Source organism: Bos mutus, chromosome 18 (genome assembly GCF_027580195.1).
Source record: "Bos mutus isolate GX-2022 chromosome 18, NWIPB_WYAK_1.1, whole genome shotgun sequence".
Taxonomy (NCBI): Eukaryota; Metazoa; Chordata; class Mammalia; order Artiodactyla; family Bovidae; genus Bos; species Bos mutus.
The window spans coordinates 14,540,871-14,675,202 of NC_091634.1; the positions used below are offsets into that span (position 1 = coordinate 14,540,871).

Below are 134,332 nucleotides of genomic sequence, written 5' to 3' on the forward strand. Positions count from 1 at the left end.
TTGAATTGCTTATGGTTACAGAAGTTTTTCATTTTCTATATTGTAGTCTTGATCAGATACATGATTTACAAATATTTTCTCCTATGGGTTGGGTTTTTTGGTCTTGATCGTATCCTTTGATTCACAAAAGTTTTAAATTTTGATGAGGTTCAATTTATGTTGCTTGTACTTTTGGCATCATACTTATGAAACCATTGACATATCAAAGATTTCCCCCTATTTTTTTTTTTATAGTTTTAACTTTTTTTCCCACCCTGCATTCCTTGTGGGATCTGTTTCTTGATCAGGGATTGAACCCAGGCTGATGGCAGTGAAAGTGCTGAGTCTTAACCACTGGATCACCAGGGAATTCCCAGTAGTTTTAATTCTTAAATTTAGAAATCTTCTGTTTTAAAATCATTGCTTTTTCATTAAAAAAAAAATTGTTTATCTATTTGGCTCTACCGGGTCTTAGTTGCATCATGTGGGATCTAGTTCCCTGACCAGGGATCAAACCTAGGCTCCCTTCATTAGGAGTGGGGAGTCTAACCACTGGACCACCAGAGAGTCCCTTAAATTTAGAAATCTGGTCTGATTTTGGTTAATTTTTGTACCTGGCATAAGATAAGGGCCTACTTTTTCCCTTGGCATGTGGACATCCAGTTTTCCAAGTACCATTTGTTGTTAAGAGTGTCCTTTCTCCTTGGATGGGTCTTGGCACCTGATCAAATATCAGTTGACTATATGTGAGGGTTTATTTTGAGCTCTGTGTTCCATTACACTGGTCTGTATGTCTGTCTTTATGCCAGTCAGACACTGTTTTGATTACTGTAGCTTTGCAATTTTGAAACAGAAAGTGTGAGTCCTCCAATTTTGTTCTTCTGTTTCAAGGTAGTGTTGGCTATTTGGAGTCCCTTGCAATTCCATATGAGTTTTAAGATGTTCAAAATTGCCACTGGGATTTTGATAGAGATTGCACTGAATCTGTATAGCACTATGGGTCATGTTATGGACTAAATGGTATTCCCCTAAAATGTGTATGCTGAAGCCCTAACCCCAGGACCTCAGAACAGGTCTGTATTTGGAGATCAGTTCAGTTCAGTCGCTCAGTCATGTCCAACTCTTTGCGACCCCATGAATCACAGCATGCCAGGCCTCCCTGTCCATCACCAACTCCCGGAGTTCACTCAAACTCATGTCCATCGAGTCAGTGATGCCATCCAGCCATCTCATCCTCTGTTGTTCCCTTTTCCTCCTGCCCCCAATCCCTCCCAGCATCAGAGTCTTTTCCAATGAGTCAACTCTTCGCATGAGGTGGCCAAAGTATTGGAGTTTCAGCTTTAGCATCAGTCCTTCCAATGAACACCCAGGACTGATCTCCTTTAGGATGGACTGGTTGGGATCTCCTTGCAGTCCAAGGGACTATCAAGAGTCTTCTCCAACACCACAGTTCAAAGCATCAATTCTTCGGTGCTCAGCTTTCTTCACAGTCCAACTCTCACATCCATACGTGACCACTGGAAAAACCATAGCCTTGACTAGACGGATCTTTGTTGGCAAAGTAATATCTCTGCTTTTTAATATGCTATCTAGGTAGGAAACCTTTTAAAAGGGGATTATTTTCAGGACTTCCCTGGTGGTCCAGTGGTCAAGAATCTGCCTTGCAATGCATGGGGACATGGGTTTGATCCTTGGTCAGGGGCTTTCCTGGTGGCTCAGATGGTGAAGAATCTACCTGAGACGTGGGTAAACCCAGGTTCGATCCCTAGGTCAGGAAGATCCCCCGGAGGAAGACATAGAAACACACTCCAGTATTCTTGACTGGGAAATTCCATGGACAGAGGAACCTGGTGGGCTACAGCCATGTGGTTGCAAAGAGTTGGACACAACTGAACGACCAACACAGGGAACTAAGATTCCACATGCTGGGTGGCAACTCAGCCTGGGTGCCACAACTAGAGAGTCCCCATGCTGCAACTAAGACCTGAAATACATTTTTTAAAAGGTGATTATTTTAAAACAAGGCCCAGTGGACCCTAATCCAATCTGAAAGGTGTCTTTATAAGAGGAGTACTTTTGGACACTCAAAGAGATACCAGTGACATGACCATACCGAGGAAAGACTGTGAGGACACCACCAGAGGGCAGTCATTAGCAAGCCAAGAAGAGAGGCCTCAGAAACCAATCATAAAAGCTCTTGAAAGGTGTTTTGTTAGGGCAGCCCTAGCAAACTAATACAGATGGTATTGCCAACAATGTTAATGGGATGTCTCTCCATTTATTTAAGTCTTTAATTCCTTTCAGCAATATTTTGTCGTTTTCAGTACACAAGTCTTTTTCCTTCTTGTATAAATTTATTCTTAAATATTTTATTCTTTTTGTTGTAAGTAGGATTGTTTTTTAAAAATCTTTTTCTGATTATTCATTGCTTGTGTACAGAAATGCAACCGATTTTTGGGTTGATTTTGTCTACCTCAACTTAACTGAACATGTTTATTAGCTGTTTTTCATGTATGTGGACTCTACCTATAAAATTTTATTGAAAATGGATTTGGCATTTAATTGCCATCTGCCATACGCCACCTGTCTTTAGTAATCAGGTAATTTGATAATCTTGCTCAGCTTCCTTCTGTTTTTATCTGATTTAGGGTTAATACAAGAAATGGATGTTGAATTTTAGAAAAAGCTTTTGCAGATACCTGGCAACCCACTCCAGTGTTCTTACCTGGAGAATCCCAGGGACGGGGGAGCCTGGTGGGCTGCCGTCTATGGGGTCGCACAGAGTCGGACACGACTGAAGCGACTTGGCAGCAGCAGCATTCATGTAACAGGTGGCACACCTGAGCCTCTGTTTCTTCATCTATGAAATGGGGATAATGATAGAATTTTCCTTATAGAACATCATGAAGATTTTCTTAGATTGCTAATCTAAGAAAAGGGATCTGCTATAGACTGAAAGTTTGAGTGTCACACAAATTCCTATGTTGAAGCCTAACCCCCAACGTCACTGTATCAGGAGGGGATTAGACTGTGAGGGCAGGACCCTCGTAACTGAGATTAATGCCCTTATAAAAGAGGCCCCAGGGAACTTCCTCATCCTTTCTGCCATGTGTCGTCGCTGTGGTTTAGTCGCTCAGTCATGTCTGATTCTTTGCAACCCCATGGACTGTAGCCCTCCAGGTTCCTCTGTCCATGGGGATTCTGCAAGCAAGAATACTGGAGTGGGTTGCCATTTCCTTCTCTAGGGGATCTTCCCGACCCAGGGACTGAACCCACCTCTCCTGCATTGGCAGGCATGTTCTTTACCACTGAGCACCAGGGAAGCCCTGGTGGCTACCACAAGGACACAGTAAAAAGATGGTCACCCGTGAACCAGGAAGCAGGTTCTCACCAGACGCCTCATCTCCCGGCACCTTGATCTAGGACTTCCCAGCCTCCAGCAGTATGAGAAATAATTTTCTGTTACTTGTAAGCCACCTAGTCTATGGTCTTCCGTTACAGCAGTTCAAATGGACTTAGGTCAAAATAGGATGTTGTCTCGTCACATTCTCCTTAATTTGCATTAGTGCAATAAATTTTGTTGATAAATCTGTACCTTTGATTATTGAGCATATTGCCTGGCCATCGCTGACCTCCCTGCTGAACCCCAGACCCGAGGTTCCCGCAGCCTCCTGAATAGACTCCTTTAGACGTCTCTGGGACCTCCCACACCTACTGTGACCACAAATGGTCTTAGTGTCTCCCCCTAACCTGTTCCTTTTCCTCAGTTTTCATCTCAGGAATAGCCTCTTTGTCCCCCAGTCCCCAGGGTAGAGGCCTGGACCTTTTCCTAAAAGCACCCACTCCCCTTCCATGGCCTGCCAGCCTCACAGCCTGTTCACTAGACCTCCTGAGCATCCCTCCTGCCTGCCCCTTCTCCTCCTTCCTACACCAGGCTTTGGTCCAGCACCGTCCCCTTCTGCACCAGTCCCTGGCCTGCTGCCTTGAGAGCTGAGCTGTCCTCCACAGGGCAGCCAGAGCATCCTTCTACATCTGATCATCTCCTTCAGTTTCTCCACTCTGAATGCTCCTCTGATGATTCCCAAACTCTATAATGTGACTTCAATGGCCATGCCTGCTCTGGAGCTATGCTGCCTCAACATGGACAAGCTGGTTCAGCTGTTTGCCCTGGTGACCCCTCAGAGGGTGTGTCCCCTGGGGCTCTGCTTCTATAGTGAAGGAGTGGAGGGGCTGATCAGAGGACTTGCACAGTCACTCCATCCAAGACCTCTGGGGAGGGGCTAGAGTGGAGCCTACTGAGTGGACAGGAAGTGGAGGACATCGGCACATTTGTTTTTTGACTTTTGGTCTCCGTTTTCCCTTCTTTTTTATTTTTAAATTTTTATTTATTGGCTGTGCTGGGGTTTTGTTGCTGGGTGTGGGTTTTCTCTAGTTGTGGCACGTGGAGGATACGCTCTCTCTGTGGCACGCAGGCTTTTCTTGCAGAGGCTTCTCCTGCTGCAGAGCACGGGCTCTAGGGCGTGCGGGCTTCAGTAGTTGTGATGCATGGGCTCGGAAGTTGCGGCTCCCAGGTTCTAGAGTGCGGGGGCTCAATAGTTGGAGTGCATGGGCTTAGATGCCCCAAGGTATGTGGGATCTTCCTGGACCAGGGATGGAACCCATATCCCCTGCATTGGCAGATGGATTCTTAACCACTGGACCACCAGGGAAGTCCTCCTTTTTCCCTTCTTGACACACATGTTCCTTACAAGAATGTCTCTTCCCCACACATAAGCAAGAGATTAGGATGGGATTGACAACCCTCAGCTCCAGGGGTGGATTCTGAAGGGCTTAAGCCAAGCAAGGTCTCATCTGTCTGGCAGAGTGAGTGGCAAAGTACTGAGTTTATGATTCAACCCCATCCAATCAGAGTGACCAATAGGACTTTTGCCTGGGAATGTTGGACTCCAGACCCTTTTCTTCTCTAGATAATAAACCATATGGATGTGCTGCCTCAGACTGTGAGATGCACTGGCCTGAGGTCAGAGACCACCCTCAAATGAGGGCAGGGCAGGGAAGGCTAGAAAAATGGAGCCAGAAATCTATGGACATTGAAGCTTCTGGATCAAGCTGTACCTGAAGCCCATCTTAGCAAAGTCCATAAATTACCATTTTCATGTGGACCACAGAAATTTTTGCTGCTGCTGCTGCTAAGTCGCTTCAGTTGTGTCCGACTCTGTGCAACCCCATTGACGGAAGCCCACCAGGCTCCCCCGTCCCTGGGATTCTCCAGGCAAGAACACCAGAGTGGGTTGCCATTTCCTTCTCCAATGCATGAAAGTGAAAAGTGAAAGGAAAGTCGCTCAGTTGTGTCCAACTCTTAGCGACCCCATGGACTACAGCCTACCAGGTTCCTCCATCCATGGGATTTTCCAGGCAAGAGTACTGGAGTCGGGTGCCATTGCCTTCTCCGAAATTTTTTGCTACTTGCAACTAAAACAAAAATCTAAACCTCCCCAGAGACCCTTCCTTAAACTAGACAGTAGATAGGTGTTGCCTTTCAAAATCTTACACAATTAGTTTTAAACCTAGGCACTGACTGATCAGAACAGACTGCAGGCCATGGCAACGGGCCTGGGTCATGGAGGACCCTGCTGGACTGTAGGGAGGTCTGGGGCACTCTGGGGAGGGGTTGAGCCAGAAGGCATACAGAGAAGCCACTATATACCAGCTTGGCACAGGAGGACTTTGATATTTTAATAACCTATGCAGCTGGGTGGTACAAACTAACTGAATACGAGTCCTTACAAGGTTCCATAGCTGATGCTGAAACGTGAAGTGAAAATTCAAGCAAAACAAGGAGAAAGGCCTAGGATGAGCAAGCGATGGGTTGCATGTCCAAGGCAACCCAGGAAATAAGAGACAAGGGTGGGTGGTGCTGAAGCAGGCCAGAGGCTTAGGTGGTAGACTTCCTCTTCAAGGCATCCTTAAGTTTCAGCCTTGTTCTCCTCTGCCCCCTTGTAGACAACCCTGGAGTTTAACCTGGAGCTCCTCCAAGACATGGTCCCGGAGTGGCTGAAGGCCCTGCTGTCGGAGGGGGTGCTGTAGGTGTAGTTAGACTCTAAGCCAATGATGCTGTTGATCTTCCAGCGGAGGATATTGCAAACCTTCACCATGTAGGGCGACAGAAGGCAGCAGACGATGTAGAGAATCACCAGGCCGACAAACAGGCTGGCTGACACCTGCAGGAAATGGGCCACCAGGTGACGGTAGGCGGTCTGGGTTGGGTGGGGGGCCCCTCCTCCAGGCAGGGCAGCTCCAAGGCAGCTACTTACCAGGAGGATGAGGAAGGCCCGCCTGGCACTGAGCGGGAGCCCATGGATGTGCAGCAGAAAGGTGAGCTGGTAGTCGCAATAGGTGCTCTCGTCCACACCTCTGGTGGGGATGGGGGTCAGGATGGGGTGGGGAGGAGGTGGGCACCTCCCCCAGGAAGCCCCCAATCCCACCTCAGCTGTGTGTGTGCCTCACCTATTGCTCACCAACACCTTGAAGAAGAATTCAGGGGCAAAGATGTTGTGGGGAATGGTGTCATGGCATGGTGAGTTCTCCAGACATAGCCACCTGGGGGAGCAAGTTCAGGCACTTGTGGTACAAATCATGCCTAGCGCATGACAGCCCGATCTTCCCCTCTACCCCACAAATTCTGGATGAGCGCTAACTCGGTGCAACCTCCTCCCTCCCTCCCTGATTCACGCCTTCACTCATTCAGCTGGTAAGGCTGACTGATCCCCTACCAGGAGACAGGCTGTTCGTTTATCCATTCTTTTCCTCCCTTCTTTAGGGGAGTTGTCAATTCCTCCGTTACTATGTATTCATCTAGATTATGGATTATATACCTATGATGTGCCAATTCCTCATTTATTCTTTGCTGCCTTTATTCCTTCACGGCACAAATGCAGCTGGAGCAGCTGCTAGGTACAAAGTCGCATCTTCATTCCTTTTTTCATATAGTCAATAAATGCAGGTTGAATACTGACTAGGTGCAAGTCGGCTACTTCGTTCACTCATTCGTTTCCTTTACTTGCTTATGGCATCATTTTCTTTCGTTCATTGAATCAAAAATAGTTATTTATGCTTGGGAAATTCCATGGACAGAGAAGCCTGGCAGGCTACAGTCCACGGGGTGGCAAACAGTCAGATACAACTTATAGACTGCTGCTGCTGCTGCTAAGTCGCTTCAGTTGTGTCCGACTCTGTGTGACCCCATAGACTAAGCTTATATTCTGTCACTGTTCTGTTCATAATAAAAATTTTGAGAACTTAAAAAAAAAAATAGCTACTGAGGCCCTATATGCTAATTTTTTTTCTCTCCTGGCCATGCCACACAGCTTGCAGGATCTTAGTTCCACAACCAGGGATCAAGTCCAGGCCTCCAGCAGTGGACGCATAAAGTCCTAACCACTGGACCGCCAGGGAATTCCTGCTATACGCTAACTTATTACCTCATTGTTTTATTCATTCATTGATACCTCCATTCAAAGGTCAATAAATGCCTGCCAAGAATGAATGAATTTTTCATTGTCTCATTCGACAAATACTATGTTATCTATTCTGGACCTGGGTTTATAAGAGAGACAGACTCCACGGGAGACAGTGACAGCTCAGAGGGTCAGGGTGAGAATAGGGAAGGTGCAAGAGGATGCGAGAGCCAACTGTCCCACCTAGAACAGTCAGAAAAGTCCTCCTGGAGGAAGTGGCATCTGAACCAAGGCCTGAAGAAAGATTAAGAGGGACCAGTCCTGCACACAAAGGGTCCAGTTTGCATAAAGGTCAAAGTCAGTCTCATTCGAGGAACTCAAAGACAGTGTAGCTTGGGACCAAGGAGTCTCCGGAGGCAGAACGGATGGAAAGGCCCAACAGAATGTGGGCAGGTGGGGGAGAAGGGGGCCTGCAGTCGGCCCAGGCACTCACTCGATGCCTAAACTGTTGTGGGACATGATGTTGAAGGCCAAGTCCTCGGTGGTCGTTGTGTTCTCCGTGGTCCAGATGAGGCTGCCAGTCCTGCGCAGGCAGGGGTAACCTCAGTTGGGGTCGGGGCCTCAGCAGACCGAGGCCCCAAAAGGAGGCGGGGAAGGGGGCGGGGATTGGGTGGGTGGAGCCTCATGCCACAGGAGGGCTAGAGTTTGCAGGAGCCTGGGAGCCTGCGTTGTGGGCGGGGCCTTGTGGGTATGGCTTGCATCCCAGGTTTGGTCTGTGGCTGGGCAGCTGGAGGGGCCTGCAGGGGAAGAAGGGCCGATTACGGGCCCGGTCCCACAGGGATTACTTGTCCAGGGGGCTGTTGAAGCGGTAGATTTCCTCCTCGCTGTATTCCTTGATGGTGTCAAGGGTGGGCCCGCCGCCCACCACCTTCAGCACGTAGCTATGGGGAGCAGAGGTTCGAAGGGGCTGTCTGGAGTCCTGCCTCACCTCTACCACCCCCTTTTCTCCACGCCGCCCCCCCCCCCCCCCAGTCCCTTGCCCCCAGCCTACTCCCGTCAGCCGCTGGCTTGGCCCCCACTTTACCTGCCCTGAAAACTGCCAGAATCGCCCGTCACCAAATCTTGGATCAAGAAGAATGGGTAGAAGACTGTGGGGTCGGAGGGGTGGAGGCCGGGAGGAGAAATGAGAGAGGGGAAGGAGGAGAGATGAAAGGACCCAAAGGAAGAGCAGAGGATGGGTGGGGGCAGTGAGCGGGCAGGCAGGGAGGGCCGGGGAGAGTAAAGGAGAGGGTGCTGGACACCCACTGTCCCGGAAGAGAAAGCAGGGCATCTCCGGGTCCACTTTGACGCAGTCGAAGTAGTGTTTGTTCTGCACGCGGTTGTACTGCAGCGTGTAGGTGATATCGAAGGCCAGGCGCTTGCCTGGCGGGCAGCCAATAAGCACTGGCACCATCAGGTTGCTCTGAGAGGGAGGAGAAAAGCCTGGTTCTGGGGGTCCGGCAGGAGGGACACCCCTCCTCCTCCACACACCACCACTGCTTGCCAGGCTCACCCTCACTAGGGCCAAACTGGTTATTATTATTACCGTTAAAACAATAAAAACAGCAAGCGCTTGTATAGCTCTTACTGTGCACAAGGCATGGAGGGATTCTGCGCAGAGCTTTACATATTCAAATTCGTTTAATCCTCAAAACAACCTTGGGTAATATAGACCATGAACAGCTCCATTTAACGAGATGGCAAAAGTGAGGCACAGAGAAGTCAAGTCACTTATTAATTATCTGCAGTCACACACATGGCTGGGAATGTGGTAGAGCCGGGATTCAAACTGAGTCAGGTGGCTACCAACTGCCTTCTTCAGAGTAAGACATACAAAACCCCTAACACCTACACCTATGGAGCAGCCAGCTCCTCTGTGTGCTGGTCATTCAGTCATGTCAAACTCTAGCCAGCCAGGCTCTTCTGTCTATGGGATTTCCCAGGCAAGAATACTGGAATGGGTTGCCATTTCCCCCTCCAGGGGATCTTCCCAACTCAGGGATCAAACCTAGGTCTCCTGCATTGCAGGTAGATTCTTTACAGTCTGAGCCACCAGGAAAGTCCCAGCTCCTTGTTGGACTTTAATTGGCTGAAGCTGAGGGAATTCCCTGGTGGTCCAGTGGTTAGGACCCTGATTTCACTGCCAAGGGTCTGGGTTCAATTCCTGGTTGGGGAACTAAGGTCCCACAAGCCTGCATAGCCAAAAAATAAGATGAAGAGCTGAGGTGGAGCCTGATTTCCTAAACAGTAGACTTGGGGGAAGCATGGGATATGTGAGGGAAGTAGGGCCCAGGATGGGAGTTCAGTATCTTGGGAATGAAAGGCTCCTGGCCCATTCTGGGGTTAGGGCTCAAGGATTTCATTGTCAGAAGGACATGAGCATCTAGAGACTGAAATCTGGGCTTGCTGGCTTCTGTGGAGAGGGGTTTTGGCCACAGATTGAGCCTGAGCCAAAGACTTAACACCTATCAGCCACTGAATCACTGGGAAGATTTCTCAAATTCAATCTATCCACAATCCACCTCTGTTCATGCCACTCCATCTCTCCGTGTTCAAGCTAAAAAGCCTTGGTTTCTTCCTGGAAACCTCTCTTTCTCTCAACCCCACATTCAGTCCATTCAGAAATCCTGTTGTCTCTGGAGTTCAAGATAGAGCCACTCTTCCCCAACTCTTCTGCCCTACTTGGGCTGGCCCAACCTTCTTTTCCCCGTGGTCTCCCTGCTCCCATCTCTCCTCTCCAGGCTGTCCCACACTTGCAGCCAGAGGGACTCTGTGAAACTTAAGTCACTCCTCTGCTCAGATGCCTCCCATGTGACCTGCCCAAAACTTCTTCAACCTCATCTCTCTACACCGTCCTCCGTGTACACCCTGTTCCAGCCATGCTTGCTCCTTGCTATTCCTTTAGTCTAAGACAGGAAACATACTCCCATCTCCAGGCCTCTGCTATCTGTCCCCTCTCACTGGCATGCCTTCTGATACATAACCGCATGCTCACTTCTTCTCCTCCTTCAAGTCTTTGCTCAAATGTTTCCTCCTCAGCCGGGTCTTCCCCAAGCCATCTTATGGAAAAGGCTTCCCTACCTATGCCTCTTGCCTCCTTTTTCTCCTAGTGCACATCACCTCTTAACATACAGTATCTTGGGGCCTTCCCTGGTGGCTCAGTGGTGAAGAATCCACCTGCCAATGCAGGATACATGGTTTTGATCCCTGATTCAGGAAGATCCCACAAGCCTCGGAGCAACTAAGCCTAAGTGCCACAACTATTGAACCTGTGCTCTGGAGCCCAGGAGTCACAACTACTGAGCCCAAGTGCTGCAACTACTGAAGCCCACATGCCTAGAGCCTGTGTCTTGCAACGAGAAGCCACCCCAATGAGAAGCCCATTCACCACAGTGAAGAGTAGCCCCCACTTGCTGCAACTAGAGAAAGCCTGCACATAGCAAGGAGCACCCAGTGCAACCAAAGATTAAAAAAAAATTATTTTTGTAAAAAGCTACAATAAAAAAAGAGTAGATGATTTTCAAAAAATCATTGACTTTTTAAAAACAATCTTTAGGCAGGTATCATGGTCAGATAGATACGTAGATATATATTGGGATACACACACAGACACACATATATACATGGTGAAAATTTCACTTCCATTCCTATCCTCCAACTGTCCTGACTCTTCCCTATTCAACCAGTAAAGAAAGAAAGAAAGAAAGTGAAGTTGCTCAGTTGTGTCCAACTCTTTGCAACACTATGGACTGTAGCCCGCCAGGCTTCTTTGTCCATGGGATTTTCCAGGCAAGAATACTGGAGTGGGTTGCCATTTCCTTCTTCAGGCGATCTTCCTGACCCAGGTATTAAACCCAGGTCTCCCGCAATGCAGGCAGACTCTTTACCATCTGAGCCACCAGGGAAGGGCTCATTCAACCAGTAGGGAACCATTATGAATACTTTCTTGCTCTTTTCCCCATAATTTCTTCATGAAAATAAAAGCAAACATGAATATATGTTATCAAGTATACACTGTTGCAGTATGTGGAAATCTCTGCCCCCTTGCTCTTCTTTTTTTTTTTTTTTTTTTGCCACACCACGAGGCTTGTGTGATCTTAGTTCCCCAACCAGGGATTGAACCTAGGCCACAAGAGTGAAAGCACTGACTCCTAACCACTGGACCACCAGGGAGTTCACCCGCCCGCACCACCCCCCCCACACACACACCCTGTTCTTTTTAAATAGCTGCATAGTTTTCCACTGAATGGATGTACCACCTTTTATTTAACCACTCCCCTAGTAATGAACATTTAGAATGTCTCCAAGTCTTTTGCAGTGTGCTGCGGATCAGATTCCTGGAAGGGATCTGCTGGGCCCAAATAGAGATACTAACTGACACTCTGGGGTTATGATGAAGAGGAAAATAGTGTGCACTACTAAGTTTAGCAGGAAACAGTTATTGGGCTGTGGTCACTCTTCCTTGCATTTGACCCTGAATATCCCATGTAATCCAAGGAGTTGGGAGCTGTTACAAGTCCCTTTTTTAAACTGCCCTGGGTCATAGCAACTCAGGCTTCCCAAGTGGCCCTAGTGGTAAAGAACCCACCTACCAATGCAGGTGACATAAGAGACAAGGGTTCTATCCCTGGGCTGGCTGGGAAGATCCCCTGGAGGAGGGCATGGCAACCCACTCCAGTATTCTTGCCTGGAGAATCTCAAGAACAGAGGAGCCTGGCAGGCTACAGTCCATGGGGTTGCAAAGTATCGGACATGACTAAAGTGATTTAGCATGCACGCATACTAACCCAGCAAAGAGAAATACCAGAGTCTGTCTCCTGGAGAGTGGGCAGGGAAGTGGGTGAGAACAAGCCCTCCTCTACCACTTGTTAGCTCCGAGGGTTACTTGGAGCAGATGTCTGCATCTTTCAGAGCCTCACTGCCTGCCTCCATAGCAGGTGAAGAACCAAGGACCCAAAGGCTTTAACAAAGCACGTGTGAGAGGGCAAAGGAAGAGCAAGGCATGAAGGGAGAGCCAAGCTTGTTCACATGCGACCTTTGGACCAGTGGGAAAAACAAGCCCTGTGTCACAGATACTTAACTTCCCCTAGAAGAACAGTATCAGAAGGAACACACAAATTTGTGTACAATCTATGCAATGCAGCCCTTCCTGAAAACACGGGATTAAAGGAGGGAGGGGGCGTCTGGGTGGGGTAAATGATAAAAATGTATGAGAAAGAAAAAATTAGGAAGGCATTCATGGGATTCTCAGCTAGACCCCTCAGATCCCACCCTGCTGAGACTGACCCACACCCTTCCCTCCCAGCACAGGGCCCAGGACCCCAAGTCCAATACTTGCATACGGGGGCCCCGGTTCGTGTTCTGGAAGCAGTGCCCAGATGAGCCCAATACCTGCGGAGTAGGAGCAGATGAGACGGGACCCCATGACTTAGTCCTTCCCCTCATCTGCTTCCCTGCCCTCCAGGCTTGGACCACACACCTTGACGAGCATGGAGGTCTTCATGAGGTGATGTCCACTAATTCCCTGGTCAAAGCAAGACCTTTTATCACTGAGCGTAACCTGGGCGTGGGGGCAGAAATGAAGGGGTCAGTAGGCCAGCAGGAGGACCCAGGCACGGTTCAAATAACTGCGGGCTTCTAACAGGTCCACTACCCAGTAGCTCCGCCATCACCTTAGCGCCTCTTCTCCACCTGGTCTCACCCAGAAAAGCACAGAGTTGCGATTAACAAGGACCTTCTCCTTCACCATTGCCTCAATGCAGTCGGGGTCCGCCAGCACCACAGCCAGATCCACCGGGCTCAGCACCTGGAAGGAGGGGCCTGCTTGGAGCAGAGGGCGGGGTTAAGGCTGGGGGCGTGATCCAGCCGAAGCCCGCCCCTCGGCACCACTCAGGCCCCGCCCACAGACCGTGCTGGACTTCCGGCTTCCGGGTGGTCAGGAAGACTGAGAAGCTGTAGCTGGTACCCTTGTCCAGGAAGATGCGCTCGGGCAGCTCGTTCTCGGCCTTAAGGTCGTAGATCTTTTCGTAGCTGGTCATGTCAACGTGCACACCGCCCGCGCTCCGCCAGTTGTTGGCCAGGTAGAAGTAGTAATCCTAGGCGACAGGGTCCGGGGCAAAGTCAGTGCCCGGACAGGGGGACGGTGAGGGGAGATCCGTGCTCGGCCCCTTCCCCCGACTCGCCATCCTCTCCACGCACCTGGTCCTGCTTCTTGTTCTTCCACCAGCGCCAGGTGGGGTCGTGCACTGGGTCCGCGTATGGCTGCAGGAATTGCAGGCACCGAGGGGAGGGGGTGGGTATGTCAAGGGGCGTGCCCAGGCAGGCAGTGTCCCTAGCCTCAGTCCCAGCCCCTGACCCAAACTGAAAGATATACACCCAAGCCCGGCTTTCGGCCCGACCGCCCACCCCCGCCCCCAGCCCAAAGCCATCTCTTCTGAGCCGAGGTCGATCCCCTCCTCGGCCCCCCTTCAGCCTCGGAAGCACCGAGGCGGCTCTGCTCTGCTCCGCCCTCCGCCGCGGTTCTCCGGCTTAGAAGCCCCTGCGATACCGCCTCAGGCAGGATGGCGCCCACCCGGACAGCGCTCACCTTGTCGTACTTCGAGTGCAGCGAGAGCAGGTAGTAGACGAGGCCCTGATAGACAGCCAGTGAGTTCTCGCTGTGGAAGCCCCAGGGCTCCAAGACATGCGGCGGCTGCGCGCGGTAGCGCTCCTGGCGCGTGTAGATCTGCGGATTGGGCAGCTCCTGCAGACGCATCACCGTGAAGGGGCAGAAGTTGGAGAAGGACAGCGTCAGGTGGCTCCTGAGTGGTGGTAGTGGAGGACGGAAGCTGACTTTTCCGGGATCCGCTCACCAGGTACCTCCGCGGGCCTGCTTCCCACCCCTGCGCGGCTGACTACGCAAGGCTGATCCTGACCTACGCAATCCCTGACCTTCCTCCTCAGGTTCAGCCCCTGGACGTATTCATCTGCTTGTCCCTCAGCCCCTCAGAACAGAGTTCTGGACCGCATCCTAGACTCTCCCCGGCCCCTCCACAGTACTCAACCTTCTAAGGGTTCTTCCACCTCACTCCTCCACCACTCCCAGCTGCCTCCCTGGGCGAGGATCCTCTGCAGGTGAGCAGAAGGATGTAAAAATCTGATCATAAAGTTCAAGTTCCTCCCTACGACCACCAGGGTCACCTTTTCCGCCTGGTCTCCAGGGCACTTCAATGGCAATGCATTCTATCCATACTACGCTCCCTCTCAGTTCTTGATCACCCAATCTCCTTTCCGCTTGGCACAAGTGGTTCCCCCTGTCTGGAACACCCTTCTCCATCTACCACCTCGTCAGTTCTCCTCACCCTTCATGCACATCTTCTCGTTGAAGCCCTCCGTGATGCACCTTGCCCTCAGGCTGGGTTAGACCCCTCCTCCTTTGAGCCCAAAGGCTGTCACTGGGGATGGCTTGGTCTCCCCTCCCCATTCCCCCACCCCATAATGGGAGCTTCAGACAGCAGTGCCTAAGGCTCTCTGACTATCTCTGTGGTTCAGTATCTTCTCACCCTTGCCGCTCCAAGACATATTCTTTACTGATCTGCTGGTACATCAGTAGCTGCTCCACAGGCATGAGCCTCTTGATGAGCCTGCCCTGCTGGTTGTCTATCAGGTACACCAGCTGCAGTGGGAAGGCACGGGCCACATGAGCCGGTGTCAACCACCCTGCAGCTCCCCCATGTCTCGCCCACACCATCCCCCCGCCCTGGCACCTGGTACAGTTTGTTGTCTTCGTAGAAGAGGGTGACCATGGTCTCATTGGGGGCGTAGCGAGAGGACTGCTGAAGAACCTGGAGGCTGATGTACACCTCCCAGGCCTTGGACGGGAACAGCTGGTACACCTGGTAGCTGCCCTCCAGCAGGTACCAGATCTGGGGGTGTGACAGCCGGGTGTGTGCGTGAGGCCCGGGGGTGCTGTGACCACCCCCCCCCCGAGGGGTGAGGACCCCACTCCCTGAGGGGTGAGTCTTGGGTGCTCACCTCCGGCTGGGACCAGGTGAGCCATCTTTCTGCTTCTCAGACCCAGCCACCTCTGCTTCCAGCCCTCACTCCCCATGATACATTTCTTCAGTGTTTCAGTCTGCTTGGGTTTTTATTACTTGCAATGTAACCATTCCTTATATACACAATGCCAGAAGGCTGGGGATCTGAGGGCTAAGCCCTCTTTTTCCCTTCTCACCCTTCTTAAGATTCTTTTTTAATGTGGACCTTTTTTAAAATTGTTATTGAATTTGTTACAATACTGCTTCTGTTTTCTGTTTTGGTTTTTTGGCCCTGAGACATGTGCGATCTCAGCTGCCCAACCAGGGATCGAACCCACACCTGCTGCAATGGAAGGTGAAGTCCTAACCACTGGATGGCCAGGGAAGTCTCCCTTCTCGCTCTTTGACCCCTTCAGGGTCTTAGTATCCCCTTGGCCCCAGTTTCCCTCCTCTGCACTGATGCCCACCCTCTTATCCTCTAACACATTTGGCTGTAGAACAAATCTCCTCCTTAGCTTCAGCTTGGAGGATCCTCTCCAGCCTCCAGTACATCCCCCCTCCATGTGGCCTTCTCTATGAAGCCCTCCCTGACGTGTATACCCCCAGACAGCGTCTGAACTTCCATGGGTGCTGTTTTCCTCACTGCAGCCTTGGCTGCTCTGAACTGTCACTGTCTGGGAATGAATCCATCCTCCCAACTGGACTGGGACCCTGTGAGGGCAGGGCCCACAGCTGACTCATTGGCCACTATGTCTCTAGCACTGGATCAAGTGTGCTGAGCTGCATGGCAGAATGAAAGAGGGCTCCCTCTGGACATCCGCTTGTGACTCTGAGCACAGGCCCTTTACCCTACTGAGTAACTTTGGAAAAGACACCTCCTTTTTGAGTTCAAGGATTCTCAGCTATAAATGGAGCTTCTGCTGCCCTTCCATTCCCCAGGGTCCCTGAGAATGTTCCCTCTCCTGGGCCCTTTTACCCTGATGGGGGTGGGGGAGAAGAGAGACCCCTGGGCTTTGTGGCTGGGCAGAAAGGAAGTGGGGAGAGGGGCAGGGCAGTCCACCTCCTCATTCTCGGTGACAATGGCCATGTCCCCTCGGAATGAGTTCACCAGGTACTTGATGGACAGCTCCTTGGGGAAGTCCGCCAGGTAAATGAAGTTTTCACTGTTAAAACTGAAACGGCAGAGGTGGGAGGTCAGGACACCCAGGTGAGGCCTGGAGAATATCTGCTTCCCTGACTAGTCGTGACATGCCGCTGCGGGAACCATCTACTCGCTTCTCCGCCAGCCTGATGAGAACGCACAAAGGAAGCCTGGGACTCTGGTTTCTGCCCCCCACCTCCAAACCCTCTGGCTGACCTGCCCATCCATAAACAGGAGCATTCAACCAAAAACTGCCAGCCCCCCAGAGAGTTGGCTCTGGGTCCTCCAGCTTCCTGAATGGTGAAAAGCATCCTACCCTCTGCCTGGGCCATGTCCCTCTATTGCTCACACAGGTTGGGTCCTCATAGCAGGTTTCATTTAAGAAAGGATTCCCACCACTGGGACTTCCCTGGTGATCCAGTGGTTAAGAATCTGCCTGCCAATACAGAGGATGTGAGTTCAGTCTCCCATGCCGCAGAGCAACTAAGCCCGTGCACCACAACTAATTAAGGCCAAGTGCCTCAGCTATGGAAACCCTCATGCCTAGAGCCTGAGCTCTGCAACAGGAGAAGCCACTGCAAGGAGAAGCCCGTGCGTCATGACGAAGAATAGCCCCTGCTCGCTGTGACTAGAGAAAAGTCCGTGCACAGCAACCAAGACCCAGTGGAGCCAAAAATAAATAAGGATAAAACGTTGTTTGTTTTTTAAAGGACTCCCAGCTTTAAAATATCAGCTTCCCCTATTCTATCTGTGCCCACCCCAGTCCATGTTTTCTCCCATGATGGTTCTGATCTCTTCTGGCCTTGGGCATTCACACCCTGAAAACTTGGTGACTTCAGAAAGGAGCCCCACCCTATGTGGGGCTGGGGAGGCCGGCTCCATACCTCTGGAGGAGGAAGTTGCCCCAGATGAGCAGCAGGTTGTTATATGGGTTGTAGGACATGCCCTTGGGGACCATAGGAAAGTTGGTATAGGACTCTGTCCCTAGAATCATCAGGAACTCCAGGCCTCGAGCTGGCAGGGTACACAGCAAAGTGGACACAGCAGTGAGGTGGGGTCGCTTGGGCTTCTCCTGGCACCCACCCACTTTTCCAGCCCCCTCTGCCTTCCCCTCCTACCGTCAGGGATGAATTCTGGGATGGTGTAGAGCACAACCAGGTAATCACTGACTGCAGGTGGGGAAGACAGCAAAATCTCCTGAGACCCTGAGCTTTCAAGACCTGCAACTGAGCAAGTCCCCAGCTCCCCAACGCCTCCAACCCCATCCCAACAGCTTCCCATTTGGGCCCACTGTTGTTGCTGTTGTTTAGTTGCTAAGTTGTGTCCAATTCTTTGTGACCCCATGGGCTATAGCCCACTAGGCTCTTTAGACCTTAGAATTTCTTCATGTGAATTATAAAAAGGCACTTCCTCTAAGAGGATACAGTCCTGTGAGGGCAGAGGACTTGATTCCTTGGCTGGGGAGCTCCAGACACAGCCTAAACAACTGTACATGCACACCTGCTAAGTTGCTTCAGTAGTATCCAAACCTAAGGACTGTAGCCCTAGAGGCTTCTCTGTCTGTGGGATTCTCCAGGCAAGAGTACTGGAGTGGGTTGCCATGCCCTCCTCCAGGGGATCTTTCCAAACCCATGTCTCTTATTGTCTCCTGCATTGGCAGGCGGGTTCTTTATCACCAGTACCACCTCGGAAGCCCTATTCTCACTCCGTCAGCTCACATCAAATCTTATTGGGAGCCACAAGGCCCTCCCAGGTCTCACATCTGCTCATGCTTTCAATCTCCCTCCCTCCCCTTCCCCCTCTGCTCCAGTCTCATTGACTTCCTCTCAGTTTCCGCAGGCCACTCAGCCTGTTCTCCACCACTGCCCCCTGACCTAGCAGTGGCAGGAGCCCCATTTCCTTTCTGCTATCTGTTGAGCACAGATGCCACAGGATGGAGCAGCAGTTCATAACCCCAGCTCCTGCCCCTTCCTGCTTAGCAGCCCCCAATGATGCCCCAATTACCCAGGTCATAGCTGACCACCTGGAAATACTTCGAGGAGGTAGGGCCTACAATCTCCACCAGCATCAGTAGATTGTAGTCACCGGCAATGAATACAGCCCAGGTGATGGAGCAGTTGTCAACTGGGGAGGGAAGATAGAGGTCCAGAGAAGCCCCTCCAGCCCCGTCCCCCTCCATGGTCTCTGTGACTGCCATGTCTATCCTGGTGACTCTCCACCCGTCCCCAAGAAACTGCCTGTCTTTTCCCGTGGCCTCTCCCACCCTTCCCTGCTCTCCCACATCCCCGATTGCCCCCCAACCTTCCCAAACCCGCCCTATTCCCCACCCCCGCAGACCCATGTAGGAGCGGGGTACCTAGAATTGCATTGCACACAGACCGATCCCTGGGCAGCAACTTGAAGGACACAAGGCCATCTGAGGAACAGAGCAGATCAATGCTCAGGCCCTTCCCAGCCCATCTGGCACCCCACCACATCAGCTCTTCAGTTATCCAGGGTTGAATACCTGTGCCTCCTTCTTAGCCCTGGGCAGCTCTCCCCCAACTGGCCTTTCTGTCCATTCACAACTGGCCTATCAGAATATGTCTGCCTGCTGGTCACAGTAATTGGCTCAGGTCTGAGCACGTGACCAAGAAATGGGCCAGAGTGAACCCTGGGATCTGTGCTAAGGCCAGTGGGGAAAGACTCACTAGGGGTGACTCAAATCAGTGGGAGATGTGAGCCCCGAGTTCCTGGATGCCATCTCTAACCCCTGTGAAAATGAGGCCAAATTACAGGGCTAATAATGACAAACCCTTGAGTAGGACTCACCATGTCCCTAGTGCTCTAAGATCTTCATATATGTCAACTTACTTAACCTTGATAGCAACACAATGATGTGGGTATTAGTATTCTCAGCACCATTTTGCAAATGAGGGTAAGCACCCGAAAAGAGAGGTTGAGTTACCTGTCCAAAGCCACAGGTGACTTGAGTTGGGTGTGTTAGAGCAGTCTCTCTCCTGAACCCATGCTATAATCCCTAGGCTATTCTCCTTGCCAAGGGATAGTCCTGACGATTCACTCTGCAAGCCCTGGATCCAGCTATGCCTGATGCTGCATCTGGGTCTTTTCATCTATATAAGTTTATACATTTTCTACACTTAAATGATTTTTGAATTGGGCTTCTGCTCTTTGAAACCAAACACATTGTGAAAGATACATTACCCACCCCTCCCACCCCGCCAAGCCCTGCCACTACAAAGGCATAAACCCATCTTGACTCACAGCCTGGGACCCCTCCTGAAGGAAGGGGTGAGAGGTGAGGGCCTGGGGTCAGAACTCTTAGGAGTGAGAGGATCCAGAGGGGTCTCTTGGGCTGCTGGAGACCCCAGACCTTACCTGTGATGGTCCCAAAGTGGACGTAACCTTCGTTCTTGCCAGTGGTGAGGGCCATCACATACTCGGAGCCATTGCTGTGGAAATGCACGGGGCACAACCTCTTGATGCACTCGTTAGCCAGGACTCGAACCCATCTCTCTGTGGGGGCCAGCATAGACATTTGAGCCTGGGACCTTGAGCCCCCAGATCCAGCTATGCCTGAAACCAACATGCTCCTGAGTTTTCTAGCTAAGCCAGTAAACACCCCTTTCTTTGACTTATACCTATTCTAACCTGGTTCTTCCCATTGTCAAAGTTCCTAAAGAAAGAAAGTGAGAAAAATAAAGCCTTTGGGAACACTCACTAACTAATGAAATAGGGGTTACAGTGTAAGTTTCTGTGGTCCTGTAAGTTCACATCGCCCATTTACATGGGGCAGGGGCAGGAGGCAGGGGTCAGAAGAACTAGGGCTTTGGTATCATTTAAAAGACGAGACCGAATCCAAAGTCTCTCTCAGGATTTCCCTGGTGGTCCAGTGGCTAAGGCTCTGCATTCCCAAAGCAGAGGGGCTGGGTTCAAGCCCTGGAACTTAACTCCACATGCCACAGCTAAGAGTTCACATGTTCAACATGTTCAAAGATCCCACACGCTGCAACTAGGACCTGATGCAGCCAAATAAGTAAATTTTTAAAAATTAAGTCTCTCTTTCCCTCCCTGATCAGTCTCCTTCATGGCTCTGCCTTTCCAACAGCCCATCTCTGATTCTCTCTCTGTCTGACTTTCTGCCCCTCCCCAGCGCCCCACACTTCTCACTTGGTGTGCATCTCTCTCTCGTATGTCTTTCTGACACTCTCTGCGCCTTTGCATATGAGTGAGCATGCACGTGTGTCTTTCTCTCTTTGCTCCCTCCCTTCACTCTCAGGCCTCTCTCTGCCCTTAGTCGGTTCAAGACTCCTGGGAAGGTCTGGATGAAAGCCTTGCCCCAACATACAGAGGGCAGGAGGAGGCGCCTGCAGGGTGGGAAGTGATGCTTCAGGAGCTTGGGAAGTCCCTCCTACATCCCCCTCTCCCACCCATGGTAATTCCATTCCCAGGTGCCTCCAGTGATGGAGTCCCTGAAGTGCCCTCCCTGGGGCTCCAACAGGCAGGTCCCACGGCCTAAGATGCCCAGGACGCCCGGGTATGTGACCCGGCCAGTGACCCCTCACCGCTGCCATGATTGTTCTCGTAGAGTGTGGTGTAGGTGCCTGTGAAATAGTAGATGAGCTGGTTCTGCCGGATGAAGAGGGTGCTCTCAGTGGCAATGGCATCGTAGATGGTGGCAGTGAAGCTGGCTTGGGGGCAGTAGAAGGAGCCTACCCAGCAACTGTCAATGCTCAACTGCGGGGGAGTGGAGCCAGTGGTGAGCAGGTGGCCTTGATCTCCACTCCCGTGTCCCGCCTTATGGGGAGGCACCTGCTCTGACCACTGCTTGGGATGGACACATGTGGCTGCCCCCAGGGCTCCCTTTCTGCTCACCCTCCAGCAGCATCTTGGTGGCCAAACTTCCCCCAACAAACTTCCCCTGGAAGCAGGTGACCCAGGCCAGAGCCAGTGGGGGCTTTCTATGCTCCCTGGAGTTGGGCAGTGCTCCATGTACTCAACAGGGCTCAGCACAGCTAGTTCCCCAGGCTACAGTCAGGATTGTCCTCAAGTGGATCCAAAAGATTCCATGCTTGGCCTAAGGCACATTTTAATAATACTATTCTGTGTTTTTTATATTCATTTATTTTTGACTACACTGGGTCTTTGCTGCTGCATGTAGGCTTTCTCTAGTTGTGGTACGAGGGCTTCTCATTGCAGTGGCTTCTCCTGTTGCAGAGTATGGGCTCTAGAGCACGGGCTTCAGTAGTTTTGGCTCATGGGTTTAGTTGCTCCGCAACATGTGGGATCTTCCAAGACCAGGGATCAAACCCATGTCCCCTGCACTGGCAGTTGGATTCTTAGTCACTAGACCACCAGGCAAGTCCCTATCCTATTCTATTTGAACAACTGGCTATCTGAACTCACTGACTGATCACTAACACTGGCAATATCATTAACAGTGGGAAAGCACCAGCAATGAAGGGCTCTTGCCTAAAAGACTGAGTATAACTTTAACCAAGCTTCTAGAACTCACTACCAGTTTATAGGCAATATAGGGTGTTGCGGATAGAATTTACATGTTGAAGCTCTATCCCCCAACATGACTGTGTTGGGGCCTTAAAGGAGATAATTAAGGAACAGGGAGGTTATAATGATGGGGCCCTAATCCTATTGGACTGGTGTCCTTATCAGAAGAGGAAGAGACACCAGAGCTATCTCTCTCTCCACATATGCACAGAGAAAAGGCCACATGAGGACAGTGAGAAGGTAGCCATCTGCAAGCCATGGAAAGAGGCCTCACTAGAAACCAACCCTGCTGACACCTTGATCTTGGACTTCCAGACTCCAGAACTACAAGAACATAAATTTCTGTGTTTAAGCCACCCAGTCTGTCATATTTTATTATGGCACCCTGAGACTAATATTCAATACATAAGGTCAGAGGAATAAGTTAACTGATTCTATGAAGAGGAAAACAGCCAGGGCTTCCCTGGTGGCTCAGTGGTAAAGAATCCACCTGCCAATGCAGGAGACATGGGTTCAATCCTGGTCCAGGAAGATCCCACATGTTATGGAGCAACTAAGCCCTTGAGCTGCAACCAGTAACCCTCACGTGCCTCAAGCCAGTGCTCTGCAATAAGAGAAGCCACTGCAATGAGAAGCCCATGCACTGCAGAGTAGTATGCATTCACCAGAGTAGCCCCGTTCACAACTAGAGAAAGCCCACGTGCAGCAATGAAGACCCAGAGCAGCCAAAAAAAAAAAAGCAGCAAACAGTCAAATTCTATAGGACGAAAGGCCTGGCTTCTTAAATTACCCGAAAAAAAAAAGGTGATTGACGGTTGTGGGTTGGGGGAGAGCAGACTTATAGGTAAGAAGAGAATTAAGAGAGTTTACAACCAAATGCAACGTGCACATCCTGATTCAAGCAAACCAACTATAAAACACATTTTTAGATAATGGGGGAAATTTAACTATGACCAGGTCAGATGATATTAGATTGGCCAAAAAAATCATTTGGATTTTTCTGTAACAGCTTACCAAAAAATCCAAATGATTTTTTTGGCCCATCCAATATTAGGGGCTTATTGTTAATTTTGCTGGGCATCATAATGGCATTGTGATTTTATTTCTTAAAAGTCCTAATGTGTTAGAGATATTTCCTCAAGTATTCCCAGAATTTACGAGTGAAATGGTATGATGGCTAGAATTTTCTTTCAAACATTCTAGGGGAAAAAAAGTAGGGCAAAAAAAAGCAAAATGTTAATTATTGAAGCTGGGTTCATCATACAATTCTCTCTACTTATGTGTTTGACTGAAAATTTCCACTAGAAAGTGGAATTTTCTACTAACTTTTCCAACAAAAAGCATAAATCAGAGATTTCCCAGTGGTCCAGTGGTTAAGACTCAGAGCTTTCAATGTCCAGGGCATGGGTTCGATTCCTGGTTGGGGAACTAAGATCCCACACGCTGTGCAATGAAGACAAGAAAAATTTATTTTTACTTTTAAAAAGTATAAATCAAAATAAAACTCTAGGCTCTGCTGCTAAGGGAAATTTTACCAAGTTAAGAGGAACATAAACATTCTCACTTCCCTATCTATTCAGTACATGAGATTTCTGCAGACTACAGACTTTGTTGCTATGCCTGGGCAAACTAACGTGCACCCTCACAATCTGTCATTTTGATTGGATATCACAATGTATTGCTCTGTTAATATTTAAAGTGCTGCCTCTGTTTTCTGGAAGAAATACTTGGAAAATTTCTTTGTTAAACTAGAAGATCATCACATCTCCCCTCTTCCTCCACATGCCTGAGAAAAAGAAAAGAAAAGCTGTGAGTCAGCTGGATTTCTTTTCTTTTCTTTTTTTGCATTTCTTATTTGAGCAGTGTTTGAGAGTTCTGACTCATTTCCCCCAACAAGCAGCCTGTTGGGGTTCTCTGACCACAATGACTGAGTCAAGGTGAGCCACACCAAGTGGAAGGAATCTTGTGATTTGAGGGTTAGAAGATAATGGGAAAGATATTTCCCACTGGATGCGGGCCTGAGAAGATGCAACCTCTGCAGTTCCAAGTCCAGAGATGTTTGAGCATAAAGTCAATCATTTGAGCAAGCTCTGGGAGTTGGTGGTGGACATGGAAGCCTGGCGTGCTGCAGTCCATGGGGTTGCAAAGAGTTGGACATGACTGAGTGACTGAACTGAATTGAACTGAACTGAAAGTCAATACAGAGGAACCAGGTTTGAGAACTGGAGAGAGAGAGAGAGACTCAGATTTGGTGACACTGTTTGAAATCCTGGATCAAACTGGACCTGAAGTCCTGAATTTTTTTGGTTACATGAACCAACAAATTCCCTCTTCCATCTTTGGCAGGTAGCTAGTTGGGCTCAACTCCATTTCTCCCATTTTCCTTGGTAATGGAGTTTTAGCAGAGTATGTGCCAGCCAGGTGGAAATTAGACTTCCCAGGCTCCCTTGAAGTACATGTTGCCAACTGACTAATTCCTCAGCAATGGAATGTGACTGCAAGTGAAACTTGCTTAAGAGAAAATAGCTTGCCCTTCACTTCTGCTCTTTCTCCTTCCAAGCTGGCTTCAATATGGACATGGGCATGATGCAGCTCCAATCACACGGGTAAGATCAACACCTGGGGCCTAGAGGATGGTGAAGCAGGAAAGTAAAAGAGACTGGGGTTTCTCACATCTGGACTGTTTGGCAAATGAGTAATACCATCCATTTAAGCTGTTCTCTCTCAGGGGTCTCTTTGATACAGCATCTATTAATTTTTTTTTTTTTTTTTTTGGATGCACCATTCAGCTTCTGGAATGTTCTCTGACCAGGGATTGAACCTGGGCCACAGCTGTGAAAGCCTGGAATCCTAATCACTAGACTTCTGGGGAATTCCTGTTACAGCATCTAAACGTGACCAACACAGGGCTGAAGATAGCTGCATAGTGTGTGTGTGGGGGACGGGGGCGGGCAGGGGTTGTTCTTATGAGACCCTAGGGGCAGTTGACAGGAGTGCTGAGGTGTGAAACAGGAAGAAAGAGGGAAAACAGCAGAGACAGCAATGTGGGAAAAGTCCTTCTGGTTAAAAAATGACAATAAATAGACTTTGATTTTGGAGTGACGGAAATCCCTTGGAAATAGAGTTGGTGATTGCACAATACCAACATATTCAATGGTACTACACTGTTCACTTTAAAATGGTGAATTTTATGAATTTTATGATTTTCATCTTGATAAATTAAAAAAAAAAAAAGGATGCCTGAAGTTCAAATTGCCCCTTTAATTCTCATGACATAACTCCCCTCCTTTGCCCTCCAAATCTCTTCGGCAGAATTCATTGGCTACATCTCTCCTGTGGGTGTGTTTGCGTCAGGAGCGTGAAAACTGAACAAGGTCTGCAAAGACCTGAGTGAGAAGCAGAGAGCGAACTGACAGGACAGCTCTATAGACCAGAGATGTTCTATAAACAGGAGGAGTTCAACAGAAGCAGGAATTCAGAGCCAGAGGGAACTGAGAGAACATTAACCCACGTGGCGCTGTCAGAAATCCATGTGTGGGAGGACTTCGCTGGTGGTCCAGTGGCTAAAAACCTGCCATTCAATGCAGGGGACGTGGGTTCTATCCCTAGTGGAGGAACTAAGATCCTACATGCCTTGGAGCAACTAATCCCATGGGCCACAGTGATGGCCACATGATGCCACGTGATGCAATGAAGATCCCGTGTGCTGCAACTAAGACCTGATGCAGCCAAACAAATAAATAAGTAAACAAATATTAAAAAAAAAAAGAAATCATGGATGGCACTTTCAACTTTGATGGGAGGAGGTTCAAGCAGTCTTTAGGGGTTGCTGTAGTGCACATTGTTATCTTAGACAAAATTAACCAGCATCTTGTCCCCCCAGCATGTGGCAAAGCTACCCTGATTTCACTCCGGGGGAGTCATCCTTTCACTGTCTCTTGTCTTCTCATGACCCGTGCTAAGCCAGCTGGCACGCTCCATTCTTTTGGGACACATGACCCAAGCTGGGGCCATCAGGACCAAGCAAATAAATTTCAGGAATTTTTTTTAAGAGGTGCTTCCTTTCTCTGCCTATGAGCTGGGATGATATGAATCACTTTGAGGATGGAGTTAATCCAGAAGAAGTGAAGCTGAAAGTTGGAGTCCTCATTCGAGCCCTGAATCAAGCCAGGCCTGCAGGCTGCTCTGTATCCAGGCTTTGCAGTTGGGTGCACCTATTCAATCCCATTTCTCTGCTGAAACCAAACTGGTTTGGAGTTCTGTCTACAACTGCAATTAACCCAAACATGTTTGTCTTTCACACTGAAAGGACCCTGCTTCAGATACTACTTCCATGTTTTGGAAGTAATATAGGCTCACAAAGCCAAATTTGAAACCCTAGATGCCAGGTGTATATTGAAATTCAGAATTTTCCAGTGTTTAGAAGGTAAGATGACACATATATGAGGCTTCCTCAGTGGCTCAGGAGTAGAGAATCCACCTGTAATGCAGGAGATGCTGGAGCCCCCTGGATCGGGAAGATCCCCTGGATTAGGAAATGGCAAACCATTCTACTATTCTTGCCTGGAAAATCCCATGGACAGAGGAGCCTGGCGGGCTACAAAAGTATTGGATATGACTGAGTGACTGAGCACACATCATGGCACATATATACCACCCAAACACCCAATGAGGCCTGGGGCAGCACCCCATAATCAAATTCCTTAATATTTCTGCAGGGCAGCATCAGAATATTATTAAATAGAATGCATAAAGATTAAAAAAAAAAAAGTCTTTGTTAGCTCAAGTCAGAGTTTCTTGACAAATGTGTTTTAGCCTTGAATTGTGAAAATGCCATTTCAAAGATTTGGGATTTCAGAACTACAAATGGTGACCTATAAATAATAATAGCTTCAACTCCCATATTACTCATTCTGGGTCTGACTGCTATGCATTTGTATCATTCTCAGAATCATTCTGTAAGGTAAATATAAGTATCGTTCCCATTTTACAAATGGGGAATCTGAGGCCAGGGTAGGTGAAGCGACTTGCCCAACATCACACAGCCAGGAGGTGGCAGAAGGAGGATTTGACCCCAGCCTGCAGAGTCTGTCTTTTGTTGATGTTATCTGCCTCTTCTGGGCTTTGGTGTACCTTTGGGGACCCCTTCCGTGGCTCTGGGCCCCTTTCCACTTTAGGAGCTGGAACCCAGCCCACCATCTGCCCTGCAGTGACTCACCTCCACAAGAAAGAAGTCCTTGAAGTTTGTGTCGGTCAGTAGGATGGCCTTCTCCTCAGGGATGCCGCCCAGGATGAGCACGGGTGTCTGGTCCACAGTGTACCACAGCGGCCTCGACGGGACATTCACAAAGTGCCGGGGTATCAGATGGAAGAGCTGTGGGGCAGGGGCCAGAGGGCTGCTCAACAAGCCCCTCTCTTCCCACGGTTCTGTCTCATTTAAGATAAAACCTAAAGAACTTACCCTGACTCACAAGGCCATGTGCAATTTGCCTCCATCACCTCTCTGACCTCATCCTCCACCACTCTCCCCCTTGCTCACTTTCTCCGGGCCACATGGGCTTCCTCACTGGTTCTCAGAGCCTTTATACCAACTGTTCCCTCTACCCGAAATGCTCTTCTAGTAACCATGTAATTCCTGCCTCTGTTCCACCAAGACTGTACTCAAATGTCGACCTCAATTACACCTTTCTTGAGCATCCATATAAACACTGCTGTCCCCTCCTGTGTGTGTGCTCAGCTGTGTCTGACTCTCTGTGACCCTATGGACTGTAGCCCACAAGTCTCCTCTGTCCATGGGATTTCCCAGGCAAGAATACCGCAGTGGGTTGCCATTTCTTACTCCAGGGAATCTTCCTGACCCAGGAATCAAACCCATGTCTCCTGTGTCTTCTGCATTGGCAGATGGATTCTTTAGCCCTAAGCCACCTGGGAAGCCCCCACCACCCCCTCTTACAGAGATCTAATTCCCCTCAGTCTGAATTCTCTCCAGCACACTGACCGCATTTTAACCTGCTGTGGGATTGACCTGATCTCATGTGTGCTGGTCTGGTGTCTGTCTCTCCCACTAGACTGTCAGCTCAAAGAGAAGGCACGGATTTGGGTCTGTGTGTTCACTGTTATGTTCCCGTGGTGCCACACTCTGTGCTCAGGAAGTGCCTACTGAATGAATGAATGCACTGTGATTAAGAATATGGGTGCAGGAGTCAGGTGGACACAGTTTCAAGTCTGTGAGCAAATGGCTCCATCCTTTTGGGGCCTCAGTTTGCTACTCTTTAAAATGGGTATGTTAGAGGACCTTCTCTCACAGGTCACTGTCAAGACTTAATGTGTACTTAGCAGAGCATGGCACCGGGGCGCTTCCCATCACCGGGGCCCCCTCACCTCATTTCCCACAGTGAATTGGAGTTCGTGGTCTCGCCCTCTCTCCAGGAAGCCGTTGATGTTCACGTGAAACCTGGAGGTGGGTATGGGGCAAGCACGGGTGTGGGCTCCGGCTGCTGCCAGGGCTCACAGCCACTTCCCTGCCCCTTTCCCTCCCTGAGGACCCCTCTTGTCTTCTATGGGAATCCGCCAATTAGGAAGCCCCTCCCAGAGTCTCCACGCCTCACCCAGCCCGGGATCCGGAAAGGGCACCTTTTATTGGGAATGAAGGGCCCCAGGCCATTGCTGCTAACGTCCACGCGCATGACAACGCTGCCGTTCTTGATGGGCATGGGTGTGTACCAGCTCATGAGACACATCTCCTCTGCGTCACATCTCTCTGCTGGCAGGCGGTGGGCACTGAGGCTGCTGGGGCCTTCCAGTAGCCTCCTCCCCCCCTGGCCACAAACCACTGGGATCCCCCCACAACTGGCATGTTCCATTCTCAGCCATGGATACCCCTGGGGCCTCTGTGTGGCCCCATCTGGGCCCCGGAACCTGCTGAGGCCTCCTTGGCCACCCCCCTCCCAGGTCAGAGATCCCTGTGAGGCCCCCAACCATCCCCACATCCCCATCAGGTCATAGGCCCCTCTGATGTTCCTAGCCGCCCCTTGAGACCATGAACCCTGCTGAGGTTCCCTGGCCACGCCCACACGGCCATGCCCCCACCCACCAGGCAGGCTGTGACCCTCCAGGCTCACCTGGGCTGCGGAAGGGGGCTGCCTCCATCTGGATCTGCAGCTGCTCTATCTTCCAGCGATGGAAGTTGACTGGGGACTGGAAGGTGACCAGCACCACTGGCTTCAGCCCTGTCAGGTGGCCCTTGCGGACCAGGGCCTCAGAGGACTGAGGGCGAGATGGCCCCACAGGGGTGCCCTTAAGAGAGCCTGTGGGTCCCCCTGCCTTGACCCAACCTTTACTAGCCTGCCTTCTTCCTAGGCTGGGTCAGGAGAACAGACTCTCCATCGTGGGAAGGTCAGAGAACATGTTCTAGGTTTGGGGCTCAGGAGTGGGACGGGACCAGTCTAGGAGAAGGGTGGAAGTGCTTTCAGCTGGGAGGGAGTCAGGAGGTCTTCCCGGAGGAGGTGAGTCCAGAGCAAGGTCCTCAGACAGAAATTAGACATAGGGAATGCATAGGGCAAGAAAGCATGGGATAAACAAAAATGTAAAGGTGGGAGCACCTGGCACCCATAACTACTAGCAGCATCTTCCCTCACTTCAGGGATTCCATTCTCACTCTTGGGGCTTCTGGTTTAGGGACTGGGATCTGGGATATGATGGGGCAGTTAGCCCCTGGAGAAAGGCATGGCAACCCACTCCAGTATTCTTGCCTGGAGAATCCCACAGACAGAGGAGCCTGGAGGGGCTACAGTCCATAGGATCACAAAGGGTCAATCATGAGTGAGGTGACTTAGCAAGCAGGCAGGCAGGGGCAGTTAGACAGAAAGGAACTAGAGACGAGGGTGACCGGGCAGCCAGGGACAACCTCCCAGAAATGCCAGGATCCTGGCTGGGCTAATAAGGGAGGGCAGGGCTTAGAGCAGCAGTCCCCAACCTTTTTAGCACCAGGGACCAGTTTAGTGGGGACTAAATTTTTCCACTGACCAGGGTTGGGGGGTGGGAGGAAGGTTTCAGTATGATTCAAGTGCATTACATTTATTGTGCACTTTATTTCTATTATTATTACATCAGCTCCACCTCAGAACATCAAGCGTTAGATCCCAGAGTTTGGGGACCCGTGACTTAGCATGGAGATGGAAGGAGGAAGACATGTATTCTAGGGTATGTGCTGTGCTGTGCTTAGTCATTCAGTTGTGTCCAACTCTGTGATCCCATGAACTGTAGCCTGCCACGGTCCTCCGTCCATGGGGATTCTCCAGGCAAGAATACTGGAGTGGGTGGCCATGCCCTCCTCCAGGGGATCTTCCCAACCCAGGGATAGAACCCAGGTCTCCTACACTGCAGGAGGATTCTTTACCATCTGAGCCACCAGGGAAGCCCATGCATACTGGAGTGGATAGCCTATCCCTTCTCCAGAGGATCTTCCCAACTCAGGAATCAAACAGGGGTCTCCTGCATTGCAGGCGGATTCTTTACCAGCTGAACTACCAGGGAAAGCCGGTTCTAGGGTATAGAACAGCATTAATATTTCATTTTTTGGCCGGACCATGCGGTATGCAGGTCCCTGATGAGTGATCAAACCCAAGCTCCTGGCACTGGGAGTATGGAGTCTTAACCACTGGACCACCAGGGAAGTCTCTAGAAGAGCATTAGAAAAGGCTTGGAGGCAACCCCAAGAGACAGCTGTGCTCAAGTCACTGTGGGCAGGGGTGTGGGGGGAGCTATGAGACACGGGTGGGAGATTTAATTAAAATTAGTCTGATTCCTTTGGCACAGGCCTTCATCCTGAGGAATGCCTCGGCCCAGGCCCTTTCAATCCTGCCCCCTATACCTGTCCCAGCCCTACCTCTGGCTTCCAATCACAGGGGAGCAGGTGTGGGTGTGTTGGGGACCTCTTCCTTATCAGGGCTATACTGGCCACAACTGCCCTGGTGCTGTCCACCCTTAACTCTTGTCTGGACCAAGCATCAGCCTCCTCCCTGTCTCCTTGCTCCTGCTCTGCCCCCCATTCAGCCTGTTAACACCTGAATACCATTGCATCCCTCCTCTGTTCAAAACCTCATGGCTTCATCTCACTAGAGAGAAAGCCAGGTCTCACTCTCCCCTCCCACTGTCCCCCTTGCTTAGTCTGCTCCAGCCACACATGGGCTCTGGGCGGTTCCTCATATACACCGGCTTCGGTCCTATTTCAGGGCTGCTGCACCTGCTGTTCCCTAGGCTCCAATGTTTTCCCCAGTTCTCTCCCTTTTCATCATTCAGGCCTCTGCTCAAGCTCTTCAGAGATCTTCCCCAACCATTCCAGCTAACGCCTTCACCTTATTTTATTTTCATCTTTGCACTGATTACACTATTAAGTTGTTTTCTGTATTTACTTGTTAATTGTCTGCTTCCCTGGTGGGCTGAATCCAGAAGAAAATTCAGGCCACATTGTTTATCACTGTACTGCTTCCCCACCCCGTTGTGGGAAAAAAAAAAAAAAAAGAGGGTCTGACTCAGAGTTCAGTGTTGCATAAACAGATAAAGGAATGACTATCAGGCTTTCACAGATAAGGAGAGAAGGTTGATGGAGTCAACTCTCTGCCCAGGTCACACTCTAGAACTTATTGCTAGTGTTCACTTTCTATGAACCAGCCACTGTGCTCAGTGCTTCACACATATTTAATCATTTTATGAAGTGGGTACGATCATTATTGTAGCCTTGTTAAAGATGAGGAGACTTTGGTACAGAGAAGTTAAGTGACTTGCCTGAGATCACTCAGCTGTTATGAGCAGACTGGTGTTTGAAACCAGGTAGCCTGGCTTCAGAGCTCAAAGGATTCACAATCATGCTGTACTTCCTCCAGATAATATGAGTCCACGGTAGATTCAAACCCAGGTCTGTAGCCTTCAGAATTTCAGTTCTAAACCACCACATTCTGCTTATTTCAGCCAAAGCAATCTTAAGGAAGAACAAACTTGGAGGACTCAAACTTCCCAATTTGAAAATTAATACAAAGCTACAGTAACCAAAACAGTGTGGTGCTGGCATATGGACATATAGAACAATGGAATAGAATCATATCCAGAAATATACCCTTATACTTATGGTCAACTGATCTTTGACAAGGATGTCAAGACAATTCAATGAGGAAAGAATAATCTTTTCAGTCCTGGCATAACTGGATATTCATAGGTAAAAATTAGACCCCTACCTCACACCATATACAAAAACTAACTCAAAATGAATCAAAGGCCTGAACATAAGACCTAAAACAAACAAATAAACTCTTAGAAGAAAACATGGGAGTAAATTTTCATGACTTCTGGTTAGGTAAAGCCTTAGACAACACCAAAAGGACCCGCAACAAATGAAAAAAAAAATTGATAATTGGGCTTTATCAAAAATTAAAACTGTGGTGCCATTGTATGATATGTGAATTATATCTCAATAAATGTAAAGCTTTAGTGCTTTAAAGGACATCATTAAGAAAGTGAAAAGACATGGAAAGTGAAAAATATTTACAAATTATATATCTGAGAAGGAACTACTTTCCAGTATTTAAAAAGAAATTTTATAATGTGACAATAAAAAGACAAATAACCCAGTTTTTAAATGGGCAAAGGATCTGAACAGACATTTCTCCTAAGAAGACAGATAAATGGGCATATGCTAATGGGCATATGAAAAGATGTTCAACATCATTAGTTATGAGGCAAATGCAAATCAAAACCACACTGAGATACCATTTCGCACATATTAGATGGCAAGAATCAAAGAAATGGACAACAACAAATGACAATATAGAAAAACTGGATCCCTCATATACGGTTTATAAGAATGTAAAATGACATGGATTTGCTTTGGAAAACAGCCCAGCAGGTCCTCAAAAGTTAAACAGAGTTATCATATGACCCAGAAATTCATTTCCTAGGTATATACTGAAGGGAACTGAAAACAGATGCTTACACAAACACAGCATCATTCATAATAACCACCCCCAAAGTGGAAATAACTCAAATCACTATCACTTAATGAATGGCTAAGCAAAATGTAGCACATCCATACAACTGAATATTGTTGTTCAGTCGCCCAATCGTGTCTGACTCTGTAACTCCATGGACTGCAGCATGCCAGGCCTTCCTGTCCCTCACCATCTCCCAAAGCTTGCCCAAGTTCAAGTCCATTGCAGGTGACTCAGCCATAAAAAGGAAATACTGATCCATGTTATGGATGGGTCTTGAAAACATGTTAAGTGGAAGAAGTCAGGTACAAAAGGCCACATATTGCTTGATTCCATTCTTATATGAAATGTCCAGAATAAACAATTTCACAGAAGTAGAAAACAGATTAGTGGTCTCCAGGGGCAGCTTGCAGAATTTTAGTTCCCCAACCAGGGATCAAACCTATGCTCCCTGCACACCAAGCCGGGACTCCTAGCCACTGGACCACCAGGGAACTCTTGAACTGTATATTTTTAAATGGTGAATTTTAGGACAAGTGAATTCTATCTCAGTTAAAAAAATATTTTCTTTACTTTATGAGGAAAATATCTGTTTCTTTTTCTTTTTGACCCCAATATCTGGCATGTGGGATCCTAGTTCCCTGACCAGGGGCCCAACCTGTGCCTCCTGCAGTGGAAGCTTTCAGTCTTAACCACTGGACCACCAGGGAGTATCTCTCTGGTTTTTTTCTTTTCTTTTTTTTTTAATGGAAATTAAAAGCTAACAAGCACGAACTATGTGCCTGGTGAGATACCAGGAATCTTCTTGAATCTTTAAGGTCCCTAGGGTTCAATGGTGGCATGCCTATTTAAATGTTAGAAAGGGGGAAAACTGAGGCCCCAACAGAATGAACATCCCCTGCCCCCGCACCCACTCACCACCTCTCCTGTGCAGGAGTAGTTGATCTTCAGGTAGTAAGGAAAGCCCAAGTATGTCTGCAAGGAGATGGTGAGCAAATGTCCAGAGCCCAGAAGGGTGCAGCTCCAGGGCCTCTCCCATTCGTCTGCCCCCAGTCCCCTCACCTCGTCCCGGTCGATGGGCGCGTCCACTAGCAGGTCGAACACTTTGTCCACTGTGTACAGCTCTTGATCGACGAAATGATCAATCGCGTCGTTCTTGCCTACTGACTCTAAGTTGTTCAGGACAACCTGCCAGGTGCACTCCTGGGTTTCCTGTATCGCCCACAACCTCCACGGTGCCAACAGCACCACCAGCAGTGCCCACAGCGCCCACAGGACTCGGAGCCTCGGCCACGGAGCAGGGCCAACAGGGAACATCTCGGGCAAGTGGGTAACGTGGCTTCAACCTGGGGAAGGCGGAGGTCACCAGCCGGCCAGACTGTTCTTGGTAGGCGCCGTCTTAGATCCCGCCTTCTTCCTGCCCCCCGCCCAGTCCCTGCTCCTGGTCCCGCCTCTGCTCAGATGTCTGGCCCCACCCCTATTCTTGCTCCTAGCCTCACTCCTACTTTTGCTCCTGGCTCCGGTCCTGTTCTTGCTCCAGGTTCCTTTCCTGCTCTCGCTCCTGGCTTCTCGCCTGTTCTTGCTCCACGTTCCTCTCCTGCTCTCGCTCCTGGCTTCTCTCCTGTTTTTGCTCCCGGCTCCGCCTGTGCTCTTGCTCCTGGCTTCTCTCCTGTTCTTGCTCCTGGTTCCACCTCTGCTCCAGACCTCCGGCGGGCAACTACTGCTCTTCTGGACCCCGCCTCTGCGGCTACTCCAGGGCTCTCCCCTACTGTTGCTCCTGGCCATGCCCCTACCTCTGGTTTCGCCCCGCCTCCCAGCCTCACCCCTTAACTTTGCCCTATCCTTCTTTGCTCTGCCTGTGCTCTGCCTCCGACACCTACTCTTCAGTCGGTCTCTATTTCTGTTTCCCGGTTTAGCTATGCCCCACTTATTGCCCCCAGTTCCTCTCCTCGCATACCTGGGCCTGGCTCCGCCCCCACGTCTTGCCCCGCCCCCCCACATTTCTCCGCACCGCCCCTTTCTCCGTGCTCGGGCCCTGCCCAGGTACAAGATCCTGCCTCTAGACCCGTCCCTCTCCCGAACCTGTACCTTCCCCACGCCCCACCTCTTCCCCTGTCCTCGCTTCGACTTCTCGCCTGTAGCTTGCCCCTCGCTAGTCTTCTGCGCCTTGTCCCTCCCCTTATCGATCCGCCCTCCCCCCTCATCCTGGGGGAGATGTTCTTCCCAAGCCCGTTCTTTGCCCCGCCCCCTCCTGTGACCCCGCCCCTTCTCGTTGGCGACCCTTTCTTTGCCTTGGGAACTCTCCTCGCCATTGGCCTTCCGATCGCTCCGCACCCTCTCTTCGCCCTGCACCTCCTCGTTCCCTGCCGGCGCTGCCTTGTCTGTCAGCACTTTCTCGGTCCTCACCTTCCCCTGAACCGCGGTACCTTGTCTCCCCTCTTCTCGCCACCTCTTTCCATGCCCTGGATAGCCCAGCTCTAAGCTCCGCCTCTTCTAGCCCCGCCCCTATTCATCGCCCTGCTTCCTCTCTTGGCCTCACCAGGCACCTCGCCCCGCCCTCTCTCCGCCCTGCCCGTCCTGTGCCCAGTCCCTGGACTCTCCTCCTTTTCCTCAGCCTTTCCCCGCCTCGCCTCCCCCCGCCCCTCTCCTCCCCTTCTTAACCCCGCCCCCACCCCCTGCATCCCTCCCAGGGAGGCCCCAGGCACTCCCTCTTCTCCCTGCCCGGTGGTACCAGTCACTAAGTTAAAACCGGTCAACCGTCACTGCCGCTCCAGTCCCGCCCCTCTTGCCCGGTCTCAAAATGGCCGCCTACACTTCCACAACCGACTTCTGTTTTTCGCGAGGCACGCCTGTCTCCGTGGCAACGCGCTTCCCGACTAGCTTTTAAGGCTTAAGGGACAGAGGGAGGGAGAACTCGGCGCGGGCCCTGGACTGCAGAGGGAGCTGCGGACGAAGTTTGTGATAGGAAGGCCTTCAGGGAGTTCCTATTGGTCGTTCTGGCCTACTTATCCTTCTACCCAATCAGACTTTGATATCACAACTCTAGTGAAAAAAAAATTAGGGCTCCGTGTGGGAAATTAATCTGAATGCGGTTTAAAACCCTCCTCTGCAGAACAAAGACAAAGGCAGTCATATCATAGCGTTGTCTTGAGAAGTCAATAAGATAACACGTGAAGACTACCTGGCACAAATAAATATTCAATAAGTTAACAGTTTTCACTGGTACTCTGACGCCTACTAGTTAAGGACTCAGACTGTCTTTTTATTTTATTTTGCTGCTGGGATCATAGTTACCCCACCAGTGACTGAACCTGAGCCCCCTGCAGTGGAAGCTGGAGTCCTTGCCACTGAACCGCCAGGGAATTCCCCAGACCATGACTTTTTGATGGACTGCAAAGCTGACTTTAAACTCCAGTGGTTTTCAAACTTCAGAGTGCATTAGACTCAATCAGAAGGGCTTGTTAAAACAGGTTTAGGCTCCACCCCCAGGGATTTAGATTCCCTGAAGTCAGGTATGGATGTGAGAGTTGGACTGTGAAGAAAGCTGAGCGCCAAAGAATTGATGCTTTTGAACTGTGGTGTTGGAGAAGACTCTTGAGAGTCCCATGGACTGCAAAGAGATCCAACCAGTCCATTCTAAAGGAGATCAGTCCTGGGTGTTCTTTGGAAGGAATGATGCTAAAGCTGAAACTCCAGTACTTTGGCCACCTCATGCGAAGAGTTGACTCATTGGAAAAGACTCTGATGCTGGGAGGGATTGGGGGCAGGAGGAAAAGGGGACGACAGAGGATGAGATGGCTGGATGGCATCACCGACTCGATGGACGTGAGTTTGAATGAACTCCGGGAGTTGGTGATGGACAGGGAGGCCTGGCGTGCTGAGGTTCATGGGGTCACAAAGAGTCGGACACGACTGAGCGACTGAACTGAACTGAACTGAAGTCTTTAGATGGGGCTGGAGCATTTGCATTCCAGGTGATGCTGATACTAATGGTCTGGGGACAACACCCTGGGAACCTTCCATACCTCCCCAGGACCCCAGGGAAACATCCAAACTAAACTGTTTTCCAGAGTTCTGCATAAACTGATGCCTGTTGTCCCTCCTGTCCACTCATCTGTTTCTCTCTGTGGTCCAAAGCCTAGTCTTGAGTATCCTTGAGAGCCAGTATGCTGGCTCTCCTCTGAACTGTGCACACACTATAAACCCCTTCTGGAATACCATTCCCTACTTTGTCACCACCTGAGCATTTTCCTTCCTTCATGTCTTGTCTGTGATACAGGAGCAGCCCTCATCCCTCCCCTGACCACACTAGGCTATGGCTGCCTGGGAATGGGTCTGCTTCCCACTGCATCACAGGCTCTGTGAGGGCAGGCCTGGGGCTTTATCTATCATTGTTGTTTCCAGTTCTGTGCAACACAGCACAGAGTAAGTGTTCCATGTAAATAAAGAGCTGATGAAAGTCTGTGCCCCCCCACCCACTAGCCCATCCCCACAGACCAGGGAGGGTGACTTCATCTGAGGGAAGAAACTCAGCAGCTGTGCACCTGAGCCCTTCTAGACTCACAGAGGCTGAGAGACTGGGGTGTCCTCACGGTACCCCCTGACTTTGGAATATAACCACACCAGGAAAAAGTGCCTCTGTTACTGACATGCCCAACATATACCCTACAGTTTCATTTATGCTAGCAAAAGACTAGCAGCCACCCACATGTCCATTAGTGAAACATGGAAATAACTTGGACTTCCCCAGTGGCTCAGTGGTAAAGAATCTGCCTGCCAGTGAGGGAGACGCAGGAGACATGGGTTCGATCCCTGGGTCAGGAAGATTCCCTGGAGTAGGAAATGGCAACCCACTCTAGTATTCTGTGGGATGTGTGTCCTAGAGGAGGCACAGCAGACATAAAAAAGGATATAAGGGACTTCCCTGATGGTGCAGTGGATAATAATCCACCTGCAATGCAGGGGACACGGGTTTGATCCCTGGTCTGGGAAGATTCCACATGCTGAGGAGCAACGAAGCCCATGCACCACAACTTCTGAGCTGATGTGCTGCAACACCTGAAGCCTACAAGCTTTAGGGCCCGTGAGCCACAACTAATGAGCCCCTGTCCTACAACTCCTGAAGCCTGTGCTCTGCAATGAGAAGCCCACGTACTGCAACAAAGGGTAGCCCTTGATCACTGCAACTAGAGAAAGCTCACACACAGAAATGAAGACCTAGTGCAACCCCAAATAAAAACAAATAAAAAAAAAAGAAAAGGATATGAGACCTACTCTTGCGCCTCTGAAATGATCTCTGAATGACACTTGAGTTGGTAAAAAAAAAAAAAAAAAAGCAAGGTGCAGAAAAAGAATATTAGAAAAGCATATAAAAATTATATATGCATATATGAGACATATAATATGAAAAAGGTACAGAAATGAGCCAATATTTTATTGAGCACCAGACACTGTTCTAAGAGATTTACAGATATTGCTTAATTCTCCAACAAGTCCACGAGGTAGGTGCTGTTATACCACTTCACGGATTGGCGAACAGCACAGGAAGGTGCAATGAGTGGCCCCAAACCACAGACTTGGGAATGACAGAGTTCAGATTTATACCCAGGGACTTTGCCTCCAGAGTCTGTGATTGTAATTACCCCACCATTCAGTACCACTGTTGCGAAGTGAAAGAAAAAAATTAATGACACACGTATACACACAGGTATATTGCTGGTACATGCCTAGGAGACCTGAGAAAATCTGTCATCACAGCCCACATACAGGAGAAAGACTTATTTCTATTGAATATTCTTCTACTTTTTCCATTTTTAAGTGTGCACTTTTTTTTTTTTTTAAGTATCTGAAATGAGCAGGGCCTGGTTTCTTTTAGAGGAAGGAATCTGGAAGGAGCAGTGGTGGGGAGCAGAAGCCAGATCACACAGGCACCTTCCTCCCTCAAGCAACTGCCTCTCACCCAGCTACTGACTTTAGCAGCAGGGTCAACAACTGTGCTGAGGAGCCAGGAAGGCTGGGAGACTGAGAAAGAACTAGATAGTGGATATTTCTGAGCCTCCATGTGGCAAGGTGACCAAAAAAACAAAAATCCTCATCTAAATCTCTGTCTTGCACTTCCTGTGTGATCTTGGATAAGTTGTTTAACCTCTCTGGGCCTCCTGTCCTCATCTGCAATATGGAGAATGTACATGACTTACAGAGTTGCTGAGAGCATAAAATAAATTCTGGTGTATCAAGAGCTTGGAACAGTGCCTGGCAGGTAGTAAATCCTATATAAGTGTTCTCTCTCGTGTTATTAAAATGATTTTGTGTGACTTCTTAGCATCATTTGACAATGTTGACTTTTCCCTTTTTAAAAGTCTCTCAACTCTCACCAATATTTCCCACTCTCCTGGTTTTCCTACTCCTCTCTTGAACTTCCTTTCTGCCTCTTTTGTAAGTTCTTCTCTTTGGTTGAGGGGTCATTGCTCATCATATGGGACTATGTTAATTAGAAAAAGAAGTCCCCCCTGAAAAAAAAAGAAAAAGAAATCCCCTTTGGGCATATTCAGCCCTGAACTTCAACTCCAAGTTGTTTCCACCCTGCCGTCCAGGCAACCCTTATGCAGGTCCCTACCTGCATACTTATACATCATCATCCTGGCTGACTAGTTTGTTGATAGCTCCCATTCTCCCAACTTTCTGCCTTTCTAATATAAGCCCAGTTTTGTTCAAGTATTTCCCAGCCTGCAAACTAAAACCTCAGCCCCAGCCTCAGTCCCTGGTGGCAGGGGAAATCCTGAGGAATTCAAGCTAATCATAGTGATGCCATGATCACTCTGGCCGATGATTGACTCAGGAGCCAATTTTGGTCAATGATTTGGAAGAAGAAGTCTGCTGGGAGACACTGGGAAAAGGTTTCCTTCTTTCCAAAGAGGCACCATGGGAAGATACACCCCTTTCCCTCTTCTTGCACTAAAAATTAACATGTCTTTTTGTGATGCCTGGACCTGTGGCAGCCACTTTGTGGCCATGAGGAGAGCCCATGTGGGAGCCAAGCCTTCAGCTGAGGGTAATAGAGCAGAGAGACAGGGAATCAAGGAACACAAGACCCTGTTGGAGTTGTGAACTGTATCATACCCAGAGATCTCTCCAACTTGGGTGATATACAATATACAACCATCTCACTGCTTCAGTCAGTGCCAGTCAGGATTGTGATACTTGCAACCCAAATCCTTCCTTACTGATATATATGCTATGGCTGATTTCTCAAGGCTGGTCTTCTCTTCATTCCCACCCAGGGCTGTCAATACCCACCTTCAGAGTCTTGGTTTCCTCATCTGTCTGCAGCCTCAACCACCCCCTAAGTCCTTGCTCCGAGGGTCCTGTGACTTCCTGCTTCCTTCTCCTGGGTGTCCCTTTAGCCCTTCACAGCCACCATTCCAAACAAGCCTCAACATCTCCCTACAAATTAGTTTTCTCGCAGGTCCCCAACCTCGGGGGCAGCTGAGCATTGTCGGACCTTCCCCTGGCCTTGTCCCTCCCAAGTCTGTAAGCCTTATGGCCCATCCACCTGGCCTTCTGAGCATACCTTGACTTGCCCCCTCCTCCCCTTCCCTCAGCCTCACCCAGTCCCACTGTCTCCTGCTTCACTCCTGCCCCAGCCTCCCCTGGGCACCCAGCCTGCCCCCCGCCACCCCACAAACACACAGCAGCAAAAGCCCAAATCTAACCATGGCCCTCTCCTGCTCAGATTCCTTCCATGGCTCTCTAGTGCCCTCAAGAAAGAAGCCAAGTTCCCAAGATGGTCATTTAAGGACACTTACAATGTGCCCACATCCAATGATAATACTACATTATCTTCCTCATGTGTAAAGTACCCAGAACAGGGCCTAGCCAAAGAGATCATCCCAGAATAACATGGCAGGCTCTGTGAAACCATCTTTTGAACTATCATTATTGCCATTTTACTGATGAAGAAACCGAGGAAATGGGGCAAAATGACCACCGAAAGACACAGGCAGGACACCGCTGAGTTGGGATTTGAGCCCAGACAGGCTGGCTCCAGCTGGAGAAGGGCATGGCAACCCACTCCAATATCCTTGCCTGGAGAATCCCATGGACAGAAGAGCCTGGTGGGCTACAGCCCATGGGGTCGCAAAGAATCGGACACAACTGAGCAACTAACAGACACAAGCTGGCTCCAGAGCCCAGGGGACATAATGTAATTAGTTCTTGGTAAACAGGAACAGCTGTTACGATGGTGTCTCACTAAAAGCAGTACCTTCCATACTGGGCTAGGATCCCATCTCAGCTTCCTGGAAGACTCTATTATACAGGCCTACCCCAGGCATATCCAAATATGTCTAGCTCCCTGGACACACTGGAGGAAAACGAGTCAGGTACACCTTCTTCCCCAGACTGACTACTCTTCAGATTTCAGGTCTGAGTGCAGTTGCCCCTTCCTCCAGGAAGCCCTCCCTGACCTTCCCAGCTGGATTGGGTACATTCCCTGTGCTTCCTCTACCCCAGCCCTGACCACCCTGCACCTTCCCCTGCCCCCACTAATGAAGTCCTGCCTGTTATGAACTGTCACTGTATGGGAGACAGGACAGCGAGCCCCATGAGAGCAGGGCCCAGAGCATCTGGAACACTGTGGTGGCCCCAGCGCTGCCCAGCACGGATTGGCACAGAGGAGGGAGTTTTGAATGAGGGAATATATTCTTCCCACTTGACCCAAGAGGTGAATCAAGGCTCAGAGGGGGCCAGTCACTGGCCCGAGGTGAAGTGATCAATCTAGCACCTGAAATGAGGTCTGAGCCCAGAGCCTGGGAGAATCAGCAGGTGATGAGTGGCTACTCGGGTGAGAGAGGCAGATGGCATGAGGCAAAGACTGAGAAATACAGGGTCGGTGAGAAAGTCAGGGACGCAGAGTGTGCGGGGAGGCGGGAGGAGGGGCAGGGGAAACAAGGCAGTGCTGCTTCCTGGATCAGGGCGGCGCTCAGGCCGGTCAAAGGGCAGACAGTGGAGGCAGGGCCTCAGGAACACCAGGGTGTGCTTGTAGACAGGCTAGTCCATCGGTTCCAGTCCCGAGGGCCCCTCAGCCGCAGGCCTGGTCTGCAGCTGACCTGACACTTGCCCCAGCTACCTGGGGATGGAGGCGTAGTCCACGTGCGAGCCGGCGGTGAGCTGCTGGTGTGGCTCGGGCTCGGGGCTCAGGATGTCCACCCGATCATCTTCCTCCGCGAAGCTGGTGGGGCATGGAGTGGGCAGCAGGATGAGCTCTGTGAGGCCATGAAGGTCAGACACACGGCGGAAAGTCTGCACCAAGAGCACCATGGCGACCAGGCCCAGGAAGAGGTAGACTGCAGAGATGGCGGAGAGGCAATGAGTGGACCCAGACCGCCCACATCATGGCCATGGGGCTACGAGATCCCCCAGGATGGGGCTGTGATTCTCAATGTCCCACCCCTCTGGGATGGGGCCAGGTTACCCTCACACCAGCCCTCAGTCCCCAGCCAGCCTAACCCCACTCACCTGTGACTAACAACTTGTAGACGGCCCGGTAGGGCTGGCCGGGGGCCTCTCCCGGAACGTAATCACCCAGGCCGATGGTGGACAGAGAGATGAAGCAGAAGTAGAAGGCATCCAGGAAGCTCCAGGCCTCCTCAAGGTGGGCAAAGATGGCGGCTGGCACCAGGAAGCAGACGGTCACCGTGACCCCCAGCAGGATGGCCAGGTGCCAGCGGGCTGCCTTCCGGGGGGTGCAGCCCCAGCGCTGGCTCACCCAGGACAGGGGCGTGTGGGTGAGCAGTAGCGACAGGCGCTGGGCTGAGGCGGTCAGCAGCAGCATGGTGACTGGGACGCCCAGGAGCGCAAAGGCGATGGAGAAGGCCTTGCCCCCGTCGGTCAGTGGCGTCGTGTACCCGTAGCCTGCGGGAGTCAGGGGGAAATCCTTCGGCCCACTCAGCATCCACTCTGGAGTCTGTGATTGCCCTAAACTGAAGACTAATTTCAGCCTCAAAGCCACCCCTCCCAGACTCTCTTATCTCCGGTGATGGCACCTCCACCCTCCCCACGGCTCAGGCTGAGAGCCTGGTGTCATCCTCGGCTCCCTTGTCACTCACATCCACTCTGTTGTCTCAACTTTTGCACAGAGCCCAAACCTACCCACTTTCCCCCTCACTCCACCCCAAGGCTTCCTCCTGGTCCTGTCTACCGGCAGCCTCCTCCCTGGTCTCCCTTCTCCCCCCATGCAGCCAGAGGGACCCTGTGAACTCGGGAGTCAGGTCATGTCCCTCCCCTGCTCAGGGCCCTCTTGTGGCTCCATCTCAGGTCAAAGTGCTTTGTCTGGTAACCCACGGACACCACACAATCCAACAGGGCAGCGCGCGCCCTGCAGGGGGTGCAGGTTCTCTCAGGGGTCCGGGAAGATCCCCCATGCTGCAAGGCAACTAAGCCTCTGCGCAACTGCTGGCGCCCACATGCCCTAGAGCCAGTGTTCCACAATGAGAAGCCCACACACTGCAACTAGAGAGTAGCCCCCACTCTCCTCAACTAAAGGAAACCCACGGGCAGCAATGAAAACCCAGGGCAGCCAGAAATAAAACAATTTTTAAATGAGTGTGACAAGCCCCACCGTGCTTTTGGAGGACTGTGGAAAAACAGGAAGGTCAGTATGGGTGTGAGTTCTGCAAACAGAAATACGACAAAGGGGAATTCAGGTGTTGGTGAAACTGGCTCACTTTGGCAATGCGTAATTTCCCAAATAAATCAGACCAAAGGGTCAGAGATATGACTGGGGTGGTAAGGGGTCTGATTCATGTTGACAGTAAAATGTCTTGCCCAAAAGACCACAGATCCAGCCTTGTGGTCCATAAGAAAGTGTGAAAGCATTGCCCATACGAGCAGCTTTCCCCTGAGCCCATCTTCCACACAAAAGGATCCCCTGACTCTGACTTTTTTTAAAAACAACAACAAAAAAGTATTTATTTATTTGACCGAGCCAGGTCTTCTTAATTGAAGCACGTGGGATCTAATTCCCTGACCAGAAATTGAACCCGGGCCCCCTGCATTGAAAGTGTGGAGTCTTAGCCACTGGACCACAGGGAAGTCTCCCCCTGGCTTTTATATAGTCAAAGGAATCGAAAGCAGGGGCTCAAGAGATACCTGCACAGCCATGTTCATAGCAGCATTCTTCACAATAGTCAGAAGGTGGAAACAACCCTTGTGGCCACCGATGGGTGAATGAATCAACAAAATGTAAGTGCAAACAATGCGATATTATTCAGCCTTTGAAGGAAGGAAATTCTGATACATGCTACAACGTGGATGAATCTTGAGGATATTATGCTAAGTGAAAGAAGCCAGTTGCAAAAAGACAAAGCCTCTGCAATTCCATTTATATGTGGCACTTAGTGTAGTCAAAATCATAGAGACAGGGGACTTCCCTGGTGGTCCACTGTCTAAAACTCAGTGTGCTCCCAATCCAGGGGGCCTGGATTTGATCCCTGGTCAGGGAACTAGATCCCGCATGTCGCAACTAAAGATTCTGCAGGCAGCAACGAAGACCGAAGATCATGTGTGCCACAACTAAGATCTGGTTACAGCCAAATAAATGAATTAATTTTTTAAAATAATAAAATAAACATTAAACAAATCACAGAGACAGAAAGTAGAACAATGGTTGCCAGGAGTCGAGGAAAGGGCAAGTGTGGAATTAGCATATACAAGGGTATAGATTCAGTTTTGCAAGATCCAAAGAGTTCTGGCAACTTCCCTGGGGGTCCAGTGGTTAAGAATCCACCTTCCAATGCAGGGGATGTGGGTTCAACCCCTGGTCCCGCTGAGGGACTAAGATCCCACATGCCTCAGGGCAACTAAGTCTGTGTTCCACAACTAAAGAGAAGCCCCTACACCACAACAAAGACCTGATGCAGCCTAAATACATAAATAAATATTAAAAGAAGAGTTCTGGAAATAGGTGCTGGCACTGGTTGTACAACAGTATGAATATACCTAATACCACTGAACTGTACACTTAAAAATGGTTAAGATAGTAAATTTTATGTGTATTTCGCCCCAGTTAAAAAAAAAAAAAAAACTAGGGAAAAATAAAGGATCCTCTAGATCTTGTTGGATACGTGGCTACCAGGAATAAAGACATTCCCTCTTCCAGTGCAGCTAGATGTGGTCTGGAATAATTTATGGCCAAGGAGATATAGATGAAAGAAGCAAGTAACTTCAGAAAGTGTCCTTAAAGATAGGGAGACGCCTATCTCCCTTCTTTACTCCCTCCTCCTGCTGACTGGATCACAGATAGGAAGGCTGGAGCTGAGCAGCCATCTGGGACCATGAGATGAACTTGGGAATAGAAACCGTGCCTGGCCTGAGAGTTATATTGGAACCTGAAGGTCTCTGACCATGCAGCACCAATCTGGTCTTGGACTGACTCCCTTGAATGTGAGCAAGAAATAAACTCCCATTGTATTTAAGCAACTGTTATTTGAGGTTTATCACTTATGGCTCCAAGCTTCATTAATACAAGGATTTTGATGGAGAAACTCTAGCAGCCTGGCTGAAAGGACAGGTTTGCAAATGACATGAAATTCTTATAAACAGAAAAAATCAGAGTTAGAATAGAGTTGGAGGCGGGGAGGGGGGGCTTCCCTGGTGGTCCAGGAACTAAGACTCTGGACTCCAAATGCAGAGGGCTGGGGTTTGATGCTTGGTCAGGGAACTAGATTCCATATGCCACAACCAGGAGTTTGCATGCTGCAAAGAAGATCGAAGATCCCTCGTACCCCAACTTTGACCCGGGGCAGCCAAATAGATAAACAAATATTTTTGAAAAACTAGTGAATATTTAAAAAAGAAAGAAAGAAGAATAGAATGTGGGCTATGAGCCTCAACTTGCTACTTCCAAGAGTTGAGTCCAAAGCAGTGCTTTGTTACTTGGTGCCTGTGTGATATTGGCCAAGTGACTTCTCTCTGAGCCTGTTTCCTCAGAGTACTTGAAAATGGTCTCATAAATGATCCCTTCCTTGAGTACAGGTTGGGACAGGGCACCTAGCATAGTCATGGAAAGAGTCAGCAAGACTGTGATGCTTGCTCCCTCTCCGCATTCCCAGTTCCAAGTGGGCCGACTCCTCCAGCCCTGGCCTCAACTGCAGTAAGGCTGCCTGAACCAGCTCCAGGCCTCAGATCTTTCTCAGAAGACTAGGGCCTGTGACAAGCCCAGGAACGCTGTGGGAGAGGCCTCTCTGAATGTTGTCGGGTTTTCATTTCTCTAGATATATTCAGGGCTCCCGGCTTTGCCAACAGCACTAATGATAAATGAGGCTCTGTCAAGCTCGGTTATTATTACTGGCATGTCTCATGGACACAGCCTTCCTGCTTGACCAAGCTTGAGTCAGGCCCCTCTGAGTTCTCTTCATGACTAAGCCCGGTTTTAGCAGGAATCCTAAGTTAAGAATCTGTCTGCAATGTGGGAGATGTATGTTCAATCTCTGGGTCAGGAAGATCCCCTGGTGAAGGGAATGGCTACCCACTGCAGTATTTGTGCCTGGAGAATTCCATGGACAGAGGAGCCTGACAGGCTACAGTCCATGGGATCGCAAAGAGTTGGACGCAACAATGCCACTAAGTTTATTTAGGGAGAATCCCCCACACTTGACATCTGATCAAATTTCTCATTATCCACCACTTGTACTGAAGTCCTTGGCAGTCTTTAACAAGAATCCTATTAAGCCAATTTAGCAAGAATCCCCTTAGCATCCATGTCGCCTCTTAGTACTTTTCCATCCACTAGTCCCCTCCTTCTGCTCTCAGCTCTAAACCTCCAGCTATCTTTGCTATACTCTGAATTGAGGGCAATCTCTCTCCCCTATTGCAATAACTTACCATTTTTAAGGAATGTCAGACATTTTTTTACAATAGACATGTATCACCCTTCATCATTCATGGAAGCCTAAGAAGTAGTGTGGTGCACTGGCTAAGAGCATGGGACTCTGGGGAATTCCTTAGTGGTCCAGTGATTTAAGGCTCCATCTTCCAATGCAGGGGACTTGGGTTCGATCCCTGGTTGGGGAACTAAGATCCCACCAGCCACAGGGCAACACACCTCACGTGCCACAGCTACTGGGCCTGTGTGCTCTAGAGCCCGTGCTTCATAACTAGAGACGGTCTAGTGCCACAACAAGAGAAGCCTGTGTGCTGCAACTAGAGAAAGACCACGTACCACAACAAAGACCCAGTGCATCCAAAATTTAAAAAAAAATTTTTTTTATTTAAAAAAAGAGCATGGGACTCCGAGGCCTGACAGCCTTGGTTCAAACCTGCACTCTACACTTCCTAGCTGTGTGGCCTTGGGCAAGTTGTCCAACCTCTCTGGGCCTCAGATTCTATTGCTAAGAAACAGGACCACAAACAGCACCTGGCTCACAAGGCTTATTGTGATGAGTGAGTTAAAGTCCATACGTGGCGTGGTTAAGTCTTCTACCAGGTCTTACTATTCCTGTGAAGTAGGGAATGTGATTATCCCCATTTTGCAGATGACGGAGGACACAGAGGACTAGAGATCAGCAGTGGCTGAACAGGAATCTGAACCTGTGCCTGCCTTGAGTTTGGCTTCTTCACCTATCCTGCCTGGGATGACTTCTCAGAAGGCAGGATCTAGGAGGAGACAGGGAGAGTGAAGCCCCGAAGCAGGTTGGGCAGGCTCAGCCAGCAAGTGGCCAGCGTCTGTGAGATCCAGCCCAGCTGCTGTGGCCGGGTTTGCTGGTCCACTTGACAGTGACAAAAGGCCCTCCCGGTGACAAATGGCAAAGGCCATTGTCAGCAGGGATGGGGAGTTAGGTGTGTGGGCTAGCTGAGCCCCAGACCCCTCCCCAGTCCAAATCCTAGCATGCTCAATTGCTAAGCCATGTCCAACTCTTTGCGACCCCATGGACAGTTGTAGCTCTCCAGGCTTCTCTGTCCATGGAATTTTCCAGGCAAGAATACTGGAGTGGGTTGCTATTTCCTTCTCCAGGGGATCTTCCCAACCCTGGGATCGAACCTGCATCTCCTCAGTCTCCTGGATTGGTAAGCAAATGCTTTACCACTTGAGTCTCCTGGGAAGCCAAATCTTAGCAAAGAGGCAAAGAGGAAGTTTGTGGGCTGGGGAGGGGTTGTGGGAGGACCAGCAGAGACTGACAAACAAAGGGATTTTCCAGGTCTGAGGAGCACTGAGGTGAGGGATTTCCCAGGTAGGGCTGAGGGGTGAGGTGTGTTGGTCCTACTTGAGGCTGTAGAAGTCCAGAGAAGGGGATCTGTGGGGTCCAGTTAGTAATCTGAAATCAGAGGCCAGTGTCCTGGTTTGAAACAGATCCTGGTTTGGGGCTGGGGTCCTGGGTCCAGAGGAAGAAGGGGAACAGGCACCAGTGAGATTACAAATGGGATTAGGAGGGGGTGGTTCTCAGGTAGAGGGGGCTTCTGAGCCCAAGGATGCCTGAGCCAACATGATGGGGGGAGACAATGCTAAGGGGATGATGGGAGGGGGCGTGTGTCTCATGTCCTGGCTCAGAGTGTCCAGGGTAGAAAGCGGTAATGGTCTTGAGTGAATAGTGGGGAGGGTTCTGGGGTACAAAGAGCCTGGAGCATCCTTGATGGAGGGAGAGTCCAAACCAGGCTGGGACAGAGTTGGGGCAAAAGGTCCCAGCTGTGGGTCTGGAGGAGACTAAAGGGGTCCCAGGTCCCAAGGAGGTTCCCTTTCTTGAGAAATTCATGGTGGACAGGGGGAGTCCAGGGGCGGGGGCAGCAGGTTCGGAGAGTAGAGTCCCTGGGCTGGTACCCTGGTTGGGGGGTGGGTGGATTCTTGTCTCAAGGATAGCATGTGTGACCAGCGTTGGGGTCCCAGGTATTCTGGGGCTCTTATAAGGAGTATCAGGGACCAGAGATTGGTGACAGTCTCAGCTAAGGTTGTCACATTCAAAGAGGCCCCTATAGAATTCCCTGGTCGTCCAGTGGTTAGGACTCTGAGCTTCCACTGCAGAGGGCACAGGTTAAATCCCACATGCTGAGTGGAGAGGTCAAAATAAATAAATAGAGGCCCCCGTGGGAAGTCCCTGGTCTGAAAAACACTAGGGGTTTTTGCTGGAGCTGTTTTGGGACTGGAGGAGTGGAAGTCTTGGGTGAGGACCTTCTGGTTAGAAAGTCAATGGTTCTTCCTGGAAGGCGCTCAAGTTCTCTCCCACACTTCCACAGCTGAGAGCTGCAGAATTGCAGGGGTGTCCCTAATGGAAGGAAAGCCCTGCATTGAGGGCTCCCCCAATACAAAGGAGATGCCAAGAAGGAGTGGGATGTGAAGAGGGGTCTTGTGTCTAGAGTCAGGGCTACCTGCAGGGAAGTATGACAGTGGTCAGGAGGAGGGCAGGGGCCCTTGCTGGGGAGTGGTCTAGGTCCAGAGGGGTGGAAGTCTGAGATGGATTCCCTGGGTCTTTGCTGAGGGATCTCTACTGGCAGTAAGGTCTTTAGTGATGGTGCCTGGAGAGGGTCTGGAGATTCAGGGTCCTCACTGGGCCACCAGGGCCAGGAGGAGACTGGGGTAGGGCTTCTGGAAGGACACAGCCCAGAAGGATGTATTTGCAGAATCAGCAGACAGTGTTGGAGGGGATGGAGGTCTGAGCCAGAGAGAAGGGCTGAGGTCCTGGGTGGCTAATGGGGAGAGGGTCTCAGGCAGAGGGCCCTGGGTTCTCAAAGGAGGTCTCTGAGGATTGTTCTAGGCCTAGAGGGGACTAGACCCAGGTCTCCAAGGTAGTTAAGACAGAGAAAGGGAGCCCTAGATGCTTGCCCAAAGGTACTTTGAGGATGGCCCCGGACCCCAAGAGAACTGCGGGACTTCCTACTGGGAGGAAAGGTCTGGATGGGGACTCCCCAAGGTGGAGGATCCCACAAGTGTGGGTCCCTGGTTCTCATCAAGGGGTTTTGAGGGCATCCTGGGTTCAGAGTTAATTGAGACTGATCTGCTGGGATCGGGGTATTTCGTGGTGGCTCTGGGGTCCCTAGGGAGGCGAGGGGGAGCGGGGGGTCTCGGGTCCTCGTGGGCCGGGGGCTCAGGGCGGCGCTCACGTACCCACGGTGGTGACCAGCGTGCTGGCGAAGAAGAGAGCCGAGGCGAAGTCCCAGGCGGGGTCCGAGGCATTGGCAGACCCGGAGGCATTGGCGAGCGCGGCGCGCCCCAGTCGTCCGGCCGCCAGCACCCGCTCCACGAAGGCGTCCAGGGCGGGGGCGGCCACACACGGGCTGCGCCGCAGCAGCTGCTGGCGCAGCATCCGCAGCTCGGCTCGGAGGCGGGCTTCGTGCGGCCCCTCCAGCCGGGCTACCAGCAGCGCGCCCAGCACCAGGTACGCGATATATACTGCCAGGGCGCCCGCCAGGAGCGCACCCCGCCGCATGGCTCAGCCGGTCGGCCCGCCTAGCCCCCCGCCGCCCCGCTGACGTGGCCCCCGCCTCCCGATCGTCCGGCGCCGGGCTTCAGTTCCGGGAATGCTCGACGCGCTGCCACCAGCTACCCAAAGAGGAAGAAAAGAAAAAAGGGGAGGGGCCGAGGTGGAGGAAACTGAGGCACGCCCCACCACCAGGTGTGGGCACCGAGGGGGAGGAGCCCAGCGCTCCCGGACCTAGGAGACCGGCAGGATGCTCCCTCCCCCGAGCGGGCGGCTCCCTGTGCCAGAGAGAATCCGAAAACTCCTTTACGCCCGCGGACCGAGGAGTCGCTGCCCGACTGCGCCGCACCGGGGCGCTTGGCTGAGGGGCCAGAGGGACAAACTGAAATCCAGCCCTCCATCCATTCGTCAAGTCGTGCGTTCTGGAGTGGGAATGCATCCACCTGGAGGGGACGCCACAAAGGGGGACACCACAGGGCCAGGTGTCACCTGTGCCTTCACAGACTGGGGATCCTTGCTGCTGCTGCTGCTGCTGCTGCTGCTGCTAAGTCGCTTCAGTCGTGTCCGACTCTGTGCGACCCCAGAGACAGCAGCCCACCAGGCTCCCCCATCCCTGGGATTCTCCAGGCAAGAACACTGGAGTGGGTTGCCATTTCCTTCTCCAATGCATGATCCTTAGCTAGTCACTTAAATCTTTGCTCAGCTCCCACTTTGTGCCCGGCCCTTTGCTGGTTGATGCCAGGGAAACAGCAGCGACCAAGGCTGTCCTGGGTCCTGCCCTCAGGGGGCTCCCAGCACTTCAGCAGAGTGACAGATCAGAGGATCAGGGGCTGTGATGAGGGAAGCAGAGAGACAGGGGCTGGGATGGCGATGCCTACAGGACTGTGGAGCCAGGACTCATAACTGAGAGACCAGAACAGTATTCAAGTTCCCCAGAAAAGGCTCAGAGGGTAAAGCGTCTTCCCGCAGTGCGAGAGACCTGGGTTCGATCCCTGGGTTGGGAAGATCCCCTGGAGAAGGAAATGGCAACCCACTCCAGTACTCTTGCCTGGAAAATTCCATGGACTGAGGAGCCTGGTAGGCTACAGTCCATGGGGTCGCAAAGAGTCAGACACGACTAAGCAACTTCATAACTTCATACACAGGAGGAAAGGGAAAGCCACAGTGACAGAGTCACTTGCTGACATCCTTCCGGAATACTATCACTCCTCAGAAGTCATTTCTACCATTATCTTTGCCTGAGATAACTGGAGGAACTGAGCGACAGAAAAGGGGAGGCTGAGGGGGAGAAAAAGGAGACAGAGTTAGACAGGGAGAGACAGAGGGCAGACACAGGAGAAACTAAGGTAACAATTTTCAGTGCTCCTCACTAGCAGGTGCGCCTGTGTGCACTCAGTTGTGGAGGGTCATAATGTTTTTGGCAAACCAGGGAAACCAGGTTGCAACACAGGAGCATTTTTATGAATATTTGGGGAAATGTCTAAAGATAGTGTTAAAAAAGAAAACCAGAGACCCCCAAATGTGCCACTTGTGCTAAACCCCATGATACCAACACATTAGTGAAAGTCGCTCAGTGATGTCCGACTCTTTGCGACCCCATGGACTATACAGTCTGTGGAATTCTCTAAGCCAGAATGCTGGAGTAGGCAGCCTTTCCCTTCTCCAGGGGATCTTCCCAACCCAGGGATGGAACCCAGGTCTCCTGCATTGCTGGCAGATTCTTTAAGAGCTGAGCAACCAAAGAAGCCCCATGATACCGAACCTAGATTTTAATATCTGACCTAGTTGCAATTTTGTCCTTCCCCAGGAAGGTAATCTTAATCGGCCAGTTTGGAATTTCCTGGTCAGCACCAGTGAGGTAATCTGTCGTGCGGGACCTCTCCATTTCTACACTCCCCACTCCCACCCCCAACTCCCACCTACAAAGGTAGAAGTATTCTACAAGATAGATTCTCACCTTCCCCCCAAAAGAAGGTGACCTGGCCTGAAACAATTCTTCCTTTTCTTTTGTTAATAACTTCCTTGCCTCCTTTCATAAAACCCCTTTGTTTTGTACAACTCCTATAAACTCCCTCCTATTTACTAGATGTGAAGCTGCCTAATTCATAAGTTGTTGAATAAAGCTCGCGAGGTTTTCATATTTTCTCGGTTTAGTTTTGTTTTTCAACAATACACCTCAAGAAAAGACAACTGGTTCTTCCCATCTAACTTGCTGGATGTCCTTTTGTCACTCTAAATAATCACTTTAATACCGAAAGTCTGGCAAAACTATATAAGCCTTAGAGCCCGCACAACTCCACTTAGCCGCTGGGGAATACAAATGTGTCTCCTCCTGCTCCATACCCTTCTCTGGCTCCCCAGTGCTCTCAGGAGCTAAATTGAGCGCTTTTTACAGAGAACTCCATTTCCCATCGGCCTCTTCGCACGACACCTACATTTCCCAGCATGCACGACAGCTCCCACTACACGGATTCTTCCCGGCTCCGCCCTCCTTGCCCTGCAGGCCTGACTCTTGCCTTACGTCACCGGCCTCCAAACTCTCCTCTTACCGCCAACTTCTCTAGGCCGCCGTGAGAGGGCGTGGCTTTTGGGCGATCGAGGCGCCCATTGGCTGCCGTGTTGCCGGTAGGGCGTGGTTACGGGAGCCGGGCGGGCACATTTCGAACCGTGGCTGGGGCGGCGGCTGCGGCGGCTGCGGCTACGGCGGCGAAAGATGAACCCGGGAGGCTTGGCGGCGGTGGGGACGCCCCGGCAGCGTAAGTGGCGTACGTGGCCGACCGAAGCGATCGGGAGGGCGGGGCGTGGCGGGGCCGCCTCGGCAGTTGGCGAGGTCGCCACAGGTCAGAGTTCACGAGGTCAGGGAGCTACGACGTGTGCACGGCGCAGGGATGCCAGGTCGGGTAGGGGGCGCGTTGGGGTCGATTCTTCTTTTCTTTAGGAAATTCCTTTAGAAGAAAACAAGTTTGGGCAAGATATTGTGTGATGTGCAGAAAAACGCGACTTCCATTCATTTGTAGTTAGCCCTCTGGCCGCTCTCCGCCCTTCCGTGGCCTTGCGCGGTTGCCCACGCACCATAGGAAGGCGTTTATAGTCCTATAGCCCTACGTGATCGCAGAGGGCCGTGTTTACTCCTCGTTTAAGATTTGAACCTGGATTTACTGTGCTGTTTTCCCGTGTCTGTGCATTTCTATCTCTTAGTTCCTCTTCATCTCCAGGAGCGTCCGTGCATCTCATTTATTCATTCAGCGTATCTTGCTTCAACTCACTTGTGCCAGGCCCTGTGCTGGTGGAATTTTAATACCCAGTGGTAGCCTACAACTTGACAACTTACAGCGCAGAATTTAGTGGGCAGACAGACACTAAACTCGGAAGTAAACTAGTCAGCAAGATAATTTGGGAAGTAATTAGAACTGTAAAGGGAGTAAATTGGAAATTGATGGGGTGGGGGGGAGTTGAGTAGGCCTCAAGTCATGATGCCTGCATTCCTCCCTTCAACCGTTGTTAAGATACCTGGTTGGCCCTCTAGTAGGGGATCTTGGGGACACAGACGTGCCCATCAGTCCTGCTTCCTGTCTTCATGGAGCTACCAGTACAAAGCGGAAGACAGCAACAGTCTAGTGTGATGGAGCTATGTGCAGGCATAGGGCTCAGGGCTGGGATGGGGGAAGCACAGTCAGAGAGCTTATGACTGGGATGGAGGTGTGTGTTAGCCAGATTAGGAAACTTGACCCAGCCCTGCCATGTCAGTGAAGCTTCCTGGAAGAGATACAGCTGATGAGGAGGAATGAGAAGGGGATTTGTGATGGGAGGGAAAAGCCTGGGAGGCTTGTGCTGAGTAAACAAGTAGACAAGATAGATTTAGAAATTGTATTAACTGCTTAAAAGAGAAAAAAGAACCACTGGATATTATGAGAAAGAGCAAGGTAGGGCTAGGGCTTCATATGGAGGATAAGGAAGGCCTCTTGAGAAGGAGTCTTTTGAGCTGAGGCCAGGTGCTCTATTGGCCGGTGTTAATTGTGGGAACGTGTTCTAGGGTGATAGCACTGTCTATTCTAAAGCTTGAGGAGGCGAGGAGCTTGGCAGGGTCAGGGCCCGAGAGGTGGAGGCCCTTGTGGCCAGGTGGAATGAGTCCCAAGAGAGGTAACAAACCAGGGTGGTTGGCAGGGCTGGGTCATGCAGGGCCTCATAGGCATTTGGGTCTTATTCTCAGTGCAGTGGGCAATGATCTTAGGCAGAGGGCATGAAATAATCTCTGCTGGGTCCAGGGATGAACAGGGGAACCTGGTAGGACATTTAATTCAGGTGCAAGATGACAAAATCTGAGAAAGGAGGGTAACATTGAGACATGGTGGCTGAGAACCAATGTCAGAGGTAAAGGCCCAGGGGTAGCCAGAGGGCCATGGCAGGATATGGTGGCTAGAGACAGCCCAGGGCATCAGGTGGGTGGCTTTGAAAGCCTGGAGTGTGGTGAGATTGCCCTAGGTAAGAGGCAGAAGACAAGGGTAAGGGTGAAAAATTGGGTCACACAGTTCAGGGAGCTGGAGAGAAACCAGTGACTGAGGGACTGATCTGACCATCAGCTCCATAAGGGCGTGAGCGGTTCCCTTTTGTTCACTGCTGTATCCACTTTGCCTGCCAGCAGAGCCTAACACACAGAGGGGCTCAGTCGATGTTTGTGGGACTCCAACAGGAGAGAGAAAAAGGTAGTACGGTGTCTCAGAAGCCAGGAAAGCAGATACTGAGTCAGAGGTTGGCATTTGTGGCAAGGGCCTCTGTGCTGCCAAGGGCCTTACATGCTGGTGCATTTAAGGGACCAGTGAGAGCAGAACCCCAACTGCCAAGGTCAGAGGTGGTGACAAAGAGGAAGGGAGGGCTTATGCCAAAGCTTTCAGGAAACCAGCCCTTTGGCCAGAAGTGGGAGAGGGAAAGAGAAGTGGTGGTCAGGGACAAGTGGGCCAGGGCTGGCGCTATTGGCTTTGAGATCGAGGACTTCCCTGGGTCTGTTTTCAGGCTACACATAATGAAGAGGAAGAGTTGAGGGGCTAATAACTGATGACAGGTGATGAGATGGATCACTCTTCTATGGGCCAGGCCAGGGGCTGAGCAGCTTATGAGTGTCACTCTGCCCCAGAGTGGACACCTTTCCACTGAGAAGAAAATGGAGGTGCGGAGAAAGCCATGATGTGGATTATTTGACCCCTCTCCCCATCCCATTGTAATCCTACTGCCCTTTTCCCACCATGGCGCTTGGCACAGAGGAGGCACTCAGTAAATTTGCTGTGAAGGCATCGCTTTGGGTCAGGGTGCTGGAGCCAGAGCGCTGGGTTCAGATACGCCCTTTTCATATTTCCCATCTCCGTAGACAGCACCCCACCCACTCAGGCCAGAATCTGGGAAGACAACGTGGATTCCTCCCTCTTCCTTACCCTCCCCCAGCCAAGCACACTTCCCGAAATCCTGCCCTACCTCCAGATTCATCCAGAAGCAGTGACCCCCTTCCCCCCCCCCCGCCCAATGCCCACCTCATCCATCTCTCCTACCTGGACCATCTCCTCGCCTCTTTCCTCTCCCTAACCCGGCCTCCCCAGCGTGTTCCCCATATGAAGCAGAGGGACCTTTCGAAAACTTGAGACCCAGCTCTGCTTCATGCTATCTGTATGATTTGGGGCAAGGACCTGAGCCTCTTTGGGGGCATCCCATCTGTAAAGGAGAAGGCAATGGCAACCCACTCCAGTACTCTTGCCTGAAATATCCCATGGACTGAGGAGCCTGATAGGCTACAGTCCATTGGATCGTGAAGAGTCGGACATGACTGAGCGACTTCACTTTCACCTTTCACTTTCATGCATTGGAGAAGGAAATGGCAACCCACTCCAGTGTTCTTGCCTGGAGTATCCCAGGGACAGAGGAACCTGGTGGGCTGCTGTCTATGGGGTCGGACACGACTGAAGTGACTTGGCAGCAGCAGCAGCATCTGTAAAATGGGATGATAGTATCACCAGCACAGAATGGGTTATTGTGAGGATTAAATGAGTTCATCCACAGTGTTTAGAACATGGCCTGATGTGATTTCAGTGGTCAGTTGGGGCTTAATTATTATAATATTTAACAGGCCAACCTGGGATGGAATCCTGCTCTGTCACTCCCTTTGCACAAGTCATTTAGCCTCTCTTTATTTATTTATCTATTTACTTACTTGGCTACGTCAGGTCTTAGTTGCCGCACGTGAGATCTAGTTCTCTGACCAGGGATTGAGCCCAGGCCCCCCTGCATTGGGAGCACAGAATCTCAGCCACTGGACCACCAGGGAAGTCCCCACTTAGCCTCTCTAAGCCTGAGTTTCCACATCTGTAAAATGGGAATGGCCATTTATTCATTCATCAGGTTTTTTTTTTTTTTTTTAAATCAAGTATCTACTCCAACCTTGTTCTAGAGGCTAGGGCTTCAGCCACGAACAAGACAGAGCTCTTTACCTTGGGGAGCTCACATTGGAGTGAGGGAGACAGTGAAACAAGAGAAATTAAACAGCTAGTATGTCAGCTGGTGCTGAGTTCTATAGATACAAATTAAGCGCAGAAAGGGAATGCGGCGTGTTACCAAGGGAGATGCAGTTGTCGACAGGATAGTTGGGGAAGGTGCCATGGAGCCAAGACTTCGAAGAGAAGAGGGAGTCCTGAGGGTGTCTGAAGCAAGAGCTTCAGAGGAACTGCCAGTGAAGAGGGCCTGAGATGGACGGTGCCTGGTGTGTTCAGTGAGCAACAAGGCGCCTGCGGTTGGAGCTGAATGACTAAGAGGGAACAGGAAGAGAGGCTGTCTGTCTAGAGACTTTGCTTGTAAAGGCTTAGGAGAGGATTTGTGCACAGTCAACCCCACACATAGTGGCCGTCACTCTCATCATCAACATCGTTATCTGGAAGGATGGATGGATGGGTGGATGGATGGCAGAGGCCACCCAGACCAGACTAGACAACCCTACGTTCAGTTCGGTTCAGTCACTCAGTTGTGTCTGACTCTTTGTGACCCCATGGACTACAGCACGTCAGGCCTTCCTGTCCATCACCGACTCCCGGAGCTTGCTCAGACTCATATCCATCAAGTTGGTGATGCTATCCAACCATCTCATCCTGTGTCGTCCCCTTCTCCTCCTCCCTTTAATCCTTCCCAGCATCAGGATCTTTCCCAATGAGTCAGTTTTTCGCATCAGGTGGCCAAAGGATTGGAGTTTCAGCATCAGTCCTTCAGTAGATATTCAGAACTGATTTCCTTGCAGTCCAAGGGACTCTCAAGAGTCTTCTCTAACACCATAGTTGGTTAGACAACCCATCTGACGTCCAAACCAGTGCCCCACTGTAGCAGGAGCCAGAGGGAGAGCTCCTGACAAATGAATAAGGCTCCTACCCTTCTTCCCCTGCAGCCTCGAAGCGGAGGGTTCCTGTGTCCCAGCCAGGCATGGCTGACCCCCACCAGCTTTTTGATGACACGAGTTCAGCCCAGAGCCGGGGCTATGGGGCCCAGCGGGTGCCTGGCGGCCTGGGCTACCCTGCAGCCTCCGCCTCGCCCCAGGGGGCCTTCCTGGCTGATCCTGTGTCCAACATGGCCATGGCCTATGGGAGCAGCCTCGCTGCGCAGGGCAAGGAGCTGGTGGATAAGAACGTGAGTGGGCCGGGCTGGTGGGAGGTGGGGGGCAGGCAGGGGCCATGGGGCCGGGGCTTCAGGTTTGAGCTCTGCCTCCCCAGATCGACCGCTTCATTCCTGTCACCAAGCTCAAGTATTACTTCGCCGTGGACACCATGTATGTAGGCAAAAAGCTGGGCCTGCTCGTCTTTCCCTACCTACACCAGGTGAGCACTGGCCCCCCAGGGCACATGATGGGCAGGGGTAAAGGAGACTGAGGGGCAGGCCAGATAGATTGGCCCCGAGAGAGGGCTTGCACAGGGGCAGGCACCCCGCTCCAGGTCCTGCCTGCTGCCCCCACTCTCCCCACAGGACTGGGAGGTGCAGTACCAGCAGGACACGCCGGTGGCCCCCCGCTTTGACGTCAACGCTCCTGACCTCTACATTCCAGGTTTCATCCCACCCACCTCCACCCGGCGACCTCCTCCCTCCGGGCGGGCCTGTCTCGGGCAGACGTTTAGGTGCCCGGAGGCCCCGATGGTCCTTCTTCTGACCAGTGTCTGTGTGTCTGCCTCCCACAGCCATGGCTTTCATCACCTACGTCTTGGTGGCTGGCCTGGCACTGGGGACCCAGGATAGGTAAGAGACCTGGGGTCAGCTGAGTGGTGTGGGGTTTGCGGTGCGGGGGGGACAGTCAAGAAGGTCTCTTTGGTTCCCCTGGGTCAGAACAGTCCTACCGTGTAGCCATTTAGCCCAAGACAGAGCCCTCGGTGTACCCTCAGGGTTACCTTCACCTCTTTCTTCTTCCCCACCCTGTGGTGGGTGACACTGAATCTAGCCTTCCCCTGGCCTCTCCTAACTAACTGCCCGGCCCCCACACACCTCCTGCACCCCAACTACAACAGGAAGGTCTTCTCTGAGAGGTGGGCCTGGCCATGCCAACCCCCCTCCGCCCCCTGCTCAGAAGCTGTCCCCAGACCAAGCCCCAGCTCCGGAGCCTATCACTGCCCGCCTGCAGTCTCTCTCTGCCCCTTCCCTTCACTCTGCTGAGCCACTCTGGTCCTCTTTCTGTTTCTGCCAAGGACCTGGGCTGCCTCCCCAGGGTCTTTGCACACCTGGCTCCCTTTGCTGAGGAGTGTGTTCCTCCCCACTCCTCATGTCTCCCCTGTGCTGGTACTGCATCAGGGAAGCCTCCCCACCCTCCAGCCTGGGTCAGGCCCCCACCTCTTGCTCACAGACCCCTGTTCATTACCTTCGTGGCATGGAAAACTATTGTCATTAGAGCCATGAATTGTTGAGGCTGGGGATATGGCAGAGGTCTCCTTCCCCCATCAGCTCCTTACTCCTTCAAGCCTTAGCTCAAGTGCCCCCTCCTTTCGGACATCCTCCCTCCCCATGGGGTCACACACCTGCCCCGCCCTGTGCTTCCCCACATCTGGCCTCACCTCTCTGGGCTGTCTGTCACTCGGGATGGGATTTCCAGGACAGGGCCCGCATCCATCTTGGTCCCTGCTGGGTCTCTAGCGCCCACCCTGCCCCCAGAGGCTGTCCCCCCCTGCTCTGGGAGGGTCTGGGCCAGCCAGCTGGCTGACAGAGCTCGGGCGTCGCAGGTTCTCTCCAGACCTCCTGGGGCTGCAGGCGAGCTCGGCGTTGGCCTGGCTGACAGTGGAGGTGCTGGCCATCCTGCTCAGCCTCTACCTCATCACTGTCAACACAGACCTCAGCACTATCGACCTGGTGGCCTTCCTGGGCTACAAGTATGTTGGGTGAGTACTCCCCCTGCCTCCCCGCTGCCAGCCTCCAGCCCCGGGGCCTCGTCCTCAGACCAGCCTTCCCCCGTCTCCCCACAGGATGATTGGTGGGGTCCTCATGGGCCTGGTCTTTGGGAAGATCGGCTACTACCTGGTGCTGGGCTGGTGCTGCGTGTCCATCTTTGTGTTCATGGTGAGCTGGGGCTCAAGGGAGGGTGGAACTCTGGGCACAGGCCTTCTAGACAGAGTTGGGGGTCCCTCAGGTCATCCGAGCAAGGGATGTCAGGTGGGAGTTTAGACCTATAGCCATACTGGTGACCTGAGGAGTCCTGGAGTGGCTGCCCTAGCCTGGGGGTCTAGAGCTTCCCAGAAGAGGGGGATGTCTGGGGGGTTGCTGAAGGGAGAGGAGGGGCCAGCCAGTGGGCTCTCACTCCGCTTTTCTTGTATGGTGGGCTTTCCTTCCAGAATTTCCTTTAGGATGAAAAGAGTATAGTGTCCTTGAAGTAGCTTCTCTGAGAGTCCTTCCAGCTGGTATAGAAGGGCTGGTTAGGACCCCTGGGATACACGAGGCCTGGCTTTAACCCCAGGCCTTGCTGGATCCTGGGCAGCTCACTTCTTCTCTTTAAACCTGTTTCCCCTTTTCTGAAAAGGTGGTTGTTGTTTAGCTGCTAAATCATGTCTGACTCTTTGTGACCCCATGGGTTGTAGAGCCCACCACGTTCTTCTGTCCAAGGGATTTCCCAGGCAAGAATACTTGAATGGGTTGCCATTTCCTCCTCCAGGAGATCTTCCTGACCCAGGGATTGAACCTGTCTCCTGCTTGGCAGGCAGATTCTTTACCACTGAGCCACCAGGGAAACCCTTTGTAAACTGGGGTGATAATGATTCCACTTCAGGGTACTGAGAGTATCAGTGTGAGCAAGTGTTAGATGGTTCAGTCGTATGGTCATGTCTGACTCTCTGTGACCCCATGAACGGCAGCACTCCAGGCTTCCCTGTCCTTCACTGTCTCCCAGCATTTCTTAAACTCATCCCCATTGAGTCAATGATGCCATCCAAGCATCTCATCCTCTTTCGCCCCCTTCTCCTGGGTGACAAGAGACTGAGCCAGACTTGCCTGTGAGTGTTTGGGAGTCTCCAGCGGAGGCGTGGGTCGACAGTGGCCTGCCGCAGGGTCCTGATAGTAGCAGTCCCGGGAAGCGTGTGGCGTGCTGGCATAAGTCCTTTTTGAGGAGATCGCCCTTACCCTTACCATAGAACCTATAGCCTACCATAAAGACTGCAGACTCTAGGATTGGGCCACCGCAGGCCAAACTACAGGGAGGGAGCACAGCCCCACCCCTCAGCAGAAAATTGGATTTAATGATTTACTGAGCATGGCCCTGCCCACCAGAGCTAGACTCCTGTTTTCCCCACAGCCAGTCCCTCCCATCAGGAAACTTGCAGAAGCCTCTTTATTTTCATCCATCAGAGGGCAGACAGAATGAAAACCACAATTACAGAAAACTAACCAAAATGATCACATGGATCACAGCCTTGTGTAACTCAGTGAAACTATGAGCCATGCCGTGTAAGGCCAGCCGAGACAGACAGGTCATGGTGGCGGGTTCTGACAAACCGTGGTCCATTGGAGAAGGAAATGGCAAACCACTTCAGCATTCTTGCCGTGAGAACCCCATGAATGTATGAAAAGTGTGAGGAGCAGAGAGCAAAAGCTAGTGACTGGTGGGCCAGATCTGCCCCACAGATAAACTTCAATTTACATGTCATTATTTACAACTTTAGGGGAGGTTTAAACAAAACAGTTGGGGAGAAAAAATGGCATTTCTGACTTGCGTTAAAAAATCGTCAAGTGCAGCACAAGCTGGTGGTGGCCAAAGGGCCAAGTCTGGCCATCCTTTTGGACCGGGTGTTCACCAACTTAAGGCCCTGGCTTGGCAGTTGAGTTTGGAACCCTCACATTTTCTCCCAAGGCCTGGGAGGACAAGGAGGTCCTCCCTGTGTGTTAGGAGATCTAGGAGAGACCCGAGGCCCCCAGAAGCAGACTTGAGCCCAGCCACTCTAGGAAGGAAGGGTGGGGAACCTGGAGTCCCGAAGGAGGCCGGGCTCAAGAGTGATCACCCTCCCCGGTCCAGATCCGGACGCTGCGGCTGAAGATCCTGGCGGAGGCGGCGGCCGAGGGCATCCCGGTGCGTGGGGCGCGGAACCAGCTGCGCATGTACTTGACTATGGCGGTGGCGGCGGCGCAGCCCCTGCTCATGTACTGGCTCACCTTTCACCTGGTGCGGTGAGGGCGGCCCCGCGACGCCTCCTGCCGCTGCTGCTTCCGGCGGCCGCCGCCCCCTCACCCCCACCGGCGATGCCGCCACAGCTCATCTCCCGGCCACCTGCCGGCCATCGGGGGCGCCCCGCAGCCCGAGCCCCTCCCACCCTCCCCGCCCTCGCCGAGGTGCTGAGATCTCCAGCTGCACAGGCCGCCCCCCAGCAGGGCGGCCACTGTTCCAAAAACAATAAACCGTGACGGACACGGCTTGGCCAGCTTCTCCTTGGCGCGCGGTGTCCAGCAGGGGGCAGGCCCGGCCCGGAAGGGGGGAGGAGGAGGCCGGGGACCGCTCACGGCGCCTCGCAACCAGAAGGCGATCAGGAGGCCGAGCAAAGGTTTAATGAGCCCCACCCAGAGCCATCAGTGGGAAGCCTTCTTCTTCCCTTCCTCCTTCTTCTTCTTCTCCTTTTTCACCTTGGGTTTCTTGACCTTGCCTGAGGCGCTCTTGTGCTGCTCCGAGCCGGACTGTGGGGCCGGGGGTGGTGGGGGTAGGAGGGGAAAGAGGGTTCCGCCGGTGAGTCCTCGGCCTGGGTTCCGGGCTGGGACTCCGCCCTCACTTGGGGCGCCGGGCACCCGCTACAGAGGGGGAAGCCTCTTACCTTCGCCTCGTTTTCCGAATCACTGGAGCTGCTGCTGGAATCTGAGGCGCTCCCTTGGCCGTGGCCATGGCCGTGGTGATGCTAGTTGGGAGGCACACCAGTGAGGCGAGGGACCCTTTTCCCAGCTCCCATTCCCCCCAAGTCGGAGGCCCCAGACCAAGCAGGGTCCTGGGGTCAAAAAGCAATTCCCAGGAATAAGGTGACTTACCTTTAGGTTATCAGCTGACCCGCCCTGAACTTTGGGGGAGCTGTGCTTGGGGTCTCCCACCTTGCCTGCCCCTTGGGGCTTCTTGGAGGTGGACTCCACGGCTGTAGGGAGAAGAGACATTAGATGGGTTGGCGCAGACACAGAAAATGCCCCCCCGGAGGCAGACCCTTGGGTTTGATTCTGGCCCTCAAGCTCCCCACTCCACAGCAGCGCACCTGCCGACAGGTCGAACTCCATGGTAGTGAGAGAAGGTGTGTGTACAGGGCCAGAGGGCTGGAGCAGGGCTGCGAGGGTAGGGGGCGGGCCTTGGGAAGGGGCCGTGGGCCAGCCAGGAAGTTCTGAGGAGCCCCACCCAACCTCTGTTCAAAGTCCTTAACCCTGACTCATTGCCCCTCCCCAGCACCGCCCAACTGGTCCTCTCGGAAACGGGGAGGGTGGAAGGTTAACTGCTCCCCGCCACCTCACCCACCCTGTGTTGTTCAGTCGCTCAGTCGTGTCCGCCTCTGCGACCCCAGGGACTGCAGCAAGCCAGGGTTCTCTGTCCTTCACCTTCTCCTGTAGCTTACTCATATCCATTTGAGTCGGTATTGCCATCCAACCATCTCGTCCTCTGTCGTCCCCTTCTCCTCCTGCCTTCAATGTTTGCCAGCATCAGGGTCTTTCCAGAGAGTCGACTCTTCGCAACAGGTGGCCAAAGTATTGGAGCTTCAGCTTCAGTATCAGTCCTTCCAGTGAATATTCAGGACTGATTTCCTTTGGGATAGACTGGTTTGATCTCCTTTCAGTCGAAGGGACTTGGGGTTGGGAGAGGAGTATGGGCTGGTGTGGATTTCTGGGGAGGGGACTACTAGCACTGTTGAAAAGTGAAACAAGTCACTCAGTCCTGTCTGACTTTTTGTGACCCCATGGGCTGTAGCCTACCACGCTCCACCCATGGGATTTTCCAGGCAAGAGTACTGGAGCGGGTTGCCATTTCCTTCTCCAGAGGATCTTCCCTTGCCCAGGGATCAAATCCAGGTCTCCCGCCTTGTAGGCAGACCCTTTACTGTCTGAGCCACCAGGGAAATCCAACTAGCTTCCCCTAAAGGGTCAGATGCTTGCACTTGAAGAAATGAGAGAAAGGGTGCCTCTGCATGCTCTCTGTACCAGGATAGTACTGACACTCCTTGTGTACTTTTGTGCCTGGCACTGTTCCAAGGGCTTCTTGTACATTAACTCACTATAACATTGCCTCTGGCCTGGTGAGAAGCAGAGTCTGAAAGGAAGAAAAGCATGAACTTGGGAACCAGTCTCATGATTTGAAGTCCATCTTTATTACCTAGTAGTGCTGCCCATGGGCGGAGGAGCCTGGTGGGCTGCAGTCCATGGGGTCGCTAAGAGTCTGACAGGACTGAGGCAACTTAGCAGCAGCAGCAGTGCTTCCCAGGGCTCAGTGGTAAAGAATCTGTCTGCCATTGCAGGAGATGCAGGTTTAACCCCTGGGTCGGGAAAGTCCCCTGGAGTAGGAAATGACAGCCCACTCCAGTATTCTTGCCTGGGAAATCCCATGGACAGAAGAGCCTGGCAGGCTACAGTCCATGGGGTTGCAAAAGAGTTGGATACCACTTATCAACTAAACAACAACAGAATGATCTGGGGAAGTTACTTCCCCTCTCTGTGCCTCATCTGTAAATGATAACTACCATATGGCGTTGATGTAAGAATCAAATGGATTAGTTTCCTACAACCATGCCTCCACACAGTTACTAGCAGTACTTATAGTGTTTGGTTTTTAAGTAAAAGGTAGGTATGGTGGCTATCCCTATTTTACAGATGAGAAAACTGAGGGACCAGTTAAGATGATGCGGGGCAGGACTTCCCTGTTGGTCCGGTGGTTAAGAATACGCCTACCAATACAAGGGACATGGGTTCAATCTCTGGTCAGAGAACTAAGATCCTACATGCTACATAGCAGTTAAGTCCATGTGCTGCAAATAAAGTCTCTGTGCCACAGTGAAGACCCAGCACAGCCAAAAAAAGAAAAAAAAAAGATGCTGAGGAGCAGAAACAGTAATGAACAGATTAGAACTAAGATTCAAACCCAGGCAGTATAGCACAAGTCCAAGTATAGCTCAAGTCCAAGTGTAGCCCTTTGGCCTCACCCTGGGGGAGGGAGCACTTAGTAGAAGGGACAGCCACGGGAACCCAGCCTTCCCTCCCCACACTGTGTGGGGCCCAGATTAGGCTTAGGGTTGAGTTGGGGGCCTGAGTCATTTGTTCCAATTGCTGTGAGGCTAGGTGTCCTTGGGAGTCCCTCTCCAGCCCAGCCCTTCCCTATCCACCCCCCCACCCCACCCCTGCTGCACGCACGCACGCACGCACACACACACACACACACACACACACCTGCCCCCGCCTGACCTGGCTGCTGGACCTGCAGAAGTGGTGGGCAGGGCTGGTACTTAGGCCTGAGGATAATGACAATATCATTGTCATTGTCATGATAATGCCATTATCAGCCTTGTGCACTCAGGTCTCTGCTCCAAAGTCCATTCCTTAGAGGAACCTGCCCTGACTGCCAACTCCATGGAGCCTCGTTACTCTGTCCCCTTTCCCCTGGCTGGATGACCAGCATAGACAGCCCTTGCTTCCCACTCTCTGAGATTATCTTTATTCTGATTCCCTCAGCACATAATAAATTTTATAATAAAATTTATTGAGTATCTACTGTGTGTCCAGCACAGTTCAAGTGCTGGGGGCACAGAAGTGAATAAAACCAGCAAAAATTCCAGCCCTATGGAACTGACATTCTAGTGGGGGGGAGCATGGCAAAATGTAGAGTATGTTAGAAAAAGCTGGAAATGAAACTGTCCAGCAGCTGGTGAATAGATACACGTAATGTGATAGATCCGTTCATACAATGGAATACTATTCAGCAATAAAAAGGAATGAACTCCTGGTATTTACGTAGCAACAGCTACATAAACCTTAAAAACATTATGCTGGGTGAAAGAAGCCAGACACAAGAGACTACATGTCATATGACACCATTCATATGAGTATTCAGAAAAGACAATTACAGAGATAGAAAGTCAATTAGTGGTTGCTGGGAGCTGAGTGTGGGAATGGTGATTAGCTCTAAATTGGCCATGAGGGATCTTACTCCGTGAAGGCGATGAAAATGTTCTAAAACAGATCTATAGTGATAGTTGCACCACTTGGTAAAATTACTAAAAATCCTTGGATATTTGAAATGGGTTTTATGTAACCGGTAACAGCTTGATTTTTTTCAAGTAATATGTATTAGGAGAAATACAGTAAGAAAGGGAATTAGGTAATAAGTACATAGTATGTTTGGGAGGCACTGGATTTCAGATGAGTTACCAGGAAAGCCACACTGAAGTATTTTTTGTTAAGATCTGAAGGTCAGAAAATAAGCCACGCAAGCACAGGGAAGCATATCTAGGCAGAAGGAATGGCCAGTGCAAAGGCCCTGAGGCCTGTGAGCCTGCAGAGCTGGAGGGAAAGAGGTGGGAGATGAGGACAGATGACAGCCGGGGCAGGGGGGCTGTGTGAGGGAAATGTCTTGTAATCAAAGATATTTGGTCTTTGAGTGAGAAGAGGAGGTGAATGGAGATTGTGGCTTTGCCGACAACCACATGCAGGATATGAGAGGCAGTGTCTGTCTCTCCTGGCAGAACAGAAGTTTCAAGAGGGTGGGGGTTTCATTGCTCAGTGCCAAACGGTGTGACTCAGAGTCAGTGCTCCCTATCATTTGGTCAATTAGGCGACCTGCTGCTGGGCAGTGTGGTGTCCGCAGGTCTGAGCAAGCCTAGAGTGGCTGTGAGCTCAGTGAATCTTCGCTCTACCCCTTACTGCTCTGTGGACCATTTGGTCAGTCACTGGCCCTCATTGGCCTCCGCTGTCAAATGGAACTTACCTCACAAGGCAAATGGTTTTGCACGGAGCCTGTCTGGGACAAGGTAAACAGATATTTGATAAATGTTGGTGGCTTCTTTGGGTGTGGTTTGTTTTTTTTTGGCTACACTGGGTCTTTGTTGCTTTCTCTAGTTGTGGCGAGTTGGGGCTACTCTTGGTTGAGGCGCTTGGGCTTCTTGTGGCGGTGGCTTCTCTTGTTGCAGAGCACAGGCTTTGTGGAGTTGCTCCTTGTCTTGTGGAATCTTCCGGGACCAGGGATCAAACCTCCATCCCCTGCATTATCAGGTCGATTCCTAACCACTTCACCACGAAGGAAGTCATAAATGTTAGTTTTAACTGTGATCCTTACACACAGTCTGATGATTCATTATGAAACTGATAACACAATCCCCACAGTATATGTAATTGAGCCCTAAAAGGAACTGTAGGACACTGGGCTAGTAGGGAGTGGGGCAGCAGTGTGAGACCTTCCAGACCCAAGATGAGGTAAGCTCTTCACTACTGTGCTAAATAAAATGGGGTGAGTGGGTCCCGGGAGACCTTGGACTGGGCCTCCAGACCCCCACCTGTTCGCTTCATCACAATACATTTAGGATGTGGCAGCTTTCACAGGGACTTTGAAGACAGAGGCTTGACGAGAGAGCTTCACTTTTCTCTCCAGCAAGAGCCTGAGCTGGTGGGAGTCCAGAGCAGGTGATGGGTGGCTCTGTGAGGTCATCCAGGAACGAGGTTCCCTGTCTGGGTGCTCTGCATCCCTCCAGGCTGCTGCCCCCAGGCCTCTGGGGAGGCTGGTACCCACCATCTGCTTCCCAGGAAGGGAAGGAAAGTGGAGGGCACGCCGCTTCCTTTTTTCTTTTCTGTAGGAATTTGGCTAATCTCAAATGGCCATTCACACATACATTAAACACGTTGTGACTTTTTCTTCGGCTGTGTCACTTGGCACACAGCATTAGTCCCCTGAACAGGGATTGCAACCTGCACCCCGTGCGGTGGAAGCACAGAGTCTTAACCACTGGACTGCCAGGGAAGTCTCACCACTTCCTTTTAGACCCGATGACCTGGAGGCATCACACACCCCTTCAGTCTGAATTTATTCACCTGGTCACATTCAACTGCAAGAGAGACAGGGAAATAAGAGTTCGCGCTGGGCAGCCACGTCCCTGCTAAAATCTGGGGACTTTTATTACTGAAAGGAAGAAAGAGAAATGGGATAAGGAGCCCATCTATCAATGGGCTGTGAGAGACCCTTACTCATCTACTCTGGAGGGATTACAAATGGGAGATGAGATTTAAGCTGGGAAGGTGGATGTAAAGGCTTGGATGAAAAACACAGGTGTGGGCTTCTGAGACAAGACCACGTCCACCTGCTCTTTGGAGGGAGAGTTCCCCGTCATTCACTTCTCATCTTCCATGGCTAACAGAAGCAGAGACGGTAGCTTATGCCTGTCCTCCCCAGGCCCTGCCTGCTCCTGGCATCCTACGGTACTGCTCTCCCCTGCTTGTTTCCTCATTGTTTTCGCCTAAAATGACTTGGTCCTAAGGGTATTAGCAATGCCTTCTCCTTTGTAGGACACAGTTCCCAGCTGGCCTGCGATCTCCATGTCATTCACAGCTAGATCAGCTCACCCTTTCGCCAACATTTCACCAGCAAACATGCTTCAAAGGGTCACTCAAACCCTCAAGTTTTTACTTAGTCACTGCAGTTTAGGAAGAGATTTCTGGATGCCAACTTTAGCAGTATAGGACTGAGGAGATTGCTGGGATAGTCCTCCCTGGGGGTCTTGTGCTTCTACATGTCTGTGGATGGACACGCCTAACTGGAAGAGCAACTGCTGGAAGCCTGGTTTTGTCTCCTTCCTGAAGCTTACACGACCAGAGCACCCCAGTCCTATAAACATCATAATCCCCATCCTGGAATGTTTTCTTTGAATGTAACCACATCCCGGGAGATGGATGATCTTATGCACACAGTATGCAGGGTCTCAGTTTTTCCCACAAGACAGAAACGCTGCCCTGGATATTCTAGAATACTGGTAATCAGCAAATCGCAACAGATCATCCTCTGGGAGGTTCCAAGGAGCTAACAGCCCAGCTGGAGAAACCCAAGCTTGGTCTACACCCAGCTGACTGTTGTGTCTGGGGTTTGACTTTATTCTATTTACAAGTTAATAAATTAGGCTTATGGGCTTTCCCAGGTGGCTCAGTGGTAAATAATCTGTCTGCCAATGCAGGAGACTTGGGTTTGATCCCTGGGTCAGGAAGATTCCCTGGAGATGGAAATGGCAACCCACTCCAGTATCCTGGCCTGGAGAATCCCATGGGCAGAGGAGCCTGGTGGGCTATAGGCAAGAGTTGGACACGACTAAGCGACAATAAATTAGCCTTTTAACTGTTTCCAAAATGCTGGCAGAAGCCTTTCGACTCTTGGGTCAGAGACAGAAGGCTTTATTACAGCAGCAGCATAAGCATCAACCTGTGTATTGCCCTCCCTTGTCCCAGGGGGGCAAAGCACAGGTCCAGATGGAGCCTCCACATGTGGTGACTGGTTGCATTACAAGAGAGGGTCGCTGGGCATGGAGAACCTGCCACTGTACAGCAGGCAGTAGGCGAGCCTGCTCTTTGTCCTCGAGGGAGCCACTGCTTCACCTCATTCCTCAGGGTGCTCTCACCGCAAATCCAGCTCTGAGAATGGCCCAGGTAAGCAGCTGTCAGGGTTGTCTGTTCTTGACACACTCATCAAGACTTGTAGAAGCAGATCTCCACGGAGGATGGTCTGTCCAAACACTGCACTTCGCTTGGCTACTAGTGAATTTTCTTGCGAACATGCCATTCTGTCAGCTGTTCTGATTAACCAGACTGAAAGTGAAAGTTGCTCAGTCATGTCCGACTCTTAGCAACCCCATGGACTGTAGCCTGCCAGGGTCCTCTGTCCTTGGGAATGCTCCAGGCCAGAATACTGGAGTGGGTAGCGGTTCCCTTTTCCAGGGGTTTTTCCCAACCCAGGGATCAACCCAGGGATCGAACCCAAGTCTCCTGCATTGCAAGCAGATTCTTTGCCGTCTGAGCCATCAGGGAAGCCCAACTGGACTGAGGCTGGGGCTAAATTCCATTTGTCTTATAAGGCACTTAATTACTGTCAGCAGGACCCCAAGCAGCAGTGAGTCCTGTTATGTGGCCAACCTGCCTGCCATCCAGCGTCCCAGCCTCATCCAGCTGTGCCCGAGCAGGACACAGCCAGCAAGGTCATAATCAAAGGCTAGTCTCTCGTCCATTAGGAACCACACGAGGGAGTTCAGACTGACCTGCTGATCTTCGATGTCACCGCCAATAATTACACAGCCCCAGAGCGGCCCTCATGCCCCACAGAGAGGCACTGTGACTCATTCTATCCCGCAGGGAAACACACGCAGGACTGCACACAGAGCACTCCAGTTCACCACTGGTTTCGTGAGAAGCTGCAGTCTCAACTGCCATACATGGCATAGCCCAGGGCTGCTTGGGCGTCAGAAGTGTGTACTTTTGTTATCAGCCAGATTAGAACAGGGCTGAGCAGGTCCATGTTTGTAAACATCTACGGGTGGGACTCATATTCAGGTGGTGACAGGATCAGGACTGGTCTATGGGTCACACTGCCGGCTGCAGGGCTCAGGTGGACCAGGTGATGGGTTGGCAGGCTGAGGTGCAGGGTCTGAGAGTGCTGATGGCACCCCTCCTGCTCCCCACCCCCACTTGCTGGGGCCTAAGATGTTCCCTCACTAGGGGTTCCCATCCATCCATCCATCACTGACTCGATGGACATGAGTCTGAGTGAACTCCGGGAGTTGGTGATGGACACGGAAACCTGGCGTGCTGCGATTCATGGGGTCGCAGAGTCGGACACGACTGAGCGACTGATCTGATCTGAGGGGTTCCCAGGTAGGTAAGATGGCAAAGAATCCGCCTGCCAACGCAAGAGACTCAGGTTTGATCTCTGGGTCGGGAAGATCCCCTGGAGAAGGAAATGGCAACCCACTCCAGTATTCTTGCCTGGAGAATCCCATGGACAGAGGAGCCTGGCTAGCTGCAGTCCATGGAGTTGCAAAAAATCGGACACAACTGAAGCAACTTAGCATGCACACCAGGTGCTAGGGTGCTGTACTCCCTTCAAAGACAAAGAATCAGCATGACTCCTGTCCCACTGGGTGTAACTTTACCTCTTCTGTCATCTACTCACACCCAGACCTTTGTTTGGAAAGGTCAGATGTGAATGGAATGAATTTTTACAAATTTACAGAGACCACTTAGGCCCCTGTAGGGAGACATGGCAGGCAGGGCGCTCAGCGACCAAGTGGCCATTGTCCCCATGACTTGGGTCTAGTTGTCCAAGAAGGAATCTTGGGCGCTAAACCAGCATTAATTACTGAGGCTCCCTTTGATCAGCTGCCACCTGGAGGTTGCACATGGGCTTGCTATTCGGGGGAAGATGCATCATACACAGGGCTGATGAGGGTAGAATCCCAAAATTTTCAAAATAGTCTACATAACTCCCAACCCTTTTGACCTGATTTTTCACCCAGGAGATGGTTGAGAGAAAAACCACTTTCTGATGACAACCACATTCAGTGATCAAACTGCCTTACTAAAGTGTATGGACCAAGAAGAAGTAGAGATCTTTTGTTGATTTTTTTAGAAATCCATTCCACCTCTGAATGATGCCAGCAGTCTGTCTGAGGATAACAAAGGCCATGAAATGTCTGTTGAGCACCTTGGCTACTTGCCTATGGTTAGGCAGTTTTTGCAACAAAAAGAGGACCGATGCCAGCCTGTAAAGGGTCTATAAAGTGGAAAACATGGCAGTTTAGTTTCAGGGGCCACAGTGGTGTGGCAGGAGGCGGCCAACCAGACTGGAACAGTGGCACCATAACATGGAAAAGTACGGAAGGGAGACAGCCCTGGCAGACCAAGAGGGCCCAAAGGCCCCCTGCTGTCACCCTGCCAGGAGCAAGTGGGGCCACAGGGCCTCGCAAACCACGAGACAGGACAGGACAAATCTGGGCAGAAGTGAGTCACAGAGATAATGTCTGCATAAGAAACATATAAAGGCACGGCATAGGAAAAACCTGTGGAAGCTCAACTGGCCTTGGTGGTGTCAGGAGAATTCACTTCATGATCTCCTCCTACTGCTGCTGCTGCTCCTGCTAAGTCACTTCAGTCGTGTCTGACTCTGTGCAACCCCATAGATGACAGCCCACCAGGCTCCCCCATCCCTGGGATTCTCCAAGTAAGAACACTGGAGTGGGTTGCCATTGCCTTTTCCAATGCATGAAAGTGAAAAGTGAAAGTGAAGTCGCTCAGTCGTGTCCGACTCTTAGCGACCCCATGGACTGCAGCCCACCAGGCTGCTCCATCCATGGGATTTTCCACGCAAGAGTACTGGAGTGGGGTGCCATTGCCTTCTCCGCTTCCTACTGCAGTAGATTTAAAAGTGATTCCCAACAGTTTCTTTTAAAATCCAACACGCTACTTTTCTTCCTTCATATGACTAAGATATGAAGGAGGGGCAACTCTTGTCCAAGTAGGTGGAGAAAGGCCTTCTGCTAGGCCAGAGGTGTCAGTGGGTCTGAGGCTCCTGAAGTTGACAGGACACGAGCGGACCAGAGGGTTGCCTGTGGGGTGACAGGGGGCATGTAGGGGAGAAGCACCAAGTCAGGAGCAACGAGGACACAGGTAGGTGGGCAAAGGTGGCCACCACTTTCCATGGGTGACCTGACATCTGTGATCTCGTGCAGCTTTCCCATCCACCCATCTTACAGGTGAGGAAACCGGAGGTTCAAAGGAGTTAAGTGACCTGCCTGCTTGAGGGCAGTGGGTGGAGGGTCTCTTCCCAATGCCTCGGCCCTCTTTCCCTGGACCACAGGCTCTTCTGGAGGCACTGAGGGGTCCTAATTTGTCTGGGACGTGGCAAGTAGGTTTCCCCTGCTCACAAACTCTTGAGTCAACTGCAGTGAGGGCCTGGAGTGCCAGGCTGCCTGGAAGGTTTGGCAGGGAGAATACCAGAATCCAGGAGCAACATCTACCATGGACCAGAAAGGCTGGGAGTGGATGAAGTGTTTACCCAATTGCTTCTGCAACAGATGTCTAAGCCCTAACAGACACAAGCCTTTCCCTCAACGTGCAGGCATCCTTCCAAGATACTGTGTGTTTGGTTCCAGACTATCGCAATAAAGCCAGTCGCATGAGATTGTTGACGTCCCCAGTGCATTTAACAGTTACGCTTACACTATAGTCTATTAAGTGTGCAACTGCACTAGGTCTAAAATAAACAATGTATATACATTAATTTTAATGTACTTAAATGCTAACCCCATTATCTAACAAGGCCACAGTGTCTTCAGAGTACAATAAAAGGAGGTCTGCCTGTATAGTATGTATAGAGGGTGGCCTTTGGCCTGAAGGGATTTCTAGGAAGGGTCAAGGAAAGGAGGGCTTATTGTGTTTCAAGGAGAGGCCACAGCAAGATCTGGAACTGTTGTGTCGGGTAGCATGGGCCCCCAGCCAGGCCCATGTAGGTAGGCCCTCTACCTACTCCCAGGCTGCAGACCAGCCTCCTGAGTCCTTGAGGCAGGTGGAGGCCCCAGTCTACCTGCCTGACCCCATGGGTTGCCCAGATGCTGCCCCATGTTTAGGACTCTGTGTTTAGGATTAGGGTGAGGAGAAAGGGGGCTTTGAGAGCTTTGAGAGGAAGGGAGTCCCCACAGGCAGGCAGCAGAATTGGGGCTAAGCCTGGAGGCAGAGTTCAGCCTGGTGGTGCCCTGTCCCCATTTCTATGCAGGGAGAGAGGACTGGGGATGATTGCAGACATGCAGGAAAGATGAAGATCATGGACGCCAAAATGAGTCATTAAAAAAAAAACAAAATCAGCACGGTATGACCAGAATTTTCAAAAAGTGAAATGGAGTAAGAAAATATCAGAGCAAAAAAAAAAAAAAAAGAAAACATCAGAGCTTACCACAAGTGTAAGGCTAAGGGTTGTTTGGCAAAACTTTATGAGCACTCAGTTGTAATGTAAGATGTATTTCATTCAAAAAGATCTGAAAGACGTTGTTTTCTTACAATCTGTTCCTGGATGGGGACATCTCATGTCCTGTGGATACTTTGGTAGAGTCTATATTAACAGTCCCATAAAGAAAGCACATGCTGAATTTTTTTTTAAATGGGAAGGCCCTTTTATTAAACTTGTACATTTTACTTTCTTCCTTTCAGAATCCTAATAAAAAAAAAACCATGTTTCTGCTTACTTAAAAAAAAAAACAACAACAAACAGAAAACATCACTTTTGTGATGGGAAAGGAGGCAACAGGATTCAACATAAGCAAAGAAAACTACACCTGGAGCAAAGAAAGAGATCGAAGAGGAACCGACTCAGGTGGAGGCCAGACCACCTGCACTGCACAGACCTTCACTGAGAGGACTTCTAAAGCAAACCCATCTGGGGGGCCAGGGAGCAGCCCTCTCACCTTCTGGAAGAACAAACAGACCAAAAGCCCTAATGATCGTGCAAATACAAATCAATCGCTCTATTTGAAAAAGCACACATGCGCATCGACCCTTGTCTCCCCTCCCTTCCCAGATTCTCTTCATCAGCAGGGGGTGGGGGGGCAGCCCCTTGGCAACGGGGTTCACAGGAGGGGGTTCACAGGACGTAAGAGTTCTTCACCAGCTGCTCCTTGTCATCCCCAGAGCTCCAGACGGTGCGGAGGGTGCGCTCCTGGTTCCTCCGCGCCACCCTGATCAGGCAGACCACGGAGGCTCCCAGCAAGAGGATCAGGACCATCACGAACAGCCCCACCAGGACTACCACTGTGGATGAGAGAGAGGCCTCAGAACTGGGGGGGGACCAGGGGCCACAACCGGTGTCTGCGGGAGCTCTGGAGGAGAACCAACAGTCCTAGGGCCACACGTCCCCCTGCCCCAACCCAGGAAGCCTGACAGGAAGTTGAGTCCTCAAGAGAGTCCCTACAGTCTTGAGAAATAGGTTTCTAAAAAATGGAGGTGCTATGCTAGGTGCACACAGACAGAGTGGCTATTTGTGTTTCTTTTTTTTGAACAACAAAAAAAATCCTCACTTCAACTCTATCTCCCTACCGCCTCTCTGGGGCAACCTGTACAGGAAAAGCACCCATCTCTGGCGTGGGCGTGTAAACACGCCCCTCCCCCAACCAGCCCAGAGAAAGATGTGGCCCTGCAGGTTGCTGGGGTGGTGGCCTGTGGAACGAGGGATGGGCACGGGTCTATTTGGAGCAGGGCCGGGAAGGGACCCTCACACCCCTAATTGCCCAGATAAATCTGATAGTGGTTGCCCCACTGGAGTCCCACTGGTCAGTTCAGATGCTTTTTCTTCAGGAGAGGCTCCCCTTAAGGAATGTGGTCGGGGGGCAGTTGCCCGGCTCCCTCTCCCCACGTAGCCGCAGGACCAGAAAAGGTCAATTCCCTCCCCATCTCCCACCCTCCAGACCCCGATGCCTGGCCAACCAGGTTCCAGCTTCATTCCTCTTTTTCTAAAGGAGGGTAGACACACAGGCCAGGCCTGGGCTCCTGAACAGGAAACAGGTGGAAAGAGGCCAAACCAGTGTGGCAGGTCTTTTGTGCAAACGCTACCATCCATGATTAAGGCTCAGAATCAGAGACAAAAGAGAGAGAAGGCCCAGCCTCCTCGCCAGACCAGACTGCGTGGGGACAACAGCGCTGCTGGGGGCCATGGCCCACCCACAGCGAGGGCTCCGCCCTCCTCGGTGTCACCCAGGACCAGCGATGAACACCCCAAGGCAGCAAAGCTACCCCCAAACCTGGAGTCAATCTCAGGCCTGAGTGCAACAGATCCCACACGCCTAAGCAGGAGGAAGTGTCCCCCGGTTGCCCTCGGGGCTGCTGGGAAGAGATGGCCACATTTCTAACCCCTGTTTATGTATACCGCACCACTGGACACACATCTACTGTGTGTTCCAAGCTGCCATTCTTGTGCAGAAACATGACTTTTTAACAAAAGATGTGGACAGTGAAGGACGATGTGTCCAAGACAACATGAAGCCACAAAGACAGAGCCGAGTTCAGTCAAGGTGGGCAGGTGGAGGGGGGCAAGAGGCCATTTACCTTTACTGCCAAGGGGCAGGGCAGGATACAACTGCTTGCCTGGAAGAAAACACACAACCCTGGTCAGCTCCCAGCCCTCCTTTGCTCAGAGCGACAGCCACCAGAGGCTTCCCCTTGGTCCTGGGCCTTCGAGGGGAGCTCTAGCTAAGTGACTTCTTCCAGCTCTTCAGAGGGTTCTGAGGCCTTGCCACCCCAGTAGGGACATAGGAAATATCTGCCCAACAGCTGGGGCCAAAGCCACCCCTTCCCCACTAGGGAGAGCCAAAAGAAGGTGAGGGTAAGAGCCCAGAGGACAAGGAAAGGGACTGGGGTCCTCTCGGCAGGGTTCCCCTGCCCGTGGCCGTGTCTTGGATTGAGGCACGAGGCAGACTCACCGAAGCATTGCTGCATGCACTCCTCCTTGGAGCGATAGTTGTTTTTATTGCCCCGGCATCCTCCGTAGATGAAGTTATCACAAGAGTTCTCCTCGGCATTAAAGTACCAGCGTGGGAAGGCTGCGCGGCAAGGACCAGTGACGGCCTTGGCAATGCAGTGTTCTGGGAGCGAGACAGCCCGAGGGGCACAAATTAGCAGGGCCCAGGAGAGGTGACTGGAGCTGGAATGCTCCTAAGCAGTCATACGGCTGCTGCCCCGTGGGGAAAACCTCTCTCTGCTAAAAGAAACTGGTTAATTGCAGACATGGCCAGTCTGGCCCACATTTTCAGATGCCTTTCTCAGTGGCATTACCAGACTACGGTTATGGAGGTTACCCCATGTCAGTCACTGTTGTAGGCACTCAACCTGTGTGAGCTCCCAGAGGTCTGAACCAGGCCCCTCATTTCAATCTCAGGGCTCGGGGGCAGAGCTAGTTACCCGCCCACAGCGCAGCTTCTGGCAGGCAGGGCAAACTTCTCCAAGGGCATGCTGTGGGCCCATCCTGCTTCCTGCTGCCCCACGGCATCCTCGTGAGTCCTAGTACCCGGGAAAGGTTGGGAAGCCCTGCTCTACAATATCCTTAATAGAAACCCTCAAGTGTGTCTCAATTCCCAACTAAGTAAGAAAACATGTTTTTTAAGAAGTTGTACCTTCATAGCTGAAAATATCACCGGAGAGGCCATCAGAATCCTGCCTTCTGGGAACTGAAACACAAACATCCATGTCTCCACGTCAGGGAGGCCGGAATGGACACAGGACACGTGACCTAGCTGGGGCTGAGTTGAAAGGGGCCCACTGAGGGAGCGTGGACACTCTGGCACCTGGAAGGAAGGGAGTGGAGTCCCCTCTCTGTGGGCAGCTCTGCTCCATCACCTCTCAGTCCTGATGCGCTCTACAGCGCCTCCAGCACCATGACTGGATGGGGAGGCCTGCTTGGCAGGTCAGGGGTTATTATGGAAACAATCCCAGCCACAATTTCTGGGTTGACGAGAAAGACCAGAAGTATATAGGAGGTCACTTATTCTCTTGGGGAAATTTTCTTCTGAAACAGGACAGACACCAGAGTTATGAATTCAGTGCCCCATGGCTCTGGATGACCTCGCAGAGGCCAGTTCTGGAATAAACAATGAACCCAGGCAAAGCGGTGGCCAGGACAGTCACAGGAATCCTATCGAAACTGGAAAGTGCCTCTAACCTTAACTCTCAGCATTCTGCCAACTGATTGGCTGCTAAACTAATAAATGCTTACTCGTATTGGGCGCTGAGGCCAGAGTCAAAGGACCAGAATCAAGACTGCAACCAGTGTGTGGCCACTGGCTGACTGGGGCCATCCTCAAAGCGGGTGGGGGCAGACTCCCTCCCTCCACAGCAGGACTCGCCCGCAGAACCCACTGCCTGGGGACTGGCCTTGCTACTGCATCTGGACCACCCACCCCAGGCTCCCGAGGCAGAGTCCTTTAAGCATAAAGAAGGAATAGGGCAGCTGTTCTCAGCACTACAAAGCAAGCTAACACAAAGAGATCAAGGACTGCAGTGGGAAGGGAGGCGGGGTGGCAGAGGACAGGGGTCAGCACAGGGAGGGAGATGGACCGGCAAGGATGACAGAGAGCAAAGGAGAAGGAGCGTCAAGGAGTGGGGATCGGGTAGTGAAGACAGCAGAGCAGGCAGGGAGTGGGGACTCGAGGCCTGAGCAGCATGCAGCAGTAGCCACACCCCAGCGCCCAGGAGGGAGCACTGTGGAGTCCCTCAGCCCTTCCTGTCCGCAGGACAATGCGAACTCCCCAGCATGAGGAGGTGGCAAGGAGCCAGAAGCTGGCAGCCCCAGCTTGCCAATTCTGCGTCAACAGAACCAGGAGGAGGAAGCCCTGGTGCAACTCCCAAATGACAAATGTCCTTTCACATTACCCATCCGGATGGCCCTCATTCCATCTCGGGTCTTTTTAAAAACCTACCACTTGGGACAGAGGAATCTGCTTTATCCCTGGTCCGCTCATCGATGGTGTTCTCTGCAAGGGGACAAACAAACAGCACAGTGAGAAAGGGCACCTCTAAGATCGCTGGGGAAACAAAACAGACTGCACCCCTGAGCAGGCCTGGTCCTGTGGGCCTCTCACAGAGCCTCCCATTTCTCCTTTATGAGGGCCCTTCAGTGTGCATGCTGGACCACAAACCTGCCAGAACTTGGAAATAAGGAACCAAGACTGTCCTTGTGGGTTAAACGTTAAGATCAACCAGCTGGAAATCAGAGCAAAGACGTGTGAAGTGACATTATAAAAAGACAGAATGGCTTCCAGGGCCAAATAACCTGTTGAACTGTATTAACTCACAAAGTGAATTAAAAACTGAAGGGTGTGCTTAGCACTAGGAATGTACTTCCTGCCACCAACCCATGCACTTAAAGCTGTTAACATGGTAAATTGTATGCTATGTATATTTTATCTCTCTCTCACACATACACAAAGCTCAGAGGGTGGGTGGAGAGGCTAGCCATTTAAGGAAGTGCAAAAAAGGGAGGGCTGGCAGGGTGCAGGAGGGAGGAGCCCTCCCGAGTATGGAGGAGGCGTGGGGCTGGTCTAACCTGATGCCACCGCACACTCGCATACAAACCAGCTTCCCTGGTTCCGCCCCGCCCCTCATCAAGCAATCTTCTGGGAATCTGACTGAGCTTTGTCTATGCACACTAAAGCATAGGCTAAACGGGAGAGTCTGGGCCCTTCACAGGCTTTGGTTCTCATTATAATTAATTAATCAGTTGTTAATGAACTGTCATTCTCATTCTCATTTGGCTCCCCACAGAGCTTGCCTGCCTGGGAGGGAATCTGCTGGCAAGGACTCCGGTGAGTGACTTGTTGCCCAGTCACCCTGGCAGTTCCAGTTCTCCTTGCAGACTCACGGGAGAACCGCCTCAGGAGCCAGCAAATGGGTTTTCTGGGACCTCCAGGCTGGGGCCGGACTCTGACCTTTAGGAAGACAGCTGTCTGCCTTCTGCCAGCAAAACACTACACCCCATGGCCCTCAGCAGAGACATTCCATCTTATGCCCGCTGTTCACTGCTTGTGTTCTTAAAACTTAACTTTCCCCCTGAGAAACCAAAGAGTAATCAGAACGGCATGTACATTTGCTACTGTCAACTCTTTTTTTTTTAATGTGGACCATTTTCAAAGTCTTTATTGAATGTATTACAATATTGCTTCTGTTTTATGTGCTTTGGTTTTTTGGACCAGGAGGCATGTGGGATCTCAGCTTCCCAACCAGGGATTGAACTCAGGCCCCCTGCACTGCAAGGCGAAGTCTTAACCACTGGACCACCAGAGAAGTCCCATACTGTGAACTCTTGATAGGGAAAGGACAGGAAAGGTAGCAAAAAACATTTCCCCTTAATTCCTTCCCGGACACTGGATCACAGCTTATGACAGAAAATCACATACAATAAATAGTATTTTCCTTACCATTTGGTGAGGTTGCCAGTCACCCCCTAAAAGATGAGGGGCTCATTCACAATCCAAAAATAGTACCAGCCCCCTTGGCTCTCCAAACATGTGCTGAGCGCTGAGCACTCGCTGGGCACACAAAGATCAGTAAAACGCTTCTCCAGGCACTGGGTCTCGGCCGGGCTCGTGTGCCTGGGCGCTGCTGTAAACCTCAGGCCACAGCCAAGGCCACTGCTGCTGTCCTCTCTTTGTGCACTTTAATTCACTGATGTGATTTCTGAATGCAGAGCTCAAAGCCAACAGAGGGTACAGCCAATGCAGGAGGAGATACAAACGCCTGGCACAAGCTCCCAGGGTGGCAGGGCTTTGAGCGCTGAGGGTGCCACAAGCACTTTCTGACCCAGAATCATAATCCAGGTGCTACCAGCAATGCCAAGTTGTCAGGAAAGGATGTAAGAAGTCCCATGACAACGTTAAAGAAGCAGCCAGTGAAAATCTTTTTTTTTTTTTTTGAAAATCTTTAACAGACAGTTTGGCTGGCCAAATCCTCAGGTCTCTGGAACACTTGGGAGGGATCAGGCCCCAGAGGGCCAACATCTCACTGCCATCAGGTCTCAAGGAGTCCCCCGAGGCTGCGTTCAGAGCTGGCACATGCTGTGGTGGGGCTCAGGTTTTTATTTAAACTGGGAGGCTCACAGGGTCAACATGACTGCACAGAAGTCCTCACTGAAGGCTGGGACAAGAACAGATTCCAGAAGTGTGTTCTAGTTTTAACTTGATTCATTACTCGGCTGGCTGGCTGAGCTCCTCAAGTCATTTGTCCCAAAGGTAAAAATAACCCAAAGGCCCAGGGAACAAGGAGGCTGCCCGTCCGCTGCCTGTCCGAGCAGACCTGGCGTGGCGTGGAATGTGCGCTCACTAGTGGGAAGAAGGAAGCTGGCGGGGAGAAGCAGTCATGTCCCCCCTCCCCTGGCTCTAGTTTGCAGCCTACTCTCCCCTTTCTGAGAAGAGGGGGAAGGGTACCGCCGTGAAACCACCGTGTGTGGGTGACCTTCACGCTGGGCCAGCTTCTGCTTTTAAAAACATCTCCCAGTTTCAGCCATGAAGAACTAGCAAAGAGCAAAAGACATCTACGACCCAGTTAATAAGGTGTCTCTAGATAACACGAAGTTAAAAGACGCCTGCTCCTTGGAAGGGAAGCTATGACAAACCTAGTCAGCATATTACAAAGCAAAGACAGGGACTTCCCTGGTGGTTAGCGACTAGGACTCAGCGCTCCCAGTGTAGGGGGTCTGGGTTTGATCCCTGGGCAGGGAACTAGATCCCACGTGCCGCAACTAACACCTGATGCAGCCAAATTAATTAATAAATATTTTTTTTAAAAAAAGCAGAGACATCACTTTGTTGACAAAGGTCCGTATAGTCAAAGCCATGGTTTTTCCAGTAGCCACATATTGATGTGAGAGCTGGTCCATAAAGAAGACTGAATGCCAAAGAATTGATGCTTTCAAATTGTGGTGCTGAAGAAGACTCGTGAGAGTCCCTTCAACAACAAGGAGAACAAATTTCCTTTAGTCAATCCTAAAGGAAATCAACTCTCAATATTCATTAGAAAGACTGATGCTGACGCTCCAACACTTTGGCCATCTGATGCAAAGAGCTGACTCATTGGAAAAGACCCTGATGTTGGGAAAGACTGAAGGCAAAAGAAGAGGGGGCAGAGGATGAGACAGTTAGATAGCATCACCATCTCAGTGGACATGAATTGAAGCCAACTCCAGGAGATAGTGGAGGACAGAAGAGCCTGGTGTGCTGCAGTCCATGGGGTCTCAAAAGGTCAGACATAGCTTAATGACCGAGAAACAACAACAGATGATAAACCCTCCCCAACAGCGCTGTCTTACCTGTGACGCCAGCACACTTTGCAAGACACTCCTCCTTGGTCATGTAATTATTGTCATTCCTGTCGCAGCCTCCATACACAAACTGCTGGCAGGATCCGTCAGTGACATTGTACCACCACCGAGGGAAGGAGGCCCGGCATCTTCCCACTTTCTTGGGAAGGTGGCAAAAATCTAAAACACAACCAGAGACCATGCTTAGCAGGGCAATTCAGGCAAGAGAGAACACGCACAGCCCTGGAGGAAGAGGCCTACAGCTTTTCAGAGCCTTAAGTTCCAGCAGTTCCTCTATAAGCCGTTTCTAAAGTGTCACCATCAGACCTGCTTAGGGATTCCTTCTTTGTGTAGGAAAAAAGGTGTCATCTAACAACAAAGATACCAACTACCCGACTGCACTGAATGTCAGTTGTGTGTTGATACTGGCCCTGCCCCGTTATCAAACACACAACCACCCAGTACAGAAGCTGGACTTCCAGAGGCAAAACACCAGACTGCAGGATCCTTCTGGATATATGCCTGTCTCACCGGGCCAAGGGGAGCTTAGCATGCAAAGGCTAGAGCTGGTGATGTGCGGTCAGGAAGGACACGCACAGCATGGTGCTCTTAGCAACGTAGAAGGACCTTTCCTAACTTTTCCTGTCTACTCTCTGCCAAGACTGGCCACTTGATAGTTGAGTTACCACTAGAGCCTCAGAAAGAAGCTCCCGAATATTAGTTCCCCCCACTGCCAACCAATCCTTCAAAGGCAACTCAGGTCGCTCCTTTCTTCCAGCGTTTATAATGGCTCCTATCTTGGTGGTCTGGGATTACAAGGTGCCTCCAAATCTGGCCCCGCTTTGGTACAAGGGAAACAGAACAAAATTATAAAATTCCAGCCAGATATATTTGTCTACAGAAAGCCTAGAGATCTGCTTGCTCTCTTTTTAAATATTAATTTCTGGCTGAGCTGGGTCTTTGTTGCTGCACACAGGTTTTCTCTAGTTGTGGCAAGCAGGGGTTACTCTCTGGTTGTAAGGCTTAGGCGTCTCATGTCGGGGCTCACAGGGCCGAGAGTGCGGGCTCAGCAGTTATGGTGCATGGGCTTAGCTGGCCCACAACATATGGGATCCTCCTAGGGCAGGGATCGAACCCATGTCCCCAGCGTTGAAAGGCAGATTCTTAACCAGTGGACCACCAGAGAAGTCCCTCTGCTCTCTCTTGAAAAGGGAGAGATAAACAAGTGCTGGAGACAACACCCTTTACTAGAATGACCCTTTCTTCTGGAGAATTGGGAGGGTTGAAAGCAACCTGAAAAGGGAGTCACCCGACCGTGTGGTTCAGTGTCTGCTCTGCACCACCATATCACCGCTTTCTGGGACCACGAGCCTACATCGCCTCTCCCTCCACCATGGTCCCCTACATCTCTCAAGTGAACTGAAGCCGTGTCCGACTCTTTGCAACCCCATGCACTGTAGCCCAGCATGCTCCTCCGTCCATGGGATTTTCCAGGCAAGAGTACTGGAGTGGGTTGCCATTTCCTCCTCCATTCCCGACCCAGGAATCAAACCCAGGTCTTCCACATTATAGGCAGACCCTTTACCATCTGAGCCATCAGGGAAGTTCAAAGCACCAGGGAAATCCTACATCTCTGCCTTCTTGCATAAGGGAATTGCAACCTGCCTCAGGCCCAGCAGAGGGTGATTCATAAACATCTCAAATAAAACCATCCCAGGGCCCAAAACTTGGGTTATATGTCGCCAATGACTCCTCCCTAGTTGTTCTCAGCCTTGCTAGGTTTATCTCACCGAGGGGAAGCCTTTAAAGCAGAGAGAGCAGGATTTGTGCTTCTGCTGCATCTCCCAAAATACGTCACAACAACGGGCAGGAAACCAAACATTCCACAAAACATCTATCTATGGACAAAAAGGCTGGTACTATGCAAAACAAACAAACATCCCCAAGGAACTCCAATAAATCACAGGTACCTAGCAGAGCAGAAAAAGCATACTCTGAAGTAAAAAAAATCTTTTGTTAATGTGCAAGCAACCATCACCGAAATCATCAGCTAAAAAGTACCTTATCTGGACACTTCATATGAATGGAATCATACGATATGCCCAGAAAAGGCAAACCAAGAGAGACAGGAAGTAAGATTAGGTTTGCCTGGTGCTGGGGAGTTGGGGGGTGGGGTGGGGGTGGGGTGGTGGAGAGTGACTGCAAATGGGGATGATGGAAATGTTCTAAAATTGGATTGTGGAGATGGTTGTACAACTCTCAGTGTACCATTGGGTTGTATGCCTGTAACAGCTGATTTTATGGTATGTAAATAATAAATCAGTTTTGTTTGTTGTTTTAAACAGGCCCAGACACCTTTTGTCCATATAACTGCATCAACCAGAACCCTGGGTGTGCACCCGGAACAGGTACTTTTGACAATGTGCCAAAAGTCACAAAACAAACACCATCAACAAGGCCCAGGGAAGACGCAGCAGAAGAGTCCTCTGGTGTATGTTTCTGCCCAACCCACCAGGCTGTCAAAGGCCAGAAGCAGCACTGCTATCAACATGACAAGCTGGAGAGGACCCAGACAGGACGCCCTCTGACCCCAAACTGAAAACGTCAGGGCAGAGGCACTCAACTGCTGCCGAGGTGCGGCAGCTGCCTGTCCAATGCCCTGCCAAGCTGAGAGCCTTGGAGACCACTAACTGCTTGGTGTCCTTGCTTCCCGAGCAGCTGTTAGGTAATGAAAATGGAAGCAGTCTTGTTCAGGCTTCAGAAGCAGGAGAGCAGGCCTCTGATTGACTTCGGACCCTGCCTGGACTACCCGCCTGCTTGCAAAAACACCAACTGTTACCAGCAAGTCAAGAGGCACTTTAGATGAGAGAAGGAGTGGGTCTCGGCCAGCCCCCTGGGGTCCGGAGAATCCTGTGACTCACCAGGTGAAACAAAAAGCATTGTAAAACTTAAAACCAGAGCTACAAGTTTTGCAGGCAAACTGACCAGGATATCAGTTTGCGGCCTGGGATTACAAGTGGGAGCCCCCCAAAACTGCAATTTGCAGCCTCTCAACAAAGTGGATGCACTATCTCCAGGCTGCTGTTAACAAGCGACTTCCCAGAGCTGCTGAAGTCTGAATGCTGGCGGGCCCAATTTGGTGATGGACATACACACTGTTACTCTTCTCTATTGTTTCTATTTCTCTTTTCTTTTAATGACTGTGTAGTAAAATTAAGTTAAATAACCCTTTATTAAATACTGAAATTGTTTATTGTGTGTAACAAATAAAGGTTTAACAAACCCTTCAAATCTAAAACAAAAGCAAAACTTCCAACAGCTTTGGGTATGGTCTTTTAAACAAAAATACCTGAAAAAGGAATTGTATGCTTTAAATGGGTTGACTGTGCAGACTGTGAATTATGGCTCAGTTGAAACAAACACCTGAGGGGGCCGAACGGATCTCGAGGCAGGGTTGCCGGGAACTGTCAGATGCCACAGCAGAGAACACGGCAGGGCGACCACGTATAAAGAGTGGGAATTGGGTGGCTTTTCATAAGCAAGGATGCCGATACTTCTGCCAGATGTTCTGTGCATGTACAGAAGCCTGAGGGTGCATAAAGAGGAGGAGGGAGAAAGCTTATCCAGGGATGGACAGCAGTTACCCTGGTGAAATAAACACTGCCTGGAATCTGGCCTCTTCTTTGCAGGCTCAGGCACTCCTAGTGCCCCAGGGCTGAAGAGGCGCAGGGATGCTGATCTCGCTAACAAAGCACACTGAGGAAACTGAGAAAATAACCGTCCAGCAGGGTGGATGTGTGCCAACACACCACCTCGGAAAGCCAGCTGACATGGAGCAGATCACTTGGCGTCTGAGTAAGGCAGTTTTCTGGAGGATTCCTATGAAGATCCACTCTACTGGGATCTACCAGGCAGACTAGAGGCTCTCAGGAGATGGCTCAGGATGCGCTTCCGTCAAGACAGCGTGGTCAAGGTCTGCGTCTGAACACTTACTTTTCTGACTGCCACCACGAACCGATGCCGCTTCCTGACTGGAACGCTCTTTCTGTAGATGTGACGGTTCCTTCGTTACAAACTTTGTGGGACTGAGAGGCCATTCTGTCTCAGCTGCTCACATCTGCTGTCAATGATCACACACTGATCTCACGGTTTAAATTTTGGAAGCAGCCTTATTTTCAGGTTCCTTGTGTGGGGTAGGAGGGGATGGGGGTAGCTTCTTTTTTGTCCCAGGGAATTTAGAAATGTCTGTTTAAGAGAAGCTCAGTGGGTAGAGAATTTGCCTGCAGTGCAGAAGACCTGGGTTTGATCCCTGGGTCCAGAAGATCTCCTGGAGAAGGCAATGGCTACCCACTCCAGTATTCTTGCCTGGAAAATCCCATGGATAGACAAGCCTGGTGGGCTGCAGTCCACGGGGTCATAAAGAGTCAGGCACGACTGAACGACTAACACACACACCTGCTGCACTAAAAACAGCATATATGGAAAGACATAATGTTGACAATTGCTGAAGGTGAGTGATGGTCTATGGGAGCTCCTAAACCTGCTCCCACTACTTTGTGTACACTTGGAAATTCCTGTAATAAAAACAGAAAGAAGCTAATCTCTTTTTAAAATAAATTTGACCGAGTAAAAGAGCTCTAAGTAGCAGATTAGTTGGCCAAAGCTAGGTTCAACCAAGATGAAATTTAACCACACAACTACTGTGTCAAGACAGAGTACCTTCTGTGAGGAGGGAGGCTCCTTGTCAAATGGAGAAGAGTCCATTTTGTTGCATGCCTTTCCTAACTAAATTGCTTTTCAGCTTCTACAATACACAGTTTTACTCTCTAGGCTTAAGGAAATGATCTTATGAAAAAGGAGGTTGTTTTTGTTTGGTTGGTTGGTTTTGTTTCAAAGGAGAGAATGTTCCTTTAGGAAACACAGGTCACATGTTCTTCACCTCACTCCAAATCACATCGATGCATTCTCTCTTCTGTTGTACAAAGAGCCGGAAATACTTTAGTATGTAAGATGACTTCCATGACTTATCACCTTCCTTAGAAAAAGCTTCCAAAAAGTCAGAATACTATCTTTGGTAGACTCAGCTTAAAATCAAAATGCAGAGCATGGATTATTTCTTGACACCCCATTTCACTGCCTTCACTAAGCTAGATGCTGGGCACATTATGTGCACTATTTCTAACAGTCATGATAAAAACTGTGACTCATGCAGTAACACCCACCTCCCTTTACAAATGAGAACACTCTGAGCAGGTTAACCTAAGCCAGCAGCAGAGCTGGATCTGAAATCAAACTGATCTGATCAGACAGCTCAGGCACAAACTTAAGGACCCCTTCGATGGAAAGAAAGAAAAAGCCACTGTAGTGACAGGCAGTGGGAAAAACATGAAACTGAAGTTGCCTAAAAGCCAAAACATTCCTCAAGGCTTCATCACAACTGGAGGGTTCACCAAGGCCAGGCCTTCTGCTAGGTCTTTTTATGGTCACAGTGACAGGGTCACTGATAGCACCATACCAAAGAACTGCCCCAGGCCGAGGGGACTTGGCTGGACAATTTTCGGGAAGTTATTCCTTAATAACTGTTATTGTTAAGAGATGACATTTTGGTCTCAGAATAGTTTTGGAAAACAATCATGAAAAACGTGTTTCAAGTCCTATTTCAATGCTCAAAAATGTTAGTGCAAAATTAAATACGTTCTGTTAAGTTTTCAAAATGGAGGAAAAAATAGAGGGTAAAAAAGAAGAAAAAAAAACAGGGGGAAAAGCTGAGGGGCGCCAAATTTGGATACATTTGCTTCAGAATATGTAAAAATGGGAAACAGTAATACTGTCTTGGAAAAGCATCAAAAATGGTTAAAGTCACACATTATCTGAAATATGAATCTAAATTACAAAACCCTGGCAGGCATTTTGAACATTAGCTGTTACAAAATTGCCAAACAGACAGGTCTTTGTCATAGAAAACAGGTTTTTCTGGTTCTGAAGTCACTTGAGCTTTAACCAAAATAGCGAGCCAATGGCTTAGACGTGCTCTACTTCACTCTACGTGCTAGAATGACCTGCTACTACCTTCTAACAAGGACATCACAGACATTTTAAGCTCCCAGGCACTACTAACCCAACCTAATTTTACAGGCCTCAGAAGATGATATCCAATCACTCTTCAGAAATGCACAATTACAGCTGTCCCTACTCAAAAGTTTAATATATTTCAAATATTTTGAAAACTACAGAAAATGTCACAACACTGGTATACCGCATTCTCAGCTTTATGAAATTCTAACATTTTAAGGACCAAAACATGACAGAGCTGAAACCCTTGGTGCACCCCCTCACTTCAATCCCACTTGTTCTGTCTCCCCTAAATTAACAACCACTGTGAACTTAGCATTTTCTTTTATTCATGTTTTTTATACCCATTCAGAGTCAGTTTACTTACAAAACAAGAAAAAACAACTCTCCTGGGACTCTAGTCCTTGATAAGCTTTTAACTCCTGTGGGCGCTATACACTGAAAAACACCAACTTACTGCCTCACTGTTTCCTAATAAGAAAACCCTGGATCAAAAAAAAGAAAGCTCTGGATCATCTCACAAGCTCAGACCCACTCATGAAATGGTCCTTCTCTTCCCCGGATCTGTTTTCTCTACAGCAAAACGTCAATAAACTTTTTTAAGAAGGGCCAAATAGTAAATACAGCCAGAATAGTGTGAAATCAGGCAAAACAATGGAAAAAATTATGACTGTTCCATGACCTTTAAGATAAACAAACAAACAAACCAACCTGTGGGTTATAAATGCATAGGATAAAAAATAACAAAATAATATTTATTTAGTTCACTGTAAGTTAAAACATTAGAAACTTGAGAACTGAAGTGTTAATTTTCTTTGTAAATAAGTAACTCACCAAGGGGCTTCCCTTGTGAGACCTGGGTTCAATCCCTGCATTGGGAAGATCCCCTGGAGAAGGGAAAGGCTACCCACTCCAGTATTCTGGCCTGGACAGTCCGTGGGGTCGCAAAGAGTTGGACACAACTGAGCAAGCAAAGAAACAAGCAAACTCACCAAGAGTAGTGTGAATAGTACTTGCAAAGGTCTTTAGTCATGTACGTACTGATATGAAGCCAGTTTCTTTTCAGTTCACCTGAGAGTAAGTGTCATACCTCTCTCTAGGTTTGGGTCAGCCTCTAACCTTTTATCCTTTGCTCTATCAATGCCATGAAACTGCTCTGAGAGCTGCCTGGCATTCTGTCCAAGGTTCGGCCAGCATTACTTCCACATACAGAACACCATCCTTTTTTGTCACAACTATTCTCTTCACGTCTGTGAGCTCCTCTGGCTGCACACCGGTCTTGAACGGCAGCAGTACCCACTCCCACAGCTGGCTCATCCTCTGATCACTCCATTTATGCTCAACTGGAATTTCACTTCCAGCATTATCACTTTTCTTCTTTGCTATACTTTGGTCTATTTTGGCCCAATTTCCTCTATCGACCAATCATTTTTGTAAACTGTCGCATTTTCTGTGGAGCAAGGAGATAACTCCATGCTTTGCTGTGTAGGAACTGAATAACACATGTGCAGTGACCAGGTACCACGCACGTGTGTCCATGCAAACCAAGGACTGCCTTTATCTCAAGCTTCACGGGTCACACAGTCTAACTAGTCAACTCTGTCATTACAGCGTGGAAGCAGCCTAAGGTAACATGTAAATAAGTGACCATGACTGGCATTCCAATAAAAATTGATTTCATATAATTTTTATGCCTTAAAATATTCTTGTGATCTTTTTCAACTATTAAAGGACTTCCCTCTTGATCCAGTAGTTAAGAATCTGCTTGCCAATGCAGGCTACATGGGTTTGGTCCTGTGCTGCGGCAACTACTGAAGCCCGAGGACCCCTGAACCTGTGCTCCTCAACAGAGAAAGCCCAAGTGCCACAAGGAAGAGCCGGCACAGCCCCCACCACCAAAAAAAGAGCAGAAGCCAGACTTAGTGTGCAGGCTGTATGCATGCAGTCACCATGAGCTGGAGTTTGCCAATCAGCTCTTTAGAGAGTGTTTATAAAAACACCTTGCTCAGATTTTCCACATTTACCCCTCCCCCCCGTCATGTCACAGAACTCAGCAAATCCTGTATGTGTGGTCAGAAGCTATCACATAGACTCCCAGGGCTCACATTTCTTATGACAACACACCCTTTCATCACTAAAAGCAGCTCTACTCGTTTCATGAAAGCCACTTAGAATTCAAAGGATAATGGCCAACAGGAAATGATTTGCTACAGTAATACTCGGACATGTGAAAATATTACTTTTACACCAAAAAAAATAGAAGACAGAATACACTTCACTCCTCAGTACCAAAAAGCAAACTAGGAAGAATCCATTAATTTGACTTCAAAGAACAGGGACAACTATTAGCATACCCACCAAGGGCTTGCTACCCACAAACCTACATTAGCTGAAAATTCACCACTGAATTTTCATGAACACCCTGTTCAGGCTGGTGAAGTAAGTTGTGAGACATCCACACATACTACATATATGCTGGTATAGAACTAGGGAGACAAAAGCAAAAGAATGGTTTACATGCAATATTATGATTTTTTTTTAACTTTTAATTTAGATATGTGTGTGAATATACCTTTAGGGAAAGGAGACTAAAGGAGGCAGAAGCTTTTCCAGTTTTTTTCTTTTTTTTCATCTGTATGTTTTAGGATAATTTGAGCAGTTGTGTGAATGCACAACTTATTTTCTTTCAGAGTTTTATCTGGATAGTGGATTACAGTTACCCCTTCTGTTTGCTTAAATTGTTACATTTTTCATGGTAACGAAATGAACATACTAAATAAATTCCCCAGTATCTTGAGAATAGTAATCAACTAACTGCAGATGGTGATTGCAGCCATGAAATTAAAAGACGCTTACTCCTTGGAAGGAAAGTTATGACCAACCTAGATAGCATATTCAAAAGCAGAGACATTACTTTGCCAACAAAGGTCCGTCTAGTCAAGGCTATGGTTTTTCAAGTGGTCATGTATGGATGTGAGAGTTGGACTGTGAAGAAAGCTGAGTGCCGAAGAATTGATGCTTTTGAACTGTGGTGTTGGAGAAGACTCTTGAGAGTCCCTTGGACTGCAAGGAGATCCAACCAGTCCATTCTGAAGGAGATCAGTCCTGGGTGTTCATTCGAAGGACTGATGCTAAAGCTGAAACTCCAGTACTTTGGCCACCTCATGTGAAGAGTTGACTCATTGGAAAAGACCCTGATGCTGGGAGGGATTGGGGGCAGGAGGAGAAGGGGACGACAGAGAATGAGATGGCTGGATGGCATCACTGACTCGATGGACATGAATTTGAGTGAACTCCGGGAGTTGGTGATGTACAGGGAGGCCTGGCATGCTGCGATTCATGGGGTCAAAAAGAGTTGGACACAACTGAGCGACTGAACTGACGGATTGACCCTTCCCTGGTAGCTCAGCTGGTAAAGAATCCATCTGCAATGCAGGAGACCTCGGTTCAATTCCTGGGTTGGAAAAATCCCCTGGAGAAGGGATAGGCTACTCACTCCAGTATTCTTGGGCTTCCCTGGTGGCTCAGATGGTAAAGAATACATCTGCAATGCGGGAGACCTGGATTCTATCCCTAGGTTGGGAAGATCTCCAGGAGGAGGGCATGGTAACCCACCCTAGTAGACTTACCTGGAGAATCTCTATGGACAGAGGAGCCTGGCAGGCTACACAGTCCATGAGGTCATAAAGAGTCAGACACGACAGAGTGACTAAGCACACCAGTGTTTGGTTATGGGGCTTCCAGGTGGCACTAGTGGTAAAGAACCCACCTGCCAACGCAGGAGATGTAAGATCATCCCCTGGAGGAGGAAATGGTAACCCACTCCAGTATTCTTGCCTGGAAAATCCCATGGACAGAGGAGCTTGGAGGGCTACAGTCCATGGGGTCACTGAGTTGGACATGACTGAAGCAAATTAACACAAATTAGCACACAGTGTTTGGTTAATAGCTCATCTATGTAAATGGGGTGATCATACAATTTATCCTCCGATCAAGACACTTTTCAGAGTGAAAAGAGGTGTTCTTAACAGCCACCCTGGGAAGTACTGTGGCATAAGTTGGAACCCTCTAAGGTAAACTGAGCTGAGTAGCCAGCCTACATAGAAGGGAAGGTAGCCCCTGACCTCCAGGGGTTTACGATTAAGTTAGAGCCACAAGACTGGCTTGGACAGAAGAAGGAAAAAAAGAAAACCACACAAGGTGAACTACTACAATCACACCCTAAATTCAAAGCACTTGTAAGCCACACAGGGCACAAAGGAAATGAGGAAAAGCTCTGGTATCGGGAAGTGACACAATAAGGAAAGTCATTTGGCCAAAGTGCAGGGGACAGATTAGAAGACAGGGCCCACAGGAAGCTGTCCTGGTGAGGGACCAGTGTGTGTCGGAGCCCCTGGCTGCCTCTTACTTGCCCACTGTTTGGGGTTAGGGGTGGGGGTGGGGGCAGCTTTCCTAACCTCCCTGTACATGTATTTCCTCATTCATAATAAGGAAACAATAATACAAACAACAAAAATTTGTAAACCCCTCAATAAAGCTGGAAAATGCATAAATGCAGCATTCTTCAATTCAGCAAGCCCTGTATTCTCTGATTTAGGTCATGCTAATTAAAAAAATTTTTTTTTTCAGAGGCTTCTAAATCAGACTCTTGGGAGGCTTGATAAAGCAAAGCTCTGATTACAGACCAATCATATCTGTGACATAATTAGAAATATGTATTTGGTCTCTCCCCACCCCATGTTCCTGATAGAGAGCTCCTAAAACCCTTGGAATGTCTTGAGTGCCATATCATGTTCTATTCTAATATTCGGTTTTCTGACACAAGAACTAAAACCCCAGCAATCTCTGGAGTGGCACAATCATCTTACTGAATGCCAGTGAGATGACTAGTGGCTGGGGGTGCCCTGGAAAGTTTCAGGAACTTCAGGATAGAGGTTAAAAAAAATCCTATCATTTTGCCTTTTGAAAAGGCAAAATGATAGGATACTGAAAGAGGAACTCCCCAGGTCAGTAGGTGCCCAATATGCTACTGGAGATCAGTGGAGAAATAACTCCAGAAAGAATGAAGGGATGGAGCGAAAGCAAAAAGAATACCCAGCTGTGGATGTGACTGGTGATAGAAGCAAGGTCCGATGCTGTAAAGAGCAATATTGCATAGGAACCTGGAATGTCAGGTCCATGAATCAAGGCAAATTGGAAGTGGTCAAACAAGAGATGGCAAGGGTGAATGTCGACATTCTACGAATCAGCGAACTGAAATGGACTGGAATGGGTGAATTTAACTCAGATGACCATTATATCTACTACTGCGGGCAGGAATACCTCAGAAGAAATGGAGTAGCCATCATGGTCAACAAAAGAGTCCGAAATGCAGTACTTGGATGCAATCTCAAAAACGACAGAATGATCTCTGTTCGTTTCCAAGGCAAACCATTCAATATCACAGTAATCCAAGTCTATGCCCCAACCAGTAATGCTGAAGAAGCTGAAGCTGAACGGTTCTATGAAGACCTACAAGACCTTTTAGAACTAACACCCAAAAAAGATGTCCTTTTCACTATAGGGGACTGGAATGCAAAAGTAGGAAGTCAAGAAACACCTGGAGTAACAGGCAAATTTGGCCTTGGAATACGGAATGAAGCAGGGCAAAGACTAATAAAGTTTTGCCAAGAAAATGCACCGGTCATAACAAACACCCTCTTCCAACAACACAAGAGAAGACTCTATACATGGACATCACCGGATGGTCAACACTGAAATCAGATTGATTATATTCTTTGCAGCCAAAGATGGAGAAGCTCTATACAGTCAGCAAAAACAAGACCAGAAGCTGACTGTGGCTCAGACCATGAACTCCTTATTGCCAAATTCAGACTTAAATTGAAGAAAGTAGGGAAAACCACTAGGTCATTCAGGTATGACCTAAATCAAATCCCTTATGATTATACAATGGAAGTGAGAAATAGATTTAAGGGCCTAGATCTGATAGATAGAGTGCCTGATGAACTATGGAATGAGGTTCGTGACATGGTACAGGAGACAGGGATCAAGACCATCCCCATGGAAAAGAAATGCAAAAAAGCAAAATGGCTGTCTGGGGAGGCCTTACAAATAGCTGTGAAAAGAAGAGAAGCAAAAAGCAAAGGAGAAAAGGAAAGATATAAACATCTGAATGCAGAGTTCCAAAGAAAAGCAAGAAGAGATAAGAAAGCCTTCTTCAGCGATCAATGCAAAGAAATAGAGGAAAACAACAGAATGGGAAAGACTAGAGATCTCTTCAAGAAAATTAGAGATACCAAAGGAACATTTCATGTAAAGATGGGCTCAATAAAGGACAGAAATGGTATGGACCTAACAGAAGCAGAATATTAAGAGATGAAAAAAAAAAAAAAAAAAGAAGAGATGGCAAGTATACACAGAAGAACTGTACAAAAAAGATCTTCATGACCCAGATAATCACAATGGTGTGATCACTCACCTAGAGCCAGACATCCTGGAATGTGAAGTCAAGTGGGCCTTAGAAAGCATCACTACGAACAAAGCTAGTGGAGGTGATAGAATTCCAGTTGAGCTATTCCAAATCCTGAAAGATGATGCTGTGAAAGTGCTGCGCTCAATATGCCAGCAAATTTGGAAAACTCAGCAGTGGCCACAGGACTGGAAAAGGTCAGTTTTCATTCCAATCCCAAAGAAAGGCAATGCCAAAGAATGCTCAAACTACCACACAATTGCACTCATTTCACACGCTAGTAAAGTAATGCTTAAAATTCTCCAAGCCAGGCTTCAGCAATATGTGAACCGTGAACTTCCTGATGTTCAAGCTGGTTTTAGAAAAGGCAGAGGAACCAGAGATCAAATTGCCAACATCTGCTGGATCATGGAAAAAGCAAGAGAGATCCAGAAAAAAAAGGCTTTCTTGACTATGCCAAAGCCTTTGACTATGTGGATCACAATAAACTATGGAAAACTCTGAAAGAGACGGAAATACCAGACCACCTGATCTGCCTCTTGAGAAACCTGTATGCAGGTCAGGAAGCAACAGTTAGAACTGGACATGGAACAACAGACTGGTTCCAAATAGGAAAAGGAGTACATCAAGGCTGTATATTGTCACCCTGTTTATTTAACTTATATGCAGAGCACATCATGAGAAATGCTGGACTGGAAGAAACACAAGCTGGAATCAAGATTGCCGGGAGAAATATCAATAACCTCAGATATGCAGATGACACCACCCTTATGGCAGAAAGTGAAGGGGAACTAAAAAGCCTCTTGATGAAAGTGAAAGTGGAGAGTGAAAAAGTTGGCTTAAAGCTCAACATTCAGAAAACGAAGTTCATGGCATCTGGTCCCATCACTTCATGGGAAATAGATGCGGAAACAGTGTCAGATTTTATTTTGGGGGGCTCCAAAATCACTGCAGATGGTGACTGCAGCCATGAAATTAAAAGACACTTACTCCTTGGAAGGAAAGTTATGACCAACCTAGATAGCATATTCAAAAGCAGAGACGTTACTTTGCCAACAAAGGTCCGTCTAGTCAAGGCTATGGTTTTTCCTGTGGTCATGTATGGATGTGAGAGTTGGACTGTGAAGAAGGCTGAGTGCCGAAGAATTGATGCTTTTGCACTGTGGTGTTGGAGAAGACTCTTGAGAGTCCCTTGGACTGCAAGGAGATCCAACCAGTCCATTCTGAAGGAGATCAGCCCTGGGATTTCTTTGGAAGGAATGATGCTAAAGCTGAAACTCCAGTACTTTGGCCACCTCATGTGAAGAGTTGACTCATTGGAAAAGACTCTGATGCTGGGAGGGATTTGGGGCAAGAGGAGAAGGGGACAACAGAGGATGAGGTGGCTGGATGGCATCACTGACTCAATGGACATGAGTCTGAGTGAACTCCGGGAGTTGGTGATGGACAGGGAGGCCTGGCGTGCTGCGATTCATGGGGTTGCAAAGAGTCGGACACGACTGAGCGACTGATCTGATCTGATCTGATCAGGATAGAGGCTGGGGGAATTCCCTGGCACTCTAGTGGTGAGGGCTCCACACTTTCACTGCAGTGGGCCTGGGTTCAATCTCTGATTGGGGAACTAAGATCCCACAAGGTATATGGCACAGCACCCTGACCCCAAAAAAGGATGGGGACTGGGTGCCAGAAAAACCCAGCCTAGATTAAAGGGTTGGAACTTTCAGCCCCACCCCCTATTCTCCAGGGAGTCTCAGTTACTAATCAATCATGCCTACATGATGAAGCTTCAGTAAAATATCCCAACAGGTGGTAAACACAGCCACATGCCAGAAGGGTGGCTCACCCCAAACTCCATAAGGACAGAAGCTTGTACACTGGGGGACCCTTCCAGACCTCTGTCTTCACCTGGCTACTCATTTGTATCCTTTATAATAAACTGGTAAACGTGTTTCTCTGAGTTCTGTGGACTATTCTAGCAAACTGGATCTGAGAGGGTCATGGGAACCCTTGAACATTTCAAGTTGGTGAAACTGACAGATGACAACCTTGGGCTCTGACTGGCATCTGAAGGGAGAGGGGCAGTCTTGTGAGACTGAGTCCTTAACCTGCAGGATCTGTGCTCACTTCCAGCAGCCTCAGAATTGAGTTAAATTGCCAGACACCCGTTCTGAGTCTGCTGAGAATTGCCTGATGTGGAAAAACCCACACATCTTGTATCAGAAATATTTTCTGTAGTAGACAGGAGAGTGTTCTCTTTAAAATCCCTTCAAGATTAAGGCGAAAGCTGAGAATGTTAGCAAGAGAACCAACTTAAGGACATTATAAATATAACTCAGCCCCAGTTGAAGGCCTCTCTGTGTGACTAATACCCATTCTAGATCTAGTTAATATAAAAATGTTTTTTGACAGGTTTGTTAGCAGTTAGCAGTTTGTTTTTACTGTTGTGAAATGCACCATGTATTAGAGGCTATCTTGCAATGGCTTGTCTGGGAAAGGGCATTTGCTCAATGTAACCTGAATTCACTGGTGAGTAATAAAGCAGAGATTCCACTGGCTTTCCCTCCATCTGTCCCACTGAGATAAATTCTGTGGGCTTGCAGGTGCATCTCTTAAAAACGACTCAAATGGAAGGGACTTTTTTTGACACTGGGACCAATCATTAAGAGTGTTGTAAAAATTAAAGGCATTTTTTACTCCATTATAAATGCTTAAAACATTTGGCACAAAGCTTTGAATAAGTAGTGTATTTTTATGAAGGCCAGACTGGTGGTGACTGACAGGACAGAGAGGATACGGAAAATCAAAGTACAAACTCCAGTCAGTGAGTTGATCAAAGCAATCCAACCATCACTCTTTCCCTTTGTTTTTCTGCTGTGCAACCACCTGGCATGCCTGCCTGAAGGTATAAAATTCCTTATTTTCACCTCCAGTAAAGTCCCGCAATACTATAAATATCGGGAGATTAAGAGGTCGGAGAGAAGAAAATAAGAAAAACTATGAGTTGGTTACCTATTTTGACTTCAAGTTATCTTTTCACCAAGGAATGAGAGACTCACATTCTGTGTGAGTGAAGAGGTACTAAACACTAGGGAGGCAGATATTCACCCCTGCTTTAATTCTGCTGGGCCAAATCTCAAAGCTGACATTTATTTCACAATCAGTCTTATTTCAAGGTGATCTATAAATCCACCTGTTTTGGTTAGCTGGATAGGCTCTACATACTTGAGGACTTCTGCGTCTAGTACAGAAAGCTATTGCCACCCATGCCTTCCTCTAGGTTTGGGGGCCTGGAAGTCGTCATTGTTAGGATAAGTAATTCAGAAACTTTAAAGTGACCGCCAGGTATTTACGAGGGGAGAACATTTACAATGACATACCCAACTTACATTGTAAAACTCATAAAATCTTGTTTTAGATATCAAATCTTGGCAGTTTAGATATAAAATATTTAGATATAAAGGTTTACATTCCATAAACCATCATCACAATGCCAGCCACCACTCCTACCCTCTGTCACCTCATATTCATCACTCAAGCAAGACTATAAATTCTACCCTTACCTAAATCTGTAACTAGAATTACAGGGGTCAACCTGAATAATTTGAAACAGTAGTTTCAAAGTCTTTCATGGACTTTGAACTGTTAATTCACGGGGTTCTTAACTTTTTTAAAACCTGGGACCATTTTTCAGAAACTGATTATAGCTAATGGGCTGTCTACCTAGAACAATGTTTCCTGACCTTTTTTTCCATTATCACCCCCCACCCCCGGAGACTTTTTAGACATTTTCCCTAATCACCCCACTAACACCACAGACATATATGTAGGCCTTTAAAGGTCAAAACCTATTATACTATATATTATTCCACCCCACTTCCCGAACATGTCCTAGATTCTAAATGACTGGCCCTGGAATAAACACAAAGAATCACAGGCTTCTGAAGCCAGGGACCGAGGAGCCCACTGGTGAGATCCATGTCAAACTCTCGCCTCATTTCTAAAATGGCTTCCTAGTAACGAACAATGTGCTTCAGATAAACTTCCCAGTAACTTTAACTTCAAAGTGCCTGGGCCTCAGCATCCCTTCATTAGAGTTTTCAAAACTATATTGTCAGAAACCAGTGAAACAATATTTGTGACCAGTATCAAAAAAGGAGGTCCATAATCCATACAGGAATGCTTCTGTGGTCATTTGTGAACTCCTTATTAGTCAGTGACCAATGGGCCATGAAAGCTTCCTGGGGTTAATTAAGTCACTTCAGTGTGACCCCTTCAGGGTTCTCTCCTGCCTCACATGAATCACAGGCTACCTCATCCCTTATTCGGCCTGTCAGCCTCAGGACATGGTAAACAGAGGTTTGGCTGCCTGGCCAACTACATGAAGACAAGCCTGAGTGTTGCGAATGACTCAGGAGACAGGTATAATGAGGAACAGGTCACAGGCTGGCTTTCTCTATTACAGGCTGACTTCTCAAATGCCAACCAGTGCAAGGGACCACTTTCCCTCAGTGGGCCTGAAGGCAACCCCTCAATGTTCTTTAAGTATTGTCAACATTTCAGCCTCAAAGGCCATGTTTTTAGCACTAAACACACCAAACCTTACCTTCCTTTTCTTCTCTTTTTAGTAGTATAGTTCTTTACTATGTTTCAGGTTTATAGCCAAGTGACTGTTTTTCAGATTCTTGTCCATTGTAGGTTATTACACGATACTGAATATCTTCAATACCAACAGTTCCCTGGGCTATCCAGTAGGTCCTTGCTGTTTATTTTATACATAATAATGCGTATCTGTTAATCCCCAATTCCTAATTTATCTTTCCTCCCTACCTACTTTTCTTTATAGTACTCATTACCAAGTATCTATTCATGGTTTATTTATTGTATTATCTTCCTCTCATTACCATGTAACTGTCATGGATTGGGGGTGGGGGGTTGTCATCTGTTTCATTCAGTGCTTTGTTTCCAGGGCCTAAAACTGTGCCTGGTACTTGGTGGGTGTCTGTGTTGAATAAATCAGTTAATAAATATTTCAAACTGTCCTGGAACCAACCTATCTTACCTGAAAATAGAACGAGCGCTTCTATGAAGGATGAAAATAGTGTAAGATGCCACTTTGGAGACCTCTCAGCTGATCACCAACACCAGCTGCAATTTCACTCTTACCTCTCATCCTCTTTTTGACTACCCAGTTTACAACTATCCATGGGGGTGAGGAGAAGAGAAATGAGTGGTGATTAATATGCTTATTGGAGATTTACTGGAAAGTTCACTCTTTCAGTCAAAGTTCCGGAGAAACTAATTAATTCAAGAAGTTGATGCAAATGGAAGATCACGGACTCTCCTGGTGGTCCAGTAGTTAAGAATCCACCTGCCAATGCAGAGGACACGAGTTCAATCCTTGGTCCAGGAAGATCCTATATGCCATGGAGCAACAAAGTCCCCATACTCTAGAGCCCGTGCTCTGCAACAAGAGAAACCACGGCAATGAGAAGCCCCCAACTGCCACAACTAGAGAAAGCTGGGGCCCAACAGCAAAGACCCAGTGCAACCAAACATAAATAATAAAATAAAATACACAGAAGATCACTTCAAAGTGCACTGGAGGCTTTCACATGAATGCTGCCACACTTGTCTCCAGTGGAAATTCCCAAGAACAATCAACAAAGGGCTATGAGCCAAGGAACCATTAACACAAGTTCTCTTGTATAAGTTACTGGCAGTAAGAACTATATTTAACTAACCACTCCCAAAAGGAATTTTTGAGGTTCTATTCTGAAAAGGAATATATTATTTGCCCTTGTATTGATCAAAATGATATATCTGTGGGCACTCCAAGTACCAGGACTTACCATGCAGGAAGAGATAAAAATCATGCACATTTGTGGCCACCTGTTAAAGGGTGTTCCCTGAGAATAACAACACACATACACACACTGCACTGTACAATTTATAAACTATTATGTTTTATCTACCTTTATTTACTAAATGGGGCATATTCTTAACGTGGGAGTCACAACTCAAACGCTCAGAGATACAGAGGGCAGGCCAAGTGAATAAACACTGACAGACAGCAGTCTATGTCCTTCCCAGAAGAAGTACTTGGCACTACCCCAGGGTGCTATGTGGGAACACTGTGCCAGATCTTCATATTTTTTAGGCCCAGCCCCAAATCAGAATATTTCATTAAAAAATTCTCAATTCTAGAATCAAGTCACATAAAGCCTGTCTGAGGCCTCCTGGGAACAGCCAGTTTGGTGGGGTTTTTTAAAATTTTTTATTTTAAAATATTTTTGCCTGTGCCACATGGAACGTGGGATCTTAGTTTCCCAGCTGGGAATTGAACCCCAGACCCTGCATGGGAAGTGTGGGGTCTTAACCACTAGACCACCAGGGAAGTCTCAACAGCCAGTTTATTATCTGTGTGCTTCCATGGCAGACTGGCTCTCTCCCTGGATGCTACAAACACCCGGAGATGTATCAGCTGTCCCCCATCTCCATCTGCAGAGGTGTGCCTCCAAATGCCCACTACATTCCATACCCCTTCCTATCTGCCCTCTACCACCCAGTGCCTCACCAACACTGTCCGTCTCGACACCACGTGACTCTCCTACCACTTGCTTATCACCACACCAGCCCCAGACTCCCGAGTTACCCTTCATCCCCATGCATCCTGTTTTGTTGCCATCTCCCTTCCCTCAGCTCCTGGAGTCTCTGATACTTACGAGCCTATCTTCAGCAAAACCTCTCATTCCCTCAATCTCTTCTCTGAACAGTCTTACTCTAACTGAACCCAACTCACTCCTGAAGAGATAGCTTCTCTTGTGCCCTTGCAAGGGGGCACTGCTTCTATATCATTCTCCCTCCACCCTCAACACCCCAGTTATGAATCTGGTCATTAGAGTAAATCATACCCCACCCTGTGTGTCATTTGCTGACCCAGCTCACCCCCGCCCCCCGCCTTGTTTCTCCGTTGATTTTAGCTCCCTGTCATTCCCACTGTGGCTCTTACCACCATTCTTGGTGATTTCTGTATCCAGATAGGTGCCCCTCCAACCATCCTGGCCTCTTGGTTCCTAGACTTCCTCTCCTCCAATGATCTTGTCCTCCCCACAGCCGCTCCCCTAGACCCTTCCGAACCTCAGCTTCAAGGGTCTCCCTCAGTGCCGAGTGTAGTTTATCTTCCTAGTTCATTCTTTTCAAAACCTCAGGTCCAATAACTCACTGGTCCTACCACCTTTCCACTACCCCTCAGCCCCCTCATATCTTCACGTAGATTGTTCCTTGACCAACCATTATGATCACCCTCTTACACACTTCCCCTCCCTCCATTATATTCATCTGGAGGTACCTGTGCAGTTGTGTGTGTCTGGAGAAACACCTCACTCTTAGTGGATGACTTTGCTTCCTGAGAAAAATCAAAGCAATCAGAAGGTGGGCAGAGGAATAAAAACTACTTCTTGTCTCTAAATAAGCTGTTGATTCAGCTCTCATACAAACAGAACTTCAGATAAGCAAGGGCATTAGTTTACCCAGCCAGATAGAAATACTACTGAAAGGTCAGGAGGTCCAGCCAGCTACAGCAGCTGGGAAAACCATGGGAACAAGCAGAAAAGGTCTCTGTAGCCAGACCCAGCTTTGTCAATTACTAATGTGTGGCCTTAGGCAAGATCTGTATCTTCACCGCCACACCAAGTTGTTTCAAGGATTAAATAATGCATAAGTGCTCAAAGTAAGCAATAGATGTTAGCCCCAAACTCAGTTTTGACAAAAATCCCAGGCCAGGTAACTGGAAGGTATGGGTTTCCTTGACGACTCAGATGGTAAAAGAATCTAGCTAGCCTACAATGCAATAGCCCCGGGTTTGATCCCTGGGTTGGAAAGATCCCATGGAGAAGGGAATGGCTATCCACTCCAGTATCCTTGCCTGGAGAATTCCACATACTGAGGAGTATATCTAAAAAAAGTCTAGAAGAAAAGTCTAATAAATTCTAGTTCAGAGCACAAGAATGATCAACAATTGAATTCCTAATTCCCTGGAGCTGAGTCTCTCCCCACAGGCCCTCAACTCACTTTTTCCTCTCTGCCTTGGGCATAGGGAAAATAACAGTCTTCAGAAGTCACCACAGGTGATGACTTGGTGTACAAACACCAATGCTACAAACACCAATGCTTTCTCTTTCCATCCCAAATGCTGGCCTGTAAAGTCACCTGATTCCTGTCTGTTCCCCACTTGGCCTCCTCTTCCAATCTCCCACCGCCCCCCTCCAACACACCGCTACTCCAGTCGCAATGGCAGTCTTTTCCTCAAATACCACCAAGCTCATTCCAGCCTCAAGGCCTCTGTACTCCACTGCTTCCAACTGGACAATCATCCCTAAGGCCTCTGTGTCACTGCGACTTGTTCCTTCTTCACATAGAGCTCAGCTGTCACTGTCCTCAGGGAGACCTCCCCTGAGAACATGAGTTAAAGTGGCCCCCATCATCCCTGTTTGTCTGCTTCTTCCTGTTCAATTACGTCTTAGTAATTTAATACTGCAGTAAGTACTCTTTATTTAAATGCTTACTCCCTGTCTCTGTCTATCCCACTAGAGTATCAGCTCTCTAAGTGCAAGGACATGGCTTGTCTGAGTCACAAATGGTATCCCAGATCCCAGCACTGCCCCCTGACACACAGCAGGGGCTCAGGAAGTTTTGCTGAATCAACGAATTCTTCTTTCAGGAGGATTATTTTCAAAATCTGCTTGTATTTATCTGAGGAAGTAAGGTTAAACCAACACTTGTTCAAAAAGATCTTTCAGGCCGAACTTCCGCAGAGTTCAGACGTTTAAATTGGGTCTTACCCTCCACCAACCTCTAAGGACGGATTCAAGCCCACCTTCTCAATGCCAATATTCTTAAGCCAAGAGGCGCTCCATCCCCGCCCCTTGCACCCCGTGCAAGTTTTCCCTCCCAACATATTTGCTTTTCTTTTCCTTTGAATATCACTGAGAAGCACCTTTGTTCTGGGAGGCGCTCTAATGCAACTGAACCCAGAAAGATTTCTCAGGAGGCTGCGGTCCAATATCCAAAAACATAGGGTGCAGGCTTCTTCCCAGAGGCTAAAAGGCCAACAGGTCCCCTAACCCAAGCCCTGTCCTCTGGGGCTGGCCCCCCAACCGCGGGCTTTCGTGGGCGTTTTTTTTGCTGGCAGGAAGAGGCTGGTCTTCGGTTCGGTCCCTCACCTCCTTCCTGCCACAGGAAAGGCCACTGCCACTCCTTCTGGGTGAACAGCCCTAAGCCAGTCTCCTCCCTCCTCTACAGGAAACTTTTCCCAGCCCGGGCTCTGCCACCCGCCCTCGCTCCCGGGGGCTCCCGAATCTCTCAAGGTTCAATCCAGCCGGGCTGGCTCCACTACACCCGCCTAAGCTTCACCCAGTCGCCCCCAAACTTCCTCCCTCGCCAATTCCCCCTGCTCGGACCTCGCTCCGGCCCTCCTCGTTCCCCAACTTAGCCCCTCCACCTTGCCCCTAACGCCCCGCCTTCGGCCTCTCGACCCTCCACAACCCCCAGGACACCCGCCCGGGTCCTCACCGTGGACGCCACGTTCTTCGTCGGCCGCCTCAGCCCCGGAGAGGAGCAGCGATGCCAGCAGGGCGAGGAGCACCCCGCACCGCCTCGGCTCAGAGAGCTGCGCCATGACGGACTCCGCCCGGCAGCCCAGGGGAGAGGCCTCGAGCCTCTGGTCGTTGGGGTCTCGCGAGCAGGTGCGGGAAGACCCTCGCCGCGCAGGCGCACTGGAGCGCCTTGCGTTCAGGTGCGGGCGCTCGTAGGGGTCTGCGGGGCGCGCCTCTGCCCTCGCCACACGGGAAATCTCCAGGAAGCCCTTTTCTCAGTCCTTCGGTGTGCGGATACTCTGCCTCCTGTGCCCACGATGATTTTCTCTGCTCCTCACTCGCCCCGGACTCCCTCTACCCTTCAGAACCCCACCACACCCCCAGACCCTCGGTGGGCGCCAGAGGTAATGGCGCCCGCCTCGAAGCAGCTGTCGAAGGTGGAAGGCTAGGTAGGGGGCGGGACGCACCTGGTGAGGCGGGACGCGTAGAGCGCAGGCGCAGGGAGTCTGCACCTGCGCGGCCGTGCTCCTCCCTAGGCGCACCTGGACCCGCCCCTGGCGCTGAGGTAAGGGCGGGGCTTATGTTGGCTCCGCCCCGCGTGATGCCTAGCCTGGGGCGGTACGCGCAGGGGTGAGCCTTAGGGCTCTTGCTGCCCGTGGACGTCGGCTTATTGACGGTGTATGAGCACCTTCGCTCTTGAACTTGGCCTCTGGGAAATGAGGGTGCAGGCCTGCTCTTACTGGACACCTGTGGGGTTTTTGCCTAGCTTGCTTCAGCCTTCCGATGAGGGCAAGGGATTTCTTCTTTCTAAATTACAACGTTCACTAAGTGTCTCCCCAGTGTTGACCAGTCCCCGCATCACCAGACGAACAGAGCAGCAGAGTGATGACAGAAGCACGTGACAAAGTGATTATGGAGGAGACGGGGCAAACACAGGCTGAATGATCAGGGGCTGCGTGGTGGAAGACCTGGGAGCCCAGACAGGTTCCCCGTTCAGTCTGAGTGAGGGCCAGAGAGGGCTCTCAGAGGAGACTATAGACCCATGAATGAACAAGAGCCCCAGACTCTGCCTTCGCGTTTCCAGTACTGAGATGAAGACAGATAATTAACCAGAGACAGATAGGTGTCAAGGGAGTGTTGGGGAAGCACAGGCAGAGTAATCAGACCTGAAAGGAGGGAAACCCAAAGGAGGCACCTGACCAGCTTAGGGGCCATGGGAGGGCTTCCTGAAAGAGGCATGTGTGAGCTGGATCTCAGGAGAATGGAATAGGGCAAGCATAGGAGTAGAGGACAGCTGATGAATAATTAAAATAAATATATTATTAAAAGCCCCTAACAGTGCTATGAAGGAAATGAACTGGGGGCTAGGATGGAAAATAACAGTGGAGGAGGTGATTTAGATATGAACCCTGGAGGATAAGAAGAGCTGATGGACAAACATTCTAAGCAAACAGCAAATGCAACAGTCCTGAAGTAAGAAAGATGTCAGTGTGTTACAGAAGCCAGGGCCACACCCACTACTTGGCTTCCCTCCTGACATAACAGTATCTGAAGAGTCTTAACTGGGTTAACTAAGTGGTGTTTACCTTAAACAATTAAAGTTTTATGCCCGCCATCTTCTTTAATCTTGCAGTGAGGCCCAGGGACTCAAGGCCAAGAGTCTGAATGTGAGGCCCAAGATCTCTTAAACACTTGAACCCAGTCTCCCCACCACATCCCACTAAACCCAGGTTTATGCTGGAGGAGGACTGTGGTGGGAGGTGAGGCTGGAGAGGAGACACAGGCCTGTTCATTCATCCATACTTTCTTTGAACACCCACTATGAGCCAGGTAGTCTTGTAAATGCTGGAGAAGATACAGCAGTGAACAAAGCCAAATGTCCGACCTGTGGGAACTCACTTTCTCCTATTGCGAACAGTGATGTAACTAGCATATCTGACACTGAGACTGAGCCCCCTATTCTGAGTTCCCCTACCTCTTTATCCCAAACTTTATTCCCTTCTTGTCCTGCCCCTGTGCCCTTCAGGATAGAAGAGTATCAAAGAAAAGGGAACTGAAACTGAGCAGGACCCTGTTTCTTGTTTGTAGAAGAAAGCTTTGGTCTCCTAGGCCTTCCTTGAGTTCCAAAGAGTCAACTCAAAACTTACTATTTAGGGAAGTAAGGGAATGGAAACAAAGGAAACAGGCAAGAAACAACAGTTCAGTGATAAAACAGAGTCCTAGTTCCTCCTCAAGGGATATACAAACAATCTGACGCATATCTTTAAGTTTTGTTTGCAGAAACTAAGACCCCCACCCAGGTGGAGGACAATGACTAAATGCTGACCACAGGCATGTAGACCCCAGACCGGTTAGAACCAGAAGGTTGATGTTTAAGATTCCTGAAACATCACCCAGTTACCTCACCACCAACCAATCAGAAGAAAGTCTATGAACTAAAACCCTCACCCCAAATGATACCTTTAAAACCCCCTCCCTGAAAGCCTTCAGCGAGATCCATCTTTTGAGCTGTGCTTCTCCCTGCATGCATGCATGCATGCTCAGTCATGTCCAGTTCTTTTCCACCCCATGGACTGTAGCCCTCCAGCCTCCTCTGTCCATGGGAGTTCCCAGGCAGGAGTACTAGAGTGGGTTGCCATTTCCTTCTCCAGGGGATCTTCCTGACCCAGGGATTGAACCCATGTCTCCTGCATTGGCAGGCAGATTCCTTACCACTGAGCCACCTGGGAAGCCTCTCCTTGCTTGCTGTCCTGCAAATAAATGCTGCACTTTTCTTTACCACAACCCAGTGTCAGTAAATTAGCTTTGCTGTGTGGCAGGCCAATAAACCTACATTCAGTTCTGTAACAGCCCCTGGGGTGAATAATTTTTTATACCTCCTCCACTCTACCAAAAAATTATTTTCAGTAGTAATCATCTAAGTATCATTATTTTATTTGTTCTTTAATTTTAAAATTAATAATCAAAATTTAATAAATTTCCATTTTAAAGATATCACTCAAATTCAGTAAAATATTTCATGTATTAATGAAAGTTTGTACTTATCAAATAAAAATATTATGTCTTACAGTTCATACCCTGATTCACTCTTTTCAATTTTTAAACACAAAAACTCCAAAAGAACATGTAAAATGACAATAGTTTCTCCATCTTTACAATCATTGTGCTATCCTTTAAATTTCTGATGTATTTAAATGCAAGACTATATAGAATCACAGAAATTGGAGACTCAAACTGTGCCTGATACAAGGCCAAATGATTCCAAATTGTTATGAACTTATTTTCAAAATGAGCACACATAGCTCAGTCTATATATGTCAGAGGTCAACAGTATACATGAGAGTTCTCCATAATAACTTTCCTTTAGACTACTGTGGCAAACAGCCCCCTATAATCCCCTCCGCTTAGATGTGAGCAGGACCTGGGACTTGATTCTAACCAATAGACTATGGCAAAGGAGGTTTACGTTACATTATGTAAGACTCTCCGTGGACTGAGAGACTGTCCATGGCTGGCTCTGAAAGACAGAAGTCGCCACGTGGTGAGAGGATTGATGGAGAAGACCGCATGGTAAGGGGTTATAGGTGGCCTCTGGGAGCCGAGAGCCATTCCCACTGATAGCCAGCTAGAAAGTAAAGACCGCATCCCCACAGCCTCAAATAGATGGAAACGCATCTTTTCTCAGTGGAGTCTCTGATGAGATGGCAGCACTGGCTGACCCCTGGACTGCTGCCTGACGAGGCCCTGGAGAGAAGGCCCAGCTAAGCCACAACTGGACTGGATCCACAGAAACCATGGGATAATAAACAAGTGTTTTTTGTTTGTTTGTTTTATTTTTGGCTACACTGGGTCTTCATTGCTGCGTGGGCTCTCCTGTAGGTGAGGCGATTGGGGGCTATGCTCTACTTGCAGGGCACGGGCTTCTCAGTGTGGTAGCCTCCCTTTCTGCAGAGCATGGGCTCTAGGGCATGTGGGCTTCAGTAGCTGCAGCATATGGGCTCAGTAGTTGTGGCCCCCAGGCTCTAGCGCACATGCTCAGCAGTTGTGGTGCGTGGGCTTAGCTGCTCTGTGGCACGTGGGATCTTCCCAGACCAGGAATCGAACCATGTCTCCTGCATTGGCAGGCAGATTCGTTACCACTGAGCCAACAGGTGTTGTTTTAAGCCACAGAATTTGTGGTAATTTATTTGGAGCAATAAAAAACTAATACAATATTTACTAAAGGATAAGAGTAATAAAAATATCTAATTTGAAACTTACCAATTTATTATTAAAAGTCAACAGTTTTAAAAAACAAATTCAACAGTATTGCATTAATTGTTCAGTCAGTAGACCTCCCAACAATTTTTTTCCTAGGGGTGGAATGACTCTTTTATCACTGATACTGTTTAGAATTTGTCAGTGCATGGCATAGTATAAACTTGGCCAACTGTTTTTCCCCCACACTTTAAACTTTTTATTTTGTATTGCGTTATAGCTGATTAACAATGCTGTGGCAGTTTCAGGTGAACAGCGAAGGAACTCCGCTGTACATATACATGGATCCACTCTCCCCACAAATCCCCTCCCATCCAGTCTGGCACATAACATTGAGCAGAGTTCCATGTGCTATGGTCCTTGTTAGTTATCCATTTTAAATATAGCAGTGTGAACATGACCGTCCTAAAGTCCCCAACTATCCCTTCCCCACCCCCTAACCCACAACCATAAGTTCATTTTCTAAATCTGTGAGTCTCTTTCTGTTCTATAAGTTCATTTGTATCATTTCCTTTTAGATTTCACGTATAGGGGCTGTCGTATAAGTCTCTGTCTGACTTACTTCGCTCCGTATGACACTCTCTAGGTCCATCCATGTTGCTACAAATGGCGTTATTTCATTCTTTTTAACAGCTGAGTGATATCCCATCATAAACATGTACCACATTTTCAACTTTTGATCAGTTTTATTATTATTTTAAAATTCTCTACAGGGTTGGCTCGTGGTAAAGAATTTGCCTGCCAGTGCAGGGGACACGGGTTCAATCCCTGGTCCAGGAACTTCTCACATGCTGTGGGACAACTAAGCCCATGCGCTGCAACTACCGAGCCAGAGCTCTAGAGCAACAAGAGAAGCCACTGCAAACAGAAGCTTGTGCATTGCAACTGGAGAATAGCCCCTGCTTGCTGCAACTAGAGAAAGCCCAGCATAGCCAAAACTATATAAATAAATCTTAAATAAGCCTTAAAAATTTCTCTACAGACTGTGCATCCCCTTTTCTCCTGTGCCCAAGTTGGACCATTCCTGTTTCCCTCCCTTTGGTATACCACTGTCTGGGGAAAAGACAGTAAATAAAATGAGTAAATTATATACAAGGTTAAAAGGCAGTGAGCATTATGGATAAAACATACAGCCGGGTATGGGGCATGGGAGTTGCAATATAAAATAGGACTGTCAGAGAAGATCACTGCACAGGTAACATTTGAGGGAGATGAAGGAGTTAGCCCTGTTGACATCATTCTAGGGAAGAGCTTTCATGATACAGGAACAGCTAGTGCACAGGTGCTGGGGTGGGACAGTGTTTGGCAGAGCTTTGATTGTCCCACAACAATGGGGAGCTATGGACAGTTTTGTTTGTTTGGTTTTTCAAGATATCTCAGCTTTATTGAGCTACAACTCACATAGCGTACAATGTACCCTTTTAATGTGTGCAATTCAGTGGGTTTTAGTATATTCACAGAGTTGTGCAACTGTTATCACGTTCAATTTTAGAAAATTTCATCGTCCTCAAAAGAAGCCCCTTACTCTTTAGCAGTCACTCCCCTTCCTCCAGTCCTCTCAGCCACAGGCAACCATAAATCTATTTTCTGTCTCTATGAATTTCCTTATCCTGAACATTTCCTGTAAATAGAATCATACAACATGAGGCCTTTTGTATCTGGTTTCTCTGCCTTGGACTTCCCTCGTGTCTCAGCTGGCAAAGAATCTGCGTGCAATGCAGGAGACAGACCTGGGTTTGATCCCTCGGTTGGGAAGAATCCCCTGTAGAAGGGAAAGACTACCCACTCCAGTATTCTGGCCTGGAGAATTCCATGGACTGTGTAGTCCATGGGATCACAAAGAGTCGGACACTACTGAGTGACTTTCACTTCACTTCTCTGCTTAGCATATTTTCAAGGTTCATATATAGGTACTTAATTTCTTTTTATTACCAAATAAGAGTCCATCATATGGATATATCAAATTTTATTTATCCATTCATCAGTTGATGGGCTGGATTTTTTCCCACCTGTTGTCTGCTATGAACACTCATGTACAAATTTTTGTGTGAACATATGTTCTCAACTCTCTGGTATACTAAGAATAGAATTACTGGATCATATGGTAACTCTTCGGAGAAGGCAATGGCACCCCACTCCAGTACTCTTGCCTGGAAAATCCCATGGACGGAGGAGCCTGGTAGCCTGCAGTCCATGGGGTCGAAAAGAGTCAGACACGACTGAGTGACTTCACTTTCACTTTTCACTTTCATGCATTGGAGAAGGAAATGGCAACCTACTCCAGTGTTCTTGCCTGGAGAATCCCAGGGACGGGGGAGCCTGGTGGGCTGCTGTCTATGGGGTTGCACAGAGTCGGACATGACTGACGCGACTTAGCTGCATGGTAACTCGTTTAACTTTTTAAGGAACTGCCAGGGGCTTCCCTAGTGGTCCAGCAGGTAAAAATCCACCTGCCAATGCAGGGAATGCAGGTTTGATCCTTGGTCCGGGAAGATCCTACATGCCTCTGAGCAACTAAGCCTGCAAGCCACTGCTGAAGCCCACGCCTAGAGCCCCTGCTCTGCAGCAAGAGTAGCCCCCAGTCACTTCAGCTAGAGAAAGCCAGTGTGCTGCAACGAAGACCCAGTGCAGCCATAAATAAATAAATAAATAAATCTCTATTTTTTTATTTTTAATAAATCTTAAAAAAAAAAAGAAACTGCTAGACTGTTTTCCAAAGTGGCTGAACTATACAAATTCCCACCATCAATGTATCAGGGTTCTGATTCCTCCACATTCTTGCCAGCACTTGATATGATTGCCATCCTACTGAGTGTGAAGTGGTATTTCATTGTTGTTTTGATTTACATTTTCCTGATATTAATGATATTGATCATCTTTTCAGGTATAGACTCTTGTATATCTTTTTTCTAGAAATGTCTATTCATGTCCTTTGTCTATTTTTTAAATGGGTCATCTTATAATTGAGTTACATGACTTCTTTATTTATTTTAGATACAAGTACCTTATCAAATATATAATTTGCAATTTTTTATCTCATCTGTGGGTTGTCTCTTCACTTTCTTGAAGTTCTTTAAAACAAGTTTTAAATTTTGATGGTGTCCAATTTATTTACTTTTTTCTTTTGTTGCTTTGCTTTTGGTATCATATTTAAGGAACCATTGTCTAGGAATGGATAATCTTAAGCAGGGGAAGGACATGACCAAATGTAAGGTTTTTAAAAATTGTTTATTTATTTATGGCTGCACCGGGTCTTTGTTGCTGCTCATGGGCTTTTCTCTAGTTGAGGCAAGTGGGGGCTACTCTCTCGCTGCGGTGCATGGGCTTCTCATTGCAGCGGCTTCTCTTGTTTCAGAGCACAGCCTCTAAGGGCATGTGGGTTTTAGCAGTTGCAGCACACAGGCTTAGTTGCCCCATGGCATGTGGAATCTTCCTGGACCAAGGATCAAACCCGGGTTCCTTTCATTGGCAGGCAGATTCTTAACCACTGGACCACCAGGGAAATCCTGCCAAATTTAAATTTTGAAGTGTATTCTTGCTGCTTTCAATTAGGTGGGAAGACTTGTGAGGTAAGAAATTTCTCTGGTCGCCCTTGTTAAACGTGCAAACTCCACCCTCCTCCATTTCTTATTTTCTGCTTCATATTTCTCCATAAACTAATCATATTCTAACAAACTGAGTAATATACTGTACTTATTATGTCACTACTTGTCTCCACCTCATGGAATGATGACTCCCTGAGGATTAGGCTTGTCTGTTTTGTTCACCGCTCTGTCCTCGGTGCCCAGGGAAGTTGAGGAGGGGGAACCTGGTGATCACCGGGGAGACAAGAAAACCCTTGGATGCTATCTGGCTGGCATAAGGAGACTGATATGAGCGGGAGAAAGAAAGGCGGCGGTGCGGGGGGTGTGTGTGTGTGTGTGTGTGTGTGTGTGTGGCTAACAGCTCAGATGACATGATGTCAAAAGAATATTTGTTGAATAAAGTGAATATGAACAAATGGATACATGGATGAATGAATAAATGAAAGGGGTCAAAAGACCTACCGTGAGTACTATGGCTTGACCTTCCTTTGCCAACAGAGTAGGTAGCACAGGGGCTCCCGCACTGTCCCTGGCAACCACCAGGGGGCGAAGACAGGCTGGGTGCCCGAGAGGCCATCCCGATAACCGCCCCGCCCCGCCCCGGGGATCCAGGTCCCGGGAGCCCCAGCCACTCTGCCGGGCCTGGGGCTCCCGGACCCCGCCCATACCTGAACCAGGAACAGCCGCGGGCTTCCCGAGGGCGCTGCGGCAAGTCCTCGCGCTGCAGGCGGGGAAACTGAGGCCCGGGGCGGTCGGGGCGGGGCCGGCCCCCCTGCGAGTCCGAGCCCCCGCCCCCGGCCGGCCCCGCCCCGGCCCGTAAGAGGTCCCCTGGGCGCCCGGCGAAAGCGCACAGCGCGGCGCCGGGGCCGGGGCCGGGACCACGATGGCAGCTCAGCGGCTGGGCAAGCGGGTGCTGAGCAAGCTGCAGGCTCCATCGCGGGCCCGGGGGCCGGGGGGCAGCCCCGGGGGGCTGCAAAAGCGGCACGCGCGCGTCACCGTCAAGTATGACCGGCGAGAGCTGCAGCGGCGGCTGGACGTGGAGAAGTGGATCGACGGGCGCTTGGAGGAGCTGTACCGCGGCAGGGTGAGGCGGAGAGAGGTACCCCGGGGGAGGGGAAGGGGGACTGGTTGTTTGTTCTCGCTGATGCACCCTGGTGCAGCCTCCTTTGCACGGGAGAACGCAGCCTCCTGGACTCCTGGACCCCGCCGTCTATCTTCCATGACACTCTGCTTGTGCACACAGACACACTTGGGTCCAAACTCCCGGCTTTAGCATATGGGAGCTGGAGTGACCTTATCTGGAGAAAGGGTGGGGGCAAGGGGGATGTCTTAAAACCAAACATAGACATGGTGTCTGGGGGAGATACAACCACAGCATACAGCAAAGGAAGCATTGGCATTCACAGACAGGCTCAGTGACGTGCTGTGGCCACTCGCAGATACAGTGACAGAAGCAACAACTCCACACAGCCTCCCCGGGACACAAGAAGGGGGCACTTACAGATCAACCTGTGCAACTGCCACAGGCTCTCCCAGTCACCCCAACACAGGCCATGGCCATATGCAGACACAACACGACTATACCCACACAAAAGGACTCTAGTCACGGCTGTTCACAGATATACAGCAAAGCTGTAGCAACTCACAGACACTGCAAGCTACAACAGCTACCTCTGACACCCAGTGATTCAAGTAACGACCATCCATTATCTCCTAAAAGCAAAAAAACGATAATCACTTTGCAAGCGCAATGATAGATGCTGCAGCCATGCACAGACATAAAATAACAGAAATTATAGCTACACCCAGACAGTAAACCGCGTAAGCCATGGGCTCCTCCGGCCACACAAAGGCAGAAACTGCATCTGCCCGTGAACACACACAGCATATGCTACAGCCTCCACTGCTATCTCGTGGGCTACAGACAGAAATGACATTTTACTGTCTATAGTCACATTTGTACAACACACACGTGCTGCAGAGCATGGTCACAGGTACACACACACACACAGAGGATAAGATATTATCCTCAGCACAGCTCGAAGGTGGGAGACGCCCTTGCAGTGACCCGAGGCCCCTCTGTCCTCAGACACGTGTGGCTCACACTGATGGACAGTGGCTAGTGGTAGGTGGCATCAGCTAGCCAGACTCTCAGGGACACAAGCTGTGGTCACTTACTGATCGACCTATGCTGTAGTGAGACAAACACAGCTAAGCCGGAGTCACCCACCACCCACCCTTAGGACCACAGACCCCTGACGAGCCACAGAGAACATCACACACACACGTGACACATCCCTGCACCCTCCCGTTGGCCCTGGTCTCAAACACAGAGACTCACATAGGCGGTTTACACACTTACAGACACTCCACGCCACACACCATCCCCCAACTGCCCAGGCCTGAAGCCCACAGTGGAGTCAGCCGGATTTTGCTGGAGGAGGAGAGACTGTAGCCTCTGGGATCTCTTTGCTCAGACAGCTGGAATCTGTCCGCAACAGGGGTACCGAGCCAGTCTGCATTTGGCCCTTTGCCCCGAGAGGCCACCCAAGGGTCCCCCTCTTGGCCGCTTGAAATTGGGCTCGTGACTTATCCCACCCACCCACCCACCCTGGGGACTTGAGGGTTGGGCTAGGGCCCCAGGGGTGACCCCAACCCCCCAGCCTCATCCCCTGGGGCTAGGGGCCATCCCTAGCAGGCTCTAGCCTGCCAGCTTTCCTCCCCTCCACCTAGTGCTTAAACTTTTCCTTGAAAGGACAGAGCCAGCCCCTCTCCAGAATCCCAGAATCTGACATTCCAAGACTCGACCAGGCCTGCTTCCCACTGTGGGAACCGGGGCCAAGGCAGGAGCGCAGTGCCAGGCCTGAGACTCCCGGGACCCAGGGGCCAGGATCCGAGCTGGTACAGGCTCTGGGGCCTCTGTCAACCCATCTGTCACCACCCGCCCCCCCCCCCCCACCCAGATGTCCCGCCTTGGCGGTGCTGTCCCTGACTACCACATTATTGCTCCAGAACCCGCCAGCTGGGCCCTGGGTGGCTGGGGCTCCTCCCGAGCCTGGGACAAAGACAGGGGAGGGAAGGGAAGGGACCCTGACTGCCCCTCCTTCTCCGCTCAGGAGGCAGACATGCCCGATGAGGTCAACATCGATGAATTGTTGGAATTAGAGAGTGAAGAGGAGAGAAGCCGGAAAATCCAGGTAGGTGGAAGGGAAAGCCGTACCTAGCCCCCTCCCCTGCATCTCCCTAAAAATTGTATCAATAATTAACAGGTTTATTGAGCACTCCCTCAGTGCCAGGCACTGTTTCAATGGCTTTAAGCTTAGTAACTTATTTAATCTTCACAAAACCCTCCAAAGGGACTGTTATCTCCATTGCACTACTATCGATACTATTATCTCCATTTTCAACTCAAGGAAAATGACTCCCAGAGATATCTAATCACTTGCCCAGGGCCACACAGCTCAGCAGGGGCAGAGCTGAGAGTCAGAGCTCGGCAGTGCACACGCAGTGGCCCGCTCTTCCGGCCTCGGTGCTCTAGAGGGAGGAAATGCTTTGTGATCTTCTGGCCCTCTCTGGATCCAGCGCTGGTGGTGGGCTGAGTGTCTGGACTCACCCCTAGCCCCCAGTAGCTCTCTAAGACGCCTAGATCTATTTCTTCCCTTGAAACCACGTGGGAAGTCCACCTGGACGTCCATCTGTCTTGCTGCCCTTGCTTTGCTGGGTTGGAGGCGTGTAGGTGTTGGTCATTTACTATTTTTTTTCTGTTGGGGGGTTTTTAGGGACTCCTAAAGTCGTGCACGAACCCCACAGAGGTGAGTTTTCTGTCCCCAACTCTAGGGCCCTATTCTGTCCCCTGCACCCGTGAGGGTGGGGGTGGGCTCCGGGGAGGAGGGAGGAAGCTGGCGGGGCCCAGGACCCTCAGAGGGAACCCTGGGGGCCCTGCCTCTCCCAGGGCCCTTTCCTCATCTCAGTGGTGTCTTTTGTCTTCCTCACTCCTGTCCCTCTCTCCCCATCTGCCGCCGGGGCTCCATTATCTCCCCCTCTGAGGTGCTCCCCCATCTGTCTCCTGTCTCTGCCTCTGCTGCGCCATCCCGTCTCTGCCTCTCTCCCCCGTGCCTGCCTGCAGCACCCTGGGGCTCCCTTCCCCACCTCTCAGGGGCCCCCCAGCCTTCCAGGCCCTGAGCGGCCCAACCCCTCTCACTTCCTTCCCGGCTTTAAAAGGGAAAACTATTCGTGTTTCTCTGACCAGCTCTGGGCTGCCTGAGGGACAAACGTCACTGTGTGTCTGTCTGCCCTGGAGCCGGCTCAGGCCTCTGGCCCCTGGGGACCCCCCTCCTGGTAATCTCTTGGCCTGAGAAATAGCCCCATGTTGCCCCGTGGCTCTGTTTCTTTCTTGGGCCCCTCGTTTCTCTCCCCACCTCTTCTCTGCACCTCTCTCCATTTCTGTCCCTCTCCCTGCCTCTGGTCTCTTCCTCTCCCTCCGGCCTGTTCTTCTCCATCTGGAGCCTCTACCCCTCCTCACCTGCACCTCCATCCCCTCTCACTGACCAGAGGGCAGGAAAAAGAGGAGTCCCGGGTTGGAAGGGCTGGGTTGGCCAGGGGGTGCCCCCACCCCTCCCCATGTTCTCAGCATCCTCGCCCCGTCCTCAGGACTTCGTCCAGGAGCTGCTGGCGAAGCTGCGAGGCCTCCACAAGCAGCCAGGCCTGCGTCAGCCCAGCCCCTCCGGCGACGGCAGCCTGAGCCCCCGCCAGGACCGAGCCCGGACCGCGCCGCGCTGACCCTCTCTGGCCTCCGTGACCTCCTCCATCTCCCTGCCACCCAACGCCGTCCTGGCTTGTTTATAAGTCGTATTTAATGGTTCTGTAACAATAACACCGCGTGCCTGTTTTTCCTCTCCCTGGTTACTGTGGGCTTCCCTGAGCGCCTCCCCCCACCGCCCTCTCTCCCGCTGCGTCTCCTCGGCCCCCAGCCCCCGCAGCTGGCCCGGACAGATGGAGAACAGCTCCTCAGCCAGAGAGCATGAGAACAGGCCCTGCTGACCTTCCACCCCTGGGGCTCACATCCTGTCCTCACCTCCCCCAGCCTTGGCCTAGCCCCAGCCAGCAGGGCCTCCATATGTGGGCAGGGGTGGAAGGGGGGTGCTGTGGGGAGGACCACCGTGGACCACCACAGCAGAGGCCCAGGACCGAATGTGCCTGCTGTGACCGCCACGTACCGGGAACAAACCATTCATCCTCTCCATAGATTTTATTCCACATTCATTGGCTGCTTTTATCCCTGGGTCGGGACGATCCCCTGGAGAAGGCAATGGCAACCCACTCCAGTATTCTTGCCTGGGAAATTCCATGGACAGAGGAGCCTGGCAGGCTACAGTCCATGGGGTGGCAAGAGTCGAACACGACTTAGCGACTAAACCACCACCATCGGATGCTTAGCACTGCCATTGGTATTGAGGACACAGAGATAAGCAGAATATGGCCCCTGGCATCAAGGTGGTGGGGAAGGAGAGCCTGCGGGCAGGAGATTAGAGCAAAGTGTGCTGAATGGTTCAAGATACTTGGGAGCCTAGGGAGTGGGAGGAGAGGTTTGTTCTTGGGGTGGTGAAGAAATCTAGGAGTGCATCCCGAAGAAAGTGACACTTAGGCAGGGCTTTGAAGGATGTGTAGGAGTTTGTGTGAAATGGGTACCCATATTTGAGGACTCCGAACTGGGGGGTGATGGAATTTACACTGGGGCTGAGGAGGCTTCCCTGGTGGCTCAGATGGTAAAGCATCTGCCTGCAGTATGGGATACCCAGGTTCGATCCCTGGGTCAGGAAGATCCCCTGGAGAAGGAAATGGCAACCCACTCCAGTACTCTTGCCTGGAAAATTCCATAGATGGAGGAGCCTGGTGAGCTACAGCCCATGGGGGTCGCAAAGAGTTGGACACGACTGAGCGACTTCACTTTCTTTCTGAGACAGGGAAGATACCAAATAATTGGCAGGCCCATCTATCAGTCAGAATAGACAAGTCCTTCAGAACTGAAACACGGAAGCTGATTGGGCTGGGGCATGCTCATGCTGGGGAAAGGAGGCCCTGAAGAGTCTTAGGGGAAGGGCCAGGGTATCAAGTGAATAGCAGCTATTTATCAAAGACTGTGGAAGTATTTCATTATTTTAACAATAGTTTTGTTGTACCATCAGTCCCAGCCATGTACAATCAGCAGATGGGGCTGTGGCTGTGGCTGTGTTTAGCACTGGGGTCGGGCCAGAGCTGCTTTGTGACCCTCTGGCCCTCTCTGGATCCAGCGCTGGTCGTGGAGCTGAGTGTCTGGACTCATCCCTAGCCTGGAGGGGCAAAGCACCTCTCCCATCTCACCCCTCCTAACCAAAATTTGCGCCTCAACCCCCTTGCCCATTCAGTGCCACCGAGCAGCCCTGCCAAGATTAGGCGCCCATCCCAGGGGTCTGAGTTCCTGTCTGGCAGGAAGAGAAGCTGACCCTGGAGGAGAGGAATATCCAGGAGCCCCTGGTCTGTCCAGCCCTTCAAGTGACCTTGCTGTCCCTGTGCAGACAGACCTCAGGCTTCCAGTGCCTCTTCCCCTCCACAGAACTAGGTACAGAGTGTGAGGGGGAACCCCTCCCCCCGGCAGCCAAGTGAAGTCTTGACTGTGCCAGGTGTTGGGCCTCTCAGCTTCCTCATTGGTAAAGTGGGGACTTCATCCATGAGGAAACTGAGGCCCAGACAGTGATGTCAGTTGCCCCAAGTCACTCAGCTGGGAAGTGGCACTGGGTTTCAATTCTAGGCATTATGACTCCAGAACCCAACTATTTCTTCACTACAGTGCCCTTATAAGCCATAGCTTTAGCATAAATTGCAGTTCTTCAGGGGCAAGAAGAGGTGTACTAATTCATACGAAGGTGCGAGTGACTGCTAACAGCCCTCTGAAATAGCCTATCCAAAGGGCAGTGCAGGGAATTCCTTGGCGTTCCAGTGGTTAAAACTCCATGCTTCTAATGCAGGGACCATGAGTTTCATCCCTGGTCAGAGAACTAGGTCCCACATGCTGTGTGGTGCAGCCAAAAAAATTTTAAAGTAAAATAAAGGGCAATACAATTTGAGAACATGGCTACAACAAATGGGTCTGGAAGCAGCATACCATGGTGGATAAGAGCATGAACTCAGGGGTTAATGCCTGGATTCAAAGGCCATCTGTTCTACTTCATAGCTGTGTGGGCTAGTGCAAATCACTTAACCCTTCTGGGTCCACATGCTTCAAGTATTCACATCTGTAAAATGAAGATGATAATACCTGCCTCCCAGGGTGGTTGTGAAGTTTAAATGCATCGATCATAGACTAGCGCCAGGGCACACAATAAGCTTTATGATCAACTTTATCACTGAGGGGGAAGACTGAACCATTAGCTCCTTACAGCCACCATCCCTGGCCAAGCAAATGTCCTCAGGGACACTGAATCACAGCCCCTCCATTAAGGAAAAGTCTCAAAGGACACAGTGTACCTGGCCTACCAGGCTTGCATTATTGCCACACTCACCTCATGCTGCCTCCCAGGGATCTGTGATCTTGTTTCTCACTTAGCAGCCAAATAATGCTTTTTCTCATTTTTTAAAATTTTGGCTTCACCTCTCAGGTTGTGGGATCTTGGTTCCCTGACCAGGGATTGAACCAAAGGGGTCGGCAATTAAAGCAGAGTTCAAACCACCGGACCTTCAGGGAAGTCCCTCTTTTTAGTTTCTTCCACCTTGCTCCCTCCATGGGCTTCTTTTGGCTTCAGAAGAGAAATCCTCCACCCTCCACTCTCCACCCCCTTCACCTGTCATCATGCCTTCATCCCTCCTCTTTTCCTCACTTTCAGGAGGCGCTTCCCCTCCTGGGCTCTCAAATGTTTCTCTGCTCGAGCACTCTACTCAGAATCCCTCATCATTTAGATGTAATTTCAGACAAGTGTCCTTGCACCCCTTAGTTAAGGCTATCACTGTGGCTATCCTGTCACAATAAATTTTCTCCACAGGATTTATCACACCCTGAAATTTTAGTTTATTTTCTGTCTACCCTCCCTGATTGCTTGCGACCCTATGGACTGTAGCCCATGAGGCTCCTCTGTCCATGGAATTCTCCAGGTAAGAATACTGGAGCGGATTGCCATGCCCTCCTCCAGGAGATCTTCCCAACCAAGGAATCGAACCTGTGCCTTTTGCGTCTCTGGCTTTGTAAACGGGTTCTTTCCCTTAGCCATCAGGGAAGGAGCCACCAGGGAAGCCCCTTACCTTCCCCCTTTCAGAATATTAGCTCACTAGGCCCAGCGGTATTCCTAACGTCAGGAGCGGCGTCTGGCACCCCTAGGTGCTGGACCAGTAACAGTGCCTCCTGGTGGCCACATTCTCCACGCGTAGTAACCCTCCTCGACTAGACGTGAAGCCTTAGCGCCCCCTCGTGGCTACGCGACTTGTTTTAAAGTTTTTTTTTGTTTTTTTTTTTCAGTTGCTCAGTCTTGTCCGACACTTTGCGACCCCATGGACTGTAGCCTACCATGGGATTTTCCAGGCAAGAGTACTGGAGTGGGTTGCAATTCCCTTCGCCAGAGGATCTGACTTGTTTTAAACTACACCCTAAAGGTCAGTTACTCCAGGGGGCTCAGTCAGTCAGTTCAGTCGCTCAGTCTTTGTGACCCCATGCATTGCAGCACGCCAGGCCTCCCTGTCCATCACTAACTCCCGGAGTCCACCCAAACCAGAGGGCTCAGCCAGCATTTAATTAAGAGCTGGCTGCAGAGATTGCTATTGCAAAGCACTCCCCCGTCTTTGATCAACACCAGAGGCTTTGCTAATAGAATGATAAATATTAGAAATGGGATCACACTGATGATATGATTGTTAATTGGCTAAAATGTTTTAGAAATACTACTTGCCTTTATACCTTCCCTGGTGGCTCAGATGGTAAAGCATCTGCCTACAATGTGGGAGACCTGGGTTCGATCCCTGGGTCGGGAAAATCCTCTGGAGAAGGAAATGGCAACCCACTCTAGTACCCTTGCCTGGAAAATCCCATGGACGGAGGAGTGTGGTAGACTACAGTCCATGGGGTCGCAAAGAGTCGGACACGACGGAGCGACTTCACTTTTCTTTCTACTCGCCTTTTAATAAAGAGGGCAGTAAGGCTATTTACAAAATGTGTATCATGGTTGATACAAGATAAGCCTACAAGAATCAATGTCATTTCACTAATACTAACATAACCAATAAAACATTATTTAAAAAATGTGTTCGGGAAATCCGGCACCAAAAAGCAAAACAAACTTGTTCGGCTCTCAGTAGCTACAAAAACTATAGTGTATTTAACACCTTAAAGATACATAAGTCCTTGAAGGAAAAAGCATCAATATGCTAATAAAAGATACAGAAGATAATGTGGAAAAAAATGAGACTATCCATGCCTTTGGATAAGATATCTTAGTATTATCCACATGTCAATTCTCTCCAAATTAGTCAATAAATTCAAAGCAACTTCAATCAGAATTCTGGATGGATTTTTTGAGGTACTTGATAAAGCCTATTCTAAAATTTGTGTGGAGGAATGCATGCATGCGTGCTGAGTCACTTCACTCGTGTCCAACTCTTCGACGCTATGGACTGTAGCTTGCCAGGTTCCTTTGTCCATGGGATTTCTCAGGCAAGAATACTGGAGTTGTTTGCTGTGCCCTCCTCCAGAGGATCCTCCTCACCCAGGGATCGAATCATGTATCTTATGTCTCCTTCATTGGCAGGCAGGTTCTTTACCACTAGCGCCACCTGGGAAGCCGTATGGAGGAATAACTAAGTCAGCGTTAGACAGGAAAGAGAAGAGGGCTTGCTCTACCAAATATTAGCCATATTGCAAAACCATAGTAATGAAAACTCTGGGGATTTCTCTGGTGGTCCAGTGATTGGGACTCCATGCTTCCAATGCAGGGGACTTGGGTTTGATCCCTGGTAAGGTAAACAGGATCCCACATGTCAACAGGTGGGGCCAAAAATAAATAAAACCATGGCATCGATGCAGCAACAGATGAATACAGCAAAGAAACAGAAGAGACTCACAGACAGGACCACCAGGCTCCTCTGTCCATGGGACTTCCAGGCAAGACTACTGGAGGGGGTTGCCATTTTCTACTCCAGTATTTGTCTGTTTTTGTGATTTTGCTTGCCTCAGGCAGTAAAACACACCCAGTCCTTGTTATTCCATCTTGGTCAGACCCAGAAGTCTCCACGAAACTTCAAAACATACGTTTCTTGTCTGTCTCCTCTTGTAAGCAGATAGGGTAGAGGGTCCCTGGAGAAAAAGAACAAGGCGTGGCTTTCCTGACACAAGAGAAGCCATTTAAAAACAAATTCATTCATTTATTTAGTTAATTTTGGCTGTGCTGGGTCTTCGTTGCTGCGTGGGCTTTTTAGTAGTCGCGGCAAGCAAGGGCTCCTCTCTAGTTGCGGTGCTCGGGCTTCTCGTTTTGCTGACTTCTCTTGTCGTGGAGCAGGGCTCTAGGGTGTGTGGGCTCAGGAGCTGCGGCTCCCAGGCTCTGGAGCATAAGCTCAATCGTGTGGCGCACACACAGGCTTAGTTGCTCCTCAGCATGCGCGATCTTCCCGGACCACGGGTTGAACCCTCGTCTTCTGCGTTGGCAGGTAGATTCTTTACCGCTGAACCACCATGGAAACCTGAGAATCCATTTTTGACCTGAGAAGTAATTTTGTGATCTGAGCCCAGCCACAAGGCTTGCCCTTAAATAGTTTTCAGTAATCAGTGAACTAAAGGGAATAAAAGAATGCAGAAACAAAGAAGGGTTAGCATGCAAGACAAATAACAATAGCAAAGATAATTTATCAGTGGTAAAGACTCCCAGTTCCATTTCAATGGTAAAGATTAGCCTGAAGTGCTCAACCACCAGATCAGAACCTCAGCCACGATGACGTTGACCTTTTCTGATCCTTGTAACTTTAATCAACTAAAGCTTGGACTCTGTTGGCCACCCAAACCCCTTCATGAGTATGCATGCACTCTTAGCTTAAAACTTTTCCAATTTTACTGTTTGAGGAGACACTGTCTTGGGAGAGATCCCTGGTGTTCTTACTTACTGCTATTCAGTTCAGTTCAGTCGCTCAGTCGTATCTGACTCTTTTCGACCTCATGGACCACAGCACGGCAGGCCTCCCTGTCCATCACCAACTCCCAAATTTTACTAAAACTCATGTCCATTGAGTCAGTAATGCTATCCAACCATCTCATCCTCTGTCGTCCCCTTCTCCTCCTGCCTTCAATCTTTCCCAGTATCAGGGTCTTTTCAAATGAGTCAGCTCTTTGAATCAGGTGGCCAAAGTATTGGAGTTTCAAAATTTCAGTCCTTCCAATATTCAGGACTGATTTCCTTTAGGATTGACTGGTTGGATCTCCTTGTAGTCCAAGGGACTCTCAAGAGTCTTCTCCAACACCACAGTTCAAAAGCATCAATTCTTCGGTGCTCAGCTTTCTTTATAGTCCAACTCTCACATCTATACATGACTACTGGAAAAACCATAGCCTTGACTAGATGGACCTTTGTTGGCAAAGTAACATCTCTGCTTTTTAATATGCTGTCTAGGTTGGTTATAAGTTTTCTCCCAAGGAGTAAGGGTCTTCTAATTTCATGGCTGCAGTCACTATCTGCAGTTATTTTGGAGCCCCCCAAAATAAAGTCTGCCACTGTTTCCACTGTTTCCCCATCTATATGCCATGAAATGATGGGCCCAGATACCATGATCTTAGTTTTCTTAATGTTGAGTTTTAAGCCAACTTTTTCACTCTCCTCTTTCACTTTCATCAAGAGGCTCTTTAGTTCTTTGCTTTCTGCCATAAGGGCGGTGTCATCTGCATATCTGAAGTTATTGATATTTCTCCGGGTGATCTTGATTCCAGTTTGTACTTCATCCAGCCCAGTGTTTCTCATGATGTACTTTGCATGTAAATTAAATAAGCAGGGTGACAATATACCTTGTCATACTCCTTTTCCTATTTGGAACCAATCTGTTGTTCCATGTCCAGTTCTAACTGTTGCTTCCTGACCTGCAAATAGATTTCTCAAGAGGCAGGTCAAGTGGTGGGTATTCCCATCTCTTTAAGAATTTTTCAGAGTTTGTTGTGGTCCACATAGTCAAAGATTTTGGCATATAGTCAATAAAGCAGAAATAGATGTTTTTCTGGAACTCTCTTGCTTTTTCTGTGATCCAGTGGATGTTGACAATTTGATCTCTGGTTCCTCTGCCTTTTCTAAATCCATCTTGAACATCTGGAAGGTCATGGTTCATATACTGTTGAAGCCTGGCTTGGAGAATTTTGAGCATTACTTTATTACTTTTTATCAGCCTGGGAGATGAGTGCAATTGTGCAGTAGTTTGAGCATTCTTTGGCATTGCCTTTCTTTGGGATTGGAATGAAAGTGATAGTAAATCCTTCCTTTTCCCTTGCTCTGACTTAGTCCTGTCTTTGGGCTCAACACCCACCAAGAGGTGAACTCAGTGTTTCAGGTAACATCTGTCAGCTACAGACCGCCAGCAACTGAACGACAACAAGGGCATTTGCCATCTCACTGTGCTACTGCAACTACTGACCTTCGACACTCCCTGAAGGGAGTTCAGGGTGGAGAGTGAGACACTCTGTGCTCTGGGGAAACTGGTGGAACAGGTCTTCAGATAGTTAGATATTCTCAGAAACTGATTTCATGATCCTAATCCTTGTTATTGTTGTTTAATCACTCAGTCCTGTCAGACTCTTTGGGATCCCATGGTTCGTAGCCCGCCAGGCTCCTCTGTCCATGGGATTCCCCAGGCAAGAATACTGGAGTGGGTTGCCACTTCTTTCTCCAGGGGATATTCCCAACTCAGGGATCAAACCTGTGTCTCCTGCATTGGCAGGCAGATTCTCTACCACTGAACCACCAGGGAAACCCTTATCTCTAGAAAAGCACTAAATCCCTTCATGGTGACTCCTCATGACCAGTAGAAAACCTTCTGTAAAGTAAGCGCTTGATTTCATTGAACTCCCACTTCACCAAAATCTTATATATTGACCTGCCCCTACTCCCTCTTTGGAGCAGTCTCTCAGAGCTATCTGAAGTGCTATCTCCCGGGCTGCAGTCCTCATTTTGCTCCAAATAAAACTTAAATTGCAACTCTCATGTTGTGCATCTTTTAGTCGACAATTCCTCTCATATATCAGCTCCGGGAGAGCAGGGATTTTTGTCTGCTTTCTTTCTTTTCCTGCAGGGCTCTTCATCCTTAAAACAGCATCTGACACAGGATAGGTACTTGTTAAACTCTTTTTTTTTTGCACAGTATTGTTAATCATTTATTTATCTAGAGAAACTATTCCCTTAGCCCAGATATTCATAGTTCATAGTGCAGGAACACAGGCAAGTGGCAAACTTCCATAGATCGCAACCCAAAGAAATTCTTTCTATTCCAAAATCACATTGCACTCTGAAAGATGCCAGTCTTCCTGATCTCCTCAAAAGCTTTTATGGAGTTATAATTTTTGCAGAAATCTGCATATATCTTCTTTCCTTATTCAACCACATCAAACTTATAGAAAGTTGCAGCTCCCAAGGAGACAGTGAATAATCCAAGGATATGAAATCACAGATATTGGCCAGAAGTCCACACATCTGAGGTTTTGTCAAAGAACTGGAAGCCATGGTAGTTTTTCTCCTTGACAGCTCAACAACAACATCCTTCCAGACAGATGGAGAAATGGACCTTGGTAAATATTTATAGGAGAGATGATTAAATGGATGAAGTGGGTCTTATGATTCCATTTTACAGATGAGGAAATTGAGGCACCGTGAGGAATTTAAAAGCCTCTTGATGAAAGTGAAAGTGGAGAGTGAAAAAGTTGGCTTAAAGCTCAACATTCAGAAAACAAAGATCATGGCATCTGGTCCCATCACTTCATGGAAAATAGATGGAAAAACATCTATTAGAAACATCTAATAGTGGAAACAGTGTCAGACTTTATTTTTTTGGGCTCCAAAATCACTGCAGATGGTGACTGCAGCCATGAAATTAAAAGACGCTTACTCCTTGGGAGGAAAGTTATGACCAACCTAGATAGCATATTCAAAAGCAGAGACGTTACTTTGCCAGCAAAGGTCCGTCTAGTCAAGGCTATGGTTTTTCCTGTGGTCATGTATGAATGTGAGAGTTGGACTGTGAAGAAGGCTGAGCGCCGAAGAATTGATGCTTTTGCACTGTGGTGTTGGAGAAGACTCTCGAGAGTCCCTTGGACTGCAAGGAGATCCAACCAGTCCATTCTGAAGGAGATCAGCCCTGGGATTTCTTTGGAGGGAATGATGCTGAAGCTGAAACTCCAGTACTTTGGCCACCTCATGCGAAGAGTTGACTCATTGGAAAAGACTCTGATGCTGGGAGGGATTGGGGGCAGGAGGAGAAGGGGACGACAGAGGATGAGATGGCTGGATGGCATCACTGACTTGATGGACATGAGTCTGAGTGAACTCCAGGAGTTGGTGATGGACAGGGAGGCCTGGAGTGCTGCAATTCATGGGGTCACAAAGAGTTGGACACAGCTGAGTGACTGAACTGAACTGAACTGAAGGCCAGTCATTCGTAAAGAGAGTCAAACTCAGGCAATCTGACTCCCGAGCCCAAACTCTTAACTATGGGACAGCTGCCACTCTACTAAACATGGACTGGGCTGTCTCTCTGACTTTTTCTAAGACCCGCTTCCTCCCTAGCAAGGAATGCAGTCTCCCATGACTGAACATTCTCATACTCCCAACATGAGAGTGGTGATTCACTCACCGCTGTAGCCCTGGGGCCCAACATGGACACGTGGTCAAAGTGAAAGTGTTAGTTGCTCAGTTGTCTGATTCTTTGCAACTCCATGGACCGTAGCCCCCAGCCTCCTCTGTTCATGGAGTTCTCCAGGTAAGAATACTGGAGTACCATTCCCTTCTCCAGGGGATCTTCTCAACCTAAGGCTCAAACCCGCATCTCCTGCATCTCCTCCATTTCAGGTGCATTCTTGATCATCTGAGCCACCAGGGAAGCCCAACATGGGCACATAGTTGGCACTCATTTGCTGAATCAATGAATGAATGGATAAATAAAAGACTTGAAGAGACTTGGTGTCCATCAGGAATTTCTGGTTGCAAGCCACAGACCTCATGGTGGACCTGAACTGAAGACCTCTCTGCTTAGGTCCACTGTGAAAAATCCCAGGAACAACCCTGGTTGGTGAAGCAGGGTCCTGTCCTGTCTCTGAACCAATCACTGTACCAGGGGGCATTTCTTTTTTTTTTTTTAAGTTGAAGTATAGTTGATTTACAATGTTGTGTTAATTTCTGTTGTACAGCAAAGTGATTGATATATATGTATATATAAAACTTTAAAATTTGTTTTCATTATGGTTTACCACAGGATATTGAATATGGTTCCCTGTGCTATACAGTAGGACTTTGTTGTTTATCCACTCTATATATAATAATTTGCATCTGCTGATCCCAAACTCCCACTCCACCCATCCCTCCCCTCCTCATTGGCAACCACAAGTCTACTCTCCATGTCCTAGAGTCTAAAAAAACAGGATCTTTCTTAAGGGTTAGCTATCTGGTCAGGTCAGAGACCCCCAAAGATTGAATGCTAAGCATACACCCTCATAGGGCACTTTCCCATGGGAATAAATATAGCAATTGGCTGTAAGTTCAGTGTACATGCTGAATGTGTAAGTGCCCAAGCATGGGCCACAATTTAAGAAAGCAGCTGGAATGAGAAAACAGATTGACTTGGGTGGCTGTGATATACACAGTCTGCTGGCAGCTTGCATCAACTGTCATGGTAATGAAATCATCATAAAGGACTGGGGTGCCCAATGAAGAATTCACCGGAGACACAAAAGAGCCAGTGATGCTTGTACAGCTGCACTCCTGGGCCTGTGTGTGGACCTCAAAGTGTACCACTGGCTTGAGGCGGACTGTATCAATCGTGGCCCCAAGAGGAAACGTAAGGCCAATCAGATAAAGATAACCTGAGTAAGATAACTTCTCATAGAGAAGCTGTTTACAGAATGTGGGGGAATGACTCTAGATCTTGTGTCAGTGGAGGGGGCCCAAAGCGGGCTCTTGTCTACCCCTGAAAATGAGTTGTCTGAGGAGGCACACCTGCTGACAAAGCAGAGAACTTTATTGGGAAGAGGCACCTGGATGGAGTACAGGAGGGTGAGGGAACCCAGGAGGACTGCTCTGCCACTTGAGTAGCAGTATCAGGTTTCATGGTGATGGGGTTAGTTTCCAGGTTGTCTCTGCCCAATCATTTTGACTCAGGGTCCTTCCTGATGGTACAAGCATTGCTCAGCCAAGATGGACACCAGTGAGGAGGATTCTGGGAGGTGGTAGGGCATGTGGTGTCTCCTTTTGACCTTTCCCGAATTCTTCCAGTTGGTGGTGGCTTGTTAGTTCCGTGTTCTTTACTAGGACCTCCTGCCATAAAACTCATGCAAATCGTGAGTATGGTGCTTGGCCAGAGTGGGCAGTTTCAGTCCGTGTTTCCCCTAACAGTACCCACCCCCCTCACCCCTGCCCCATGCATGAGGGTTTCTGGGTCTCTACATTTCCTCTACCACCTGACATGATCCAGCTTTCTGATTTTTGTCTGTCTAGTAGGTGCTATAAAGAAGGCTGAGCATTAAGAATTGATGCTTTCAAATTGTGGTGCTGGAGAAGACTCTTGAGAGTCCCTTGGAGAGCAAGGAGATCAAACCAGTCAATCCTAAAGGAAATCAATCCTGAATATTTACTGGCAGTACTGATGCTGAAGCTCCAATACTTTGGCACCTGAGGCGAAGAGCCAACTCATTGGAAAAGACCTTGATGCTGGGAAACATTGAGGGCAGGAGGAGAAGGGGACGACAGAGGATGAGATGTTTGGATGGCATCACCGATTCAATGGACATGAATTTGAGCAAACCCCGGGAGATGGTGGAGGACAGGGGAGCCTAGCGTGCTGCAGTCCATGGGGTTGCAAAGAGTCAGATACAACTTAGTGACTGAACAACAACTAGGTACTAAGTGATCTCTCATTGTTTTTTTTCCCCCATTTTTATTATGAAAAATTTCAAATGTATAGAAAAATTGGAAGGAATTTGAACACTCATATCCCAGTTGTTTTTAACTTCCATTTTTCTGAGTACTTACAATTTTTAAAACATTTTCTTATGCTTGACAGGTTTTTGGGTCTTCTGACATTTAAGTGCTCACATCCTTTGCTTGCTCAGATATTTTTTGGCGGGGGAAGTGGCTGTCTTGTTCATGTTTAAGGGTTCTTTGAATATTCTTATCATTAATCCTTTGTCAGTTTCAGATATGTTACTTTTCACTTACCTATTAATTTTGTTCATAATTCCTTCACTAAACAGAATTCTTAATTTTATTTATTTATTTTGGGAATTTCCAAGCATAAAAGGTAGAGAGAATAGCATGACCCCTATTTAGCTGTTACTCAGCTCCAAGAATTATCAATGCACAGTGATTCATATTTTAATTATCCTCCTTACTCTTTTTATTTCTTAAGCTGAAACACTTTATTTTCCACAATTTCAAAAATACAGGAAAGTTGAAGTAATTGTTCAGGGAATACCCACACACCCATCAGCTGGCCTCTACCATTACCATTTTTTTTAAAGAAAATATTTATCTTAATTTATTTGACTGCAGGAGGTCTTAGTTGCAGCAGGCGAACTCTTAGAGCATGTGGGATCTAATTCCCTGACCAGGGATGGAATCCAGGCCCCCTCATTAGGAACACAGAGTCTTAGCCCCTGCACCCCAAGGGAAGTCTTAATCGAAAGCATTTTAATCTACTGGCACTGTCCCTCAGTTTTTCCCTCTATCCATCCTACCATCCACCCATCACATTTTTGAAAACATTTCAAAACTCCACCTTCTTCCTCTAAACTTTTCAGCAAGCAAATTAGTAAGAGTTGAATTGTATCCCCTCAAAAAAGATTCATTGAAGTTCTGATTCCCAGCACTTGAGAGTGTGACCTTACTTCCAAATAATAAGATGCAAACAGGGAATTGCCTGGTGGTCCAGTGGCTAGGGCTCTGAGCTCTTACTGCCAAGGGCCCAGGTTTGATCCCTGGTCAAGGAACTAAGATCCCCAAGCCTTGTGGCATGGCAAAAAAAGATGCACATGTCAGGCGAGGGTATGCTTCTCGGTTCTTGTCTCGTCACAACCATGATTTGGAGCAACGGACATTAAAGCCTTCGGCACGTCACAGCTCTTGGGTCTTGAACAAACCGTGTCATAGCTCTTAGACAAATCAGTGTTACAGCTCTATTTTATTTAGAAGATAGCAGGAGAATCCATCCTTGAAGAGAAGAGAGTGGAGGAGCGTGCAGGGTGGGGTGGGGGGGAGGGGAGAGAGAGAGCAAGAGCCTATGCATGCTGGAGAGAGAGAGAGAGAGCGCGTGCTTGGCTCCTCCTTTTATATGTTTTCTTCCCTCTGGGCCTAGCCTATGCAAATTGGGCTCAACCAGGACTGCTGTTCTACCTGAAGTCCTCACTCTGGTCCTCGGACCTTCCTTTGACCTTCCTTTGTTCTATTTTCGCGGGCTTTTCCCTTCCTTGTCTTTTAGCCACCACCATTTTGGACTCCTTTTCCTTATTCTAACTACCTAACACATATATAATTAGTTAAGGGAAAGTCATGCTAGAAGCTCCTAACCCAGTATGACTTGTGCCCTTGTAAGGAGTCAGCCACATGCAGACACAGAGACACAGAAAGAGGCCATGTGAAGACAGAGGCAAAGATTAGAATGGTGCGGTCACAAACCAAGAAACTCCTGGGACGGCCAGAAGCTTGGAAGAGACAAGAAAAGAGCCTCTCCTAGAACTTTTGAGAGAGCATGGTCAGGCAGTCACCTTGATTTCAGACTTCTGGCCTCCAGAACCATGAGAGAATAAATTTCCGTTGTTTTTAAGCCCCCAGTTTGTGGTACTTTGTTATGGCCGCCCTAGGAAGCTAATACACATACAATTACCTAGCTTCAAGATTTATTTACTTAAAAAAAACTCTATTTAGTTTTTATTGTTCTGGGTCTTCATTTGCTATGCTTGGGCTTGTCTCTAGTTGCAGGGACTGGGGGCTACTCTTTAGTTGCAACACGCAGGCTTCTCATGGCGGTGGCTTCTCGTTGTGGAGCACAGGCTCTAGGGCGCGTGGGCTTCATTAGTTGTGGCTCCCGGGCTCTAGAGAATAGGCTCAATAGTTGTGGCACATGCACAGGCTTAGTTGCTCTACGACATACGGGATCTTTCTGGATTGGGGACCGAACCTGTGTCTCCTGCATTGGCAGATGGATTCTTTACCAATGAGCTACCAGGGATGCCCTATTTACTTTTTTTAAGGTAAAATTTGTACACAAAGAAATGCAAAATCTTAAGTGTGCTACTTGATGGGTTTTGACAAATGCTTGTACCTGTGTAATCCCAATCTTTGAAAAGAAATAGAACACACACTTTGGAAAAGACCCTGACGCTGGGAAAGATTGAAGGCAGGAGGAGAAGGGGATGACAGAGGATGAGATGGCTGGATGGCATTACCGACTCAATGGACATGAGTTTGAGCAAGCTCCAGGAGTTGGTGATGGACAGGGAGGCCTGGCGTGCTGCAGTCCATGGGGTCGCAAAGAGTGGGACATGACTGAGCGACTGGACTGAACTGGACTGAGAACACACACACATGCAAAGAAACAGGACATCACCATCATTCAAGAAAATGACCTCACTCTCCTTTAGCTATAATACTTTAAAATAAACCCTAATTTTAAGCTTACACACACAATAAGCCAACCCTAGCTGTAACTTTCTATCTCAAATATTTCACCATCTATCTCAAATCAGTAATAATGTGACAAAAATCATAACCACAATGCCTGTATCATATAAAAAATGAACAATATTTCCTTAATATCTTATAATACACACCCTATGTTCAAATATCCCAATTATCTTGGAAGTGTTTTTCTAAGTTGGTTTGTTCAAAACAGAATCTATGCAAGATCCACACATTGTGGGTTTTTTTAAAAAATAAAATTTTTTGGAGTATAGTTGCTTTACAGTGTGAGGTTAGTTTCTGCTGTACAGCAGTGAATCAGTTGTACATATACGTATATCCTCCCTTTCCTGTATTTCCTTCCCATTTAGGTCACAAAAGAGTCCTGAGTAGTTTCCTGTGCTATGCAGTAGATTCTGTTAGCTATCTATTTTATGTGTAGTAGTATATGTTGTAGTGGTGGTTGAGTTGCTAAGTTGTGTCTGACTCTTGAGACCCCACGGACTGTAGCCCGCCAGGCTCCTCTGTCCATAGGATTCTCCAGGCAAGAATACTAGAGTGGGTTGCCAAGGCGGTCAACCCCAATCTCTCAATTCATTCCACCCTCCCCACTCTGGGTATCCATATGTTTGTTCTTATACACGTTATATTTAAAAAAAATTATTCTATGGACTTCTCTGGTGGTCCAGTGGTTAAGAATATGCCTTCTAATGCAGAGGATGCCGGTTCAACCCCTGTCTAGGAACTAAGATCCCACATGCCATGGGGCAACAAAGCCCACGAGCTGCAACTAAGACCCAAGGCTGCCACGTATATAAATATAAGAAAAACAAATAAAATTATTGTATTAAGTAATTTATTTTTGCATCGAGTCTTCATTGCTGCAGGCGGGCTTTCTCTAGTCGCAGCAAGTGGAGGCTCCGCTCTAGTTGTGGTGCTCAGGCTTCTCACTGCAGTGGTTTCTCCTGTGGAGCACAGGCTCTAGAGCGCTTCAGCTTCAGTAGTTACGGCGCATGGGCTCAGTTGCCCTGTGGCATATGGAATCTTCCCCGACCAGGGATCGAACCTGTGTCCCCTGCATTGGCAGGCAGATTCTTAACCACTGGACCACTAGCAAACTCCCAGGTCGTGTTTTTAATCCACAGGGATTCTTAACCTGGGGTCCCGGGACCTCCAAGGGGTCCAGAGTCCTATCACTGTTGGTGGGAAAATTTTGAAATGTCTGTTTTCACAAACCTCTAACTCAAATTTGATATTTTTGTCAATTATGAACATTGGCAACAAATCAGTACTATTGGCAAAACCTGTGACTTCATCACCCACATAAATCACAGCTGTTTTATGTGTTTTACAGCACATAACAGTTGTTGTAGATATCTTGAAACATTGGTTTTACTCATCAGTGCTTAGAAACTATGGTAATTACTGGATCTGCGTGCTAAGTCGCTTCAGTTGTGTTCAACTCTTTGCGACCCCATGGACTGTAGACTGCCAGGCTGCTCTGTCCATGGGATTCTCCAGGCAAGAACACTGGAGAGGGTTGATATGCTCTTCCCTAGGGGATCTTCCCAACCCAGGGACCAAACCCGCGTCTCTTACGTCTGTCTCCTACATTGGCAGTAGGTTCTTTACCGCTAGTGCCACCTGGGAAGCCCCGTTGGATCTGCAGCCAGATCTTATTCTTTGAAAGAAGAAAGTGAAAGTCGCTCAGCTGTGTCCAACTCTTTGCAACCCCGTGGACTATGCAGTCCAGGGAATTCTCCAGGCCATAATACTGGAATGGGTAGCCTTTTTCCTCTCCAGGGGATCTTCCCAACTCAGGGACTGAACCCAGGTCTCCCACATTACAGGCAGATTCTTTACCAGCTGAGCCACCAGGGAAGCCCAAGAATACTGGAGTGGGTAGCCTATCCCTTCTCCAGTGGCTCTTCCTGACCCAGGAATCAATCCAGGGTCTCTTGCATTGCAGGCAGACTCTTTACCAATTGAGTTATCAGGTTATTCTTTATTGTATTAATAAAGAAGCACAAATATCACAATTATTTTTTAAACTGTGTATTAATACAAAAAGTTTCCTTCGTAACTTTGTGGATGTTATACCTTTGTAAACTTGATTCTGAAAAGGGCCTTATAGGCTTTGCGAGATATTGAGGTACATATGGATCCCCCTGCATTCAAAAGCTTAATGACACTCCCTAATAGGCCCTTTTCTTTAAAGCAAATTATTTGTTGAAAAACCCTGATCGTGTGACTTTGGTGCTCTTCTCTCTTGACTTTGGTGCTCTTCTCTCCCTGGAGAGCTCATCCAGTCTCTTTATGCATGCAAAATTTCTCTTTAACCCAATCTCCAGACTTAGCCAGCAGCCCCTCTTAGTTGATTGACATCCAACTCAGACTCAAGGCTTCTGCTTCCAAAGCTGAGCTCCTGGGCTCTCCCAAACCTGCCCCTCCCGCTCCAGCCCCATCCCAGGGATGGCACCTCCACCCCTCCAGCTGCTCAGGCCACTCACCTCGGAGTCCTCCCTGCCATTCCAAAGACTCTTTCCCTCTTTCTCCATAAATCATTGCTGCTGCTGTTGTTTAGCCCATAAGTCATGTCCAACTCTTTACGACCCCATGGACTGCAGCCCACCGGGCTCCTCTGTCCATGGGATTCCCAGGCAAGAATACTGGAGTGGGTTGCCATT

General features: G+C 49.3%; 6 protein-coding genes and 3 long non-coding RNA genes across 31 annotated transcripts; 3 read left to right on the forward strand and 6 right to left on the reverse strand.

Annotated features, from left to right (window-relative positions):
• Positions 1-4,331: 4,331 nt before the first annotated feature.
• Positions 4,332-35,342, reverse strand: CATSPERG (cation channel sperm associated auxiliary subunit gamma). Of its 20 annotated transcripts, none has more exons than XM_070387783.1 (28): positions 35,226-35,342; positions 34,040-34,467; positions 29,261-29,405; positions 28,773-28,902; positions 28,521-28,593; positions 27,358-27,513; positions 21,197-21,368; positions 20,010-20,147; positions 18,988-19,047; positions 18,636-18,755; positions 17,750-17,800; positions 17,516-17,645; positions 16,551-16,662; positions 15,221-15,379; positions 15,017-15,129; positions 14,062-14,275; positions 13,674-13,736; positions 13,384-13,570; positions 13,177-13,295; positions 12,955-13,035; positions 12,810-12,866; positions 8,742-8,898; positions 8,521-8,584; positions 8,282-8,377; positions 7,930-8,019; positions 6,487-6,579; positions 6,294-6,393; positions 4,332-6,200 (listed from the first exon to the last, which is right to left on the reverse strand). In XM_070387783.1, the coding sequence occupies exons 2-28, from the start codon at positions 34,436-34,438 to the stop codon at positions 5,946-5,948; spliced, it is 3,534 nt and encodes a 1,177-aa protein (XP_070243884.1). In that variant the 5' UTR covers positions 34,439-34,467; positions 35,226-35,342; the 3' UTR covers positions 4,332-5,945. The 20 variants fall into 20 exon arrangements, 17 of the variants coding, with proteins under 17 accessions (XP_070243884.1, XP_070243899.1, XP_070243894.1 ...); XM_070387798.1 differs by lacking the exon at positions 35,226-35,342 and having other exon boundaries at positions 28,773-28,899; positions 34,043-34,096; positions 34,184-35,088; XM_070387793.1 differs by lacking the exon at positions 35,226-35,342 and having other exon boundaries at positions 29,261-29,336; positions 34,040-34,096; positions 34,184-35,088.
• LOC138991783 (uncharacterized) lies at positions 13,411-15,376 on the forward strand. 2 transcript variants are annotated; one of them, XR_011467669.1, is made up of 4 exons: positions 13,411-13,555; positions 14,031-14,329; positions 14,418-14,588; positions 15,246-15,376. It is a non-coding gene; the product is annotated as an uncharacterized lncRNA (long non-coding RNA). The 2 variants fall into 2 exon arrangements; XR_011467668.1 differs by lacking the exon at positions 15,246-15,376 and having other exon boundaries at positions 14,418-14,716.
• Positions 35,343-38,534: 3,192 nt separating the features above from the next.
• On the reverse strand, positions 38,535-51,482 carry KCNK6 (potassium two pore domain channel subfamily K member 6). Its single transcript, XM_070387802.1, has 3 exons — positions 50,214-51,482; positions 42,638-43,033; positions 38,535-42,465 (listed from the first exon to the last, which is right to left on the reverse strand). Exons 1-3 carry the CDS (start codon positions 50,533-50,535, stop codon positions 42,245-42,247), a joined length of 939 nt encoding a protein of 312 aa, XP_070243903.1. The 5' UTR covers positions 50,536-51,482; the 3' UTR covers positions 38,535-42,244.
• Positions 51,483-53,136: 1,654 nt separating this feature from the next.
• YIF1B (Yip1 interacting factor homolog B, membrane trafficking protein) lies at positions 53,137-62,421 on the forward strand. 3 transcript variants are annotated; one of them, XM_070387800.1, is made up of 8 exons: positions 53,137-53,282; positions 57,941-58,179; positions 58,263-58,367; positions 58,513-58,591; positions 58,722-58,779; positions 59,751-59,906; positions 59,991-60,084; positions 62,027-62,421. In XM_070387800.1, exons 1-8 carry the CDS (start codon positions 53,240-53,242, stop codon positions 62,180-62,182), a joined length of 930 nt encoding a protein of 309 aa, XP_070243901.1. In that variant the 5' UTR covers positions 53,137-53,239; the 3' UTR covers positions 62,183-62,421. The 3 variants fall into 3 exon arrangements, with proteins under 3 accessions (XP_070243901.1, XP_005908335.2, XP_070243902.1); XM_005908273.2 differs by having other exon boundaries at positions 53,156-53,291; XM_070387801.1 differs by lacking the exon at positions 53,137-53,282 and adding an exon at positions 53,403-53,421.
• Positions 62,422-62,538: 117 nt separating this feature from the next.
• Positions 62,539-63,392, reverse strand: C18H19orf33 (chromosome 18 C19orf33 homolog). The gene is made up of 4 exons (XM_005908248.2): positions 63,237-63,392; positions 63,022-63,122; positions 62,814-62,894; positions 62,539-62,679 (listed from the first exon to the last, which is right to left on the reverse strand). Exons 1-4 carry the CDS (start codon positions 63,256-63,258, stop codon positions 62,575-62,577), a joined length of 309 nt encoding a protein of 102 aa, XP_005908310.1. The 5' UTR covers positions 63,259-63,392; the 3' UTR covers positions 62,539-62,574.
• Positions 63,393-74,468: 11,076 nt separating this feature from the next.
• On the reverse strand, positions 74,469-104,458 carry SPINT2 (serine peptidase inhibitor, Kunitz type 2). Its single transcript, XM_005908247.3, has 7 exons — positions 103,920-104,458; positions 81,818-81,988; positions 78,435-78,488; positions 77,133-77,186; positions 76,443-76,604; positions 76,069-76,107; positions 74,469-74,778 (listed from the first exon to the last, which is right to left on the reverse strand). Exons 1-7 carry the CDS (start codon positions 104,023-104,025, stop codon positions 74,612-74,614), a joined length of 753 nt encoding a protein of 250 aa, XP_005908309.1. The 5' UTR covers positions 104,026-104,458; the 3' UTR covers positions 74,469-74,611.
• Positions 81,995-103,913, reverse strand: LOC138991784 (uncharacterized). The gene is made up of 3 exons (XR_011467670.1): positions 102,623-103,913; positions 101,698-101,754; positions 81,995-99,717 (listed from the first exon to the last, which is right to left on the reverse strand). It is a non-coding gene; the product is annotated as an uncharacterized lncRNA (long non-coding RNA).
• An 8,048-nt stretch (positions 104,459-112,506) lies between the features above and the next one.
• On the forward strand, positions 112,507-116,678 carry PPP1R14A (protein phosphatase 1 regulatory inhibitor subunit 14A). Its single transcript, XM_005908272.3, has 4 exons — positions 112,507-112,867; positions 114,900-114,980; positions 115,563-115,595; positions 116,434-116,678. The coding sequence occupies exons 1-4, from the start codon at positions 112,667-112,669 to the stop codon at positions 116,560-116,562; spliced, it is 444 nt and encodes a 147-aa protein (XP_005908334.2). The 5' UTR covers positions 112,507-112,666; the 3' UTR covers positions 116,563-116,678.
• Positions 112,874-114,683, reverse strand: LOC138991785 (uncharacterized). The gene is made up of 3 exons (XR_011467671.1): positions 114,146-114,683; positions 113,455-113,496; positions 112,874-113,081 (listed from the first exon to the last, which is right to left on the reverse strand). It is a non-coding gene; the product is annotated as an uncharacterized lncRNA (long non-coding RNA).
• Positions 116,679-134,332: the final 17,654 nt, after the last annotated feature.

Bases quoted from the DNA above. Each gene is read 5' to 3' on its own strand.
- CATSPERG (XM_070387783.1), bottom strand. From the start codon at position 34,438: ATGTTCCCTGTTGGCCCTGCTCCGTGGCCGAGGCTCCGAGTCCTGTGG. The intron at 29,406-34,039 runs GTGAGTGGGTGC...TCTCGCCCTCAG, and splicing joins ACTCCTGCACAGGAGAGGTG to TCCTCTGAGGCCCTGGTCCG. The intron at 6,394-6,486 runs GTGAGGCACACA...CATCCCCACCAG, and splicing joins AAGGTGTTGGTGAGCAATAG to AGGTGTGGACGAGAGCACCT.
- KCNK6 (XM_070387802.1), bottom strand. From the start codon at position 50,535: ATGCGGCGGGGTGCGCTCCTGGCGGGCGCCCTGGCAGTATATATCGCG. The intron at 43,034-50,213 runs GTACGTGAGCGC...TGACTCCCGCAG, and splicing joins CACGCTGGTCACCACCGTGG to GCTACGGGTACACGACGCCA. The intron at 42,466-42,637 runs GTGAGTGGGGTT...CCATCTCTGCAG, and splicing joins CTACAAGTTGTTAGTCACAG to TCTACCTCTTCCTGGGCCTG.
- YIF1B (XM_005908273.2), top strand. From the start codon at position 53,240: ATGAACCCGGGAGGCTTGGCGGCGGTGGGGACGCCCCGGCAGCGTAAG. The intron at 53,292-57,940 runs GTACGTGGCCGA...CTTCCCCTGCAG, and splicing joins GCCCCGGCAGCGTAAGTGGC to CCTCGAAGCGGAGGGTTCCT. The intron at 58,368-58,512 runs GTGAGCACTGGC...CTCTCCCCACAG, and splicing joins TCTTTCCCTACCTACACCAG to GACTGGGAGGTGCAGTACCA.
- C18H19orf33 (XM_005908248.2), bottom strand. From the start codon at position 63,258: ATGGAGTTCGACCTGTCGGCAG. The intron at 63,123-63,236 runs GTGCGCTGCTGT...TTCTCCCTACAG, and splicing joins GGAGTTCGACCTGTCGGCAG to CCGTGGAGTCCACCTCCAAG. The intron at 62,680-62,813 runs GTAAGAGGCTTC...CCGGCCCCACAG, and splicing joins ATTCGGAAAACGAGGCGAAG to TCCGGCTCGGAGCAGCACAA.
- SPINT2 (XM_005908247.3), bottom strand. From the start codon at position 104,025: ATGGCGCAGCTCTCTGAGCCGAGGCGGTGCGGGGTGCTCCTCGCCCTG. The intron at 81,989-103,919 runs GTGAGGACCCGG...GTTGTGTTTTAG, and splicing joins CGAAGAACGTGGCGTCCACG to ATTTTTGCCACCTTCCCAAG. The intron at 77,187-78,434 runs GTAGGTTTTTAA...TTTGTGTTTCAG, and splicing joins AGATTCCTCTGTCCCAAGTG to TTCCCAGAAGGCAGGATTCT.
- PPP1R14A (XM_005908272.3), top strand. From the start codon at position 112,667: ATGGCAGCTCAGCGGCTGGGCAAGCGGGTGCTGAGCAAGCTGCAGGCT. The intron at 114,981-115,562 runs GTAGGTGGAAGG...GGGGGTTTTTAG, and splicing joins AGAGAAGCCGGAAAATCCAG to GGACTCCTAAAGTCGTGCAC. The intron at 115,596-116,433 runs GTGAGTTTTCTG...CCCCGTCCTCAG, and splicing joins CGTGCACGAACCCCACAGAG to GACTTCGTCCAGGAGCTGCT.